Here is a 119534-nt window from a genome sequence, read left to right on the forward strand (position 1 = left end):
AATCTTTGTCTTTCTTTTTGTTTTTGCTTTAAATCTAGAACCATCCATAAAGACTTTGCACTAAATGTCTGAAATTAGACCCACTGAAGGCAGTCTCTCAAAAATAACGCCGCCCATAGAGGTTTGGGGTTTCACTCACAGCTGCATTGATGACAGTCCCTGCTGAATACCAACATGAAAGCGGAGCAGGAAGTTCCTTGTGATTTGGATGCAGCTTTTGAAAGAGTGATGATTCATTCCAGGGGAGTAATTAAACATCCTCGTCAAACCTTTATTGCTCGGCTTGACTCAAAACAAGTCAGTAGGTGTACCTTCAATGCAACTGCGTACATCAATGACATCAAATCTAACATTTTAGAAGTCTGCAATTTTCCTTTTGCAAACTTTTAAAAATTTAGGAAGCTGTTTTAAAGAGGTACTTGGGTACTGAAGGAACACCTGGTGGCTGGCTCCTTTGAAGCAAAATATAAAGAAATTAGACGGGACTTTTCCACAGTACAGCAGACTTTAATTTGTGTGGATATTTCAGAATGAATCAAAGCCCGGATAAACAAAGGAGTTATCTCCCACAGAGCAGTCTGCCTCTGTACTGCCTGCAGTGTCTCATTTGTAGTCCAGGCTTTTCCTCCTGGACTTGGCAGCATCGCCATGAAACACATTGTTCTGTTTGGGACTTTTTAGTTGCACACTCTCATATGAGCGTTTGTCTCACACTATGCCATTTTTGTCAAATCAGAGCAGACCAGACCATTCTGGCAGGAGGAACCAGGACTTAAAATACAGGCTTTTGATTTTTTTTCTAATTGTATGAAAAGTGCTAGATTTGACTTTGCATCTTGAAAAACAAAATGAAAAGACATCATCAGCCCTCGTATCTAAATTAGTCACCAGCAGGTGGCTCATGGTTTCAAAAATAAGTCAGTTTCCTAAAAATTAAAATACTATTTGCTTTTGTGTGATTGTTTGCTTCTTTTTGTCCTTATTTTTTATATTTCGTATAAACCTGTGTTACAAACTGATAGTTCCTAATGACACCACTTCTATAAATTGTGGGTTATGTTACTATCATCAGGAAAACAAAGCAAGGTATGCATTAAACTGATTCTGTGTTGTGATTGACAATTTCACAATCAATTGAAAGAATTAAATTTGAAGTGGACATTCTCAGATACCTTGAGTAATAAAGGAGGAGCTGCATTTTGAAGGCGGGGCTATGGCCACCCAGGCGGTTTTCACAGCTGAATGGTTGCCATGGGAGATTAAAGGATTTTTCAACAATTAATGAAAGAGGTATGTTTTTGATGAGGGAATAAAATTATAACATGATGTAAAGCTCCAAAAAGTCAATTGTACCTAATACTGCTCCTTTAGAATAACATGCTAGGGTGAGACTGCATAATGTTTTTACTGATATACTTATATACATTTCAAAAGCATGTACATATTATTATAATTCCTTGTTATAATTCTGGGCTCCCTGTTGTCTATAATAATATGTTGCAGTAATCAACTTTATCAGGTTAATACCAGATTAAAACGATGCAAACTTGTCTTTCTGAGTAAGCAGGAGCTCTTTAGGGAAGGGTCTCCCTCCCCCTTTTCCTCCCTGCTACGATCTGTTCAATGGCAGCTTGATGAATGGGAGGAAACAGGGAGGATGGAGAGTGCAGCAGTGCCAAGTGATAATGCGGTGTCATCAGTTACCTTGACAACTGCAGCCTCTGCGTCGAACATGTTAATTATGAATTTTTGGTTGAGGAAATTAGCAAAAGTCTTGTTCCCTGTTCTCTGCCCGGCCTTTCTAGCTCAGGACTTTATTTATTTATTTGCTCTCTGCTGACTTCAACAACAAGAGAGGAGATACAATATGCAAATCTCTACAGCACTCTGCCTCAAGCACCGGCTTATAGTCCTCGGCAAAGAGAAGTAATCCGGATGCAAACGCTGAAAACAGCATGAAAAAAGAAAATCTTTTCCAAAGACAAAAGCAAATAAATCTTTTTTTCATTTGCATATTTCTAGTTAATTGGTTTGAGCCGATTTTGTATGAATGAAAGAAGCCGCAGCTCTTTTTAAATCTTTGCAGCAGCAGGTAGGTCAGTTTTGCAACCAGCTCACAGGCGTGATGATGGAAAATTACTGATTGAATAAGTGACCCGCAGGTCAGCAGGCAGTGAACAAAGCAGCAGAGTGTTTTATGTTGGTGGCTGTTAACGTGTCAACCTTTTCAGCGTTCAGATGTCAGTGTTAAGTGGGTTTCTGCGCTTTCAAGGCTTGGAGTGAATGAGTTGCCCTTTGCAAACAAATTTCCCTCATTATATCATATAAACACATACATCAGGCCTGTGTCCTGCTTTACATGCAAATAGAAGAATCTATTTTGTAAGATCGAGTCGTGGCATTTATTAGAATGACATTTCCTTTAGATATAACACACATCATCACACATAACAATGATTTCATCTAATCTAATTGCATTTTGATGGTCTTACCGGCTGGCTGTGCTGTTCGTTTTAAATCTTTAAGCTGCATTAAATTAGAACCACGGAGGATTTTTTAAAAATATGTTATTATTTATTCATGTTTATGCAAATGAATAATTATTTAAAGGCAAACCATAACGTGTCCCTCAGAGCTTCTCCTCAGGTTGTGTGAGTGCAGCCAAGGAAGAAGTCGGAACGTAATGAATATTTTAGTAAGGAACACTTGAGTACATTTGCTTTGTTAAAGTTTTAGACAGCTGTATTTCTGTCCATAATTTGATATTTATACGAGTCACCCATTTAAAGAAACTTCCTCCTTTTATACTTTTGAGTTTATAAGGCTGGCTACTTAAAATTAACATATTCTAACTCAAGTTATACATTACAATTTAAATATGTAATTTTTACCATTCATATCTCGTAAATATTTAGAAATAAACTATTTAAGATGGATTTTATTATAAAACTGTTTTCAAAAATCAAATACCTATCTTGTTACAGGTGGCTATGTATTCATTGAAACTGTACAAAAGACAAAAACGTATCCTGCTAATTAAATTAAATTCAAATGGACTTTGTTTACAAGTTGGCTCACTTCTGGAGGCAGCCGATTTTATTCAAGAGTAACAGTAAAATGGGCTCAATACAAATGCATGCCACACTTTTCAGATTTTGTTGCCTTCCCCTTACCAGTTACTGTTTTTTGTGTAAATGGATAGCGACCTTACATGATCAGCTAATTGTGTGCAAGTAATTAATAAAAAAAATTATGTACCCACAAAATATGTATAATTTTGTACAAACGTTAACATTTTTAAGCTGTTACATAACATGCAACATTTTATGAAACATGGTTTCAGGAATGTTTTCCTCTGGGACTTTAAATCTCTGCTCGTTAGCACAAAAAGAAGCGGTCAAGATTGATGTTTGTTCATCATTTTGCTTTGGGACCGGATTGTACATCCCTCAAAATACATGCAGTCAAGATGATTTTCATAACGTATCATCACCCTGGATGCTTCTCATAACCTGATGTATCTCTGGAGAGGTTTTTCTTCAACAACTTGTGATTTTTTTGGCATTTAAATTTTAATGTTAACATAATATATAATATATTACCACTACTAATGTGGCTCTTCAATATTTATAACATACCATTAACTTCAGAAAACCATGAGCTGAGAAGCGAGCGACCTCATTTACACTGTTTAAATCTCAGCATCCTCACTAGATGAAATCATGTTCCTCCAATCTGCTGTTTTGTCCTCAGATAGACTCCTGCCAGCTGCTTTCAAGTGCATCTTCCGTTTTCATGCAGATGAATATTTTATCTGTGCGGCTGTAGGTTTGAGAGGAAAGCGCGCCGCTGAACTGGGGTCAGCAGAGAGGAGGCAGCGGAGGAACCGCAGATGGACGGGCTGCATGATGGTCTCTGCAGGAAACAGCCAGAGGAGTTGGCGCGTATCGACCCGACGCTTTGCCAGCTGTTCCCTCACCAAAGGCAGCTCTGATGATCTTCTAATTTAGACCTTCGCAGCACATATCACAGCTCGCAAATGAAAACTACACACGGGCAGATGAAGATATTATTGAAGTGGCAGCTCCATGGTGATCAGAAGTGGCAGTCGCTCATGTTTACCATGCATGCTGTGAATTTTAAAGCCATCCTATAGCATCAATGAATGAAGAGTCGTATTAAACTCAGGGTTTTCTCGGTAAGGAATCATTTCTGTTCAACAAACTGAATTAAAGATGACATCTGAGAGTTCATCTGCATCCGCCAGAACCCAGCACTCATAAGGAGGTTTTGACTCAACACTCATTTGCTGTCATGTGTCATCATTAATCATTTACAGCATTCATAAATAATAAATGTAAAATATTTCCTAATCACATTAGAAAATCCACTGCTTGTTGTAGAAACACATTTACACTCAACCATGATGTGAAACCTAAAACCGGTTAATTTTAAACACTGTCTGACCGACTGTTTACTTCCTAATGACATTTTCTATACATCCCCAAATAATCATTAATAACCTTGTTTACTTTAACAAATTATCATTTCTCATCACAGGTTTAGAGTTTTTAAATGTCCGAACCTCTTGTGAAAAGACTTGAAGATGAATGAACTTCTGTGTTATGACTGCAGAATCTGGACTGTGTTTATTTCACCCTCTGGTAATGTGGAGGTAATTACTGTATAACTCTGAAAGGATTGGTGTTGTTCTTAAATGTATCCATCGCAAATTATACACAAACTTCGCAACTTTATAACCCAGCTGGTCTGATCCATTCGAGGATTTAAATTTACACAAGATACATTTATGAATGAGCTACTTGGATACATAGCAAGGAAAACAGTCTTAATTTTAAATTTACATTTACAGAGATATTATTAAATGCCGATTTCCTTGTCCATCAATACAATAATAACAGATATGGGTCTTTAGGGTAGATGGTGATTTATTTTACTTAGTTTCTTATTCCAAAAAGACTTGGAACAAAATGAATATAAAATGTATTGAAACTAACAAGAATATAGTTTTATGTCAAATTTAGCAGATAAATGGAAATTTTGTCAAACAACCTTGGGTTTTTTATCTGATCAAAGGAAAGTCAAATTCACATCAGAAACTTCTCTCTCATCGCTGACAAACAGCTCAGATTGTTTCCAAGATTGAAGCAGAATAGATTAGTGTCTGTAACTTGTCACACTTGCGATATTTCAGAGCTTCGGTTGAAACTGCAACAAGAGAAAGCTGGAAAGAGAAAGCAAAAAAGGTCAAGAGAGAGATTCTTTTTTTTTTTTTCTCCAAGAGCAAAATTAGAGCGTGTGGAGGAGGACAACGTTGCAGAGCAGATATGATTCAGAGGGGGCAGCGTGATGGGAGGCACATCGAGGAGAAATGAACCTTTAATGATCCCCCCGGGGATCCAGTCCGGCTGACAGAGGGAGACGAGGAACCATTCTGTTGTTCTGCTTCAACAAGAAACTTCAAACTCGCAGGATTCATCCAGCCAACAATGTAGTATCAGGAAACGGCTCGACTGTTTTCCTCTGGCTTTCCTGAACCGCCCCTCCCCCCCAAACCCTCCTTCAGCCCCTAAATGTCTCCTCTGGACAGGAAATCAGTAACATTCCCCAGAGGCCCTCTGCAGTCAATACGGCTACATGGCTGGCAGTGTGGGTGAAGAATCATCTACAAGACTTAAGACCCAAGGATTTGATCTGGTTTATAAGTCGCTGCCTTTCAGAGAACAGAGCAAACTATCGATTCATATGCTTTAATTAAACAGTTCATGAGTCTACAGCCATTCACAGGGAAATCAGATCGATTCATTTGTCAGGATTTGTGACATTAAAAGGTTTACTGATGAAAACATATTAGAGAAAATATAACAATGGAAAAGCGATTGGGATTGGCTTGCAGGCGAACATCAAAACAAATTTTATGATTCTTTATGGAATCCCTTTGATGAAAACATTAAACAGAAACTTTTGGCCGCATTTGGACAAAAGGAATAAAAAGGCAGAAAAATATCTTGTATTCCTGACGCAAAATGACTGAAACATGTTTTCTTCTCAACAAACAGTTGCTAAATCGATGCATTATAGTTGAAAACTGTAAAACTGTCGCCAAAGAGTGAAGAGTTTTTGTGCATCTGGTCCAGCTGGGAGCATGCATGGACGCTCCCAGTGTTTCTGTGCATGCAGAGCCATGAGCTTCAGCTTTACGCTTGGATTGGACTAGACTGGATCAAAAACAATTGGGCAGAAATAGAACAATATTTGGAGCTGTTTTATGCAACAAGGGGAGTCAGTTCCAGCCGTCTGTGAATAGGATGCCTTCAGGCCTCCTGTTGGGGTTGGACTGGTTATACTTATTTGTTTAAGGTTTTTACATTTTTTCTAGTTTTTTTATATGTTTGCACCAGATGCCAAAACAAATCCCTACATGTGAAAACAGAAGTGGCAATAGATCTTTCTGATTTATGTGTTTAAAAACACAACAACCAAAAAATGTTGGATTTTACATTATCAGTTGCCATGGCTACCAGCATAAAGATATACACATATGTAAAATTTATAAGACCCCTTTCAGATTTCCTTCATTTTTGTTTTTCTTTTTTTCCGTATTTCAGATGATCAAACAAATATTTATGTAAAGCAAAGATGACAGGAGTTAATTTATAATGCAGTTTGTGGACTTTATTATGTCTGAAACAATCTAGTCCTGTCTGAAACATTTCTGAAGGTTTGGGACTCCGGCAAGCACACAGCACTGCTTTATGCAACAAAGGCAGTCAGTTCCAGTGACTCCTTTGTTGAGTGACTGGAGCCAAGAAAATGGGTTCTTAAACTGGACCAGTTTATAATTCTCTATATTTTAAAACCTTTTGATGTAGCTGAATAAGAACAATTCTATGATTCTGATGAATTTAATCTTTGACATTTGAAAAATGTTTGATAATCTGAAATATTGAAATGTGGCAAAAAAAATAAAAAAAATAAAAAATCTGCAATGGGGTTACCCATTTTTGCCTAACAAATGAAAAACAATTATCAGCTTCATGCTCCACCAAAAATGCTTCAATACATCTAGTCACTGCAGAGAAGCCTAACAAATGTTTTCTGCTCAACATTGACTAATTCTGATGTGAACGTAAAGGGATCAGGAATATTGTTTACCATCCGACTTTAATTTCTTTGGGATTGACTCTTTCAGCTCCATATCTATATTTGCATGTATTTTTTCAGCTCTGTGACGATGAAGGTCACAGCTTTAGATGCTTTTCCTGACTTGCTGCAGGCATCAGTTCAGTGTCCTTCAGGAATGCTGAAACTTTTGAATGCTGGAATAAATCAAGACTTTCTCATACAAAATGTCAAAACACTGAAACAGACTTTTCAGCCACATTGAGAAAATGACACAGATGTTTTCTTTCCTTTTCCATCTCATCAGCTCACAGCAGGTGTCTGCATATTAAACATTTTTTATTTTCAGATATGATCCAGTCATTATGAACAATGTGCATTGTCCTGAGTTACCGATTTCCCTTTGATTCTGCTGGAATCTTGTTTGACTTGATGAAGGGACAGCTTGTTGTTCTTTGATTAAGTCATAGTTTAGCTGACCCTGCAGGCTGTTTGCATGTCACTGTGTGGTCAGAGGCCGGACACCGGGATAATGTGGAGCAGACTGACTGTCGACCATCTACCGACCCGACTCCGCAGGCTGGGAATCTCTGTGAAGTGTTTCTGTGATGATGCTGAGGAGTTTCTGAAGCTGCTGTGGCGAGCAGCTGCTCCACAGCCTGCGGCGCTGCAGACTTTGATAGTGCTGCTGAGAAACTTTCTCAGGGCCCGCTTTTTCTTTTTTTTTTTTTCTCCCTCAGTGTCTGCATCACTACCTCCATCGTGCATCTTTGTAGTAGCACATTTGAAAGGATAAGACAGTAGAATGTAGGTCAAAGCAAAAATGGCGTCTTCTCGAGTTCTGGTTTGCTGCAAGGTATTCACGAGGGGAACGCTTGGCTTTTTAAACATGTACATGTGATAAATATTTACATTATTCAGATGTGGGAAAAGCTCAGAAATGCATCATACTCAGTAGTATGGAAGTAAACTAGTCCATATTTACAAAATTCACACAGAATGAGTGAAAATCTCTGGTTTTGCTCTCATTTTCATCATGTGTTGCCTTTACATCATTATCTCCGGGGCAGGAGGGGGGCGAGGGAGGGGCGCGGGTTTGACGCTGCAGTCGTCGCAGCGCCGCTCTCAGTGGTTGCCCTGCCAGACTTCAGTACAGTCAACACACAGGGATGACTCAAAACGTCCTCTGGCTAGCAGCGAGTGCGTCACTCATACCACATACATGAACGAAGGACACACACAAACACACACCAACATGCATATGTCATGCTAAGTATGGATGCTTGCTCAAATGGAAACTTGTAAGGGTTTGAAATGAGGAGCTTCTCCATGTGACCTGAGCTGTAAAATCCCTCAAGGTTTGAAATAAACATTTTCTTTGGACTTTTTCTCTCTTTTTTTTTTGCATTTTTACTCATTTTCAGTCATCGTTCTTCAGATTTTCATGTAACTGTAATCTGAAAATCATTCAGGAATGAAAAGGCTCCTAAACTCAATTCAATTCAGTTTATTTACAACAAATCTTGTGTCAAGGTACTTTACAAAAAATCTTTTCAATTCAATCACATACATTCCATCTGATCATAGTGATCAAACAGTACAGTATGATCAATTGATTATTCACAGTTGACTAAAACGTTTCAGAGGAAGCCCGGCAGATTGGTAGGTATGAAGCAGTGATGCATTGAGAGACAACAGAAATTTTAGCAGATCCTGGTCTTAACTTGAATCTTTGAGTTTTTTTGGTTATCAGCATCTGGTTGATTGTACTAAGCAAAAATTTGTTCAATTTTTAGTGAATACCTTCATTGAAAAATTAAAATAATACAAAGTTTGACTGTTTTAAGTTTGATTTAATCTGCGATATCCAGAGAGCTACTAGTTGGGTTAGTAATTTCTAGGGAATTTGCAAAAAAACCAAAAACGAAACAAGAACAAATTGCCTAGCTTTGGATGAAGGATGGGTGGACACAGACAGTGCATATAAAATGTATTCACTCTGTTGGACATCTTACCCCTGTTCTGTTTACAAATCCACCATGGTTAACAAAACGTGTCTTTTTTTTTGACAGAAACAGTTACCAAAAAACCCCGTTAAAGTCGAACTGAAAACAGATTTTTTCTGATGCCAAATATCGTAATTGGACTGTCTGACTTTGGATGTTGAGATCCAGAAATTGTGTCCATATAATCTTTGCAGTTTTGTTGTCTGAGGATCAGGATCCTTTCCTTACAACTGAAAACTGAATAGGTTTTATTTACATTCAACATCTCGATGTGTTTTATGCTGGGAAGGTTAGACGTCCTTTTTTCCTGAACCTGGCACAGTTACCTAAACACCACACTAATTTCCCAGGGTTCCACACAATGCAGCTCGCACATTCAAACTCTGTATTCATGAAAGCTTCAGAGAACAATTTCCGTGGACAAGAGAGAATTTAAACTGAATAAACGTCACATCTGCAGGCAGCAGCCCTGGATGAGGAGCTGTGATGGTCGGAGCATGCAGACAGTCATCCAAAAAGCAGCATGACAGAGCGGTTTGCTGCAGCCTGACTCTGGAGAACTGCAAAACACGGCCATATGGCCGCACGTCTCCATATGTCTGACTGTGGCAAACAACTGAGTGAAAACCGCGAGAAGAGTAAACAAACATCACTGCAGAACACGCACATGAAAGCAGGCCGAGTGTAAATAAGTGGGGCGGCGGTAGCCCAGAGGTGAAGGACAGGATGTGGGGGGAGTGGGGTGGGTGTATACACACACACACACTGCAGAGGTACGTTATAGCGGCGGAGTGAAGCTGATTTGCCTGTGAGGGAGCCGCTCAGTGGGCAGCAGAGGCAGCTGCTGGTGTTAATGTATGTAACCATGTGAAAAACACCCAGGTGTGTTTGGTGAACACGGAACGAGAGAAATATTTAACTCCCCGGCATCTTTTAGGCTTTTTATCGACTCATCTATAAAAATCTGGCAGATGAAGAGAGAACATCTGCTGTTGGGGTTATCCAAGCTGTCCTGTTAAAGTCCCATACGTATGAAAATCCACCAATACAGAATAAAAAAAACATTTCGAGGCATAAAAAAAAAGTTAACATTTAAGTTTCAATTACAAAACACTGTTTATCCAAAAGGAAATTGAATGTTGTAACTCACATGATCAAAGTATTGCAGTGACCAGTCGGGATATCCAGTAGCAGTCAGTCTCGCAACAAATCTGAAGAGGCCTCTGACTACAGACTGTTCCTGTTTGACAGTTTACCGACTGCTATGACATGCTAACAGCAGCAGAGATGATACTCCACAGTAATATGTTCTGGATTACACCACCAGTTGTTGACAAACATTGCTAATCCAGCTCCTTTGTTTTTGTTTTTAAATTTGTCTGACTGTAAGGTCAGAGAGATGTTGGAGGAGGGGAAACATCTTTTTTACCAAAAATCAAAATTGCCAAAATAAAAGCACACATGGAATGTTTTTCCTTTTTTTTCCCCACATAAAATGGAAAAAATGTATTGTGAATTTTTTTCCTTTTATGGTTTATTCCCAGCAACAAAAATTATAACCTTTTTCTGAAAAACTTTTTAATTCAGTCATGTAAAGTTTTTTTTAATTTTCAGTATGCCTACACATCTATATTAAAAATCTATTTAAAAAATGCCTGTAACTTTCTTCCTGCCAACCACTTTTTCCTGGTCACCATGGGAACCTGCAGCTGTATTTTTTCCACTTTCAACTCAAGCATAAACCATGTGGGGAAAAAAGAACAAGCACAGATTTCTGAAAAGTAATTCTTTATTAATATTTTACAATCCTTTTATCATGGTTATGTCATTATTTACTTTTTCAGCGCCACTTTGCAAGTGTCATTATTCCATGCTGTCTGACGACAACAACAAACGGAAAAAAATGAACGAAACATAAAGGAGAGGTTTAAAGAATGAGAGTCTATTCAACACTTTTGACAAGGTGCAGAAAGAGATTCACATTTGGGTTCGACCTCTCGTCCCGCCCGCTTGTCAAAAATCAGTAAACAAAAAAGGTTAAAAGCAGGACTGTCAGTCAAGTGAATACGTGTTGGGTTTTGTGTCTCGTCTTTGTGTTTGGCTTTAAAAAAAACAACAACAAAAAAAACAACAACTCAAACTCCTGTCCAGAAGTAACTGATCTTTAAAAAGGACGCAGAGCTCCGTCCTTGTGTTTTCTTTAAAATGATTTTCCTCACTTCTGAAAAAGAAAAAAAGTAATATACAATCTACCACAACAAATACAAAATATAAAGATGGTTTCTCTTTCAGCAGCTGCTCCAAACATTGGAGAATATTTGTTTATTTTATTAAAAAAGAAAAAAATGCTTTTTGTTTGTTTTTTTTTTGTGAAATGAAAAGGGCCACTGTAGAGTACAAATACAGGCTAACACTTCCCAAATGAGGCCAAAATTAAAAGTACGAATTGCTGCTGAAAGGTTGCTCGCTTGTTGTTGTGCTGGCTGATACATTTCCTCATAAAATGGTCAATTGAATACTTCCTGAGAAAAAAAGGAAATATCTACCTGGCATGAAGAAGAAGACAAAGAGGAAGGCAGGAGTCTGGCCGAGAGAGAAACAAAGGAAGAGGGACAAAACGAGGAAGTGGTCCGGGTGTCCAGGATGGTACATGGGCTGTTATGTATGTGTGAGTTCATTGTGAATTTAATTGGATCCATGAGAGTGTAAACATGAAGCAGAGACCTGCAGGACAGAGGAGAAGTGGGCAGCAGTGCTGGTGTTTGTGCTCTTTGGCACATAGAGGAGGAGGAGGAAGGATAGGAGGAAGCTGGGCCTGAATGAGCAAAACAAACCTGGCTGCTGGAAGCATCCAACACCTGCAACTCTCATCACACCTGCAGCTTTTTATGTTCAAGGATCCTCTCTTGCAATCTGGCTAAATCTAGTCGCGCTGGCAGTTTTTGTTTTCGCTGTTTGAAATCATCAGAAAGCAGGAAACAAGCTTGTGAGTGTTTCCGCGGCGATGATAGGCGTCGGTGGGCTCTTCACTCACAAATTTTCCAATTAGGATTAATTACAAATCGCTCAAATTTCTCCCAATTCATCAGAAAATCCAAATATGATGCTGTCTTTTACTCAAATTGCTGCTGTAGGAGAATATGCCCTGGTTTCTCTGCAGTAACTTAAATATCGCGTTGTAAGTGCTAATCCAATCTTCATAAAACATCAAGAGCTTCATGTTCATGGCCAAAACAGGAAGAGGAGTGCTCTGCAAATACAACAGAATTGAATAAGATCTGCGTTATATAATCTCACAACAAATGCAAGTTCATAAAAAATGTGTAAAAAAACAATATTACATCTTAGCTTTTGTTTCAAAAGATAAAAACTTGACTTTGCAGTTCTGGTCTATTAGTTTATGTTCTTAGACGACTGATTTGATTTAACTGTGAGATTTTCAAGAAGTAAAACTATTCAGTTGTGTTTTATTTGAAGCACTGTTGTAGATTTGATGAACTATCTTTTCTTTATTTACTTGAATTTTATGTTTTTGCCCATGCTTTTAGTTGCTCTCTACCTCTGTTCCTCGAAATGCTATTTGTTTTTAGGAATTCATTTCCTTTAAAGGTCGCAGTCAATGAAAAAAGTGTATCCAGGACATTTTTGTCTCGCTGTTTTGGTTCACCTTCTCCTTGTTGGTGTGAAAAACAATCCATGTAAACAGATACCGCTGGAGGAAAGAGACCTGAAGTTGGATTCTATTTCTGTGCATCTGTTTGCAGAGCGTGACATAACGCTGCCCACCAGGTAAGAGTCGGTTACTACCAGCACCTCTCCGGCTGTTTGTCACCCTCCTCCACCACAGGCCTGACAGAAGTAAAAACAGTGCAGGATAATTTTGGACCTCGCAAAAATGCTCTTTGGGCTTTTATAAAGGAACACAACAGAGTTGAGCGAGGTCCGTGGTGCCACCTACGACAAACAGCCACTGGCGCCGGTGTTAACGGAAAGGTGAAGTCAGGTTGTTGAGGCGAGAACAAACACTCGAGGGAGCAGCAGGGTGGAATGACAGGATCTAACATTTTGGGTCCAAATTGAACAATTATGAACCTCTTCAATCATCTGAAGAAGTTTTCAGGGCTTAAAATCATGTTTGTTTAAATTGTTTGTGGAAAAAGAGCCAGAAATTGTTTCTTGCTGCAGCATTTGAAGGCGACTTCCCCAATTTCTTGAATAATTGTGTGTATAAAATCTCTTTGGTCCTGATGGGACTGAGAGAACGTAAAGCCAGCGTAAGAGCATGAAAATACCATAATTCTCTGACAACCTAGACTGATTTTATGTCTGGCTGCTAAAAAAGGACGCAAATAAAAATAATATGATGGAGGGATGGAGGAGAAGAGAAGGAGGAAGGAGATGACAGGGTGGGAGGAATTGTCTCTGTCAGTGTGAGGATAGTAAGGCGGGTTTGGAGGGTCAGGCGGGAGGAAGGGGGCTTCAAATGTGCATTTGCAAACCTGGCCACCCCCCCTTCCCCACCCCTACGCTGACCCTCCAGTCTCCTTTCCCCCCAGAGAGCTGAGGTCAAATCCAGGAATGTCAGCAGGCGGATCACCCGTCTTCATTCGTTTGTCTGTCTGTGCATCCGTCTGTCCTCCTCTTACTTTCTCAGATGTCCGTTCGCCGGTGTCTGTGCGTGTCACTGGAGGTCTCGGTCCTCTAGGTACCGGTACTCAAAGGTGAACCCCTCTTTTTTCCGCTGGCCCCACTTCTCATAGTCGAAATAAATGTATGTTCCCTAAAAAAAAGGAAAGATTGGGAAAATATTATTATCTGGCGTTCCCCAGGGTGTGGTCCTCAGCCCACTTCCAAGTTGCCCCCAGTATCTGTGGGGTTAGGCGTCACAATCACACACAGTTAATTAAAATACTTCAGACTCTCTCTAAAAATGCTTTTAAGTGCCTATTTTAATAGTTTCAACATGAAATATACATTAATATGCATTAATGCACAGAGTGGAGAACATTTTAGGACAACCAGAAGATCATTTCTACAGTCAGCCTTCCTTTCTTCTGCTCTTCAGGTTTCAGACAATCAGCGCCAAGGACAATAACTGCAGCAACTGGATTTGATTAGCAGGTGAGCATAAATCCAAACTGACCTGCTCATACTCATCAGTGATGGTCTTGGGCTCTTCGTGCCTCTGAAACCACATCATGTACTTTGTGTGGAACCTCCATGACTGCTTCTTCAGGGCCTTGGCTGCCAGATACTGGGCCTTAGTGCCCTGGACACAGCGGGGAGCAGAGGGGACATGAAGTAAATCAGGAACGGCTGCAGTCTTCATAGCATTTATCATCAGATAACCCAGTTAAATTAGAATTAAAAACTCCTCATTAGAGCCGTGTTACATGAACACAGAATTACCTCCAGGTAGTAAAAGATGAAGAACAACGTTTCCGTGGAAAGCCTCTGGTAAAACTCTACAGTGTCAGAATGAGGTGGTGGCATCTGGTGGTGGAAAGGTGGGGTGGGGCAGGGGTTCCTCATCAGGTACTGCCTGCAGCGGCGACACAGAGACTTAGCAACAATCAGCTCCTCTATAACAGTGTTGACCAGTCCAACTAAGTTTGATGACATACAACACCTGTTCATGAAATAATTACTGAAACACTGAAATAAGGGAATTTATTCATTCAATACAAAAATACTTTCTCACACCACAAAAAAACTTTTACATGTATTTTAATAGCATACTATTGATTTTTATTATTATTTAAAATGATCACATATACAATATTTAAAAACAAACCTATTAAATTTTCTAAGTGTAGCACTGCTGGCCCACATAAAGCATTCATGCATTTTTAAAGGCGTTCTAACAGGCAGTGAACTGCAGCACGGCTTTGAACACAGATTTTAACCGTTGAACTGTTTCAGAACATCTTTTCTTCTTATTTAATGATTTCACACCGTTGAAATTTTTTCTGTGTTTTTCTTAATCTTCTTTATTTTCAGACTAATGCTGTAGTTTGGCTTTGTTTCTTGCTGGTTAATTAACTCTAATTAAAAGAAAATAATGGACCAATTCCAACAGAAATTAATTTGAAGGGATATAATTAATAAGAATATAACTAATCCAATTTTTTTTTTGTTATAGAACAATAGTGGCATAATGTGGGTGTTTTTTAGGATAATATATATATATATATATATATATATATATATATATATATATATATATATATATATATATATACATTTTTAAGATAAACACAACTGAGTTCAGATCAAATCTGAACACGGATTCTACAACCCCAAAGTTTGCCCTTGCTGATTCATTTTAAGCTGCTAAGCAAACAGTGCATTTTCAGCCAACTTCTGTATTTTTAGATCCCGTGTGGCGTGAAAAATAACAATCACCACATCATAATCTTTATGGAGTGGTAGCTCGGAATATCTGACTAATGTGAGCTCTTCAACTCAAGCAGCAGAAATTATGGCTGTGAGCAGAAAAATAACGGCATGAGAGATTAGAAGTGAACCAGACTCAAGAAACAGAAACAGACAGAAGCGTTTTTCTGCTGCGACTGTAAAACACAAACAGGTAGTGTTGGAAGGGAGCTGTCGAGTGTTTGGATTTAAATGTCAATTGTAGATGTGTGGGCTGCAGATGCAGCAGCAGCAAACCGGGTTCTGACTGTGAATCTGTGTGCAGGTGTACAGAGAACATCTGAGCTTCAGAAAATATTAAACGCAAAAAAGAGTCTCTAAGCTGCTTCCGTTGCTTAGAAATCGGCTGAATCTTTTTGGCATCACAAATGTAAAGAGAAATACTTAAAAAAAAAAGATTTTTCATTTTCTTAAGGGAGATTAAAGACCAATATGTGCACATGTAGAATGCCAGTTAACAATGAATTTGAACAATTCTTAAAATTTTCTGTCAGAAAATGCAAAAAACCCAAGAAAACAAATGCATAACATAGACATATAAAAATATCAATAAATGTTTATTGTCGCTGTATTTAAAAGGTTACGAGTGCGTTGATTTGTATTTTTCATTCAAGCCTAATAAATTATTGAGTGATGTTTGTTTACCTTTAGGTTTGGTTTATTGTTAAGAAAGCAAGTGAAGCAAAATTTATTTGTTTACTTGGTCTTGACTTGTGCTTTCACTGTATAAATAATTTAAAAAGTATCTGTATCTTTAAAATATTTAAGATCCATGACAACTTTTCTAACAGATTTTCAGAAACTTTCACACGCCTTTAAAATAAACATAAAAGAAATCTTGTTGTTAATCCAGAACTGGGTTTGATCTCATCTCAAGTGTACCAAAGATATTTGCACTAAACCAAAAATACTTGGTAAGAGCCCATTTCCATTTATTATTATTATCTTGATTCTCATTCAGACCAGTTATATCTTACATAATATGATATATTAATAATTTATTTTAAACATCTAGATGTAATTAACATCAATTGTTTTCATAAAAAACAAAATCAATTTAAAAAAAACACTTAAAGGATGCTTTTAGAAGCTCAAAAAGCCGTGGGTTGAACAATAAAATGCCAAAGAGTGACTGTAGATAACATTTATTAGAGTCACATTTTACAGTATGAACAGATCAGAGGAAATTACTTTAAACCATCAGCTCTCAGAGTGGGTCCAAAATGGAGGTGCACTGAGTGCTGAGGGCAACGAGTCCCACAGTTAGAGTCTCCATCCTGTATCCAAACATTTGATCCCTTTTACCTGTAATTATTTCAATGAAAGGAACTGTGACAAGTTTACTGCACCTGATTCTCTCCGAGTCGGACGGGTGGGGCATGTGCGTCCACGCCGCCTCCTGCATGGCCTGTTGGTAGAGCTGGTCTTTGGAAAAGGGAACTGGCCCCAGTGGACAGACGCCCAGTGACGGGAGGATGCTGACCTCTGACAGGGAGGACTGAGGTGCTGACGGGGCCCCCGAGGGGGCCGTAGTGCTGCTTGGGAAGATGTCTGAGAGGACACAGGAAAAAATGAGGGAACGGAAGTGGAGGAGGGGGAGGGAAAAGATGATGCAGCGGGAGGAGAGACAACAAGAAATAAAGTTGAGTCAGGGATGATTATATCAGCTGCAGCCTTTGTTCAGAAGCGGCTGAGAGTGGGAAGGGAGATGACATTTAGTTCCATTAAATCTGCTGCGTTTCTATTTCTGCTCGGTGGTAACCCCTCGGTCCTCCCGTTGGAGCACATGTTGGTGTGAATCCTACCTGAAGTAAGGTGCAGGGAGGACACATCTCCCTCAATCCCTGAGCTGGGTGCTGCTCGCTCGGCCATGGACCTGCTCAGAGGCTCCTGGGGCTGATGAGGACAGACAAGGACACTCATGGGAAAACAGATTCTCCTGGATGTGTGTGTAGAGTTGTTGTATCGTTCTGGGCGGAGGAACGCCAGTTCCGCTTCACTGATCAGGTTGCCAAGGAAATATGTTAGATTTTACTTCTTGGACCTTTTTGTGTTTTTGTTTTTTGACTCTCCTTCTTTCACTCCCCTGGGTTCAGGATATTATTTTAACACTACAAAATAAGTGTGACATGGATTTTGAAGACGTTTTTATTTGTCCTTCAAAAATCTGTAATATTCCAAAGCATTGCTTTTTTGTTTTAATCCAAATTAGAAATTAAAAATTGCACCCACAGTAGCAACAGGCTATGACCATAAAACAAGCACTTATCATCAGCTCCCCTCTTCAATGCTTCACAGTTTGTTCCAAAATTCCCAAAAGTTCATTTGCATAAAACGTGAAGATGTTCTGTCATTATTTCTATATAACAAAGCTCTCTCCTCGCAACATTTGTATCTTTCCGTCTTTATCAATTTTATTGACTTTACATGCTGAGGCGTGTGGAATCTGAAATTGAAATTTGGGGTCTTTCACAATTTCTCAGAGTATTGTGCGTTCTGATCTTTCATTGAATATTTTTTTAGATTTTAACTCCTGAGAAGATTGGCAACTGGTTGTTTTTCTCTGTGCAGAAAATTCAACAAAGGACAAATTCAACAAACCACCCTTTGCTTATTGATGGGTCATTGCTGATATTCTTAGTTCACATTGTGCTAAACCAGTAAACTGAAAACTTGTGCAGTTAGAGGTGGAAACAATGATGGTGATCAATTAACAATCTGCGTTACCCGTCTGCTCCTTTCTCTCTTGAACATGTTCCCCGTTGATGTAAGGGCGTACTTCCTTTTTCAAACATGATATTGCTATTTTGGCTTGAAGTTACTTAAAAAACAATAACAGTGAAAATTGTAGATGTTTTTTGTGCAACTGGTGTTAAATTTACATCCATTTAAAAGCTGGTAAATTTGACATTTCCCAGAATTTTACTAGATTTTGCAGATGAACACACAACTGTGAAAATGTATGTGAATCAGTGCTACACAAAGACATAATGCATTTAAGGAACCCTTTTTGTTTTGCATTTGGCTACAAAAAGACTATTCCAGCTTTTCAAATTATATCCACAAATACAACTATAGATAACAGCTTGATGGGAACAAAACTCTACGTTTGCATCCAAGAAGTGCTCCCCAAAGAGAGATAAATCTGGATTAGAATGGTGTCTGGTGGGTTTATAAGAACAGTTTGTCGCAACCTGCTTGCAAAAAGTGCCCAAAAATCCCATTTCAAGTCAGTTATTAAGGCATGTTTGTTGTCTGTTATAGTTGAGTCAAAACACTGGTCATTTCTTAAATTAAGAAACCTTGGAAATGATTGGAAAGGCAGCCAAAAGGCAGAAAAAAACCTTAAGACTTTTAGAAAACCAGGAGACAACTCTGCTAAATTACTCATATCCGTCGCCTTTTTCACATTTTATCACATTACAGCCTCAAACCTTCCAGAGACCATCATAAAGTGATGCATAATTGTTAAATGGAAGGAAAATTATACTCCGTTTTAATTTCTTGTTTTTACAATAAATATGGGAAGTTTAGTTTTTCACACCCTCTTTACTCTTTTATCCCTGAATAAAAGCTTGTGCAAACAAAAACCACCAAATGTCAGCTAATTAGTGATACATTTAGAGAACATCAGTGAACAAAAGGTACGATGAAGATCAGGAGACAACGCTGTATTCTCCTCACCTTGATGCTTTCAGGTGGCTGTGAGTAGGACAGCGGCCCGTTCTGAAGGCTTCCACCGCTCGTTGTTTTAGCCTCACTGTACGACGCTGGCGATGGGGAGGTGGACAACAAACCCATGGAGCCAAGTAAACTGGGACCAGTGTCCTTACTGGGAAGGAGGAACAGTGGTGCAAGCGATCAAATTTATATATTTCACATGACATGTTGCTCAGCCAATCAGCAATATAACAATAAAAATGAAAAGCAAATGTAAAAAATTCTAAATAAATAAACAAATATTGAAGATTGGTTAGGCTGAAGAAATTAAATTTACTTCAGAAGTTCTTCTTGTACTTTAAACTTACAGCTGATTGGCTGTGGAGGTCAGAGATGAGGATTGGCTGCTTTGTGATTGGGTGGCACTGTTGAGGGCGGAGTCTGTTGTGCTATCTGCTACCACAGCACTGTGACCTGTAGAGAGAGAGCAAACCATCAAAATGAACTCTGTAGCTCAATAAATAAAATGTGTGACTCTTCACAAATTATCGTTTAGAGACAACAAAATAATCCTAAATGTTTCAGAATACCAGAGTTCAAGAGCCTGTGTTAAAAATGAAAAAGGCCACGATTTTTAAGATGAAAAATATTTTGGGAGTTTGGGTTTATTAGTGAGCTTTTTTACAGTTGAATGCACTCTGAGGTTAGATAAATTGTCTGCTATGTTTAACTCTTATTCAAACGTTTGGCTGATTAGCACTAGTGAGTGTTCGTGTGGAGATTTTGAGAAGCTAAGCTGTTGTAGATGATAGCAGGCCTAAAACATTTTTGCTACTTAGGGGGAATTCAGAGTCCTGAATCTTTACCCCAGTATTTTAATGGATGCTTTGAAAATGGCAAATAAATAAAAATAAGAGTTTTGTTGTTCCATCCTGCAGCAGATTAAACCCGATAACCATACACTATGCAAATCAGGAAAGCATCAAAAACCGTGTTTCAAAAACATGACTGGGTTGAATCTTTAACAAGATGTCCTTCACTTTCTAACATCTAGACGACTTTCATTTACACTCATGTAAATTATTATTATTTTATTTTTTTCCAAATTTCCCAATATACATGGTAAGATAGTAAATTGTGGTGATAGTTTAAGGAAAGCATTTACCAACCAATCAATACAAACAACAACAATGTCAGGTCAAAAGTCTTGTTTTGTTGTTTTATATTTCATAAAAATGCCCTTAATATATTGGTTTAGATTCTATTTTCTAATTTACATATACCCAAATGCCAGAAGAACAGGCGTGATTTATATTTAGATGAACGGACTCGGGTGGAGGTCAGATACTCACTGGTGCTACCGTTCTGCTTCTGTCTGCTCGGTGGTCGACCGGACAGGGATGAGCTTCCTCCTCCGACTCCGCTCCCTGCGGATCCTGAGCTGCCGCCGTTGCTTCCGATAACTCCTATTCCGCTTCCAGGAGCTAAGCTCCCGATGGGGCTCTGCGGCCCCAGGGAAGACCCCTGCACCCCAGATTGACCTGAACCCAAGCCCAGAATCCCCGAGCCGACGCTCCCCACTATAGAAGCCGTGCCGAGCATGCCTCCCTGCGAGGACGTCGGCCCGCCGACCGCGATGCTGCCGCTACCGATGGCGCCCACCCCGCTGTTGGTCGTTGTGCTGCTGACGCCGCCGAGAGAGCCCGGTAACCCTGAGCTGGCCGTGCCCGAGGCGGCCGCCTGAGCGTAGGGGGTTGGGGTGGAGCTTGAGAGAAGACCCACCATATTGCTTAGGGACGCCGGCATCCCTGACAGGCCGGGGCTGGTGGAGATGGAGCTTTTCCCCAGAGAGGGCCCCAGACTGAGGCCAAGGCTGTTGGAGGTCGCCGTGGGACCCGAAGGCGCCTGGGGCAGGGAGTTCGAAGTCAGGAGCCCCTGTGTGCTGGGTGGCGAGGACGCCGACGAGGCGCTGTGGCTGTTGATGGAGGTGCTGGAGTTGATGGGAGCCGAAGAGCTCGGCGAGTTTTTGGCCTGCTGCTGCTGCACCGACGGGTGAGGCGGCTGCTGCGTGGCGTTGCTGTAGCTACCGGCTAAAGTGTTGGAGAAAGGACCCCCCACTGCGCTAAGATGACTGCTTCCAGAGCCACCGATGCCTCCGCCAGCAACAGAAACCAGAGAGGATGAGGTGAGCCCCGAGGCAGAAGAAGACGAAGATGAGGAAGAGGAGGACGAAGATAATGACGAGGAGGGATTTCCATTCTTCACTGGTGACTGGAAAAGAAACGCAAAGGATTTTGTTTGTTAAATTCGGCTGCACAGATTTCAAGATAAGACTGGCAATTAATAAATGCTTTAATAAAAACTGTGCATTGTATCCACAGCTCATCATAAGTCATCATAAAAACATGTTAAAATTGTATGAATGAGTTGAAATCTGAGATGTCAATTTATTCTAATTATTTACATTTAAAACCTCAAAAACAACATTTCATCATTAAGTCTACATTAGCGTTTAGACCAACCTGACTGACTTCACTGTCCGTCGAACGTCCCCTCTTCTTGTCATCTTCTGAGTTCTCCTGGAAATTGAATCACAATCAGGTTTCAGAAAAGGACTGACATCAGAAACAATGTCAGATTACATGAAACAAGTAAACACCAGTCATTTTCAAAATGACATTTCTCAGAACAGTCAACATCTTTCTAAGTTGAATTGCATGTTTTAAAGAGTGCATATGGTTGCAAATCAAAATTATTTCTGATAAAACTAAAAAAAACTCATTCATTTTTATGAACATACAGTCTCAGTTCTAATAAATATTGAACAATTTTCCTAAAATTTGAAAAATGATTTGCCAAATTGTGATAATCTTTTAAAATAGGGAATATTTTCAAAGATGCAATAATTTGACAAGAGACCAAATTTACTTAGAAGGCAAACATTTACACTTGCAGATTCAGAGGAGAATTAATACTTTTTTCTTACCTTCATTGAAGAAAAACTATAAGAATATATTTTTTTATTTATCTACAAAGCACTAAGTATGAATAAATAAATGAAGATGCTATATTGTGAGAATCGACTGTGAAGCACTGATACTGGAGTCTACATAGCTGAACCTGTGGAATAAGTACATAAAACAAAAAGAAGTGGTCCGAGCTTTAAGCCTTGGGGCCTCTCTGGGAGAGACAGGGGATTTTTTTGTTGCAGGATTTTTACACACTTCCCAGTTTTGAGGCCAGTACTATACCTATCGAAACCAGTTCAGTTTTTTTTTCTAAACATTTTTTTTACATTTACTAAATGCTATGCAAACACTAAAGTGCAATGCTTTAATGTTTACATGACCAAAACAAGTAAAAACCACTTCTGATTAGTGTAATTTAGAATGAAGCAAGCACTCTGCTTCCCTTATAAGTCAATGTTAGTATGTGAAAGAGAAACTTTTGAGATTAAGTTTACATTTTCAATGAGTAATGGTAGCATCCTGCACACATCTTTCACATTTCCTTTAATCCCAGAAAAAAAACCTCTCTTGATCAGCACTGCAAAATACCATAACTCCCACTTGCATATCAGACTTATAATAACTACTTTTACCCACTGAATGAGAGTGTAGAAGCAGAAGAGATGATATGAAGCCAATAGAAGAGAATATAAAGAGCAGATGGCAAGGCTCTACAATGGTGCAATTATCTTCCGCGCATATTTTAGATACTGATGTGCCTTGATTTGAGCTAGAGGTAATAACTGACTTAATTGTTCATGATTACCATTGTTAGATTAAAACATCTTTCAGGTCAATGATGAAACAATCTAAGTCATTCTTTCTTTATACAAATGAATGGATTACAGTTTTTTTAACCTCATATTGCTAGAGGATCAAAAACCAGGAAGAACAGAAGTAAAAACAAACAGAAAGGGCAAACAATTGATGATGTGCGTGAAATGAAAAGGATCGTTTTTCTCACCGTAGTGCAAGTGGCAGGCGAAGGAGGGATTGGTGAGGATGAGGTGGTGGAGGTCGGTGTGCTGCTGGAGTTCTGGAAGATCTCGTCCTCCAAGTGTGAGGGTCCTGGAGGGGAGGTGGCGAGTAATTGTTGAGCTGGAAACAGAAAAGACACAAAAGGTTTCAGCCTCTATTGTGAATTTTTAGTCTTTTGTTTATTATTGTAGGTCAAGGTTTGATCTAGACCAATTCAACTTGTTGAGCTCACGGTTAAATATTTATTATTTATTGTAGAGTTCAAGTAATTAAAAGATTTATACACATTCTTATGCTTAAATGACCAAAAAAATATTTATGGGATTCTTTAAAGTGATTTTTTTGCAAGACGTCCATTGGAATACAATACAACCAGGTTCTTCTGTACTTGTTTTGATGTGTAATCAAGATGTTTCCCCCAAGGGAAGTCACAATGCTTGTACCAAAAAACTATTTTCTATACGTACGGTATTCATCCAGGTCGAGATCGTCATATATATAATCGTTCTCCTCAAAGTCTGGATCCTGCGATGACTCTCTGTAGTACTCAACATCATCCTTTGGAGAGAAAGCACAAATACTTCAATCTTAGTTAAATATCACATATTAAAGCTGTGTGTCTCTGCAGTTTTTTGACAAACCTTGATCTTCCTGATGGCTTCGACCTGCAGTGAGTCATTGTCCAGCATTCTCAGTATCGTCTCCAGCATTTGGATGTGATACCGATGCTTCTCAATGAACTTTTTCAGCTCCTCGATTCGGTCCTGCTTCTGTAGGACAACAGGTCAACTTAATCAGCTGTTTTTCATACAGGCACAAAGGTTTTTTAACATTATCTTATGAAGGTTTTACATTCCTGTGCAATAAGTTTTGCATTCCCATGAAATACCTTTGTGTTTCCTTACAATAATGTATTTTTTACTAGTCTGTTCATGCGGCATCTTGAATATTGAAAGTCTTTTTGCTACAATATAAGGTTTTTTGTTGTTTTTTTTCATATTTATTGCAAGGTAAAAGAAAAATTTCCCCCATTAAGAGGCTCCATATGTTTAAACTCTTGGCTGCAAGGTGATTTATTTTAAAATATATATATTCTTCCACACAATGCAAAGCTTTATTAATAATTTAACTCCAACAGGGGGAACAAGAAAGCATTTGAGAATATTAACAACTTCTAAAACAAAAAATAAAAGTGTGTTTAAAGTTTAACGAGCGAAATGTGCAGAAAGGAGATCACGAGTGATTTAAAGCTGTGAGAGCATTAGTGGCCGCCATGTGCACTTTCCAGCCTAATGCATCACAAAGCATGCAGGCAGAGTGCCACTTTCTGATTTCAATATTTCATTCTCCGAGTGCTTCACTGTTAATTCACACATCCTCTGAAGGTTGGAGAACACTCAAATGTTTAATTGTCCTAATTTGCCCCCAGTGTCTATTTGGACAGAACGCAACACGTGGGCTCTGTGTGCAAATAACAAACCGGCTAAATGGATATTATTAAAACACAAAAGCTCTTAAAAAACACTAAGGGGTGTTTGTTATTAGGCTGCATGGAGGAGGTAAGCAAAACCAAACTTCCTAACACATTTCATCTAAGCATGAAAATGGCACAGAAATCGTTTATTTTTTAAACCAATATTTGAGAATGAATTCAAAAATCCATTACTAATTTGATTTATTATTCTAAATCTAGGTCAAAATCTATATAACAAACTAAAACAAATGGACAGATGCAAAATTTAGACAAGTGGACACTGCATCAAGTCTTGAAATAAATATATTTTTCCATATTCTTTTTTTTTTCCCCTTACCAATTCCACCCTGGATAACTTCCAGACTCTGAAAATGAACAGGAACCGTGGAAGTCAAAGGGAAATCAAATTTAGACTCAAACTACATATGTTTCAGCAAGGTGTACGTGTAGTCTTAAAGGTCACTTCTAACAAACAAAATAACCTTTCTGAAATACTTGAAGACAGCCGAAGGCTAATAATTTACACACAGTGAGGGAGATGGACCTTCTAACCTCTAAAAATAGGCTCATAATCCTACAAAAAAAATGAGACACAACGTTAAAAAGTCCTCAAAATCGAAAGGATATTTTTTGGCTGAAGAGTGCTTTAATGCATGTTTAAGTAACTTTTTTTTTTACACTTTTCTAACATTATTCTCTGTTTTATTCTGTAAATCTTTTAACAAAAGCAGAGGAAATGTAAGTTTGAAGTGAAACATTTGATCAGCGTCGATGTTTATTTCCAACGTGTGTCTTCAACCAAAATCATCAGGAGTCAAACATTTGCTATAAATATTGTTCTTGTTTTTGTTCTTGATATTTTTGTCACTTAAGGACAAACTTGCATCAGCATTCAAGAACTCACTGATTTGATCCTTTCACCTATTTGATCCTTGCGTTTTGCCCAGCTTTGCTAACTGCACAAGAAACACACAAAATAAATCTTCCTGCTTCTCAATCTGAAACTTTCTGCACAGAAAAACAGGAGGGACTTTCAGGGAAAGTAACGTCTGCTGCACACTTTCATTTCACTGTCATTACAAATAAGCTCCTGTGACATATGAATATGAAGTATTCATTCTTAATTCAGAACTTGTAGGTTCTCTGAAAAGACTGCACTGCCACATCAGTAAGTTTCCGATAAATGAAGTCCCTGGGGAGGACTTTAAAGGGAAAGTTGGAGTCAGAGAGACTCGGTCAGTGAGGTTATCGTCGTTGGCCAGAGACAGAAGATGAAAGCAGGGTTCAATATCTGACCTCTCCGCCAAAAAAGAGACGGCGAGATAAAAGGAGGAGAGCTGTGGGGATGACAAGCCAACCGATCTGGAAGCAGCAGTGGGAGAGCAATGAAAGGGGAAAAAATGAATGATTCAGAAAGGGGAGCAGACTGACCTCCTTGTCTCCTTTCTTTTTTCTCGTCTGGACTGAAAGAGACTCCACTTCGCTCTCGAACTGGTCCACCTGCATGTTCAACGTGTCTATCGTGTTCTGAGATGAAAGAAGAGGAAAAGGTCAAACAACAGCATCAAATATTTTAAAAAATAGCAGATTTATTTCTTAATTCTGGGATTCTCTTGACATGATTTCATTGTTCAATGGAAATGATCGCTTTTCTTTGATCGCACAACACAGTTTTAAAATTTTCTATACAATTATTTAAAACAAATCTAACTACACTGTTAGGTGTTGATGACAATGAGGGAAAGATCTGGGAAAATTATAAACTATAATTATAAACTCATGAAAAAACTGAATAAATACATAATGAGCATTTACTTCTATTATAGATTCAATTTATTCATTAAGGGAATTCACAAAAAATACTATCTAAAGGCATTTTATGGGGCTGAGAAGCATAACGCCTGAGAATCAGCTTATTTACTGAAAATCCAATTAGAGCTTTTCATTAATAACAATCAAAATGTAAAGAGTAAATTATCAGGTAATCCAGTCAATGTCTATTTCATAAATAAGCTGCTCTGTAATTATTAGTTCTGCCCAGCAAACTAGAAACTCTTCATTTTTATTTCATGTAGTTTTGGTTCCTCTATTTATCATTTTCACTTCCATGTTTTAATCACTTTTAAGAATCTTTAGGGGAAAAACGTTCCATTGTGAGCAAAATGTGACTCCACCTATCCAATTACATTTATGCGGCTTTATGTCTTGTTCCTCACTTATCACATACTGGGGGAAATGAGGACAAATTAGGACTCGGCAGTTTGAACGAGTGAAACAGTTTTTCTCTGAAGGGTAAAGCCCAGCGGTCCGGTTGACCAGACGCTCACCGTCAGCCAGGTGCCGACCTCTTCCTTCTCCTTCTGCGCCGGGTCCACCTTCTGGATAAGGCCGAGTCCTTCTTTTGAGTACGCTTTTGTCTTGGTTTCTCTTTCAACTATTTTAAAACGCTCCATTTGCTGCAAGAAGATAAAACACAGAAAATGGATGAAGAGATAATTCCTGAAGAAAACCCCCCCCCCCCCCCCACAATATTAGACCTCTGGAAATTTAATAAAGCTTGTTTTCAATGATGTTGCATTCTTGAATTTCTTGAGCTAATACTGATTTTATATCAACACTAAATGGTTTTAATGCGTTTTTTCAACATTTCTAGGGTCTAATTGTTCAACTCATATATGGGGAATGTCTTTCTTAAACCACAGGAGAAGCAACATGTCACTGCACAACTTATCAAAAAAACTATTCACATTTGGATTTGTTGACACCTTATTAAGAGACTGTCACAAAAACCCTATGTTGCTGCCCCTTTGCAGTTGCATTTAAGCAAAACTTGACAGGCGCACTAACAATATTTTTGTACAAATCTAAAGAGTTATTAGCTATAAACTTGTTGATTTAGCCTGTAAGCCCTCTCAGCTATAACTTTATCAGTGCCTCATGTTTTCGTGTGATCCTGCAGTAGACCAAAGACGACGATAATATATTCTGTCCACTACACTGTATTTTTATATCAGCCGAGAAAACCATATGAAAAATAAATTATCAGTGTGGGGTTAGAATAAAAACCAAAACTCGAGTGTGACAGATGGAGCTCTGGCGAGTTGTCTCGCATGTAATCCATCTGAATAGTTATCATTGAAAGGTAAATGAGGCTCTGAGGCCCGACAGGCAAAGCAGCAACACTGAAGGCACAGTGTTAGCTATCTAACAAACTATCTTGTGCAATAATGAACATATTTTGGGAACAGATCTTTTAATCCATGTGCAAATGCTTCATTTGTCTTCTCATGCAAATCTAACATCTCAAACCAGAAGTAATTAATTTTTATGCCACTTGAGGGCAGCGGAAAAAGTCCATGAGACCACAAATGATAGTTTACAAAGTTGGAGATTTACAGATTTTAAAATAAAGCCAAGCTGATAATTTAAGTCAATATTAGCTCTACTTTTACTGCCACCTGATTAAAAAGAAACACATTGGTCTCTTCTTCTAAGCAAAGTTAGTTTACCATTAGTTCATAAAGCTTCCATTTGAATGAGATGGACGAGACATTTCAGGTCAAACTAACTGAAGTATTACAATATCACAATATTCCAGTCCAGGTTTTGGGTGTAATACACAGCAGTCACATGTGTCCTGGAGATGAGCTTTACAAGACTTTGGTTTGAGCTGAAGCAGAAAACAGAAGCTGAGGATGTGGCCGTCAGAAATAAACACAGCTACTTGTACAACATGAGAAAATGGAGAATTTTTTAATCATAGAGGGATTTAAGCATGTAGGATGTGAAGCTTCCAGCTGTAAAAAAAAAAAAAACTTATACAAACTCTGCACTCTTCACATAAAGATAAAATGTGGTAATTATATGTTTTCCCTCCAAAGACCTTGCCTTTTGAAAGGCTGCCACTGTAAATAAGAAATCTGTTCTTAATCAGTTTTTTTCCTGGTTAAATAAATTATGGTATTAAACACAGTTTGTTTCTTTTTGTTTTAAAGAAACAAACATTTGATACATTTGATAATGTTTTCCTCATTACTAAAAATGTATTTAATTTCTTTCTCTTAGTATTTTACTTAAAAATCAAGAATTTGTATATAAGCATAATATTACATTAAGCTAACACATTAAAATAAAGACTTATCAATTTTTACATGAAAAATACTAATTTAATTTGCTGATAAGCTCATCATTTCCATCTCCTATGTTCACATAGTAAAAAACTGTCAGTCAATTACAATTTTATTTTTCACTGCAACAACAGAGAGTTTTCATGCTCCCTCTTGGGGTTCCTACTCACCGTTTCTATGAGTTTGCGGTTCTCTATTAGCTGCCTTTTGTCTTTGATCTCGTTGGATGCCACCCACGTCTTAATCTGGTCTCGAAGGCGCTGCGGGATCATAGAGGAAGAAGACGATACAGAGGAACAGTGGAGGGAGGAAGAGTAGGATACAAAAACATTAGAGAACTTATTAATGCATGCAGAGACTTGTCTTAAACAGTCAGATGGCGAAGCTGATGCAGGCTTCGCTTGGAGTTTGGTCCTCATGACAACAGCAACAAAGCAGGGGACACACATATAAATCTGTATTTTAAGCTGAAGGAGATGAAATTCAACACACTGTGAGCGTCAGTAAACTCAGTCTGGTGTTCACAGAGTCACGTTAATCAGTTTTTCTCTCTACTTGCTGCTTGAAGTCAAATTAAGACACATTTATACAAGTTCACTCAGAAAAGATTAAAAAAGGCTGATAAAAGAGGATTTTAATCAAAAAAGGTAAACATTTTATTTTATAGTAAATAATTTGTAGCTTCAAACCAATTGAATATCTTTGTATTCTATTGACATTTTGACTGAGGAACAAAAAGATACACAATTTTTAAAACAGATTTCACTAAAATCTAAAAGTTTGCAGTGAGTTTTTTGAACAATCTGGTTTGTAAAATATCTCCAGTTCAGTGAAATTCAACAGAGTGCATCTGGTAAAAGGTGCTCTGAAGTTTCTCCACAAGTTATCAGATTAAAGTGCAGACTTTGATTAGGCCTTTGTATTACTTAAGTATACTTTAACTCATCCGACCACAACTACTCCTTTCACAACCCTTCATTATTTTCTACCTTTTAATATGTTACATTCTTTTTTCAAAGTTAACTCAAAGTTCTACGCAGAAATACCCCATTATGATCATTTTGTTTAAGATTTCTGCACATTTCTTAGAAAGAGGAAACCAAGAAATCACATTTACTCAAGTATTTACAACACACTGTTGATCCACCTTTGGCAGAAATTGCAGCCTGTAGCCTTTTTGAATGTGATGCTACAAGCTTAGCTCACATCACCAGGCAGTTTGGTCCGTTCTTTGCAGCACCCGGTTTTCTATTTTTAAGAAATTTTTCAAAAACTCAATGTTTTTCCCACACTGTTATAATGGAGCATTAATGTGCGGGTTTGGAAGAAAGGGTTTCATTTAATACAAGTTGGAATAAGGTCGTAACATAAACTGTGAAAAAGGTGCAGCACTGTGAATAGTTTCCGGATGCGCTGTGTGTCATGTAACAACACCTATCAGAAGCTGCTGACTATTGCCAGACATGCTGTTTGTATTCCTTGCTGATAGTGGAAAAATGAACACAAAATAACAGAGAAAGAGAAACAGCGGCTCATGTATTGACACAGGTGTCCAGAACAGTTTCCGTCTCTCATTGTTAACATGACAGCCTCACATTAGCACTCTCTCCTCTCACTGTTTCACAGACATGATGAGGAAAAATACAAAAAGAAATAAGGCTGTGAGACTAATAAAAAAAGTAATATATATATATATATATTTTTTTTTTTAAAGAGCCTTAATTATTTAATCCAGGAGCTTGTGAGGTGATCTTATCGCTGACTAACATTGTTTGTTTGTACATATGACCGCCCTGGACCTTTTGGATCAGTGATGACCAAGCTTATGACAACATGTGGGCGTCTGTGAAAGTAGAGAGGTGCTGCAGTTTCCATACGCCGGCCTGTGCAGCTCACACAACATTTGGAAACAAAAACGTTGGAGCACAAGTTTACCGAAATTGGCTGTTCTTCGACACCATGTTTTATGTTTCTGCTTTCCTGGTATCCTTAAATTACCAAACTAGTTTATTAGAAGAAAGTTGGGAAGATTAATGGCCCAGAAACATGTTCTTAAAGTTTCCACTCATGTGAACTTTACTCGTTCAAGGGGATTAAAGGTCTTGGCTGGAGAGAAAATGGCTCAATGTTTTAATCAAAAAGATCTTACACCAGGACGAAAAGTAATTTCTGCAACCATAACTTCTTAAAAGTGTTTTTTGGTTGACTCACTCAATTATTTAATTACCTTTAACAGCAACTTAGTTTAAGTGTTTCTAATGATTGCTTTATCATACCTGCAGCTTTTTAATCTCTTTCTTGAGGTCCGCTTCATATTTCTCCTTCTGGTTTGTATTGGCTGCGTTGTGAAGCTGCAAAGAAACAAAAGATGAAAGTTCAAGCAAGTACTGGCTAGCACAAATCAGAAATGCAATAAATAATGGCAATACACTTTTATCAGCAAGTCAGTAAAACGCTGCAGAGAACTAAATAACCTCTTTAGTTACTGATTACTCCAAAGTTACGGGATTTTGATTTGGAATCCTGCTTTTGGAGGAAATCTTATTTTTAGCTTTAAAATCTTATTTTCAGCACGGTTCTGTTAGAAAGACAAAAATAATTAATTACTTAAATGTTATTAAAAGGGAAAAATAGTTTTTCAGTAGCAAAACCGCCAACGACCAACTACAGCAAAAATAATTCCAAGACGTAATTAAGTCAAAAAAATAAACTGGGATCTCTTTTGCCAAACAAACCCAATTAATGACTTTCTGCCATCTTATTACATTTGCTATTTAAGTCTCTGCACATTTTTATTACTCCTGTAGGCAGCATGTGAATCTTTTTCAGGGGATGATAGCCTTTGTTAAACTACAAAGGCAGCAGCTCCTGATGAAAGTTTAAAAGTTTTTTTTTTTTTTTCTCATCATATTTACTGTCAAGTCAAAGCTCAAACTACAAAGGTTAAAAAACTGTAGGTAAATCTATCACTTTGTTGGCAGAGAATAAAAGGAAAGTATTTTAATTATTTTCTTTGAACAATTCTCACATGAAGATGTTTGCCAGTTTTATTCATAGATGAATCATAAAAATGTTTATTATCAGAATAAGTAGGAATATGTTTTAGATTTTTCTGACTATTTAAAAGCTTTATTAAACTAAAAACAGTCAGATTTGTGCATTTCCGGACATTTTCTATATTTCTAAACCAAATAATTGATTCATTTGTTGCTGTGCTAAAAATGTCTTACCTTTTGCCAAATGTCTTCAAACTGCTCCACTCCTTCCGCTACTTTTTTCAGACATCGATCTATTTCCCCTGAAAGAGAAAATAAAAAACAAACCATAAAAACACAACATGGTTGAGTTTAAAGAATATGAATTCCTTCTTATCTGCATAAAAACTGATGCTAATGTGTGTGCAAAGTGAAACTGTTTTTATCTGGTAAATTATTTGGTTCTTCAGAACCGATACTGTTTATTTACCCTACAGTCAAATTGCATAAAAAGTGAATAAAACAATTTTTCTGCAGTGAATAAATGAGACGCTCCCTGTCGGGCAGGTTTTCCCCAGCAGAGTTTCTCCTTTTTAAATGAGGTCATTGCAAAAAAAAAAAAAACAACTGCAACACATAAAAGCAATACGCTTACAAATTATAGCTGACATCTCATGAAATATGCATGTCATAAAAGGGTCCACAGTGCTTGAGTATTAAAGGTGACACTCATCCCCCAATCATACACAAGTATATATTGCTATGTTAAATATGAGTGTTTATGACAGACAGAAAAACGGATTAAAAACTGTCATTTTGAGACAAATAAGTTTACATTAGGCTTCTTTTGTCCCAAATGACTTATGTCAACTTTTGTCATGTGGATCTGATAATTCACTCACAATAAAACAAACAGGAAGGAGCTCAGATTAACTTAACTCTGCATCATTTGTGACAGCAGAACCCTTTTACATGCAAAGGATTTTTTATTTTATTTTATACAAGCAGTGGAAATTCCACTCTGTTCTCCATCAACTTATTTAATTAAATTTTTACTGAAATGACTATCAATATGAAAAAACTACAAACCAGTAAAAAAAAAACACGAGAAAAAAGAGCTAAATCAGCCATAAGATGCAAACTTATTTGTCACTTTCCACATGGAACAACTGTACTGCTATAGTTGTGGCATAATAACCTGTAATATTCACATGTTTAGAAGAATGTTGTGTCACAAATCTTTCTGTATTTTTGGGGGATCAGAAGTAAAATTTTTGGGTACCATTGATGTGATTAACAGTAAAGGTAAACAAATCAAATTTAAATCAATAACAACAAACTCATAAGTTCACTCAGTCAGTGAATGTTAGTTATTTCTCTGTTATTCATTATTTAAAAAATCAGTAAATGGCATGATGGTTATTTTCCTCTGGAGTTTTCCTCATGACTGAACCTATTCATGTTTATTTCTAGATTAATCTCATTATATTTGACATTCTGATTCCTCAGGCTTTTTCATTTGTAAATACAAATAATAAAGGATAATTTTATTGGTTTTTGTAAACTAGTAATTTGTACATTTAGTTCATACTTAAAGTGCAAATCTTTTGTTTAATTATGTTTAATGTTTTATTCATTTGCTGATTTTAGTTGTTTGATTAAAATCATGATAAGAATGACATTTATTCTTCCCACTGCACCAGCAGATTTCTCACATCTGTCACGTTGCTTTTGTCAGCAACCGTTTGTGAAAAGGTGAAAAGTTCAAAACATTAAAGCCTCATTATTGAAACACAAAAAGAGTCATTTGAGTAAAGAGACAAAAACAATGTAACAATTTATAATATGCATAATGAATATAAAATATAAATTCCATTTGTAAATTCCACTAATATAAATAGAGAATAGTCTGTAACTTACAAACTCAGATCTAAACACACAAATCTCCAATATTATATCAAAAACAAATGATAACATAAAAAACATTAAAGAGAGATGGAAATGACAAGTTCTAGGAATCTGCAGCACAAAGAAAATTCACTCCACCTTTTTAAACAGTGTCTCTAACATGAATTTATAGCTTTTATATAATTTCATGATATGTATTTGGTATTTCTTACAACTAAAAACAGGCAAATGAAGTAAAGACAGCTTGAAACAATTTGTCTGAATAAACTCCAGCTAAGGTCGGGGTTTAAACTGTCTTGATGTTCAGATACTTCAGAGGGGGGGTTATTTTTAGATGAAAGGCAGCCTCCTCTGTAATAATACATTACAATCTGAGAAGGCCAGAGCAGCACTGCTGCTAGATCATCTCTCCTTCAGGAGGACATTTTAGCAAATGTCCACATTTCTGTTTTGTTTTTAATATGACAGCTGCTCTTTGGGGAAAGCCACTGTGACAAACATGAAACAGAGAAGGACGTTGATCCCTGTCAAAAATGAACTTTTAGCCTGCAGTGACAACTATTGATTACATCAAAGAATGTTTCTGTAGGCCGTAGTGAAGCCTCTAGTTCTACTGTCTTCCTTAGAAAAGGTTTGAGTAGGTTTACAACACCTGTAGCTTCAGATGCATAGCCATCTATGCGCTGCAAACCTCCTCAGCTGACATCAACTTCATCTGTACTGTTTCAGTGTTTCATTCTTTTTTTTAAATGTAAGTGCTGAGAATAAGGGGAGAAGCAGTGAGAAGACCATTACGAATGGCATTTAAGGCCTATATCTCCACAGAAATGTACGAGCTTCATCCAGTCATCTGGTGAGAAATTAACACTTGACCGTGACAGACGCAAAAAAGCTATCTTGCTAGCTAGCTAGTATGCTAGCAGAGAGTTATGTCCTGTATCAAGTCACAGAACACAATGAAGATGTCTGAGAGCGACTCAGAGTTTTGCTTGATGGAAAAGTCCCGAGGGGGAAAAAAACAAAACACTGAACAACCTTTGTGTTTCACACAGTGAAGTTCATATCCACATTAAAAGCAGCATGCATTTCCCTTTGAAGGCAACAGCTGTTCACACAAAACTTTAGCCGCTTCAAATTGTCTGTTACATCATAGTAACTTAGTACAGCAAAGAACTGAGGAAAACATTATCCAACATTCAGTCTTCACAGATTTTGAAAAGACTAGGAGTTCACACTGACAGACCGGTTTCATCAGATTTTTGTTTCGCGACCGAAAGACTGAGGATAACACACCTAACAGCTGCGCCTGCCGAGGATCACAAGCTAACACTTCAAACTCACGAGGGCGGCAGTTTGAAGGCTAAACAAACATGCCAGTAGATGGCAATAATAGTAATATCCCAGAATTTCGATAGGATATCTACATAAAATGAATGAGAAGCTACATAACATACTTTAACATAAAAGTTAAAGTATTTTACTTTTTTTTTATTACTTTTTTTGTGATGCTCATTTATTTTTTTTAATATGAGGTTGTTAGTGGATTTTAGAATGGCTTTATTCTAAAAACATGATAATTTCTATCTAACAGACATTAATATGGATGTTGTGTCCAAAAATGTAGAATTTATGATAAATACTTTATACTAATTGACTGATATTTTACTCAGAAGTGGCTAAGGTTGCACAGAATTGTAAATCTGGGTCAATATCCAATATTTACTGATATTAGTTAATATTGTAATTTAGGGGTACAACAATAAATCAGCCCTAATTTCCTTCATTTTGGGAGATCTGCAAAAGGCCGATATTTACATGAGAAACCAATCTTATCCACAGATCTGCTATGTCTGAAAATTATCCACTGTCTCCTTTCATTCTGCCATGAGAGACCCCAACGTTGCCAACTTAATGGCTTTGTCAGTATATTTAGTTACTTTGACAAAAAAAAAACTGTATAAACAATTGCTAACCTAGAGTTTTCACTGTAAAATGGAAACTTAAGGCACATAAACCAAAAAAGCCAAAGGCATTAATTACTGCAATCTGTTTAAAATACTGAAATAGTTAATAAGACTTTTGTTGAGTTCCTTCCAATTATGCATTTTTTAAGTAGAAATGTTTTTTGTTTAGTTTTTTTTTCCATGTGAAAAAAATTTGTGCTGTATTGATATTAGAGGCAAATAGAATTAAAAATTTCTACTGATCTGTTCGTATCAACAATCCACAAGTCAAATATTGGATCATTCTCTAAATAGATCGACCACCAGCCTGTAGCTTGATGCATCTTTGCTTAAGTTTAATGAAAATTTAAAGCTTAGAGACATGTTTTTATGCACAAACACAGATATGTTTCAAGTTTGTCATTTTATGTTGAATTTCTAACTTTTCTGTGCTATAGAAATGTGAAATTATCGGGTCGGAAGAAGAAAAAAAATCAAAATCGGTACTGGCTTGGAAAATTCTGATCAGTGAATCTCTGCTTTGTTTTGTCAGGAAAAAAAGTCCATGTGCCACACCGAGCTCCGCTCCATCCAAGAACCTCCAACCTGGCAGTAAAGCAATCTTACACAACCCAGCAAACAACTTACTTGTGAGTGCATGTGATTTTTGTTTGCAAGGCCTGCGACTCTTTTAAAAATAAACAGTTACAGAAAACAGCCGGACCGAGCAGCGGTAGGTGTGATCACACAGGAAAAACATCCACACGCGATGTTGAACATTGGCTTCAACATTCTCACAGCAGTACACCTAAAGGTGCCATCAAATCATAATAAATTACAACCACGCCGCCTGGAAAGTGCTGCAGGGAGACCATAATAATTACGGTGGTATAATTTGTGGTATACCTCACCCAGCGGACACTTGATGGCACCACAACAAATCCTAACGCTTATCCGAGTCAACTCGGGTGTTTGGAAGGGCGCACAAACACACAGCAGAGCTCAGTCTGAAGGCCTCACCTTGAAGTTTCCTTTTATCGGCCATGACTGATGACTAAGATGATGTCTTCATGCCTTCTTTCACTGCAGGAAAAAAGAAACACAAGTTACTAGGAGAAACATTTTTGAGAAAGAAGTTGTTGTTTTTAATCACCAATAACTAGATTGTGATGAAAGTAAAAATGAAAAACATAATATATAAGCTGAGCAGAAACTAAAAGGGATGACTAGAACAAGTCAGCACACGACACGAATGGATTCTGATGGTTCACTTTGACACGTTTCAGTTGCCCTTTGGGCTCAGATCAGACGCATTCAAACTGTGGTACCAGAGGACTTTCAGGCACCAGAAAGGCCTCTGGAAACCAGTTGGATCTGATGGCTGGCGGTTCGTTTCTGGTCAAATCATCAGCGCTCCTGGTTTATCTTCTGGATGGGTGTTCGAAATTTTCTGTTTCTAGCACCCATGTAGCTTTTAAAACTATAGAACTGAAGGTGCATATTAATATTTCAATATTTTGAAATCTAGTCTTTCACATATTTTATTATGTGCATCATTATTGCACATTTGACACCAGATTTGGTTGAGATTTGCACAGAACATTTATGAAAACCTTCAAAGACTTTCTCAACCTGGTCTACATTGATGCTGACAAGATTTATAGTAAAAGATATTAAGCAGCTTCTTAAGTCTTAGTCTAATTTCTGTCTCAATAGATTTACTTTGTTGACCAGTAAATTAGTCGTTTCAACAAGGTTGTTTTTTTTATTTATCTGCCCCGTCTGAAATAGACGGGGCAGATAAATAAAGCAATAATAAATTAACATCCTAATGATTTCCTAAAGAAAGTAATCAGATGACAAGGCAAGACACTTAAGACAGACACACAGCGTGGATGCTGAAGGATCAGCTTTTCTTTCAGGCCTAACCAGCACTTAATGGAGCCTAGGAAGCCTTTCAAGAGTCAAAGAGTGCATTCCCCATGTTTCTACCAAAGTAACCTCACACCAGTTCTGATCCGTTTTCGTCACTGGGAGCAGCAGAAAATCTAAATGTCTGATCCACCCAATTTAAAGCAAATGAAAAGTAAAAACATTCTGTTCCAACAATAATAAAATGTCAGATTAGCATCAGAATAACACAATCTGACACTCTTGTTTTCCCACAGCTTATTTTGGTCACCCATCATGAAGTACAAATAGCATAAACACCTTAATTATAAAAGGTTCTAAAAATAATGCAGTTTTCAATTTATTTTGCAATTCAACATCTGAAAAGTCTTGCAAGCGTGTTTTCAGCACCATTTAGATACTTCTAAATACAATCCAGTATAAATTATAATCTAAAAAAATAGGAAAGACAAAGAAGAAGAAGCCATTTTAAGGGAAAGCCATAAGCAGTCCTGTTTGCAGCTTAGTGGAACCAGTTGATGTGTGAAAAACGGTGCTCTGTTCACATGAGATAATGATTAAATGTTTTGCCTTAGATGCAAAACAATATGTTTGGAGGAAAACTGACACGGCACATAACCCTGAACACGTAATCCCTGTGGAAGCATCATGCTGTGGGGAAAATTGGTCAGAGGTAATGGAAAGATGGAAGTCAGTCCTAGAAGAAAATCTGCTTGACAGCAGCAAAACACACATGACTAATCTAAACATACAGCCAGAGCTGCAACCATCAGCTTTGAAGTGGACATGAGTTTGGAGGAATGTTACAGATACTTTTACAATTACACCTGAGCGTTTCTTCATATTCTGTAAAAATGTATCATCAGTCTCAGCTAAATATTACAAAAGCATTCCTTAATGTCTAATTGGCATCTGGGGAGAGAAGCGACGGCTTGCTGGAGGAGCTGCAGCGGACGACGAAGGGAGCCGCTTACAAAAACTTCTCAGAATGTGAAGTGTTTGTCCTTTTCTACTCTGTTCTCACATCTGATAGGAGACAGTGAGATATGGGGAGTCAAGGAGACAAACAGAGGACGTATGAATAGCGATTTAGAGAGCTTTTTATTTGATTAGTGTAATAAAATATTTGGAAGTTAGTTTAATGCATTAATCGGTTTCCCTACATAACAAAAAAGTGTAAATAAATCTAAAGAATAAACACATGCTTTGGTAATTATCAAATAATCTCCAAATGAAGTATGCCAAAGCTTCCAAACAAAGAAAACTTTTGCTAAACCACACCTATGGTTGAATTTCTTTTATAAATTAAATTTTTTGGGAGTATTTCAAATTTTTATTCTAAGATATCATACTGAACTATGCATGAATGTTGTTCAGCAGAAACACAGCTGCTGGATTTATGAGTCTGAGAAAAAGCAACCAACACACCACTTTTTGTAAATGTCATCAGAAGAAATTTTCCAGTCTGCAAAAATTACTTCTTTATAAATTATGTTTTGCATAAAGAGGGGTTAAAGTGGGATTTACAAATACATTTCTGAACTAGAGTTTTTTTTAAAGTAGCATGGTTTCCAATACAGAAGCTTAACAGTTTCAGTGTGAACTAAAGTTTCTATGGAATATGCATTTGTATTTCTACACAATCGACATAGAGATTGTTGTCTACATTGAAGTTGTTTTCATAAACAACCCGATTCGCAGCTCGCTTTAGTTTTTGAACATCAACATCAGCCTGAAACACATCGTGCTGACTTTGAGTTAACTTTTTTCAAGCAGGTGCAAACCGCTGTCCTGGAAACACACATTCACTCACCTGCTGAGTCTAAACACGACCTGACTCCATATTTAATAACTATTCAGGTATTAAAAAGCTGCACGTCTCTGCGGACTTGCACAACCAAAAAGTGCATCGCCTGATTTCACAAGCGGGGGTGAAGAGCGTTTGCTAGCCCGGGATGTTTATAAACAATGCGGGCATCACCAGCGCAAACAGCAGCCTCGGAGCGACATCATCCAGGCGAACACACTTCCAAAACAAACTCAAGTTCTTATTTCACCCGCGCATTTTCGGAATAAGTTTAAGTTTTCTGCTTTAAAAGCAACAACACTGAGTCTAAGTTGTTAGTCAGTGAGACCAGCAGCTTCCCACCGGCTGCGCTGTTTGATGTGGGAGACTCAGTTTGGAAACGGGAAAGAGGAGCAGAGAAGGCACCTAAATCCATATTCCTCAACTTCTGCTTTTAATTTACCTGCGTTTTTCCGTGTTGAGATTGAGTTCCTCTGTCGGTAAGCTCCAACAAATCCTCAGAACTTCAATATTAAGGCTTAGTTTTTAAAATAAATTTGTCAATTCTTCTCGCTAAACAATCACCCCGCACATCCAAGATGGCTACCAGGAACACCTCCTCCTCCTCGGATGCCCTGGCGGCCACGAGTCCCGCCCCTTTCAACTGTGATTGGGCAACATCCACTGACTCTCTGCTTCTATTGGTTCAACATAGCCGTCTGTCGGGGCAGTGTGCTTTAACTACTTCCAGGCTGACTTGGGCTATGATTGGATCGTTTGGAGAGGTTAAAGGGTAACCAAGCCGTAGGTTTACATGGGAAATGGAGTTTTGTTATGGTGTTATTTTCAGCTTTTCAGTAATCTTGGAAAATACCACATTTATGTTGGACCACATTCAATTTTATTATGAAAATTTGTCAGTGAACTCCGGTGACTTGGTAATCATTATTGTAATCTTCATACAACTAAGAAATGAGCAACCTACATTTTTTTACAAGTTAGATAGCTACTGTTAACTATGATAATTGCTGACAAATCATATAAAGTTGGGATAAATGTGTGGCTACATGAAGTTCTAATAAAAGCTTTATGTATGTTTCATGCTTTGTTTATTGTTTACTTTTTATTTTTGAAGGCCTTGCCTTGTTTGGTTCTTTTTTATTAAGTAACAATTTCTATATAAAAAAAAGTTTAAGTTGCTTTAGCGAGCCATCTATTAACTCTATATGTTCTTTTATTTTAAAAGCACCAATGAAGTTTGTAAATATTGTGTTATATTTTTGTAGAATTGTAATTTTTAAATTATAATTTTTTTCAGCTTTTCCCATTTAATCTATGAATATCAATCATATTTCCACTGTACAAAATGGGTTGGGGTAAGTTGTGTTATTCAGTGTAAAGTCACCTTTAACTTTGAATACTGAGGAAAAAGTAAGTTCATCAATGTCAGTTGCAACTTCCTCTTGATAACATATTCTGATAACTTGCAAAATAAGGTTTTAGATTTAGTTTTAAAAATGTGGACATAAATTCTCTTACCCTTAAAATCAGCTCCTGATTCCTAATAATTCAAACGTCAAAGTTGGCATGCTTTCTCCCTCTGATGGCTGGATTTTATTGTGATCAATGAAAAAAAGCCATTTATTGATTAGACTTTAAAAGCTTCAATAGGCTGCAGGCTACTGTGCTGCTGATGTCCTTTGTTTGTGGAAGCTGACGCTCTCCATGCTGCACCATGTTATACTGCACTTCCACAATGTGAAAATGTGATTTGACATTTTACATATTTACAATGTGAAATTTAAAATGGTTAGTTTGCAAGTTCACACAACACAAGGAGGACAGCTATGAGAAAAAACAATCAATTTTCAGATTCCTTGACAATTTTTATGCTTCAGGTATGAAATTATGAAGTTGGTGTCTTCCATAGCTGTGCCAATGAAAACTTTGGGATATGCTTTAAACGTCTGCAAAAATTGAAACTGCCAGCTTATCAAATCATAAATATTTGATAAGCTGGCAGAATTATCCATGGAAATGCAAGGTTTGTCCCAATTTTGTTTTATTAAAAACACAATTGGATAAAACAAGAGAGAGAATAATTTTAAACTCATTAGTGACACTGACACCAACTTTGGTTATTGCAGCATTTGCTGAGTTAATTTCCGTGAGTCAAAACCATCTGAACACATCTTCATTGAGAATATAATCTTGGAAACAAAACAAAACAAAGGAAAAAGATGTTTGACTTGTGATCATTATTTTAATAAAACAAAATGTAAAAAAAAAGGCAAAAAATGTTCAAATAAAGTACAGAACACAGTAGAAAAAAGAAAGAGAAAAAAATGATAAAATTTCTCACTGTTCTTTTTTGAAATGCCATCAAAGAAACGTTCTGGCATCACTTCCCTGAACAGACTGAGGATTCATCAATATCATTCTATTACCACTGTTCATAGCTGCTTTTTTTCCAGTCTGCTGGAACATCCCCCCCCCCTCTTTCTTTGTTCATTTTGATTTTACTTTTCTGATTGTAAATCCAATTTCCTGCTACAAAACTACATGTCCTATTCATTACAGAATTCCTTCTTTCATGGAAGTTCTGCAAAATTAGAATGTAAAATTCAGCATAAATAGTTTAGAGTGTGCTTCATAGGGTTGATAGAGATTTAAACTGTGTTAAAATGCAATAAATTACAAATTGCGTTCAAATTTGTTATTTTATAAACAATATGTCTGCTGTGATTAATTTCAAGAAAGTCATTTTTGGCTCTCTTATTAAGCAGTACTCCTGTAATACACTAGAGGGCGTTGATGTTTCTCAGTTGCTTTAATTCTAAAAGCCAACCATTGTTTTTCTGTTTACTGACAGCTAGTAAAACAGATTCAAATTATAATGTTCACCTTTATTCAGGGGGGCATTCAGACAAATGTCTGCTGTATGTAAAAAATGCCTGATATTTACCAATTTTTTAGCCTGACAAAAAAGTGAAAAAATGTCAAACATAAAAACCGTCAACTTGTTTTAAATTAAGACAAGAAAACAAACAAATTATGCAATTGGACATTTATTTTTCAGTGTGCAAAAGGCTAAACCACAAAGTGAAAAAAAAAAGTTTGTCTAATAGAAATCAAAATTCCTGAGCTTGGTATGTAGACGTTGTGCAGTAACCATTGAGTAAAAAAATATTTTTCCCCTTACAAAACAAAATATATTCAGCGGCATTCTGTTACATTCTATTAAGTTAATATAAGTTTTCAGTTAATGTACAAACAAAAACAATAATACAAGAACAAAACAGCTCAGACAGGGAAGATCACTGTGTCTTATGTTTAAGTTACTGCGGGCAAAAAAGAAAAAAAAGGATCCACTCAAAGTAAAATCTGCCCAACATGTGAAAAAGAAACAAAACTCATCACATGGATCTCTTATATTTAGACAAAATATTGTATATTGGCTGGCAGCCCTTGACCTTTGCATAACTTTATTTTTAAGGCAAAGAAGATTTAGATTTCTAACAGGACTTCACTTCCTCAGTTCCTGAACCTGTAGGAGATTGGGAGCAGCTTGTTGGTCTTCTTCATGCTCTGGACCTTGGCGTGTGTCTCCTCATCCATGGTCTTGTAGCATCGCCTGGCGTAATCCAGAAGCTTCTCCTTGGAGGCCTCAAACTCTCCTACATCAATCACCTGCAGGAGAAAAACTTAATTCTTCACAAAAGTGGAATCTAAGGCAGTTGTAGAAATTCAGCAGGAAAATTACCAAACAAGGACAATCGGTGTCCTAAATCAATGACCTGTTGAAAGCACAGAGTCCATGTGGCTTCAATGTTTTTATCTTGCACAAACATAATAACTCCTTACAGTTTCTGAAAAGCTGAAGTACAACCCATAAAAACATTTTATTTCATGTGAATTGGTGGCGCTGTTATTCCTGAATTTGTCAATGTTATAGGTTATTTTCTTCATCAAATTTAAACAATATTAAAAGCTTTAAAACCGAAAAAAAGTCCACTCAAATACTGAAAATGTAAAGCAGCCAAAATCCAAGAAAAAGCCTTCAGAGAGCCCAGAGAATTTTTGATTAATATAAAATATTTAGATCTGCCTGCTGCTCTAGTCATAAAGTGACGTTAACACCTTTTCTGGGGCCACAAGCAGGAGCTCTGCGATCGGGGAGGTGGAGGCCATCGTGTTTCGGTCGACTCCGTGGATCTGGAAGGCTCTGGACATGCTCCTCACCCGCTGGTATGTGGACAGGATCTTCTTATAACGAATCAGAACCCCATCTGGGTCCTTAACTGGACAGCAGAGAGGTAAGGAGCAGGTGGAATGTGAGATAAATATTTAACAGTGGTTAGAATGTATTACATGTGCATTTTTATAATGGGTCAAATAATTGAGTTAAAAAGGCAGGTATTGATTTTAGGAGTGAAACGCAAATGAGGGCTAAGTTTGGAGAGCATTGAAAAGTATAAACTACACCAACTTTTTTAAAGAATGGAGAGATTACTCATTAACTCGACATCAGTTTTATGTTTCTTTCTACTATCAGTTCTGTTTGATCTGTTTTTACCTCTTTGCCTCTCCCTCCCATGCGTGATCCTGAAGATCCTCCTCATCTTCATCTTCGGCTCTCCGCTGCCACGCCCTCGGCTCTTCTTCTTTGACCCGCTCTCCACAGGCGAGTCTGCATCATCCTCCATCTCTTCCTCCTCCTCTTCCTCAACAAACTCTTCCTCTGTGTAATATTTGTCTTCTTCAAGATGAAACTCCTGCTTGACTGCGAACACAAAAGTTGCAATACATAATAAAAATAGGAAATAAAGCGCCTTTCCTTGGACTTTACAACTGCTTTTTGTGATGCTCTTCACCGGGGACAGTGATGTTGCGGCGGATGCGAGTTCCGGGGCCCTGGAGGCGTTTGAGGGTCATCCCCGACCTGGTGGTCATCGGGGAAGGAGGAGATGGAGAGCTGGCAGGCTGGACTTTCACAGTACGCTGGGCGTCTCCACACCAGTCTGCCACTGAATTCAAAAACAACTGTAACACAGAAAAATCAACTGAAACATATAACTTTTTTTGTGTGTGTAAATCAGCCACCCTCACCGTCTGGACTCCTCATGCTGACGATGAAGCGGTCCAGCTGACAGCGCAGGAAGTTTCGCTCCTCTTCCAGCTCCTCGATGCGTTTCTGCAGCCAGGCATTCTTCTCCAGGGAGACGTAGAGGTGAGCCCGCAGGTTGGAAATCAGGATGAAAGGGCTGTACTGGGCGTGAAGAGATTCCTGCACCACTGGCTCTGATTTCAAAGCAGAGGAAATAAATATATAAACACAACGAGCAGGGGAAATACAGGGGACTGAAAAATGTATACTTGGTTTGGTGTCGTTATTTAACAGTACCAATTTATCATTTTAATCATAAGAGACAAGAAGTCAGAGTTCCTGCGCTTCAACAGAACTGGTCAGGTTTTATTGCTTTCTACAGACCACTGATGTAGGGGAATCACAATTTTGTTTTACTTCACACTTGTACACTAATTTGTGTATCACATAAAATCAATTGAAGTTTGTGGCTGTAACCTGGTAAATTGATAAATATTCTATACTTTTGTAAAGTTTGTACATTTTGTTTTCAGAGTTGAAAGTTGTTTTTTTTTTCTCGATACATAATAAATGTAGTTTTCATAATGTGACTTACCTTCAATCATCTGCTGGCCGTGGTTCAGGTGGTAGGCAGCTGGGCGCTCCACACTCTCTTCGAAGGGAAACGAAACCTCATAGGCATTTAGATACACACCTCCCGTTTGTCCACTTCCTCCCGCTCCTGATGAAGAAGACGAAGCCTGGGAGGCGTACCGCTCTGATGTATGGGAAAGTCACATTTGGCAAAATGGGTGAAATAATTTTTGGTTGGAGAAGTGGAAAAAAATGAAATAAGTGCTTCAGGTGTTTGCTAAAACAAATCAGTGAAAATGTCACAAAATTTCCCTCATTTTTGTAGAATTTTGTTGAAACCAGCCAGACTTTCCTTTAAAATCATCTTATTAAATAGTCCTTCAGCTGTATAAATCCAGTTATCACTGTTTTATTAGCATGGTGGCCATCCTGGATTCTGGGGTTAGGGTCAGTGAGAAACTTTTATTTTCCTATTTGAATCTTTCTGTCAGTTTGTCTTTCTATGAGACACTGGAAAAGTCCAGGTCAGACTTCAACACTGTCTTAAACTCTTTGCTGGTTCTTCCCCTAAAATTGTACAAGTATTAAAACTGTAGCTCTTTTACTTTTCAAAGGACATAAATAAATCAAAATCTGAGATTCAATAAACTAGGCAGAGTCTCCAGGACCAGTAGTTCACATAGTTGGATAAAATCAGAGTTGGTCATTCTATTTGACTATAAATATCCAGTTTACTACAGAAGTGTCGCAGCTTTAAAACTGTTAGCTGCTGTTTCTCTGCAGAATTGGAGAACTTATCACTAAGAGCGAGTTTAGGAGGACAACACAAACGAAATCACGCGAGAGTAGCTGAAAAATAGTCAATTAAAACAGTTATTACATAGAAAACATGATTTATCACAATAAAGGAACCGTATTAGACAACGATATGGATATTAACTGGCAAAGAGAGGTCAAAACCGTTCATAACAAAGGAGTCGGGAGATTTAAACGTTCGGGTGGATGCGTCCAAGAGTTGCTGTTACCTGGCGTGTTTGTATCGTGTCTGCTGGTTGCGGGATTCATGACAGCTGAGCTTGACAGATAATGATGAAGTGACTCAGTAATAAGGCAGATGTCCGCAGTAACTTGTTGTAATTTATTTCCAGGCGTCTTGTTCGCGGTTATACTTCTGTAATACAGCCTGAAACGGTGTCACATCAGCCGTTTCGCCGCAGAGCGGAAACCCGACCTGCAGCTGCAATTACCTGATTATACTCAGCCTCCACAGGTGGACCGCGCTCAGTTTGGATCAGCTCACACATGCGCAGAGCACCTTCCAGTTACATTACACACATAAAAAACCCTGCATGTTAAATAGATGAAGTTCCTTTTGCAACATTTTTCCAAAAATAAACTTCCGTCGAAATGTTGCAATTTTTAACCAAAAAATACCCATTTTATTAATTGCTTTATTACTGAAAGAATGATAATTACGGAACGAACTAAAAAAGAACATGTAGTGGATGTGCATGGCAGATAAAAAAAAATCTGTGTACATCATAATACATAATCATCTGTGTACAAATATAGCAATATTATACAAAAGTTAGAAGAAAACATTTGTTTTGATGGTTTTCTGATTTGTTTGGATTAAGAAAACAGTGTGCTTCTCTCTTTATTAAATAAATAAATTATTTTAAAAATGTCCCAAAATGGAGTTTGCAAGTTTAAAATTGAGTTCGAAAAAAATGCAAGTCGTCTTTTTTAATTCAATTAACTATGCAAAATGAGTTTTTGGCGACAATCCTTTGTATTTTAGCTTATGGTAAAGTTCGTGTAGCCTTTTCCAAATTTGAAAGGCCAAAATTCCGAGTTTATCAGTGAACGCGGCAAACCCACCCGAGGAAACGTCTCACCTGAAGGGAGGGGCCCAGGTAGCAGAGACAATTGAAGCCAGTAAACACGGAAGTACAGAAGCTGAAGAGAAAAGTTCAAACTGAACTCTGAGCGAGCCGTTTTCATCGGCACGAGTCGAAAGAACAAGTAAGGCAGTTTAAATATTTGTATTGAATTCATCCAGAGCGAGTTCACTTACTTGAACTTAAAAATCTCTGCTTTCTGTGATTTTTAAGATGTCAACGTGAGAAAAGTTGAATTCTTCTCTCAAGTAACAGTCTTGTCTGAAAGACTGAAAGTCTGAACTGTTATCTCAAATATGTTGCTAAGGTACATTATCTACTCATGCTACAGTTAGCCATTTAATCAGCTATCCGGTGGGTATTATCTTATATTAATGCATTTAACAAAGTTTTTATATTACACATATGCACATGTATTTACCAGTCGGGATGCATCAGCTTGTTCTCAGCGAGTCTTGGATAAATATTTGCATGACCGCAAATTATGAAATTAAAGAGGTTATAAAAGTGAGTAGGATAAAAATAATTTAAAAACTGTTTAAGATCCTGTTACATTCAGATTATGTATGTGACAGTTAAAGAGGATGTGAATACTGCTGATTTATTTATGGGAGAAAATAATAATTACATCAGAATCTAGAAGGTAAAATAGTCTTAACAGAAGAAAGTAATTTCATCATACATCTCACCATTATACACATGATTACAACTATAGTGGGATATTTCCACTCAAAAAGAAATGCAAGTGTGATGGATTTAATGTGTTTTTGAAGCTCTAATTAGTTGTGAAAATGTTAATATTTCTCTCTAATAAAATGTTACATCCTTTCCCTCTTTTGCAGCCTCACCATGGGTCTGTGTGATGACCTGTCTCACTGTAAGATGGCGTTGGTGTTTGCTGTGCTGATGGATCTCCTGGGAGGAGTCTCTCTGATGGTGGGAGTCTTTGCCTCTTTGAAGTTAAATGGAGACGAATATGGAGACATCCTGATTTATAGCGGTATTTATCTAAATTTGTTTTTATTTTAATGCTGACATGTTTTTGCTGAAGCTGATGTTGTCATACTATTTTATGGCAATTTAATGTAATCAAATTACCAAAAAACTATCAAGAAATTATTGGAAAAAGAGAACCTTAATAAATACAGAAAGCAGTTTCATTGTCATTGCATGTAAACAATTCATAAACAAAATAGGTAAACCAGTCTTAGATGATGAGGAAAACTGTGTCAGACTGAACCTTAGCTTAAAGTGCAGTCTGACCATAAGCTAAATTTACATTTGGGAAGATGAGGATCTGTTTAAAATGTTTGACAGTTGTAAATAATTTTCTCACTCTGCAGAATGAAAGACTTGAAATAGTTTGGAAATAACCTTATAACCCTACCCAGTTTGATGGGCTGAACAATGGCTTTTCTAAGGCCAGTTTTGATTTTTTTTTTAACACAAGTGTGTTAAGATCCAGAGTAGCAGCCTGACGAAACTCTTGCTTTTTTATCGGTGGTCAGATCAGTTAATCAGATGCAATTGTTAAGCATCATTTGGCTGCTGCTGCCCCCTATAGTCATAAGAATGTTGAACCTAAATTTTCCACATACTTGCTGTGTTTATGCTTTTTAACAGTATTTATTTAGGCTTTAAGTTTGATTATTTCTGGATTTGCAAAGCCCAACAATTGACATTGTAATTTATTTTTACTGCGACTGCATGAGAACTGTGCTTTAAAATATATATAGTCTGAATCTTTAGGATGTAATGTCTTTGGTACAAAACTCGGAAGTATTTTCCTCTGAACCCATTTTTTTTTCTTGTTCCTTTTTTAGTTGTGCTAAAATCTGATCAAAAACTCATTTTGCCAATTGACTTGTTGTGCTGTTAAGAGTTTTAAAGACATAACATGGTTCTGTATAACATTTGTTCAGGAATCCTTTTCATAGTTGCGTCTCTGGCTGGATGGGTGCTGTGGTACAGCGGGAACATCGAGGGCCTGCCCACCAAGAAGGAGGTCGGACATCTCAACTCCACTGTCGACTGGCTCGCCCGCCGAGTCAGCCAGAAGTTCTTCTCCCATCGGAGAGGCAAATATTATTCAAAGTCCAGTCGTGTCTGACAGTATGTTCAGAAAAAGTTACTGAATCAAAACAAGTGTTACAGATATGTATTCATCATTCAAGCAAATGTACACCTTTACTTGCAAAGTATTTACTCAAATGTTTACTATTAACCAGTGTTTGTATTTTTTAGCTATCATTTTATAAAGTGGTATTTTAGTGTTAATTGCTTTTTTTTTTTTTAACTAATTGCTGCCTCTAGAGGGGTAGTTTCATTACATCTTCCTGGTTTGTCCTGTAGAGGGAAACATACACTACAAAAAGCAGCATTTGATCAGGATTAAAACCAGAGGCTCTTTGATGCGAGGTGAGTCAGTATGTGATCCCTGATCAATAACTCACTTCTGTTGTGAAAACTTAGGGAACTATGAAGACATGGCTCTGGAACGTCAACTCTGTGTTGTTCTTCTGGTTCTTAAGAAATTATGGTCACCAAAACAAAAACATATTTCCAATAGCAGTCAAATTTATATCTTTAATGAGTGTCTTCATATGTAAGTTTGATACATTTTTTTTCAAAAATTATTCCAGAATTTGCAAATAAAAGGTTGGTGGAAACGTTTTTATCCTTTTCTGTGATTTTTTTTTTTCAATCAAAAATATTCAATGAATTACAAACTGTCCTTAAAACATGTTGGAAAACACAAAATGACAAATGCATGAAGAGTACAACACATTTGTTTGTGTGGTGTAGTTGGGCAAAAAATCAAAGATAAATTTTCACGTGAATGGACAATAAAGTCTAATTTCATTTCCAGAACACTGAAAATGTTTCATCGTTAGGTTCTTCAACAGGACAGTGATCCAAACAAAAGGCGACATCAACACAAGAAGGATTCTGTAGACACAACATCCTCTGATCTAGTCCAGATGTAAAGTCTTATTTCTTCGGTGTAATATTGATAGGCTGTGAGAAGAATGAAAGAGAGATTGTGCAAAGAAGACCCCTGAATCTTTATCTTCTAATCTTGTGAAAGGTTATTCTATTTCTTGACATTTTGTTCTCATTGAATAAACTTGCTTAGTAATGGGGTTTTATCTGTTACATTTATGATTTATACTTCTTGTCTTCTTGCTTGGATCCTAACTCCTCCTTAATCCTTCATCTCTGCTTCCACCTCAGACTGACACACCTTTGACCTGTTTTACATAAAATGTGGTGCAGGTTAAACACTTAAGCTTCTTGCACACTCCAAGTGCAAGCTGATTACCGTAGAAGATGGGAGTTTTTGAGAAAAAAAGTAGACTCTTACTAAAACTTAGTAAGCAAATGATACACCCCAAACATCTTTGAGACAACTGTGACAGCCTCTCTAGCTTAAGTTGTACATTGTTCATAAAAATGTTGGCCATATCTAGACCAGCAATTTGATTTATTTGTCAGCAATTGTGACAGGAGCTTTGAATTTAGGATGGCTTCCTATAGGAACCAGACTTTGCTATAAATAAAAACAGACCTGCAGCCATCCCTTATTTGCTCCACTGTGTCCTGGACCTGACCTCTCCTCTGGTCATGTGACTCTAAGTGTTTCTAGATTAAACTTTCTTTTTCTGGAAATAGACACCTTGAGGTCTGGCCAAAGAGCTTTTAGAAAACTTTCAGCTCAACTTTATTCCAGTCACCAGGTTTCTACGGCTCTCTGTCTGCTTGGTGCCAAATCCTCCTTACAGTGCACTGCGTCACCACCTTTGCTGTTTGAGTCTCTCTGCTTCAACTTTAATCTGTGGCTTCTCTGAGTTAAAGGATTCCCTTTCTTGGAACTTAATCCAAACCAAGTTAAGGGTCAAAGGTCAGACTGTGGATTGTGTGAGGTAGAGGCTGGTCCACAAAGCCACACAACAAAAAAACCTGCTTATCTTATAAATACAGATTCTTTACAGCGTGAGGCCTGTAGGGGGATCCTGACGGGAAGAGGAAGGATGATGGACACCGAGTGAGAAGCAACAACAAGGGAGCGAGTCAGAGGTACACCAGAGAAAATGGAGTATTAATAAGAAAAAGCAACACAATACCAAGAAGCATTGGTCACATTTAGGCTAATAACACAGCTTTATTCTTTATTACTACGTTATTTTCACACTACTGCAACTTTATCTCCTATTATTTTGACTTTATTCTAGTACAACTCATTCTTGTAATGAAATGACTTTATAGTGATACGACAACTTCATTCTTGAAATATTGTGAGTTTATTCTGATATTACTATGACTTTATTCTCATAATTTATGCTTTAATTCATATTTTTTCTTAGTCTTGCCCTAATACTCCATCATATCTTTGAACCAGAGAATATCCAGAAAACATACATAGAAATAGTTGCTTGGGTCTTCACCTTAACCTGAACTGGAGTCACTTCGCTGTTTCTCATCACAAGAAAAGTCAGATTCCACCAGAGGAGATCTGTTGAAGTGCATGAGGCGCTACTGAAGCCATATTATTTTTTTGACTCTGCAGTGACGTCAGACATCTTTTATAGTGTTTTGTTTTGGAGCAGCAGCTTATCTACTGCTGAAAGGCAGCATTTAGATAAGCTCATTAGGAAGGCCAGCTCCGTCTAGGTCGGATGCCCCCCTCCACTGGGTGGAGGTGGTGGGAGGCAGGATAACTCTGGATAAGATAATATCCAGACAGTGTTCTCCTTTCCATGCATCAAGCTGTTGCTGAACTAGCGAGCTCATTCAGTGACAGGTCCACAAAGGAGAGTCGTCACAGATCCTTCCTCCAAGCAGCTCTTAGACTTTATAACCATCACTGCTCTCAACAAACTCAAACTCATTGTTTGTAGTTTTTCTCATTTCTAAAAAACATTATTCCTAATATTTGAGCATATTTCCTCTTCTACCACCATTTTACATCAACAATATTAAATTATTTTGATGGCATTAAGGCTGGTTTACCTGAGAAATATATTTAATATTTTCCTTTCCTAAAAGTCATAACATAATTTGATGCTAACTTATATATAAATTGTCTGTTGGTAACTAAAAGATAATGATGGTGTTCTTCACGACCTTATACTGATCGCAGATCATTTATTTTCCTTTGGAAATACAAAAAGGGTAAAAAAGAAAGGTAAAAAAAAATGCAAAAATTAATTATTCTTTTGATGTATAATATCTGCTGATGAAAAATTAAAGGCGTTACTTGAAACAACTACCTCAGAAATGTGCAAAATAAAAAGTAACTATATGTCAATGTCAACAAATTGGTATGAAATGCATAACAATAAAAAAATCTTATTATTTTGGTAAATATAAAGTTGTTATTTAAGTTTAACTGCATGTAGATGGACTGAGCACTGATAGGATGAAAGAAAGTAACAAAATAAGATGGAAAACCTCCTATAAAACATTTACAAAGTCAGTCTGTAAGATCCATTTGTTTTTAAATGACCACAAAGTTACTTTAGCGATTAATTTGTGCAGTGGCTCTACCATAATTGAATTATTTGACATAGGCCTGGGGAGATAGTTATGCAACTGCAGTCATATCAAAAACATTAAGTATTTATCTCCTCCACCTTTTGCCGGAACAAATAATGTACAGAGCAATGAGCAAACTATTCCCTGGCTGGATGCAAACATGTTTTTCTTGTTTATAAATATGTTCCACACCAATATCTTTTGGTGTGGAAGTAAATTATGAAATGTAAAACATTTTGTCAAAGCAACATTACAACACGTTTGCATTTCTGTATGTGCAGAGAAATTGTGGAATGGATTAAGCATAGAGCTTAAGCAGAGTTCAAACATGACCAAGATCAGAAAAAGTGGTACAGAAATATGGCTAACAAATGAAGTGGGAAAGACAGAGAGAGAAAAAAAAGATTTGACCAGGTCAAAATATCCGAGTATAAAGATTTGTATTTATATAGATATTTCCTCGAATTAATATTTGAATATTTTCTCTTTATTTTGGCATTTTGCATAATGTCAGACAGTGAGAAAGAATTGTGTTTTATCCAGTGTATTTGAAAACCTGGTATCAACTTATGATAAAGGAAATTGGTTGAAGCATTCCCTAACTCCACCCTCCCTCCAAAGGATTTGGACTGTTTTATGGGCTTTCTAATTATCTTTAATTGATTTTCCTTTGACAAGAGCCAATTTTATTTTACACATTTTTAGACCAGCACTGGTCTAGTTAAGCTTAGATGAAATATCTTTTCTACTTTTAACCATATCTGTGAAAAGGCATCATTGATAACAGAATGTCTGTCCAGTGGACAGACATACTTTGAGACTTTTTGGGAGGGAAGATTTGTGCAGACAAGCAGGTAGTAAATATCCTGCAGCGCTTTGACTTGCATTGAACTTCAGCTTAAAATAAGCCAGTTGACTGAACCACAATTACTCTGTAGGACTTAACAGCGGCAAAAATAAAGCAGAGTTGTTTCCAAAACTACTGTGAACCTTTGATCAGGTCAGGACTTAATGGCTTAAATCCGGTGGGTGGAGGGTGGCTCTGCTGCAGTCGGTACAGGATTTAAATGCGCTTAATTAACTAAGTGTTGACTGCTGAATCCTCCATCTGCTTTGCTGTAACTGCAGATCTGTACATAAGGAAACCCACACCTTGCTCTGAGCAGGTGTGAAGGCGGCTCCGAGATCACAAATTATCTCCGATCCGTTTAGGAACATTTTTTGTGTAGTTTCAATTTGATTGTCAAAAACACACATTTGCTTTATTAAATAAGGTTTTGTAGGTGCATATTGTTATGAAACCTAACTGATACATTATGAAAAGTATTTCTCTATGAAGATAAACTAAATTCTGTCACGTTTATTCAGAAATTTTAGGCAAGTCATGCAACATCCAACTGATCAGACCTGATGATGTCCTATTTGTGTAGTTTGAGCTCTATGGTTATCTTTATTGGTTTTTAAACAAATCAATAATAATCTCTTTTCTATAGTAAACAACAACATAACTCATCGATTTTGGAATTCTGGCTCCACATTAGCACCATTAGCTCGCGAGGTCTCTTGGAAATCTGCCAGATAGACTGGAGATTTAGAACCAATGTTACCTAAAGTAATATAGTCGAGTAAAGTGACACTATTTCACACACAAATACACACATCAGTGATTTTCTGAAACACTGCTGCTACAAACCCCAATAAGGTTATTTGGCTCAGGATTCTGCACATTATTTTATTTATTCAACATGGCTGACATTGTCAGAAGCTGACATAAAAAAATATCGAGGTTGTGCATATGAGTTGCCTCCTTACTATAGTTCTTAAAGTTTAAGTTTAGGTCATAGTAATTGTTTCCATACTTAGTGATTGGTGTTAGACTTTAGTCGTTGTTCAAAGTTTGAGCCCTTTGTGGCAGGGATGTCCAAAGTGCGGCCCAGGGGCTGTTGGTGTGCCACGGGATGACTTCATACAGCTCCCTTCTTTCAATAAAATATTCCTTGTTTTGTTTGTAGTTGAGCATGTAGAAGTATTCACAGAATGTTGTTTTAATTAAAAAATCAAGTTTTTGTGGCTGATTATTGCTTTCTGCCCTACAATTTCCACCAGCGTGGCAAAGATCCTGGACACCACTGACTCAAGAAAGTCTGTTAACTTCATCAGTTGTGGTTTTGCCACCAACAAAACCCTGAGTGAGGCATTTTTCCTGAGCCCACCAAAAGTTAAATAAAAATAAATCAAGTAAATTTCTTATTGTACTTGATTCTCCTCTATGTCTTTAGTTTTGACTATGCAGCATTTCAACTTCATGTGTTTTATCTCAGGTTTATAAAAAATGTTCCTCACTATTGTTATATGATTTGGGGAAAAAGCGTAAATTTAAAAAGAAAAAAGACATTAACCAATTGGTGGTCTAGAAATCCAAAGCAGCTACTTGTGAGGTAGTCATTGTCAAATTTTACAACAAAGAAAGGAAAAATCAGTTTCCTGAAGCTGTCAGAGTTCTGATGGATGTTAGTGTGGCTCCGCCTCTGAGGGGGAAGCCGGTCCAATTGACTTATCTCAGCAGGTGGAACCTGGTTTCCTCTGCTGATCACAGTCAGAGCATCACTGTTAGCACCAAACTGCTCCACTGATCACACAGGTAGGACACAAACCGAACTGGAAGCTGTTTGTTCACATTGCTGTCGCTTTATGCTGCCGTTGAATAAGTGTGATTTCTGCTTTATTCATTTTGTTCTGGACCTTCTGTGTGTTTATCTGAGGTACCTGAAACTGAGCTGGTGTGGAAGCAGATCGTTTAGCATGTGCTTACTGTGAGATTCTGGGATGATAACTGGGTTTGAAATGTCCTGATTGAGAAGATTAATTTGCAGAAATATTGACATTTACTTATTGAAAAAAAAATGATGGAGAGAAAATCTTGGAATAGTATTGTTTCCTTTGATGACACAGAATAATGAGACAATAATCACTTCTGTTTGAGGAATTTCTAAAATGCCACAATTCAGAAACAGCCAGTTTCAGATTTTGCTTAAAATATATAAAATACTTGTCAATGTGAATTAATTTTGTTCAACTAATTCAAGTCAATACATAACTGAAAACCCCCAACAAAAACCATTGTTAAGAAGGCATATTATATTTGTAATCAGTCAGTCCAAAATACCACTCTAAGAGGTGTTAGTGTAAGGACTTTTATCAAACCACTAACAGTTTGAACCATTTGATAACTTGAGAGATCCTCACAGTGTTCAGAATCAAATTAGTAAAATTTTCCTAAACCCGGTGGAAATTCGGAGCTCTCCATTGACCAGTAGAAAAATGGCACGACCTTCCAGATCACAAAATCAAAAATTTAAACATCTGGAAGGAAGTCTGGAGGGTCATTATTCTGTTACCTGTCAAACGTCTCCATCCTTGCTTTTCTCCAGCAGTGGGTGAGAGGCAGGTTCACCCTGGACACATCGCCAGACAGATGTTTCCCTCCCACTTAGTTTACTGTGACTGAGCATCCTATGCAAATATAACTATTACATATTACATTCTTGAATACTGCAAAACATTATGATGCAACTCTTTGAAGAACTAAAAAAAAAAAAAAAAAAAAAACAATCAAGTTTTGGATTTGCTCTCAAACCAGCATATGCTAAGCTAGGTCACCCCTAACACCGACGTACCATAGAAATCAGTTTTCTCCCATTTATCATCTCTGCCCTGGTGTTTTTGCCTGTACAGCTTATAGCTTCAGCCTCCCTTACCTCTGCTGTGTCTCTCACAGCTTTACAGGTTATATCTGAGGTCACTTCAAGTTGTTTGTCACTCTGGATTACAGCAGCAATAGAGGATTACCAGTATCTAGAGATTTCAAGTCTCTTTCTGGTTGTTTTCTTTTTTTATTTGTTTCATTAAATTTCTTCCTCAGCCCATTTAATGACCATTTAGAAGAGTGATTTCTAAAACCTCCACACACTTTAGAATAATAGTAGTTTACAAATGTAGTTCAACACAACTTTATAATTGCAGAAATATGTCAGCAGGAAAGTGATTATATTTTACAATCATCCGGGCTAATTAGCAGTAAGTGATGAAATGTGTGTACAAAAGATGAAAATTACTAAATAATTATTTCAGCTGTTCATTTTTCTTGTATATTTATGTTGTGTAGATATTAAAATCTATCAGATGCATTTTATAGTGGTGCACATGGGACGCTATTGGGATAACATGAAACATGTTCAGCATTCACACCCACTTCTGTCTCATCTCACAGCATTTTAATACTTTTTAACTTGATTTGATTCTAAACCCTGTCAGAGAACCCTCTTCATACTGAATGAAAAACAAGCATTTGAGATTTGACCTAAGATAAAACATGTCCTTGACACCTCTTACCGGATCTACTCGTAGGCCTAATGAGCTTACCAAGTGCCTTCTGCTCTTTTCACAGCATTTGCGTCTACGAGTTGTACACCAGGCAAACACCAGCATCAAGAACATTTTAGCTGTGTCTCATAAATAGTCTAACTTGTACTAATTCACAAAATAGAGTAGGAAACTTCAGAGGCTGAAGTTGTGCTACAAGTGCCATTGAAAAACCAAGAGCCGGCAAGTTAAACCTATAAACAGATTTCCAACACCAGCAGTGATGGGTAACAGCAAGAGCGGAGCTGTGTCCAAGGAGATCCTTGAGGACCTTAAACTCAACACCAAGTTCTCAGAGACTGAGATTGTCCAGTGGTATGAGAACTTCAAAAAGCAGTGTCCATCGGGCCGCATCTCGAAAGATGAATTTCAGAATATCTACCGCAAGTTCTTCCCGGACAGTGATGCAAACACTTACGCCCAGCACGTCTTCCGCTCCTTCGACACCAATGACGACGGCACTCTGGACTTCAAGGAGTACATCATCGCCCTCCACATGACCGCAACGGGGAAGACCACGAGCAAACTTGAATGGGCTTTTTCGCTGTTTGATGTGGACAAGAACGGATACATCACCAAGGCAGAGGTCACAGAAATCTGCACAGTGAGTTTTGGATACGTAGCTGGAGAAAACTGTGTCATCTGCATAGAGTTTGACAATAGAATCGCCTATACATATTTTCAGGCTGTGAAACTGTAAATATTTTTACTATCCTCCTGACTACCAGGAAAAAAAATATTGTCCAATCACCATTTTTTTAAAATCCCACAGTCTTCATAAGGTAATTAGAATATTTATGCACTTACTTTGTCTCTTTCCGTAAAATGTGTTATTACTGTTCAATGCCATTTTTATGAATTAGAAAAAGGTACGTACAAAAACCCCTTCACATGTGGAATCATTGAAAAGCCCTAAATGTCCTCTCTACATACCAAAAGGAATTAATTCAGTAGAATGCAGGGGGTGGGAGATATTCAAGTTTAGAAATGTCCTCTAGAGAGGACCAAAATGAACTACTGGTAGTCAGGAGGCTATTACTATATTATTTTCCAATATTTTCAGAGCATAGCATAGCATAGCATAAACAACTGGAGTAGATCAATTGATAACTGGATAATGACCATCAGAAACATCTGCCTTACATTTTATATGTCAGTTTTTGACATGATTGGAAAGTTGCAGATCTTTATTGGTATTCCATGGCAGAGTCCATTCCTGACTGTGAACTGTGAAGGAAGTAGCACATCTGTATTGAAGGAGTTAGTTCACAAAGCCTGCAATTCTCCCCAGGTTTCTCACCATGACATTTCTTTTCTTAGAAGAGATGCAGAGCCACTGCGTTGATGTAGATTTATACACACAAACAAGTACAGGTTTCCAATGACTTTGACTTTCTGAGTTCAGCAATTTGATTCTTAATGGCAGATTTTAATAATTGGATGGACCGACATTTTTGGACATTAATCTGCAATGTAACTTGTCAAAATTGTATATTTTGTTAAATTTCCCAACCTGCTTTTGTTAAAGTAATGATTGTTTTGTGACCACATTGTGAACTTGTTTCTTGTCCATGTCTGGTCTGAAGTCAGTTCCCTAATTTATTTTTAGCCAAAAGGTCAGGCCCTTCCAGTGGTTAGGTAACATATTTTCAGGATTAGACTTTCATTCACGGTGATAAACAGTTTAAGCTTATGCTGGAGTCAGAAGACAGCTTAGTGACACTGACTGCATGGATGCACTTTTCAGGATAAATTTACAACAGCAATAAAGCAGCTAATATAAAAAATGCCAAAATATTGAAAGTAATTGCTGAGAAGGCACAATTTTTCTTTTATTTTAAATTTTGATAAAGTGATATTGCAATTAGATAATGTAAAAAAGATGGAGGGAAGAGTTTGTCCTGTAGTGGGTTTCTGATTCAAACCCATGCTCTGTCTGTCTTAGTCGTTGTGTCTTTGGACAAAGTACTTCACTCACCTTGTTTGCTATTTGTGGTGCAGGAGCCTAGCGGTGGTCAGGGGGCCCGGTGGTACCGGTACATGGTAGTCTCACTTCTGTCAGACTGACCCATGTACCTTACCATTATCAATGTGCGACAGTGCGAATGAATGGATGCTATAAAGCAGCTCTTGAGACTTTGTGACTTCAATCATTCTGAACATTCAAATATTAGAAAAAAACTCTATGTATGGAAGTTATGTCCTATTTAATTGATCCAAAATGGTGACAAAAACAAAATATGCAAGAATTGAAATAAAAGTTCATGTAATATGTCCTTTTGAGGATAAAACAATTTCATTAAAACAAATACTACTATATTTTCTTGAAATCTATGAATGCAGTTTCATATGAATATACTCTCAGCCAACTACATAAGATTGTCCACTTTTCATGTAAGCATGTTTCGTTGCCAAATATAAACGTGAAAGATAAGAGAAAATATAATTAGATAAAACCAGAGGTGCTCTGCAAATAAATGGCTTTATGGAAGGATGTTACTGTTGTTGTAAATAAATGTAGATGCTTACTTCATTCTTTGTTGCATTGGGTACATTCAATTACAGAGAAATGAGTTGAAACTGGAGACAACGCTGTATGAAACTCCACAGAAGAACTCGTTATTTTGACTTGAACAGTTTATTTACTCTCCTTCCTTTCTTACAGTCAATTTTCAAGCTGATACCGTCAGATGAAGTGGGCGATCTACCTGAGGATGAAAACACACCTGAAAAGAGGGCAGACAAACTCTGGAAAGTCTTCGATAAGGGTGACAATGGTAAGAGGAAGTAGTATTGATAGCAGTAAATAGAAAATGTAGTAAAATGTCTCAAGAGCAAAAGTAGTGGATAAGTTTTTGTTTAAAATCTTTTTTTTTTGTTCTTCTTCAATTGTCTGTAAGTGGAGCCAGGAATTTCTTTGCTTTTAATTAATGTCACGAATGCAAAAGGATTTTAAAAACTGCTGACATTTCAAATTGTTTTCAATATCTGTGAAATCTCTGTTCCAGTTTGACCAGAACAATTTTACTCACTGTCATTTTAAATCTTTTATTTCTTAGGAAATACATTTAGACTCTGTATTATTAAATGTATAAGTATGCATTAATCATGGTGTAACTTTATGTTTTGCTATTTATTTTGTTTTCTCCAGACCGAGTTGCAGAGGGAGAGTTCATCAAAGGATTGTTGGAAAATGAAGACGCCCTCCGTTTGATTCAGTATGAGCCTTTAAAATAACTTTTTTATCTGACTGATCCATTTCCCTCTGGTCCTAGTCTTTCTGTAAATGCAGTGACACCTGACGGTATCCTCACACAATGTGAACACATGACTGTACATAATGCCCCTTGAAAAATGCTGAAGTGTAACCTCCTGCTTGGTTTTGTTGCCTGTCTCTGTGTGCTGTCCACGTTGTTTGTAGTTTGAAATATGAAGGATACAATAAAAACTGGGAAAAAGTGAAGTAGTGCAAACAGATTACTGTAAAAATCAGTATGTAATATGCTTTACAAGTATCTGTAAAATGCTGTCTGTCCGTTCTGCTGCTTAGTGGACAGAAACCTTTCTGGACCCATCTGACACTTAAACACATACATTTATATATGATGAATTTCTGATGCAGCCAGTGTTTAGTGCAAATAAAAAGGGATATAATGAAGGTTTGTTTTGCTATGAACATGTATTAAATTCAGTAGTTAATTATAATAATTATTATCGTTTATGAACCCTGACCGACATACAATATTGCTTCATTACTTTAGCTTAATTAGTCTTTTACCATTTTTATCTTAACCCCGGGGCACAATTTTACATGTTTGCTGTTTATGTGGTGAATATGAAAATTAGCGTTGGTCCTGCATGTTCCTTTGTAATATATTCAATAAATGGAAACAATAAAATTCTGATAAAATGAGGTTTTAGAATTTGTTTTCTTTAATGTCAAATAAAATGCAAAGACATATTTGAAAAAAGGTTCACAAGTATTCTGTTTGTTGTCATTGTTAGAAGACAACAAATCAATTCCTCTGACTGAATTCCTCAGTCAGAGGAATTGATTTGTGTTTCAGTTTATGAAAAATCATAAATATTTATTAGAAAAGCAAAATGCTGTGGTCAACATTATTCTGCTGCTAATTATTGTTACAGGAGCTGGTTACTGCCCATATGGTTGAGGTTGCATAACTGCTGCATTATCTAACCTCTTAAATTACATTTTTAATTACTGTCCTCATACAGTGCCATTCGATAACTTTAGAGTTGACTTTATCTCCGCCTCACTGCCTGAATTAAGTCAATCCCTCTCTCTCTTTCTGTCTTATTTCCATCACTGGTAGAGATTACTGACATAATCTTCTGTCCAACATCTAAAAACATCTGTCTCAAAATCCAGACCTCTCTGCCACAGACTATTCCTAGATAGACTTTTTCACGTTCTCAGAAGCAGAAACCAAACCATACAGCAGCAATCACACTCTATAATTTTCCCAGAAAGTTCTTGACACTGCTTAGCAGTTTGTGTCTTTTGTTGTGGGAGCAGAAAAATCTGTATTGATTGAGAATATTTGACCAAAACATGCATCCTGTGTCGTCAGCTTATTTGAGATTGGATCGCCAGGGTCTCCGGTCTAGGAGAAAAAACAATGAAACTCTTTGTCTTATTCTGTGGGACACAAAGCTTTTCCCAAGCTTTTATAGAGTCCATCTATCTGACTCTGGGTCTGCCCTAAAATGCCCTGAGAGGGGGGCACCCAGGGGTCAGCCTGACCAGATGTCCAAAGCGCCTCAACTGAGTCACTGTACTCCCAGGCTCCAACACCCAACCCAACCCCCACCCCTCTAAATAGAAGAAATAATACCATTTTACCCACATTTTTTGCAGAACTCTAATAAGAATTCAATCAGAAAAATTTAGTTTTTTTTATTTTTCAGACCTGCACTTGTTGCAACAGGAGGCAGCAGGGCATCCATGCCACGCTAAATTCAAAACGTCTCTTGTCACTTTGTCATAACTACATGTGTATATTTGCAACTGCTGTCATCTCCATAAGTGTTTCTGTTCAGCTGTGGCTAAAAAGTACATGACTAAAATCAATTGCCCTGAGAAGATGTAATTTTGAATTCTGATTGTCTAAATCACTGATAAAACACATTCATTCACATAAAAAGTCAGTGTAAGGCTAGTTTTACACAAGTAACCTGGTTCAGTTGATAACGATGAGTAAACTTAAAGAAGCTGCTGTGAAATGTCCACTATGACCAGCTTGTCGCATGTATTCACAAAATCTCTTGGATTTACCAGTCTTAGATTAATTACCAGCAAATGTCCTTATATGAGTATGAGTAAGATTAGGCTAGATCTAAAGCATTACAGACAGTTCTCTTAAAATATATGAAATCTTTGGTGTTTGGTTTTGTATACTTGAGGCTATAATTAAATAAATTACGGTATAAAGCCAGATCATTTATTGACTGAAACCAGAAAGAGGGCACTTCCATTTCACCATGACTCTAAGTAATAGATGAGTTTCACTTCAGAGCTGTACTTGTGTTGATGTCACCGATAGTTCGCCCCACGTGACTTTTTGTTTTTGTCTTTTTTTCTGTACCACTTTGAAGATATCTTGTTGTCTTTGCTGTAAGTTTACTGTGACAATACTCACCAGCTCTTCAAGACTTGAGAGATATTTATTATGTGACTGCAATATGAATAAATCCAAACTTCAAACTTCAGAGGCATGACAAAACATGATTAAAAAAAACGTTTAGTCAAGCCATTTATGTTTGGAAATCTTAGTCTAGTGATAATGAAACTGACACAGCTAACATCTAAAAACTCGAAGACAGTTTATGTACAAAAAACCTAATAGAGGTGATTCTTCAAGTCTTGTGTTGTTTTCCAGTCTTTAGCCCTGTAAGTCCTAGCAGATGGAGTCCTCTCTTTCCTCCTGCAGAGTGTAATCTATCTCATCCATCTCTCGCTCACACTCCTCACATCCTTCTGCGGTGCATCCCTCCACAACTACGACCCCGTGAGCGTCCACCATTCTTCCTGTTCCCATTCCACCTCCTCCCATCGCCCCCATTGTCCCACCAGTGCTTCCCATTCCCATCCCAACTCCACTTCCTCCAACACCTGCTCCTCCTATAGCTGTGCTTCCTCCAGCTACAACTCCTCCTGTTCCCATGCCGATGCCCCCGACTCCACCTCCAACCAGCAGGGCCCCACCAGCACCGCATGCCAAAGGTCCAACCGCCGGTCCCACTCCTCTTGGCCACAGTGGATCCATGAGGGCCCCCTGCTGGCCGAGATGAAGCAGCTGGCTGACTGAGTAAAGCCCTCCGCCTCCGGCTCGAACAACCTCCTCATAGGACGGGGCAATGGTAGCAGCTCGGGCTTCCTCCAGCCTCAACCTGGCTCTGTGCTTCATCTCAATGATGGTCTTGGTGTACGAGTTGAGTGTTGCCACAGCGGCTGCCATGCAACAGCTGAAGGAAAGCCATGCTAACCTGAGACATGAAAAGAGTCAAGAAAACAACACTTAGCATTGCTTTTATTTAATTTCCCAATACAACGTGATATGGTGTTACACAAACAGCAATGCCTAGAGATAGACCTGGACTTTAAGGGTCTCCTCGGGAAATTATTCAAAGTTGGTTTCTTATGAGATAGGACACGGATTGGTTACTGCCTTCATTTTACAGAAAGAGACACAGGATGTTTTTTTAATAGCTCTCAAAAACCAGTGAGAGTCAGAGTAGTTCTTCTAAAAACCTTGGACAATATTCAAAGCAACTAACTCACGCAAAAGACCATCCATAATCCCAAGACTGTGGCCTCCAGTCTTTTGGTCCGATGCTCACTGTCATCTGAAACACTGTGGTGTACATCATATGGGCTACCATCCCCATCATACCTGACAAACATGGGAATCATTTTAAAAAAGAGATGAGGAAAGAAAAAAATGACCTAACATAGTGTATAAAAACAGAGATAAACTTTTGAACTTATTTAAATCTTTTGGTTTGGACTCCAGTGCGTATACTGAACCACAACTGACCAGAAAAACACAATCAAAAAATGTTTACAATCTTTTTCACCGCTGACCTGAAAGGACGGTGCACATTGCAGCGAAGGCGTTGATCTTCAAGGAGCTCATCTCCTTCTTGGCACAGAGGCACATCGCTTCGACACACATCAGGAGGAAACCCATCGCCAGAAGACTGATGTACATGAACTCACTGATCACAGACAGCCACAGCACACCTGCAAGTGTCAACAAGAAATAATATGTTTATTATTGTTTATTTTCTATAATATTTGATATAGCCAACAACTGTTTTTGTAAAAACCTTGTGTCTCTCCTGGGGTGAGTTCAATGAAGCTGCGGCACTTTTCTTCCTGATCATCTCCTAAAAACAAGATGTTAATTACAACCTTAAGTCATCTGATTCCAAAAACTAATTTAATTTGTAAATGAACAGATTTAGATACTGTAAACAGTTTTAAAATAGACAGAGAACATGCAGTGCAATCACTTCACCTTCTGTCAGTTTTACACATTCATTCTGGAAACCTGTAATATTTTATTCTGATCTAAATTGAGTGATTTCTACTTGGGTTCTGCAGGTCTGTACATGCTATCAGTTGCACTAACCACACAGTTGTTTCTGAACATCAGACACCTTCGTCTTCATTTTGACTACATAGCTGCATACATTTCAGTTTATATAAATGAAACTTAAAGACGAAGAAAAGTATAAGGGTTCCAAGTTTGTCATCAACTTTATTTTCATGTTTATGATAAACGTTACTTTTTAAAAAATCATTATAATATCCATCCTTCAAAAACACATTTCTTCTGATCAGTTATGTGCTTTGCACTCCCATAAATAACATACAAAGCTGCATTGAAAATAAATTATTCAGTTGGTTCTTAGAAACTGTTTTTAGAACCCAGATTCTTAGAACAAATTCCCACAAGATTTCAGGTTATTACTGCTTGTCTTTTTCTTTTTAAATACAGATAAGTTTACACATTAAGTAATCATCTAAACCTGTTTTCAGCCTCTTGGCTGTCTGCCTCACCAACCTTCATTGTGTTTTTCACAGGAAAGCCAGAAACCCGTGTGAAAATATCTCAGCATGTACTTGTCCTCGCCCGTTTCCCACAGATACTGCACGGCATTGGCCAACTGCTTTTTCCTTATCAGGGCCAGTTCCTCCTTCTGCTGGGGAGACAGCGTCACGTTGGACTCCGGGTTCTTGGGGTCCGGGGTGGGAGCCTCTGTTTGAGAAGGAACAAATCCAGATTATATGATCTAAAACGCTCTAGAAATGTGGCTTTTGGTTGTTTTAAGTATTCCTGTACAGTAACTACAGGAGTTTGAGAAAATTGTATGAAGTGCTGATTCATCTGAATGACATCATGTAAAGCTCTCAAACACTGTTCTTAAAGTCAGCTGTGGTGTTTTTTATTACTTTGCAACGTACTGAGATTAGAGCATACATGGGATTATGTGAATTATGTATGAAAATGTCTACATTCAAAGCTTTGCCACTGAGCTCTCAGGTTACCAATTTAACCTGTTTATTAAATGACTGGCTTGGGGATTATTTTCCTCAGAGAACACCCTGCAGTTTCACATTATGCTGCTGCATATAATGTGTTGTGCACAGCTAAGAGATACCACAGACCCTGTGTGATATTTGTCACAGAATGCTACATGTTTACATAAGTTGACATGTTAAAGACGGGTCTTAATTATGCACAGAATATCCTAATATTTTGAACCAAATGGCTGAGAAAGGTGCAAATTTGTGCACCAGTTAAAATAGGTTCTTGTAAGAAATTGATTAAACCATGAAAAATAAATTCAAAACATTGCCCACATTGAATGTAATATTTTTCTTTTTACAAATCAACAACCAACAAATTAATCTGAGTTAAAAATATATGCAAACCGGCTGCATATGTGCACAACCACAGGATAATACTTTTTAGAAATATCTTTTGATTCATTTTCACAATTTGATTAACCTGGGTTTTAATCGGCCATCAATTAAAATGAATATGATTATTCAGAAATAAAATTCAAGTAGGGATATTCTGCCATTTGCTCATTTTTGTAAGTGAACAAATCTAAACAAAAACGGTTTCTGACAAATAAAACATCCAATCAAGGCTAAGATATCCTAAAGCCTGGACGTTGAAAGCAATCTGAGCATCAACAAAGAAATATCATACCTAAGATAAAGCATGGTGGTGGCCCTATCATGGTCTGGTGTTACATTTCATTAGGTTTAATTTAAGTTTTTGTCAAGATGTGTGAGTTTATGAATAATTACAAAAGTATTAATCATGATTTCTAGATTACATCACAAGAACCTGTCAATTTAACGAGGAAGGAAAAATGTTTGACTTGGTATTTGAGAACATGATACATTAATTAAATATCATTAATAATAAAACTTTTATAAAATGTATTCAGTGTTTAGAGGTTTTGGAGTGCTTTAATGATACTTAACCCTTTCCTGTTTTAATGAAATGCTGTCCATGTGTTTATTTCCCAGATATGAAAGTTGAATGTTTCTGTAATTTTCTGTTTTTCCAATGATTGTTTTTTCTATTTTGGTTTCTTGTAAGAAAGTTTCCATGAACTATGATTCTCAAAATGCTAACAGTCAACAGGGCCACGACAACACTGGTGTGATCATCATAGTTAAAAGGTGGGTTTTGTGTTGAGACAGCGCTGGGTTGCTGGTTAGGTGTTTGAAATTTAGGAGGGTTTTTTATGATGGAAATATTCAAATGTCAGAGTTAGAAAGCTGCCTCTGAAAATTGACCCCCAACTCAAAATGAGCAATAAAACATCTTTAAATGTCAAAGAAAATCTTTGAAAGATTACTTGCAGCTGGTCTTTTGATCATCCTCAGCCCTCGCAGCCTCACCTGTTGTGTACGGCTGGCTGTTGTTCTTTCCACAGTTCTTCATCTTGACCGGTGACAGGCAGACCGGCTTCACCACTTTGTGTGTCCCTACACACCAGTAGGAACTGCAGAAGGCTGACACGGACATCGTCAGGGCCAGAGAGGTGAGACCCAGGGACAGCAGGGTCCGGTTACGTCTGGACATTTTCTCCAGCATTGTTACTGCTCAACCGGAGTGAAGCCAGAGGAGAAACGTGGCAGGCGGCGGGTCGGTTTTACCTCGACGTCCCTAAAATGGCAACCGGTTTTGGTGACCTATTGGGATGAAGGTCAGCAAGCTGAAGCATCCTCAAGATCAAGATTAGGACTATTTGTGAAAAGTAAGAAGCGTGGAAGGTTGATTAGAAGTTTGAGAGTGACTCATGGAGGGCAGAAGAGCAGAAAATAAGGAGATTAAGGATGTTTCAGAAGAGAAACAAAAGTGAGGAAGATGAGCAGTGGTGAAGAGTTGGAAGGAGGGCGGGATCTGAGGAAAGATATCTGATGAGAGGTCAGAGGACAGAGAGGGAAAGAAAGTGTTGAGTTTTAATCAAGTTGCGGCAGATGTGCCGACGACTGGAGGTTGCATGAGGAGCTCCAGCTGTTGCGTCCTTATCGAAGCTGGAGGATCCCAGCTGTAGTGTCTGTTACAGAAACTTGGGATTTAGCAGGCGAACAAAGCAGGTTATCAGATTTCAATTTAAGATCTTTGTTTCTTGAGAGTATTACAGCACCAGCTGCCTGTCTAGCTGTGTTTCATGTTGCCTCGAGGCTCCTCACATATCCGTCTTCCTGATGAGTTCTTCTTCCCGCTCCAAGGCAGATTTAAATCTTAGAATCCGGATTTTACATCTAATCAGGTCCAGCCTCATGGTACATCCCTCTTCTCAACCTGTTCCCTCACCTCTCCGAGAGGGATTGGGTTAAAGAAGGAGTGATTAGTCCAGGATCTCAGGCCTGCCTCTGGGTCCGGCAAATCTGTTTTAATCTTGGGTAAGGTGGAGGAGATTAATGCCCGGTGACTCTCATGCTGTACCTATCATGAGAACAAGAGAAGAAGAAGGTTGACATCTGGCCAAAATCATCAAGAAAACTTGAAGCATATCCTGAAAGATTATAAGTCTGTAACGTCAATGTAGGCATGGCAGATTAACCCGAAGTCTACTGGGATTAATCTTTGGTTCTTGAAGATATTTCACCTCTTATCTGCAAAGCTCTAAGGGAAGCGAAGTTCATGTTGGCTCATCGGTACCTTAGGAGCTGTTGTGCTGTTGACCTATTTATCCATCTGTCTATGGTGGAATGACTAGATTGAAAATGTAGTTTTGTGAAAACAGATTTTGGTGCGATAAAACGAAGCTTTGCTCCTTAATGCAAAGCTTCATCAGCCTTGATGACTCATAGAGAAACAAGTCATTGTTGCAATGAGTTGTTTTTTTTTTTTTACTGAAAAGTTAATTCAGTGAAAAAAACTTTTGCTAACACTGTATTTGATGGGTGTGTATAAGACTGACATGACACTGACATAAACATGAAATAACACCTGAAGAAGTCTTTATGAATGTTGTCATGAAGTGTCATTCAGTAAATAATGACACTTTAATGAAAAGTTGGCACTTTTAATGGACTTTCAAGGCAACTTTTAAAGCAACTTTGTATTAAAAGTGTCATTATTTACCGAATGACACTTCATGACAACATTCATAAAGACTCCTTCATGTTCATGACAAGTGTTATTTCATGTTTATGACAGTGTCATGTCAGTCCATTCAAATAAAGTGTTACCAAACTTTTCACTGAATTATCAGTGAAAACTGATCATTCATCTTTTTCTTCTCTAAAGTATCCTTGATCAATAGCTGTCCAATATTTCCAAAGGCCTTTAAAAGTTTTTCTCTGGACTTCGACCGCTTCATAAGTCTAGTTTCAGCTGACCACCTAGAAGAGAAGACTAGTTTTAGATCATTTAGTTTGAACAATCTTATGAATTGTGAGTTACAGTAAAAGCTCCTCAACTCAAAAGATGAAGCAGTGTTATCTCAACAAATCAGCTTATCAAAAATTGTTATAATTTCTCTTGCTCAATCTATAAAAATGTCTAAATTTTAGAGATGCACAGGTTGGATTTTCTTAATTTCAGATTTTATTCGAACTTTGAATCCAACTGAAAATCCCACAATTTTACCCCTTTATGCATCAAATCCTAACCTTTATCTGGTTCTCTTGACGATAAAATATTTCAAAAAAGATTTATGTTGTTACCATGAAGTTAACTTTTTTTTTTAAAGAATAGAAACAGTAAAAAGAAAGCAAAAAGTGATCTGATGGTCAATGGTTAAAGATAATCAATAAAAATATTGACAGCTCTGATCACTGGATGATGCATCTCTCAGGTCCTGTACCTGACACTGTGGGGTTTTTTTTTGTAGGTGTTAAGGTTCTGTTAGGTTTCACACTTTGGTTTTTATTCCCCAATTCCTAACTCTGCTCATCTGAAGTGGACCACATCTCACGTTGCTAAAGTAAGGCATTCATATGGACAGGAATTGATTGAAAGATCAGCCAAAGTTTAAAACAAAGTTAATATGGACATCAGAAACCATGACTTATTAGTCAAGACTTCTTCAAGACAACCTTGCTCCTTTAAACAAACTAAAAATACATTTATGTACAGCTCTGTTAATAATTTTAAATGAGCCTAAATCAGTCAACAAAAATAACATTAAACTTTGTAGAGGACATGCAAACAGCTATCAAGAGGAGTGATTTTAAACCAAAGTGTCTAAATCCACAATAAAAAGATAACAAATTTTGGATGCTAACATCCTTTATGTTTCCTGTTTTTACAATGAATTAGAATCGCAAACCAATAAGATTCATTCCTCAACCTAACTACGGTAATTATTGTGTAGCTTCTATCAACCGTAAGATTGTTTAATAACTTTTCAGAAGTTGGTGCAGAGGCATTCATTTCTGTTGCACAGAAACTGTAATCTGAACAAATATGTTTTGAGACATATTGAGCAAAACAATAGACTTTGTAGAGAACATGCAAACAATTATCAATTAAACAATTATGTTGTTTCATTTAGGCAATAAGTGAACTCCACTCTCTAACCACTCTCTTGTTCAAACAAATCTAATTTATACTTTTACTTAAGGAGGTTCTGCTAAATTTTTTAATTAACAATCTTGGCTACTAAAAATCTACATGTGCAACAAGACACCTGGTAATTTCATTTGTTTTAAATTAAATGATCAATTGTTCCAAGTTGATATGAGCAAAACATTTTTTTTCCAGAAGCCCAACAGTTTGCTGGCTCATCATTCAGGTTTTCTTTTGGGCTTTTTCACACATTTGATGTGACTTTGCGATGCATTTTTGAATAAATAACACCAATGTTCACATGAAATAACATGCAGTAATGTGTTGGTTGATCTCTTCTGTAAGCATCTCATCAGAATGAGCTGAAATCTTTTCCCTTAGGGGTGGGATTAGAAAATCCAGCTGCAGCTGGAAGAGCTCAACTTTTTTGATCAACAAAAAATTTCACACAGCCAGAAATCATCGCAACAAATTAGGAATGAAGTGTCACTTACCAATGCCTGTAGGCTAGACAACGTTCACTTTGTGTTTGCCTCAACCTTCTTGAATAATAGATTCAGGTTTCCTGAATTGTTCTCTTGATTCCTGCATCGCTCCTGGTTTCCAGTAGAAACCCACCCAGATTCGCTCTAATCCGCCCAAGTCCATCTGTTACTTTCCCACCCCTTCGCTCTTCGTACTGCATCCATCCCTCCATCATCACAGCTTTTTCCTTTCTCTTGTTGACTTCATTTCTTGTCTCTCTCATCCAACCTGACCCAATATGACTCATTTAACGGCGTGGTCTGGAACAGCTGGGAGCTGGATGAGGCGTTAGTGATAAACTCTGATGGTCCGTGCTGCTTCTTAAGCTTTGACCCTTCAACACAATTCAGTGCAGCTGCACAGCTGTGGCCAGATGTTTACACACACTAGTCAGGGATCTGATTGTCACTGTATTATTGGACTTTTTTTTCCACGTAGTTAGGTTATACTACACTGCGCATTTGTTTCAGTGAGGAAAGATGCGGGTCTTTGGGCAATTCATTAGCAGAATAAGGGAAGATTATGAATTCAAACAATAAAAAAAGTTCAAACCACAAGACAAAGTTTCCCCTGCCAACAAAATGAAGCTTTAAGTCAAATTTTGAGAAGGTATCAAAAAGACAATGTCCCATTTTGCAGGCTAGTGGGGGAAATTAAAACACATTCTATATAGTCTTATGTTAAAAAGCTTTTGTGTGATATTTACAGTATTCAGACAGTAAAAGGGTAGAGGATCCATGAACAGCTACCTCAAGGACCAATAGCCTCCAGAAATGGGGGAGCCATGCTACTGCTAAACCACAAACTGTCCAAGCATTATCATGTTTCAGGTGTGAAACATTACACACATCCAACTTTATGTCATTTATCCAACTCAGAAGTTGCTGATATTTCTTAATTTACAGATGAAAGCGTTTTCAAAATGCACCTTAAATCGAAGCTGTTTCTGAGTTCTTATGATAGAAACAAGGAATTCAAAATTTCATTCACATAAACCTAAAGGTTTATGTGAATGAAACCTTTCACATAAAGGTTGTGGTTTTGCTATAGCAGAAATGCATGAAAATTGAAATAATTCTGACCCCCAATCAGAGTTCAGAGCCACTACAGAAAACCAGTCACACCAAAACATTAACCATGAAGAGGAAAGAAACATTTTGACGTAGCACAGCTTAAACTCCACAGGCTGGTAAAGTTACACTCATTTTATCTCCACTATTACTTGCCAAAGAGTCCATCTAAGCCAATAGGATTTCAGATTCAAGTTGTAATAGGCCATCCAAAGATGATACATTTTAAATGACAAAATTGACAACAATGAAGGTTTATCACACAGATTTGATTTCGAAACAAGACTGTTAACACCTTATAACACATTTTCAGTTTAATCTTACTGATGCTTAATTAATTAAATGGTTTGTCATCAGGATGGAAAATACTCATTATGTTTCCATAATTATAATTATTATGGATCCGGGATGCTAAAAAAAGGAGCTTTTCCTGTGGATTATGTTATTTAAGTTGCTTGAGTAAAAATAGGTAACACATCGACTTGACCGACCCATTTTATCCTGATGTGACACATCTCTGTGCTTTTAGACTCTAAGCTTCTTTCTCCATGAATGTAACAACTGAGATCCGGCTCAGCTGGATATCCTGAATTACTCAAAAAACAATTATGTAATGGCCTCTTTATTATCTTACACCTCTGGAATATTCAGGACATGCACGTGAATGGAAAGGTTTCTACAAATAATAATTTTTATTAAAATATTGCATTTAGATACAGTAATAAATTAGTATTTCTTATTGATTGACCTTAAAGATCAAAACATAAATGCTTGTTTTGAAATGCCAGTTTTGAAAGGGACCTTAAATCACAATTAATTTAAAAAATATTCACTTACTGAATAATACAATTTTATATATTATAAACAAAATTGGTCTTACTTCAAAATGTGAATATACAGACTAATTATGTGCTGAAAACGTGAAAACGTGGTGGTGTCGTAATGGCTCATTATCGCCCTCTTGCGGTGACTTCTGATACTGACAATATCAGATGTTGATGTAAATATAAAAATTGAGCTCAAAATTATAGATTTAGATCTATAATTCATTGAATTGAGATGTTTTCTTTTTATGATAGGATATGAAAATGTACCTCCTAAAATAAAATAATGTACTATAAAACAAGGGGTAAAAAATAAGCCTTTATTGGGTCCACATGAATCAAATGGATCCTGTGAATGCTGTACTTTTTTTTTTTAATGTTTCTACTTTTTATTTGATTTTGTCTTTTAGAATAAGCTCCATATCTCTGGTAGAAGGTCACAAGAAGCATCTTCATGAAGCTATTTAAGCCAAAGGGTTACTAATAGTAAACCTTTTCCTTAACTAGATATTTTGCCTCTCTTTTGTTTAAATAGTAAAACAAGACAAAAATGTTATTTTCTCAATTTGATTACCAGAGATAAAAAAATGACTTTACACTGTTTTGAAACACAAATTTTGACAGAGCACACTATATAGAGGCAACATAATCCATTTTATTTCTCAAACATACTGTACACTGTCACAGTCTACAACACACTTTTAAAGGTAAATACACAGCAAAATAAATGTATCTCATACAAAATAAAATCTGAAAATCACTCAGTCTACCTGCCTAAATCCTCATAGTCTGAACAGACAGAGGCTGACCTTCTTTCTATCTTTACACAGACGTTTCATCTGCTGTGTGAGGCTTTAAAGAACAACCTTCTGTTTAATAATTTAGGATGAGCAAAACCTGAAACACTTAGGTTCCAAGTGAGCATAAAATCAGATTTCATTCAATCAAAATGTTTAATTTCATCCACATCAAGCAGAACATGAACAGGTAGCCCCCCGAGTTGATTAAAAGAATGCAAACCGTTTAAATGAAGCAACCTGTGAGAAGTTGCATGGCTCAGTATAGGTTGAAACGTTCATAACTTTCAGTCCCTTCAGCTGCTGCTGTTCAGCTCCACGTTGCTGGAACCAGAACGACATCAACTCAATCCCTTTATTTACTCTTATAGCAGGTGTTTTCTAAAATACAGAATTTTGTTTCACTCACACACCAAAACTGTAAAGGTCAAACTCACTCTTACACACACACACACACACACACTCACATATATACGATAACAGGATGTGCTCAGAGTGCATGCATGTAACAGAAAGTCATTTGTTGGGACATACAACGCAGACATGTTCCACTGCACGATGAATCCTATCAGAGAGGATAAAATGAACACACCTACAGTTACCGAGCTGAATTTTAAACCAGTAAACTGTCATATAAGTTCACCTGATCTTCTTTTGTTGGAGGCCGCGGCTGCATCAATAATTTACGAAGCAATAAATAAATCAATAAATATATCCATAAATAGTTAATCTTGATTGTAACACTTTGATATACAGTATAATTCAAGGTTTAGCAGTAATTACTTCCACTATTTACATCAGCACAATATATATAGAACTATATACTGCACACCTGCACAGTGTGCACACACACAAATGTCCTTTGAACACATGCACACTTGAAGAAAACAAACATGTAACAAAAAAAACCACACAGATACACAGTTACTCTAGTGTTTCCCCAAAGACACTTGAGTGTTTCCTTTCCCAGATAGATTTAATGGTTTATCCTGGCGACTTATTTTAATATAATAATTTTTTCACATCATCAGCTGACATGTTTTTCATTTGGACAGTTAAAGGAATGGATGAAATACAAAAGGGAAGGTTTTAAGAATAACGTACCATTTCATAAGCAGATTCTGTTCATTGTGTCAACAGACATAGAAATGGAAACATGCCTTAAATAACAACGTCATGGTCATAAAACTGAAAAGCTCCATAATGGTTATTGTTATTTATTGATATTTAATAACAATTTGGTTTGACTCAATTAAAGAATCTGTTAAAGCAAGAATGAATTGGTATCGATTATGACCATGTCATTTGATTCACTGCCTGTGATGTTCTCACTTCCTGTCTGTGGAGAAACACTTAGAAATGGATTTACACCTGCTGAGTTTGCTCCAAAAAAGCTAAGTGCAGCGTCTCCTGTTCCTAAAATATTGCCCACATTATATTCTGACTCCAACATTCGCAACCCCATTTGTGTCGCAGGTGGTGGCATTCCATATTTTGGAGCGTCCTGAGCTGCTTGAAGAACATGCACAGAAGAGTGAGGCGTTCCCAGAGCGTGTAACGGTTCCTTAAACTGGAGCGTTTCACCAGAGGGACCAGCAGCTCCAAAAGAAGAATGAGTTACACCAGGAGTGGGTGCCAGGCTGGGACCAAAGGGGTTATAGTTTGGGGCTAAAGTTTCAGTGAATGCCCCTGATCTGGCCAAAGGACCAAATGTCATGCCTTTGGATGTGCCTGGGAAATGAGTGTGAGCGGTAGGAGGAGGCAGGGCAAGGAGGGAGGGTGGGGTATGCAGTTTGAAGCATTCCAGAAAAGAGACACCAAAGTAGAGCAGAGAGAGGAATGAGAACATGTCGGCAGGTTACTACACTACTATCTACAGAGAGCAACTTTACACACATCTATATGTGACAGCAAGACCACAGAGGAGGAACGGGTTGGTGCAAAAAGGATCACAATAAGCGTTTCCATAGAAACCCATTAACAACTGTTGGTCAATCTTAGCTTCTTTCTATTAACACTTCCTTCTGAAAATCACCATGGAAACAGCAATGTTTTTGGTTCCCAGGAAAATGAATCATGCCTCCTTAATAATCAAGTGATCTGCATGTAATACTCCACACAGGTTGTGTCCTTAAGGGTATTTGTGACCCAGAGTGATGCTTTTTTTCTGACCTTACCGATGGCTTGTGTTCGGGCAGCGAGTGTGTTGATGAGGGGCTGTTGTTTGGTTTTGGGGTTCGGGGCAAACAGATCGTCCACGTCAACCAGTGACGCCCCTGTAGAGCCCAAAAATGAAGCAGTCTTTCTACAGATCTCCTCTTCTTTTGATGTTCGCTTTCCTGAAATCAAATAAAGGTCCAATGCTACTCTAAAAGGTGTTTTCTTTAGGGGCCAGGTCAGAGAGGAAGAGAGAGCAAAGCGGAAGAGAAGGTTAATTGGTTAAGATTGTTAGCTGAATGACGGCCAAAGTACAGATGATGTGAGGAAAAAGGATTGAAGGGAAAAAGGCTTCACATGCAGAAGCTTTACTTTTGAGATGAAAATCACACAATGACAGAAAAAATGGTTTTACGCACAAACAGAGCCACAGACTTTAGATTACAAAATCACAATTTGCCACGTTGCACTAGGCAGCAGAAAAAAAAAATTAATTATTTCATTAGATTACTCAGAGGTAATTAGAACAAAGCACATCAGACACAGTCACAGTATGCTTCATTAAATGATGGATGGATGACAGAAACATGCATAAAAAAAAGCCATATTTTACCTGCACCATCACCACTAGCATTACTTGGTGCACCCCAGGGATCGTTGCTTTTGGTTGCTCCGTCTCCAAATGGGTCGCCGGAGGGGGACACGTCTGAGGGCGGAGCTGGGGTTCCCCATGCATCATCTGAGGAGACTGGAGCTGAAGCTGAATGGAAAAACAGAACAGAAGTACATGTTTAAAAACCTTGAAGTACAAAATATTCATTAGGATATATTAACCCAAAATAAGTGATAGCGGTACACTAGTTTCCCAAGATATTGGATGTAAAGATAAAATTACTCCTTTCTATCAAGATTGTTCAGTATTTTGTAGGATTTCATTGAGTCAAGGTTCTATACTGAAAAACATATTCTCTTACAAAGTAACCTTTCATTGTGTTTTGTCAAATTTGTTACAGTATTTGTGATATTTTACTGTAAATATGTAATCGAAAGAAAATAAGTCTGAGAACCAAAAGCCAATTGTAGGAATTCTGCAGTGACACTCTTGTATACAAGAGTTTGACTTGAAAGTAACAGAAAAAAAAAACATTTATATTAAGACTACATAACCTCCAAATGACACAATGGAGAATAAATAAAGTTTGTAAGACAAGCATTTGCTGTTTCATGCTAAGGTTGTTCAACAAAAGGTAAAGAAAAAACCTCAACAACAAGTGAACATGAGAGTCTCAAGGCAATGAATGAAACAAAGATCCAACACAGACAGGCTGCTGTCTGAACCTTCTGACAGTAAAAAGCCTAAAATCCCTCAATGGCATAACATAAACTGGCAGTATCTTGTAACTGTGTGTGTATTAGAAGCAGTTAAGGATAACCAGTGGGTTTTCATAAATGAGGCAGCTGTAGTGAAAGATTTCACCCATGCTCCCAGGAGCATGGGTGAAAGGCTTCATCTGAGAGCTAGGGAAACTTCATAATACACAGCACAAATGTGGGTTGCACCCCAAGTGGTCAATTACCCCAGATTGTAGTTTTATAAATACTATCCATTGATTGTGAAAGCATAAACTGCCCTCAGTGCTTGTGAATTGAGCTAAAACACACACGGCTTTAGAAACACACATCTTCTTGTTCATAAAATACTGCGACTACGAGTAAAACCTTGAAAAAAGAAGAAGGAATATCTGACAACTGACTAATTCAAAAATGAGAGTTGGCTGTTGAATGCTTCAATTTCCTCTCTAATTCAAATAGTTGCATGTTTAGTTCAGTCTGATGAGTCTGCATCCATCACTTCCTGTAATATCTGTGAAGGACACACCACCTGTTCTCTTGTTGGAAACACAGGGACACAAAGCAGACAGGGGCATAAATGTGTTTAGAAGGAGGAAGGAGACAGAAGCACCCAGAGAAAACCAAATACATCAACAGAAAGATTGTGAAGTCCACTGTGGTTCCCAAAGACTGAAAGTGGGAAAGCACTGCCTGCTTGACACCTGATGACAGATTCATAATTCAATTCTCCCAATCTGCACTACTATCTGCTCAACAGCAAAACCTGTTGGGAATCATCCCACTAGGACAGGGGCTCCTAATTCCAGCCTCGAGATCTACTATCCTGCAACTTTTTGATGCATCCACTCTTAAACACACTTCAATCAAATACTCTCATCAATAGTCTCATCAGCAATAGTGGTTCTGGCCAGTGCTGGAAAACAAGCTGTTCATTTCATTCAGGAGTGTGGAAGAAGAGAAGCGTCTAAAATTTGCAGGGTAGCAGCTGTCAGGGGCTGGACTTGGGTCAACCCCACCTAGAGTCTGTGAGTATTTCAAATATTTGCACTGACAGCATCATAAAAACTGAAGTTAAATTCTTTGTAGACACTGTTCACACCACAGCATTATTCTTCCATAAACCTCCAGTGAAGACTGCATATCACTAAGAGAAATGCTCACGTCCAACAAAGCTAAAAATACTACAATTAAATGCTGGAATGTTCAAGAAGTCTATGTCAAGGCCCTTACTAAGATATATCCAGCTGCTGATCAAACTGGAAATTTAAACCTCCAAATCAGGTTCCAAGAATAGATTTAAATGTTTCTTACCAGGGGCTCCCCATGGGTCATCGTCTGGCTTGGTTGCATCTCCAAATGGGTCAGAGTCATCAAGTTGTGAAGAGACACTTGGGCCGTCCCCCCAGGGATCGGCACTCTTGGTTTCCTTTGGAACACTTGGTGCCCCCCAAGCATCAGAGCCTTTGGCAGGTGGAGAACTGGTTTGAGCTACCCATGTATCTGCAGTTTCTTGGGGTGAACCTGCTGCAGGGGCACTGAAGGGATCTGAAGCTGCCTCTGTTGGTGGACTGCATGGCACTGTAAATAGGTCGTCTTTTGATGGTGATGATGAAGCAGCAAAGGGGTCATCTTTTGATGTTGTAGAAAACGGATCCTCCTTACCCGGCGTTGTTGGTCCACCAAAAGGATCACTTTGAACAGGTTTGGTTGGTGATGAAAATGATGCTTTAGGTGGCGTTGTGGGACCAGTGAATGAGTCAGCCTTAGATATTGTTGCTTCTACTAACGGCTCCTCTTTAGGGGGTGTTGATACTGGAGCAGTGAAAGGATCATTTGCTGGGACACCAAAAGGATCGTCTTTTGAAGCTTCAAATGGATCATCTTTAGGGGCATTAAACGGATCATCTTTCGGGGTTTCTTTTAAAGCACTAAACTGATCATCTTTTGGAGCATTAAATGGATCATTTTCTGGAGTACTAAATGGGTCACCATTGGGGGCTTTAAACTGATTGTCTTTTGGTGCACTAAAAGGATCATCCTTGGGTGCATTAAATGGATCATCTTTTGGAGTATTGAATGGATCGTCCTTTGGAGCATTAAACGGATCGTCCTTTGGAGCGTTAAACGGATCGTCCTGAGGAGCATTGAATGGATCGTCCTTTGGAGCACTGAACGGATCTTCCTTTGGAGCATTAAATGGATCGTCCTTTGGAGCATTGAACGGATCTTCCTTTGGAGCACTGAACGGATCTTCCTTTGGAGCACTGAACGGATCTTCCTTTGGAGCACTGAACGGATCTTCCTTTGGAGCATTGAATGGATCTTCCTTTGGAGCATTGAATGGATCTTCCTTTGGAGCACTGAACGGATCCCCATTGGAAGAACTGAAGGGATCTGGTTTATCTTTTGGGGCAGTGAATGGATCAGGTTTGTCTTTAGGTGCAGTGAATGGATCTTCTTTGTCTTTAGGTGCAGTGAATGGATCCTCATCAGTTTTGTCTGCCACAAATGGATCTTCAGTTTTGGCTGGAGCACCCCAAGGATCTGTACTGGGTTCTTTGGGAGCTCCCCATGGATCGGATTTCACTTCCTCCTTCTTCTCCTCCTCTTTCTCTCCGCCCCATACCTCACTTGCTGCATTTTCGGCTTTTCCTGCATCCTCCCATTTAAGCTCATCTTCGCTCATCTTGGCCTAGAATAGAAAGACAAAGTACCCATCAAAACAAAGTTAGACTGTTGATCAGAAAGTTATCTCCCCTTCTGTTTTGTTGAGGAATCAACTTGCTTAATTTCTTAAGCTCAAGTAATCGTAGTTAAAATGTACAAACTTTCCCTGGCTACATCTGAGTGCATAATCTTGTTTTGTCTCACTCACTCGTCTCTCAGTCTCCTTCTTCTCTGCTTCTTGTCGAAGTCGCTCCTCTTTGCGGGCAGCAAAAGAAGCAGTCAAGTCGGCCACAGATGGAATGTTGTCTAAGCATGGAAGTCCTGAAGCTCCAGGAACATAGACTGGTTTGTAGTTAGGATCCTTGACATTGTCTGTGGATGATGCTAGTAGGAAGAGATAGAAAAAAATGACCAAAATATGTATAAGATGCTGACACAAGTAAAAGAAACAAGGGAACCAGAAAGTGTTCAGCGGTCATACTTCAAGTCCGAATGTCTTACCAGCAGAACTTTTGGATGTTTTTTCTCTGGTCTTCATAGCAAACTCTCTTTCTTCTTTCAGTTTTTCATCATCCTCCATAAGAACAAGAACAACCTTGGCCTTCTCTCTTACATTCACTCCCTGTGACAAATTTAATGATATTATTCCTTAGTTGATTTGACAAGTTACAGACTAGGCATGAGCCAGTTGGAGGTATCAAGGTTTAGCGATGTTTTAAACAGGTAAGCAGTCAAAACTGCAAGTATTTAATTTCCTGCTTCTCCTGTGGTTCATACAGGTGAAAGTTCCAGGGTGATGAAGTAACACAGCACTGAACCTTGGCCAGAAAACAGATGATTATTATTGTTGAAACTAGAGGGGTACCACCTATCAATTTAAGGTGACACGGTTTATAGTTGGCAAGCAGAAATCAGGATGTACATATTATAATATCATTATAAATGTAATAATAATGATAAGTTATCATAGCACCAATTACAATAACTTTGAACTTTGATTATCTTGTTGTCCATACCATGACACCATGAATAATTTCACCAGAAGTTAACATATCATCATACTCTCATATCGACCCAGGTTTAGTACTGCAAATATGGAAGAAAATGTAAAGAAAAACATATAAACTTTTTCCAAAATAATGTTTATCTTTAATAATTTATATTTAAAATCTGCCAAAGCAATCAAGACCATGAGTGTTTCTTCTAAAGGCTTTTACTGAGTCAATCCAATATTGCTTAACACCAGGCCTAAAGGTTATGAAGGTAAAAGGCAATGAATATTTTAGCACCAATAATGGATACTCTTAATGCAGTTCAATAAACTCCGTACTGGCTGAGCAGAATGCTAAATGCCTCAGATAAAAACAAGCTTCACCTGATCTTTCCCATCCTTTTCCACAAAACGATATTCTGTGAGAGCTTTGACAATGTAGATGTTTTCTTTCATTTTCAGCATCACACGATCATCACCAGTCTTCAGGAGGTACTCCAACAGAGTCAGAGACTGGGAAGAAAAATACAACTCAATTAGCTCATTACTTTAGCAGGTACAGCTGCAGATCAGCTGGAACAGTGATGACATTTTAGCCAAACAGATGTCACAATTATGAGTATATCCACAGCTTAAATAAATATCTATGGTGTTGATTAGGACTTCAAAGCACATAACAGTCCTTTAATGCACTACTAAGGTTTATGAAATTATTTAGATGAATAAAATAAAAAGTGCAAATAGTAGAATGTTGGTGTTTTGAACAAAATAATTAAAAACCTGTTGTCACAGCAACTCTTTCCAATGAAAGCATCATTGGAAAGATACTTTCATTGGATTAAGTGATCCAACTGAGGAGTAGTGTTTGCAAAAATTTTAAATGTTACGTCATCATTTATTGGTATTAATTTACAAAATGCTTCTGGAGAAAGAGCTGCTTTACCGATGTTGAAAAGGAAAAATCAATCGATAATGTGTTGGATTCCACATTTCAGGCATTAAAAGATTAAAGCTGTCCTGTAAAAAACAGATCTCAATGCTAAACAATTACTTCTCCAAGAACAAAAAATGCTCAAGACTGTCAATAAAATAAATTAAATTTGTTTTAATTTGCCGTTTCTCATCATCGTCTTCACCTTGTGAATATGTCTCCAGTTCTTGTCGTCTTTCAGGCGTTTCCAGAGCATTGTCATGATCTCGCTGCAAGCCACCGCATTATAGGTGAGATCAGAGATGTCAGCCATCTGAGAGCTGGAAGGACCCCATGGATCATTGGATGTCGCTTCTCTAACCTGCAGAAAAAGCAAAAGGAAAAGTGCAAAGGTGCTGCAAAGCAAAGGGAGGAATACTGTTGCAGCAGCAGCTGAAAAGAAGTAAAGAAACAATGACTTCAGCACTGTGAGAGATTTGTCTGCAGTGTATCATTTTACATTGCAACCTTACAACCCCTCAAGGTGTAGCATTATAGCAAGGTGTAGCAAGAAGATAAAGGTGTATAATGCTACACCTTCATCTCAAGGTGTAGAATTATAGCATTTACTGTAGAAATTCTGAACTGAATGTGTTTTTTATATTTCCTTCATCTTCAAGATTTCCACTCTAATTGGTATTTGGCGCTCTGCTTTTATATTTCAATTAGTTTTTGAATAGCAAGTTAGTTAGTTCACCATTTAAACAATCAAAAGTCTATGAAATGCTTGAATATGAATCTTGATTCTACCTCAATCCAAGTAACAGATTATAATAAAGAACCTGAAGTGAATACAAATTTGTAAGACTGTGAATAGGTACATTTCTGCATGCAGATGTATTATTAAGTCCTTCTGTTAACACAGAATATTATACGTTAAACTGATGGACACATCAAGACAAGTGAAAAAGCAGAGGTTTCTTTTCGAAGAAAGAAAAGACACATGCAGTACACACCTTCATGTCAGGACCAACATAATCACTAAACATTTAAAAACTGTTTGATGCTACCTGCTGACTCACATAAAAACAACCCAAAAACGTGTTTCTTTTACCTTGACCTCAGCCTCAGAGTAATTCTGGACCAGGTTCTTCAGCTGCCTTCGAAGCATTGAAGACGTCATGTTGACAAGCGGAGGTGGGGGATGCGACCACCACAGTCTGTTCAAGAGAAAACACATCAAACAATGCGGGACAGATCCAAATCCAGGCATATTTAATCACACATATAAATAGATAACGACAGATACCTTGAGTAAATGCTGCCTCTTTTGTTGAACTGTTAGCTTAAATTGCTTGCGTGCAGGTTGTAGATCAGTGACCTTTCATCTTGTTGTTCTCTCTGCCGCCTGACTGTACTGGTTTTTGTATCAGAGAGTCAGAAACCAGATACCAGCAGCTGCAGAGATGCAACCAGTCATCATTAAAAGATGCTGCGCCAACGTTTGGATAGACCAGATAATTATGACAGTGCTTGTTCCCTTCTGCGACAAACACAGATCCTCACCTACTCTAGGTTTGCCAACTGTTTTGCTAAGCTATGAGCTAGTTAGCATGCGTGTAAGAAAGAACAAGCAAAACCCTGGCATATTATAATAAAGCAGGATGTTAACTCTAAGCTAAGGCAGCTACACGCAGATGCACTGACAAGAATAAAATTGAAGAATCATATTTCAGCACCTCGGAGAGCGACTCAAGACGGGGCGCTACCGTCAACATGGCTAACGGTCTACCCTTGGTGTCAAGTTTGCAGGAATTAGTTACATATAAAATAAAATGCGAATCAAATGACTTCTTTTATGTCAAAAAACAGGCACTGTTAATAGTTTAAAGTAGCGCCAAATGGTATGGATATTTTGTAAATAAAACGAGACGTATTCTAGAAAACACTGACCAGAGATATTCAGATATCTTCGAGCAGACGACACGAAGCTACGGTTTCCGCTTCCGCAGATATCGGCACCTGTCTGTCCACGCCCCCAACCTAGCCGCCCACTACCATCCAATACTGCTACCTACTATTTATTTATTTATTATTTTATTAATTTATTCTTTAGATAACCGTTTTTTTTTCACTCTATGACTAGAATGTAAGCATTAAGAACTGAGCTTGTTTAACGCCGAGGTGAAGTAAAGAGGTCTTCTTTATGGCAAGCCATTGTAACATATAATTAAACCAGGGGGGTGGCGGGGGGGAGAGAGAAATATTTGCCCAATGTCCACTGGCTTTCACTTGCTACTCCTCTTATTTGAACGTTGTTTTTTGTTTGCTTGTTTTTCGTCTTATTGTTTACTTTTATTTTCAAGGTTCCCTGTTATGGATATGTCATTGTCTTTCCAATACACCGTGTTATTTGAATGTTAGCTTGAACATGTTAAATGCAGTCAACACAAACCAAATCTAGTTCTTCTACATGGTTTATGTGTTTAGGAATGCCAATAAAGCTGAGATGATTTGAATTTATTTGAAAAGACAAAGCATGCAACTGACAGATTTAGTCTTTTTAATTATTTTAGATATGACCTAAACACAAATGAATTGCTGATCTGCTCACCTGGCCAATGAAGAACAAAATTATGGCAAAGATCCGTTCTCATAATTATATGATAACATGTCTCGCCATACTCATGAACCCGTTAGAAATGGGCTGAATAAGTGACTCACGACCACGATCCTCCCACATCAGTACTCGGGATAAGATGGCGGCCGAGGGAGAGTACGAGTCGATCCTGTGCGTTAAACCAGATGTCAACGTTTACCGCATCCCGCCTCGTGCTTCGAACCGCGCGTACAGGTAAGACAACACCTGCGGGGTTAAAGCAGAACTACTTGAAGGGGTTTACTAGTGGTCGGTGAAGATCCGATCCTATACATTCACATGGACGCCAAGCCACAGAGTTCCACTAATGCAAGTGAAACTGTAGTAATTCAGTTTTTCTGTTTGAAACACGTCCCAGCTGTTGGAGAGCTCCGTGTTTGGCTTCTTGCGTGACGCGGTGTGCGGTAAAGGGTTCTGGTTATTTGTCATCATGCCGCCTGGATCAATACGGGCAGTTTGCCAGAACAGTCCCCGACACTGTCCATAGGTTGGAACTGATTGCTGGAACTGCTGACCCGGGAAACACATATTGAAAACTAAATCGAAAGTCTATTTTCCTTTCATCATCACATACGGATTGCTGCGTGTCCATCACGCTAGTCACTGCATGGGCGGAATCCTGAGGGCAGAAATGGAAAGTTGGGCCCCATGCTGTTCTGAGGAGTAATGAACATTTTTAATCTGAAAAGGATGGATTTTGATTTTTGTGTTATCAGAACCTGTGCTAATTTCAACATTTTATTTTTTATTGTGCATAACAAGATTGTCAAGCAAGAAGATTTTTCTTAATTATATTTTTTAGATAAACAATCTTAATATTATAGAAGTGCAGAATATTGATAAAATACTTATAAGATTGAAACATAAGTAATCAAAAATCATTAATTCTCACTAGCAAAAGGACCTGAGATGAAAAAGATGAATCTAGCAGCAGGATTAATACAGTAAGCAAACTCCTGAACTTATTTCAGGTGTTTCTCTCCTGAAATAAATAAATAAATTGGACTGTAATTTAAACTAATCTACGGAACCTGGTGCTGCAAGGTTGAAGACCTTGTCCTGTTAATAATAATACAATATTTTTCTTTTCTTTTTTTCAAAATCTCTTTCTCTTTCTTACTGTTTATTCAATGTCACATGCTATTTTTATTTTTTCTTTTATTATGTAAAGCACCTTGAAATGTCTTGCTGCTAAAATGTGCTATACAAATAAAATGTGATTGATTGATTAATCACCTTATGGAAGCCCTGCCTAGTCACATCCTAAACCCCCAGAATTTAAGTAGGGTGCGTTTGTTTTTTTGCAGTTTATCTTTCAGGAAAGTAAAATGCTCATGGAGCTCAGTTCTACTTGGAGCTTATTGTGTGCAGCTGATCACAACACGATGCCTTGAGTTAAGTCATTTCAGCACTGCACTTGCAAGGAAAGCTGAATACTGTTAGGATGTGTAATCCCAGCAGACCTGCAGCTCTGTGACTGTTCACCACAACCGTTTGTCTGCAGGGCTGCTGACTGGAAGCTAGACGCTCCGGACTGGTCCGGTCGAATGAGAATAACGGCCAGAGGAACAGTAGCATACATCAAACTAGAAGACAAAGTCTCAGGTTGGATATGAAGCTTGTTGGCTTGATGTTTTCTGTCGCTCTGAGTCAGACTCCTTGGGTAGTGGAACTCCTGCTGACGCTGACATTTCCACTGAGAATGAAAACACACCGGTGTTAAGGTCACACAAACTGCATGCACATTACATTGCTGTCATGGAAAGCGTGTACTTTTGACACTTATACAGTTTGAAACAAAGAAGCTGTGCAGATGAAGGAGCCATTATTTCTCTACAGTTTTTAACACATGTGCCCTGTGGTGCTGCAGGGGAACTGTTTGCCCAGGCACCTGTGAAGGAATACCCCGGCGTCGCTGTGGAAACCGTCAGTGATTCCAGCCGATATTTTGTTCTGAGGATACAGGATGACAGCGGTGAGGACACTGTCTGTAAAAGTATTTACACCCCTTAAAGGTTTTCCCAGTTTGTCATGTTACAACCACAAACTTCTGGGTATTTTAATTCTTTTTTTTTTGTATGATCAGTTCAAAGTAGAGAAACTTTGTCACATGGTAGGACAAGGATAGATGGTTTTCGAAAGGTAAAAGATTTGAAATGAACTTGTATTGATTTCTGAGGAAATACTTTTAGAACCGCCTTCTAGCTGCTTGTCTCTGACAGCGCCAGTTATGGCTCAAAGTAGTTCAACCTCATTCAGATTTATCAGAGATTCTCTGTGACCATAAATGTTTAATATTTTTACACCGTGCTACTGAATCTAGGTTTAGACTTTGACTGAACTAAGTCATTCTATCATCTCTCTGGCTGCATGTTTAGGGTTGTTTTTCCAATTTGAAGTATTTTTTTTGTTCTTCAAAAGGTTTTTATTCCAGGATTTCTGCCAATAACAGATAACATTTCTATTTGAAACCTGTAAACAAATTCACGTTTTCTCCCATCATCTGTTGCGTGCAGGCCGCAGCGCTTTCATAGGAGTTGGCTTTGGGGACCGAGGAGACGCTTTTGATTTCAACGTCGCTCTGCAGGATCATTTCAAGTAAGCAAGAAGGCTCAGTGTGCAAATGTATATTCAGCTTAAAAAAAAAAGGTTAAAGAATGTAATTTTTGTCTTAACTTCTTTTGGTTCTGATAATGTAAGTTTTCACAGCTTGTTTTATTGGAAAATTCTAAGTGAAAATTGTTTGTGTTTCTGGATCTTTGTAGGTGGGTGAAACAGGAGAGTGAAATCAGTAAAAGCAACCAGCTGGGGGATTCAGGACCAAAACTGGATTTGGGTTTTAAGGAGGGACAGACAATCACACTGAATATAGGGGTAAGGAAATATCTGGATTTTCCTTAATTCCCAGATTTTTATAAAAAGTTAAGTTAATGGTAAAGCCTTATTTCTAGAAAACCTATACAACTCCTTAATGAAACATAAAGACGAACTAAAAATACAAACTAATACAGTTCAGTTTATAAATTAGATATAAGACTAACAGAAATGTATCTAAAATACACAATACATATGATCCTTGTCAAAACTTTGAATTGTTAAAATGTTTTGAAAACAAACACCAGTGAAACCAGCTATGATGAAATCAGTTTAGACAACCTTTTTTTTTTTTGCAAAGTAGCACATATTCAACTTCTGTCTGTAAACATGCTCATTTTTTCCTCTTCTGCCTTTAACTTGACTTCATCTTTGTTCCATAAACAGCAGGGTAAAAAGAGGGATAAGCCCCGTCCACAAGGCTCAGCGGGGGTTGGACTCCTGCCACCACCGCCTGGAGGGAAGATAGCTCCGCCTCCTTCGTCTGGCTCATCTAACCACAACACAGTTCCCCAGACAGCTGGCACAGCAACAGGTTAGTAGCACCATGCTGCTGCTGCACCACGACTATATTGCATACATGAGCTCATATGAAAACTAATTGGAGGAAAAATGACTAATCTCTGTGCATCAGAATCATGGAAAAATCCCACCTTGTGCAGCTCTAACCTACATGAGTAACCCATTTTCTCAGTCAGTGTGTTAATTAGAGAATATCTGTCTTCCGGCTGCATAAAATGAATTTTAAAAAGTGTGTCATCTGTGAGCTGCATGAAATGATTTTCATATTTCTTTGTCTCTTTCAGGCTGCCTCTTGGAGTTGGACAGCAGTAACTCCAACACGGTGGTTCAGTCCAATCAGAGCTCAGATCTACTCTGGGGAGACTTTTCAGCTCCAGCGAGGTAGAGCATGACTTCACTGGTGTTGGAGATTCATTCTCATCATCTATTTATTTATGTATTAACTTATTGGCCATATATATAAATGTGGCCATATATCTAGCCACATTTTGTCGCAACAAATGTGGCTAAGAGGTTTTTTTTTTATTTTTTTTATTTTTCAGTGGTGTTTTTTGTCTGGGTGTGAATACATTAATAATAACAATACAATTAATAAAAATAATTTGATTATGTTATTTCATTTTTATATTTCATTTTATATTCTATTCTTGTCATAATTTTAGAAATTATGATTATGTCTTTTTAATCTTCAAAAAGGAAACTGTTTTCTTAGGGTAAACAGTTTCCCTAAGTGTTTTTTCCATCTTTTATTGATGTGTAAAAAAAAAAAACTAATCAGTTTGTGTGTTTTGGACTTCCAGTTCTGTTCCTCCTCCATCAACGACTCAAAGCTCCACAAACTGGATCCAGTTTTGAGCCGTCGCTGCTCACGTCAGATGTGATGTTTCATCTCGCTGCATCCGTGTCCATGGCTTCCTGTGAACCTCACTGAGAGTATCTCCCACACCATCACCCTCCTCAGAGCAAAGATTACAAACCCCATTGTTCTGTTAAAGCCTGCTGACAGCAAATGAAGCATTAATGACTTAAAGCCATGAAATTATATGAGCCATCTGCAACAATATATAAGGGCTATGTGGCAGGTGTCGCTCCTTCATGTGTTTACATCAGTTCGCCTGTAGGGGTCCCTCTGAGCAGAGCTTTCTGTATTTAGGACCGAGATGGATTTACATTTTGTCTGTGTGACAGCGCCCTCTGCTGGCACCAAATAGTACTAAATGTCAACAAATACAGTTTATTAGCGCCCTTGCTGAAAATATGCAAAAAGCAAAATGGAGCTACAGAAAAATACTAATTTAAGATAAATTATATGAATATGTCTATTAAATTAGGATTAGCTCTTATTTATTTTTTGAAAAAGAAAATGTAAGATTTTTTTTTTTTTTTTGAACAGCAAAAAGCAATTGAGAAAAGAAAAGCTTCACATAACTTTGTGTAGCTTTGCCCTTCCGGCTGAAGTTATTTCACTGGTTCTAAACCATTAAATATAAATATAAATGTAAATGCAATCACACGAGCATTAAAAAATGTGTATTTGAAAACCAGTGTGAAAATCAAAATATATATTTTTAAGTCACTGGCTTTAAAAAAGTTGCTGCTCTTGTAGTTTCACAGAGGAATTAAATTGATGGTTTAGGATGCTGAATTTATTTAAAGGTGATGGTGATATTATTGGGGAGGTATCCTCATAGATATATACAGATACATCAGTATTTATGTGGGATTATTAGCTCCACAATTTTATGGCAATATAGTGAAAATTATATGTCATTCTCTTACAGCGTGTTCCGTCTCCACCAAAAACAATAGTGGTTGGAAATCCTTCTTTCCATGTGTTTTTTTCCATCTTTACTCTGTATTTTAAAGAAGCACATAAGTTAAAATATGGAATAACCTTATGTGAATCTGCTGCTCAAACAGAATACATAATCTCATGTAATCTGGCCAAGAGATTGGCTCAGAGAAAAAAAACGATTTCTCCTTCAGGATATCATAGGGAGGCTCTTCTGTGGCGGTTATTGTCAAGTCATTGCTCTGCTTTTGGCATTTAATGCTTTCGGTGTCATCAGTCACTCAATCGTGAAATTTAATTTAAAGGAAGCAGTGCTGCTACATCTTTGAAACATCCCTTCTGCTTTGATTAATGTAAGTTTAAAGAAAAAGTGGACTGGAAGTAAAATGTTTGGTTCAGATACAAATAGCTTTTTGCCTTGGTGGACTGATGTTGTGCTGCATAATAAAACAAATAATTGCTCCACAATTGGACTTGTAAACAGTTTTGATGCCTTCTGATATGTGGAAAGTTATTATAAAAACAATTTTAACAGTGAAATACCTTGAAGGCTGGACTGCAAATGTGTGAAGTTGTTGCAGAAGGCGTTTTTATTTTAGGTGAAACTGTTTCCTGTGAGCTTGGACGTGCATAAAAACTGGAATGAGCTGGTGTGGTGTGGAAAATTAAACATTTTCCAGTCAGGATTCTAAAAACTCACCAGATGAGTCAACATGTCCTAGAATGAACTGAGCTGTTTGCTGCTGGAGATGTGAGAGGACCAGCCTGAGCACTGCAGGAAAAACAAAATGATTGTGTTGATTCTGAATGTGTTAATGGCAGCAGATGAAATGTTGATCTTTTTGCTCTAAAAGTCTTATGAATTTAGACAAAGTTTACATTAATTTATTTGAATATTATTATTGACTGTGATTTAAAATGATCTGCATAGATATGGAAGACGTGCTGTGATCAGATCACATAAACTGTAATTGACTGGCATTGAGATATAGGACTGACTCGTTTATGTTGTCATGTGTTACGTTTACATTACTCATGTTGCCAGATCAAATATCATGTCCTTCATTTATTGCTTCTTCCATTCTGGATGTAAATTCACTGGACTAACTCTTGATTTGTGACCAGAGAGGCAATAAAACCTTTCAAAGGATGAAGTTTGTACTTTAACATTTTTGTACCCTGTCTCTTTTACATTGATATGTGATAGGGACACACAGACCTGCCACTTTATTAGGAACACCTTGCTGCTTGCTATTGGGTTGAACCTGCTTTTGCCTTCATAACTTCCTGTCTGCAGCAATAATTCTACTGGGCAAGAGTGACATCACAGGACTTCATCGTTCAGATCTCCATCTATGCTGTGTTAGATGGAGATCCGGTGACTACGGAAACCGCTGCAATACAGCAAAATTGTGATGTTCAAAAATGGTTTGAAATTTGTGCATCCAAACGAGGAGTTTGACTCTGGTTCTGCTTTGCTGTCAATCAAGACATTTCAAATATAAAATGTAAAAAGAGCAAAACGAGGCTTAACTACTCCCAGTAAGTATTGAATTAACTTTGACTGGTAAGTGAAGCAATGTGGGGGAAAAAACTGTCTCTGTGGCAACTTAAAGGTACAAATCTTAACAGTTTGTGTCCAGGATGTGTGGGGTCTGCAGAGTTGCACGCTTCGCTTTTCCTGATCCTGATCCTAGATCTAGATCAGCTCCGATGATCCTCTCTTGGTACATATTTTCTTTCTAAATGATTGAAACTAAGTCACTGATGGATTATCTCTTTACATGTTTTCTCATTAACTTTTCAATCAGGTATAACAAGTGAATTAGTAACAGGTAAAGTATTAATTATTAGTTATATTTATACATCAGGCCTGTACTTTTGTTAAACCATTTCTGTTTTTTTTTTCAGATTGCAGATTTCAGATTGATTCTGTTTTCTGCCTTAAGCGTGAAATATACTTGCCAACATTTTAATTTTCTCAAACTTCTAAATACATTGAATGTTTTACTGTACGGATGCCCATGACCATGAACCTAAAGCAGGCCTAATATATGTCTGAAATGTTTTATGAATGAAAAGACCCAGTGTTTCATACACCTATATTTAAACCTTTCAGATTCTCCATCCCTGTCCGCCCTGGCTGCTTCAAGCTGGCAATAAACACTATGTACTCTAAGAAGCTTGTTAATGAGGAAACGGAGACAGTCATAGTAGAAGTGAGAAATGTTGTGAGACATTCTGACATGACTTCACTGAGCTGCAGCTTTTAGCTCTGCTGACAGATGGAAACAGAGAGCATCAGACAGCTGGACAGACGGCGAGCGGATCCGTAAAGATTCATCAGGAATTCAATTCCTCTGGTTCAGAGTGTGTGATCAGCTCAGATCACACACTCAAATATCAGGTTGCATCTACCCTGGGATTCGTTTACAAAATATGCCATGTCATTGTCTCAATGTGCATCAGCCTGGTATTCACATGAGGAGAAAGCCCAACGTGAAAAAGATTTACTGAAAATGTCTTCATCTTAAGAGTGCATCCTGTTTTATTGGTGGAAGTACTGTGATAGTGGTGTCATATTGCTGGAGAGTTGCTTCTTATCAACATGGACATTTGAGGAATTTGCTTCAGACCTGAGTGTGTGAAAGGAAAATCAATCAACTTGACTGATTCTTAAAGGAAATATGTTCAGAAATCTGGTCACAAGAAACTTGTTGACAGATATAAAACAGTTTGTTTGAGGTCTAAGTTGCTAAAGAACATTTAACCAAATATCACTGGCAATGTATGTTTATACAGTCATATTTGTCTTCCAGTCAAGGTTTTTTTTTTTCAGATCAAAAGTACCTTATGAAAATAACTTTAAAGTAGATATTAAACAAATTCCACAATTCTGTATTAAAATATTCTTTATTGGTCTGATGTAATGCTCCAATAATAAATGTTTCATTAGCTGTAAGCAGGAAAACCCCGAAGGCCGGTTCCCTCCTGTGGACCCAAATGCCTTACACGGGGAAATCAAACGACTGCGCTCCCTTCTGGAGATGGAGAGAGCCAGAAATTTTGAAGACAACCAAAAACTGGCCCGCCTGGAGGCAGAACTGGAAGAGACAAAACTCCAGTTGAAAAGGCAGAAAGCTGTCAAAGAAATATACATCAACAAGGGCAAAGAGGCAAAGAGGGAACTTGAGTTGAAGATTTATGTCAGGAGGTTTCTTCAAAGGAGGAACTCCCAGGAGAAACCTTAGCAGGTTGTTCCTCAGACCTGAAATCTGCGGAAGAAACCAAGATTGATGCAGAAACCATCCTGGAGGATTTTGATAATCCAGGTACTGAAACCATCCAGGAGCCTGTCTGCTGATTAAATCCTTTAATCAGCAGACAGTGTGATTTTCTGATATTTTGTTTTCTCATTTTGTCTCTCATAGTTGAGGTAACAGTGGTAAAACATGGACATCTAATACAGTCAATTGAATTATAAAGAAAAGCCACTAGTTCCAAGGAAAGCATATGTGATGTTAGATGGATATTAATATCAAATTACAGATTTTGAACCAGATGAAGCTACAACTGTTACTTGAGGAGATCTGGGTAGAAAATATCTACATGAAAAGATGTTTTCTTTTATCTTAAATGCAAAAGGTTTATATTTTTTGTACATTTTTGACTCAATTGCTGCTCTGAGTTTGTTGTTCTTTCAGCAGTTACCCTTGTTTGAGTTTGTATACTCCAGTTAACGATTAATTAATTACTAAATGAGTTGATGATTATCCCAATAACTGATTAATTTGATTAATTGTTGTAGCCCTATTACAGAGCAATTTAAAAGCAACTCCTCATCGTGTGTGGCTCAGACCTCCTGGATGTTTTCCGTCGGCAGCTTCTCCGACCTCAGGAACTCCAGAACGGCTCCGAAGTGGGAACCGTCGCGGTCGATGAAGAGGCGTCCCTGAGCGTCGGTACTGACTTTGGGCTGAGAGCCAAACAGCTCCGCCACCTTGGAGTCCAGGTGTCTTCTGAGCGTGCTCAGTGTGGTGCTGCACAGGTGACCCCTGACATTTAGCTGAACCACAGAGGAGTGCTGATGTAGGGTAAATCCACAAATAATAACTTACTATAGTTATGTGATCAATTTAATAAAACTAGAAACATATGTCTCATATAAATAATGAAACATTCTAAAGTTCTCCACTTATTACTCAATGAAATAATTAAACTGGTGAATGTAGTTAAAATTTGAATCAAATATTTTTGTTGTTATTAATAGTATTGCTTCCTGTATTGCAAAGCAGTTTCTCGTGAAAATATGTGGGGAACTTCATAAGGAGAAATTCTTAAGGTGGAGTTTGGGTCAGGCTACTTCAAAGGCCTCCAGCTTGTGACTCTGTAAGGTCAGGAAATCGTTGGTGGGTCAAACCAGGAGCTGCTGAACTTCATGACTCTGGTTGTTTAAAAGATTTAGGAGCTGCTGGGTGAAGCTGTAACAGACATGGGGTCAGAGCTAAAAGGTCAAATCCTAAAGTCTGGAATTATGACATTTTATCCTGAACACACTCTACACGTTGATTTGGATGTCTGTCAGGTCAGATTCTGGGACTGTTTGTTAGTAAATGCATTAATTCCTCGTCTGTGTCTTTTTATATTTATTGCCTTGGTGAGACAGCAATGAAAATACCAAACATGTCAAACTTTACAGTGCAACCTTATCCAGTCTACTTGCAATGGTGTTTTCTCTCTGTGGAAGTGATGAAGGAAGGGAACTTGGAGCAATGAAGAGATAACAGTTACAGGATTTCATCCTTTGTTGGTTCTCATTCAGACATGAACTGATGACATAAAGTCATATTCTTTACATTAGAACATGCTTTCAGATTAAAGGACCTTCTGAAAATAACATTCAAGCAGATGTTAAAGCAGAGATTTCATTTCTAAGCTTATTCATTTCTTATGTAGTTTTTTGCAGAAGAAAACTTTTATATGTTTTTGTCCTCACCTCTCTACTTTTTAATGGAAGTTGGCAGCAGTTTAATATTCAGCTGCTGCAGATGATCTTTTCTGACCTTACTCCCACTTCTAGTCTTTCTCTTTTCAACACATGTGCTAAAGATCAGACATTTTCCGGCAAACACGTTATATTTTAGCCTTTTTCCCCACATTCTCATTGTGAGAAACACAGTCAGGAGATTAGATTGATATTTATTGGAAGAGAAACAAGGACAAGGCTAAAACTGCGTCCATCTACTTTATTTCCTGGTTGTGTCATTCTCTCAGTATAGCTGTGACCTTTACAAAATATATTTGAAAAAAAAAGTGATTCCTTTAATGATGCTTGTCAAGTCTCAATGTTTCATGCCAGTTCTGAGATCTAAAAATGATCCAGTGGATTGCGCTTGCATGATCACTGAGAATGTGACTTGGCCGGACGATGAGGCTAAAGATTCTGGCACGGCTCTGGTGCTGAAAGGTTTTAATGTCAAACTGATTACTGAGTGTCTATTTATGAAAACACCTGGGGAAGCTTTCTTGATGGGCTTCACAGAGTGTGGTATTCACATCGGTGTATAATCTTGCAAAAGCTTTACAGTGAAATAATAAAAATGATTATTCATCATCTTAATGTCTTTGATTCACTGAAAACTTGATAAAATTCGTTCAGGCATATTTTTCTTTGTAAAAGATGCAGAGATCTGACTGGGACTGTAATGAAACTGAACTCTAGACGTGTTCATAGTTTGCAGACTACATACCATTCATGACCCGGTATGGCGTGTTACGCTCTCCAAAGTCTAGATCCAAATATATCACAGAGCTCCACAGACAGTGTCTTACAAGGACATGGTAGTATTACATCTCCACTAAACCGTCATGATCCGCAGGTGTTTGTACACTTTACCTCTTTTTGTTTTGTAGATCTGTGTTTTAGTTTAGGTCCTGTTTCCACTGCCTCTCTGATTCACACTCTTCCACAGCTGTTTTTCATTCCTCTGGTTAAGCTCACCTGGGTGTGCTTAGTCTTTTGTGACAAATTTCTTAAGGTACTGGTCACAACAAAATTACACACTGACAGAGTCTAAGTTTATAGAGTTTATTGTGAAAAATTAAGGTAACATGACTGCTTAACTTGGTTTCTATGGCATCTCCTACAGTGACTAACTTTTTCACACATCCCCCCAAAAATAAACAAAATATTTGCTTAAATTACAAAAATTACAAAAATATAGCTTGCAATATTCATATTCAAGAATATAAACAGGATTTTAGATTGCTACATTTTAAAACAGTGCAATGCATGACTGCATTTTCAGTCTTTAGTCTTCTTTAACCATCTTTGCTCACCGCTCTCCTCTCCCCTCCATCTCCTTCACCGATTTAATTGCAGTCTTCCCACTGTTCTTCTTCCTCTCCTTCTCCTGTCTCATCCTCTCTTTCTCCATCATCCAGTGGTCTCCAAGGTAACTCAGAGCATCCTCAGGTCGTCCTCGAAGTTGCGGCCTGGGGTCGAGAAGCGACTGGAAGAAGGAGCAGGCTAACTGTGTGAAACAGGTGAACTGAGGGGCGACAGGTGAACCGTCCTCCTGTCTGTTTCCATTCAGATCAGTGGCTCCCTGTGTGCTCTCCGTCTCAGGTTCTACCCACACATCCAGTTCATCATCAGGACCTTTTGCACTCTCAAACCAATCTCGATACTTTACATATGAGCAGCAGTCGCTGGCTGTCTCAGCCCAGGGGTGGCTGCCGGTGAGCATGGCGTATGTGAGGATGCCCAGAGCCCAGCTGTCTGTGCTGGGCTCCACAGACGCCCAAACTCTCTGCTTCTTTGTTTTCCTCATATCCCCATCCTCCTGAAAGTTACCGTTTTCGTCGTTTGTGCTGCTCCAGCTGTCCTCGTTTCCTCGAGCAATCTCAGCCTCTGGGGTGCAGTAAGGGGAACTAAACCAGACCTCTGGGATTCTGGTTCCCTTGGCCTTCACCTGGGGGAAACAAAAAAAATATCTTTAAATGCCATATTTAAACAATTGGTTCAGGTGTTTTTATTGGCAAGAATCTTTGTATAATGGCATATTGTGCTTTAATCTGATAGTCCTGGACTGACCATGCCAAAGTCTCCAAGTTTGACCCATCGACACGCAGAGTCACACAGAAAGACATTCTCAGGTTTGACATCTCTGTGGACAAACCCAAGGGAGTGGAGGTGGGACAGAGCCCCACACAGCTGGGACACCACCCGCTGACAGCAGTCCTCCTCCATCCCTACCTGTGGACCAAGGTTTATCAGTCTTTCTGTCCATATTCTCTTATTTTTACTGTGAGCTGACAGTCCTTCATTAAAACTGCTTTTTCCTTTGAAACATTGTCCTTATCAGTCTCTTTCTTTGTTTACATGACAAATTAAAGCCCTAGCTGCATACCTCTGGTGTGATTACGTCAAAGAGATCACCAAAGAGACTGGCTTGCTGAGCGAAGATGTAGTGTGACGGGGTGGAGTAAGCGATTCCCAGAGCTCTGGTCAGAGACGGATGGGTGCAGAACGACAAAGAGAGGTTGTACTCCCTCAGGAAGGAGAAAAGCGAGGTGGATTCCCGTGGGAAGAGCTTCAACGCCATCGGAGTTCCTGAGGGAAATGGAAGGAACGACATTTTTTTTACTTTCAAGTTTGGTTTCTTGGAACTGTTTGGTTTTGGTTAACTAACTTTCTCACCTCTTTTTCTGTGCACAGCCAGCATTACTTTTCCATACGAGCCTTCGCCCAGCAGCTTCAGGACCTGGAAGTGCTCTGACGTGTCCATCGCTGTCAGAGACTGAGCCGTCAGATGGCACATCTCATCCAGAAGCTTTGTGGCAGCCTTGAGAAACAGATAACGAGTTAAAATGAGACTCATCAAACTGGAAAGTCAACATATAAATGGTTAAAAACTTTAAATTTGAACAAGTAGATATCATTCTTGCTAATTAGTTTTCTCTTATGAACTGAATTCCTGACACCGTTTGGGAATGCAACGCGACCGCTTCAGCACTGATTGTCGCCATGGTGACGTTGATAACATTTATCTGCAGACATAAACATGTCTGTTAATAGCCACATGAAACCCTGTCGCACACACTGCTCCTGGTTTTGTCTGTTGATGTTTCCACTGCAGCTGGCACCTCTCAGGCCAAGGTTAGGTGTCAACATACAGATCCAAACAGAGGGCAGCTCATTACTTCCCATTAGAGTCCAAATCAGAGCCGCAAATGTTCTGCATGCTGACACTGAATTCCTCAGCTTTGGTCAGACAAACAGCTTCTGAAAGTAGGAGGAACTTCAGTTTGGACAATGTTTTGTGCTCTTCAAACCTCATTCATTGTTGGGTTTATGTTAGGAGAGCAGAAAAAAACAAAACCTTTTGCAATAATAGAAACAATCACAGTAGAACAGTGAGGCACAAAATTAAACATACATCTGGCAGATGTAGGTTCAGTTTTTACCAATATGTTTATTCTGCTTCGGAGTAATATTATGTTTCTGTGAGTCCAAACTGGAGGGAGCTAAACATTAGGGTGATGGGAAGGAGGCCTTCCAACTTCAAAGACTTGGATATCATTACAAAACATAAATCGTAAGAATAACATGTAAGAACCTTGCAGGTGGTTAGCAATTATAAAACTTTAATTACTGCAAAGTCAACACAGATTTCCTTTCCTTATTGAGAAGGGTGTAGATTATTGCTAATCTAGTTTTTTTTTTAAGTAAAAGCTTAAATCTGGATTACCTATGAAGATATATTAAGATATACCTATATTTTTGTCTATGTTCCTATGAGAAACACATGTAAAATGATGTACAATTTATTTCAATCTAAAATCTGCCAGAGGTATGAACAATTTTGAATTATATTTTGATACAATTTTGATATAAGATGATCCTGGTTGCAAGCATGTATTTAATATAAAGACACTGTTTATATATAATAATATTTACCATGCTTTACTCCATAATCTTCCAAAATTTGGATATGATGCATTAAAAAAACAGTCAAAAATATTAAACAATCCTTGCACTCTCATGTATTTTTTTTATCTGCAACTGCTTCTTATTGCAGCAATAAAACTGTCATATTTGCAAACTTTAAGAATTTTAAAGCTTTATATTAATCTGCAGTGAACCATTTTGATTTTAATTTCCAGTATTTGTTTTCTGCTTAGTAATCTTTACTCTTATCCTTTTGAAAAGCCAAATTGGAAGTTTTCAACCCTCATGGTGAAGACAAATTATTTCTATGGTCATGTTGTGAAAAGTTTTTGCAGTGGATGTTTTCTGCCTTTAAATTGAGAAAATAAAATTATCTGCACTGCTCTCAACTTACGGTCATCTTGGAGTCCTGGTTTGATGTTGTCCCTTAAATCTGACCAAAAGAAATTACTGCTGAGGACGTCATGCAGCAGGTGCAGCAGTCAGAATATTTCTCTCCCTGGTTTTCTGTGCTATAATTCTAAAGACAAAAAAAAGAAAAAAAAACATTGAGCTCTAAATATCCAGTTCTGGTCTTGATGGATTCACTTATTCACCAGATTTTGGACTCAATTAAATACACGTTTTCATGTCTTCAGCAGCTGCTGTTCTGTCCTCATGTCCTCTCCTCCTCCTGCCTTTAATCTGCTGTTCCTGCTGCTGCTGCTGCATTGCTGGACAGACCCTGAAGGGTGTCATGAATGTTTCTGCATGGGGCTGTGCAAAAGAGGGTGTGTGTGTGTGTGTGTGGGGGGGGTGTGTGTGTGTGTGTGTGTGTGTGTGTGTGTGTGTGTGTGTGTGTGTGTGTGTGTGTGTGTGTGTGTGTGTGTGTGTGTGTGTGTGACTTTTAATACGTGATTCTTTGTTTCATGTCATCTGGATTGTTCGTCTTTCAGATTAACATTTTCCCTGCAATTTCTAAGAATGGTAGTAATGGTAGCAAAACTACGGTATAACACATGGCTCAATTTTAGGTTTTATTCTCAATATGCTGCTGTTGGGTGGAATCATCAGGAGACAGCATTGATTTTGGAGACATGTGGCTCATGAGTCTCCTAATGAACCCAGACTGACTGAATCACTCTTTATCTGGACATTAAAAGTTACATTTCACAGAAAAACTCTGAACCCAAATTTAAACAGTGGAAATAAATATTTTGGATCAGGTCAAAACCTCAGTATCAGATCACCAAATCTACGTTTCAAAGGATGCTGTCATCATAAGAACATTGGCAGTGTGACCATTTCTCTCCTGGTCCAAAGTAGAGACTTTAGTTCATGTTCTTATAATCTGCTCTCTGTATTTTCTAAAAGAAATGTAGCTCTATTACAGCTAACACTGCTGCCATAACATCAATGAGGACCAGAAAGCACAATGATTTAAAAGTTTATGCATTGTCCATTTTAGAACTTATTTTATACTGACATAAATAAAAAATAGTATTGGAAAGTCCAGATGGGTTCGATTTATTTGATCAAAAGAAAGATCTGTGTTTTCAGATGCTATGCAGTGAAATAAATTTTAAAGGCATGGTGAGGATGCAAAAAGCTAAACTCATTGTTTCACATTTTGTTTAAAAAAAAAAAGCATTGAATAAAAAATGACTTTCATGGTCTCCTGGCCTCTTATAGCATAATAAATACTCTGCAATCTTTTAAAATATTATACACTAACTCATATTCAGAATGATTAAGAGAAGTTTAACTTCATTTGTGCTTCACTGAAATATCAGTTCATGACAGTCGATTAGCAGCTCTTTAAAATTCCATCAACATTATCTGCATCACCAAATCTCTTAGTGAAACACACTCTATCTGTGCTGGTTGCAAACCAAAGTGAAGTGAGGCATACGATAGGATTACAGCTTGCACAGAACATCTAAAAGCAGCCAAACATGTATTCAAGTATCAGATATCAGTTAAAAGCAGATATTTAAACCTCAAGGATTACTGTGTTTAGTGCATTGGGGTTTTAGTGTTCCCTTCAAATTGCAAATACGGTAATATGGCTCCTCTAGAGTCGTCTGTATTTGGCTTCTGTCAGCCAGTAAATTCTTGCACATCCTTCTCACTCTCTGCACACAGAAGCATGTTCTCTCTCACTCTGTGTTCAGGGGAAGGATTTTCCTCTAACACCCAGACTCCATGTGATTTGTAAATCCCAGTGTCAGCTGTCGCTTGTGGCCTCGGCCTACATGTACTCTACACAGCTTACTCTGTTACAATGAAAGTCTGTCTGTGTGTGAGATCATCTGTCTGAGGTCCTTCATCGACACGCTGGTGTTATGTAACTCTGTTCCCCTGTTCACTCATGCAGTCCTACAGTCATCTTTTAAATAGTCTGTCTTTTAAAGCTCAAAGTACATTGTGCATTTTTTTAATTAACCAGCTCAGTTGCGTATTCCTCTGGAATATTTTTTTATAACTATGCAACATTTATGCTGAAATGCTGCCTTTATTGCACAGGATTTTTATTCTTTATTCTGGTTTATATATTTTTATATTCTGTCTTTGTGTAAGTTGATTAGCTGTTATTGCCTGTCACTTTGCTACTGTTGCACAGACATTTTCCCATTGTGTTACAATACCAGAGATTGGAGATATAATTGGTTGAAACTTCAGGTTTTCACCACTAGGAGTCACATTTCCATACAGTTGACCTGTAACTCCAATGCTTTTTGTTCAGTCAGTTCTACTAGAAGATTAAGGTTATAAACTCCATTGTCTTTTGATAAATAAAAAAATCCTAAACTTCCTAATTTTGACTACTTTTACATTTTTAATGTACTTTTGACTTTTGACAAAGTTTATTAACAGCTTAGTCTACAATCAGAGCTACTTCCTGACATAAAGTGTTAAGTGATTCTTTCCACCATTCTACCAAAAACTAATTTTCAATTAAATCTTCAAATTATGCATTTAAATTGTACCATACAAGCTAATTTGGTTGATTTTGTTACAAATGTATCATATTTTCAAAATAATAAATGTGTCTTAACCTCCACACAATATTTGTTGACATAATAAATATGATTTTAAGTAGTATTGTAAAATTATGTATGAGGCTCCCTGATAAATGCATTTTTACACAGTGATTTAAAATAAATGTCTATATTTGATAATTTTGGAGTTAAAATTATAATATATTTGACTTCAAGTCACTTATAGCTTTTGGTTTTGTTTGTTTGTTGTATCAGTCCATTATTTATTCAGCACACTGAAACAATCTTTATGTTTAATTTATTTTATTAATTACATTAAACATATAAAACCAATACATTATAATCATATAAATAGCATAAGTTACAATAACAATAATACATTAATATTAATATTATATATGACATAAAACAATATTTATAAAAAAAATGAGACGCCCGCATCTCAAAGCTGAAATACAAAATATAAAAACAGATAAATAGCATTCTAAATAGGTTAAAAAAATATAACAAAAGAGTTGTTACAGAATCCATATTTCTTATCCATCAGTTCATCATTCTGATCAACACCTGGCAGAAGTGTAAACAGTCTCAGTGGGGGTGAAGGTCGCAGGTGACACTACCTCGCACAGTGCATGAGTACAGTTCAAATGGCTACATGTAAAAGAAAAATATACATTTCCTCAAGCCTACGAGATTAGCCTACATTCTGCTTTCTCTTAAAAGAAATTCATATGACAACCTGTTCAAAGAAATACTTTGTAAACAATGCACCACTGATCTCAGTCACATCATATGGAGATGGTCCTGATGCCAGTAGCACTAAGAGGCTTTAGATCAACATTATTCATCGTACATAATCTAAACAGACATTTCTTTCCATTTGGCAAACATTCAATCAAACGGTGAAACAGTCAATGCCACGCTCATGGTTAGTGATGTTGGTATCAGCAAAAGTTCTACATTCAAGCATAGAACAGTCTGAGCAAGGCTGGAAGTTCTGGTAAAACAACTGAAACTAACATTTTTAACCTCTTGTTATTGATTAGTAATCAAAGAGCACACAGCTGATGCATAATGACAGCAGAAGTGCAGGAAAAATAATAAAAAATTGAGCATATTTGTTTGTTTCCAGTGGGAGTTGTTTAGATATATGCAAAATGGTCTAAGAAAAATAGACTCTAATTTCTGTATCTTCTCAGTTTATCTATTTCTAAAACTTTTTGTCTAAAAATACTTTTCACATAAATTCAGAAAAAAAAAGCACAGGAAATAATTTCATCCATCCTCTATGATGATTGATGCCTAATATCACAATGCAGTGAGAGAGTAGCTTTTCATTAAGCACGGTAAAATTATTCTTAAATTATTTAGAAAATATCTTTTAAATACTTTCATTAAATGCAAACTAAAATCATGTCTAGAGTGAATGAAGCTGCCAGACAGTTTCCTTATTCTCACTAATTCACTTCTGTTCATAAAACTAAGCAAATTGACATTTTTGCAGCGTATTAAGAGAAAAAGAAAAAAATGCCTAAAACGTTACGTTGTTTTGTGAATTTGTCTTGATGAGTTTTTATACAGTCTTGTCAATATGGGAAATCTTTTGGAAAATCACATTTCTAAACTGCAGACCGGCTTAGAAAAAAGTGGATAATAAAGTTAATAAAATGTATTTTTATCCTTATTTAGGCACCGATGTGTTGCTGCTGAGATGTTTGGGTCAGCACCGCCACAGCAGATTACCTAACGCTGCCATCTTGAGGTAGTCCACTAACATGACATAATATTGCTTTTAAACATTCTGGAGTTAACAGTGGTTTTTATTGTGGAAGATGTTTCAATGCCCCGTTAGGCTTTATGTTGTCTAGAATAGCAGGACTGCCTCCGAAAGGCCTGCAAGACCTTTTTTCTTTTTTGTTTTTAAGAATGCTTATGGAAGTACCGTAAGACTCTTTTTGACCACCCACAGAAAACTTTTAACCTGTCAGAAATTTCTACAGAGTACACAAGGGCATCAAAGGCGTTGGAGACAACAGGAAGGTTGGGTGCCACTGATGGAAGAGCCTCTTTGTTTTGCTAAAAACAAAAGGAAGAAAGGAAATCAGATTGATTCAAATACATATGCATATTCATGAAACTATGGTAACAGAGAAAAAAAATGAAGGTATGGCATAAGTAAATAAGAATATGAATATAAAATAATATAATCATAATCGTAACTTAATAAAAATATAAAATATAAATATAAAAACTTCTAATATGCCTTGTAGCCACTTACAAAAAAGTGTTAAAATAACAGTTATTTTGACATTTTTGCAAATTTTTAGTTTTTACACTGATTTGCTATATTTATATTTAATGCACGTGTTGCATTTCTTTTAACTTTACCCAAATATGTTTTTTGCACATATATTACATTTCTATTTTTTCACCTTCCTTTGGGATTATTTAATTAAGAATACATTGACAGTTTCTGTGCTACAATATCTATAATTTCTGTACTTTGGTTTCACAGAAAAATTTCACATAACGTAATTGAATAAATGCAGGAGGACCTACCGGATGAAGACATTTTCCAATGAGGTTGGACAATTGCAGAAGGTGAGAGCTGGCGCCCTCTTCTGTCTGGAAGGGCAAACTGACATTTTCTTTAGCGACCTTCAACCAGTCGATATGCAGTTTGAAGGACTGAGTGTATCCGTACATCTGAGTGAGGGATTCATTAACCTGCAGGCACATAAAACACATATTTTATTTAGGAATGAAGAGAAGAGATAAGTTGTTTTAATCTTTTATCTTTATAGTTTTATACCTTCAATGACCTAAGATGGCCAGCAGTGTGATACAAGTCAGGAAGGCTATCCAGAGTGATTTTGGCATCTTCAAAGTGTTCGAGTTCTTCTGTTCTCTATTCAAAACACAATAAGAAGTAAAAGTTAAAAAAAAAAAAAAAAACATAATTCTTTTGGTCTATATGCCAGTAAAGGTGACAAATCCCAGAACTTTCCCTGATTCCTGGTAGGAAATTATATTTCCTTTCTTGCCAAACTGTTGCTATGTCAGTGAAATTCTAGTAAGTTAATACATATATAAGCTATTATTCAAAGGTTAAAAAAATAATAATTGAATAACTGTCAAGCTAGAGATCAAGGAAGTTCGAAATAAGCCTTACCAGCTGATGGATTTTTCTCGATAAGTTCATCAAACTTTCCACCTGGTGGATCATTGATCCAAAAAATCCACAGTGGGAGGAGCTGCGGATGGGAAGAGATGAAGATCGGACTAACAGCTCAGTCAGAAGCAGCAGGTGGAACAGGAACGAGGAAGTCTCAGGAAGAACTGCAAAGACAGGAGAGAGGCGCACACAATGAGCCATGGAGAACAGTTTTGGTTTCATTGAAGCCTCGTTTGTGACAACAAAGGAATGGTTCTCCTTCAAAAGAATCCACCAAGTCCAGTCCAACTGACTGACTGTCATCCAGCTGTGGTTGTACACACAGCTGCACAGACAGGTGTGTGCAACGCTGCATCGGCCAGCGGCACATCTTAGATTTCCTCTCTTCTCCTTTACCCAGAAGTGCTGTGGTTGTGATTCAAAGTAAAAAAACCACAAGACTGGATCGACGCTTGTTTTCATTTCTACACCTCATGACGCACAAGATTAGCTCTGAGGCAGCTGCAGTCAGCTTGTAGTTTGTCACGACAGTAAGAAGGCCGTTTGGCTGACAATTAAAGCTAGTTGCTGCCAAAGCAGCAGTAACACTGTACAGCACTTGAACTGGGTCAAGCACTTTAAAGACTCCAGCTACCATTCACATTTATTTTGCTGCTACATTGCACTTGTTTATAGCATTAACAGTTTTATCAGATAACTTTAAAGTACTCTGTCATCTAGACATTTACAGTCATTCAAAAAATCAGATAAGAGCTGTGAGACGTTTGATCTCTGTGACAGGATGAAAGGCTCTGTGACATGGACGGATGTTTAGAGAGCAGAATCGTCAAACACAAACAGATTCTGCCCAATCATGGCTCGTGTTTCTGGGAAGCCTAAACACGACATAAAGAGCTCAACTCACGTATAATGAAATGTGGTTGAACTACAGGTTCACCAGGCCCCTGGGGGCCGATTTTTTTATGGAGTTTAGACATTCTCTGTAGTCTGGCTTCCTCCCGCAGTGTAAAAAAATGCATTTAATAGGTTAATTGGGCTTCTCTAAATCTGCTATTAGGTCTCACTACACATGTATAACTATGTGACCCTGTGAATAAACTGGGAACCTCTCCCTGGCTCACTGACTGCCGAATGACTCTGCAAGCATGAAGCAGGTGTAATTAGGGCTGAATTTGGAAGAACAAGATCCCCTGGCCTGGAGCCAGTTATGGTGCCTTAGTCTCCCCCAAAAGTCAATATTTTATTCATGCAAATTATAGAGTATTGATAGGTAGAGGTCTACACACTGGCCCCAGGTTGGTCCCAAAAACATGTAAAACCACAAGACTGTATCTAAAACTGATGTAAAATATGCAGCTTCTTACTACTTTGGCATCTGTGGAACATTGACCAACATATCTGATGTTGACTTACTTGATGATTTTGATTTGACAAAATGCAATATTTATTACTTTCACTATAATTGGTGACTCTATGATGTTTTTAGGATGTAAAGCATCGGAAACTTGACTTGACTTCATTTCCCTGCAGGCTTGGTCATGTTTCCACTCAAACAACAACTGTTGGGCATTGAGGTGGGGTCAGAGCATTTGCTGTGCAGACAGTCTGCAGTGTCATCTGCAAATACTTTATGCATCACGCTGGAATGGGTGGATTACAGCAGATGGACCATCAAGACAAGCATAAACAATGCTTTGGCTTTTCAAAAATGTTTTCAGGTTTATTTAAATGGTACATCATCAAGAAATGTTTAATGGGGTTAATAAAGTGAATTTGTCACTATTTCTTGTGAGTTTATAAATTGTTAGTGACATTATTGTGCTTACATTTGAATATTCCAAAAACACTTTAAAAAACAACTTTTGTTGCTTCAGTAAGATCTGAAAGTACAGGCTAAAGTTTTAACAAAGACTTCTCAGGTCAAACATCTCATTCTGTGTTTGATGAATCCAAATAGAGAAAAAAAAATAATCTGAGAATTAATGGTTTGAATCCTGTACTTTAAATATTCTTAATCATTAATCACTTGTCTTCGAAGAAATACCTTTCACATCAAGATTAGCTCCTCGTCTGTAAACCTATTCACTGATTTATGCTTAAAAACCCCAAACCTCAAATCAACAAAGAAAAGGCTTGTCCGTTAGATGTGTTAGGTCATGCTGATGGAATGTGAGCTATGCAGGGTTTTTTTTAGAGCGTGCCTTCAGCCTTCTCTTGCTGCAAGAGAGACGAGCAAGCCCACCGTTCTGACTCAGATTAGTCTGTATGTGATGACATCAGCAGACTGACGCCTTGGGCTGTGCTCTTTGGAAAGAAAACATCTCCTTTGTCAAGGGTGTTGGGCCAGTTCAGACACTTTTACTGCTTCCCAGACACTAAAATGAGTCTAATTTATGAGTTTACTTAAAGGCAGGAGGTTGCCACAGTGGTTACCCTTTTATTTTCAACATAACTCTTTCAATTTCTAAATGTTCATTTGTTCTCCAGCTGCTAAATATCTTAGGAGTTAGTGGGAGGTTCAAGAACTGTGCCAGCGACTTTACATGAAAATCAATGCAGTAAATGAAAAACAAAACGTTCATGTAAACTATGAAGCTTATTATTGACTCCTTGATCCATTTTTCATATTAATAGTGAATTAGATGTGAATAATATCACAAAGATGTATTTGTAGATAATGTTTTCTCAAACTTCATGCTCAATGGTCCAAATCTAATTTCTAGAAAAGGTCAAAGGTCTGAAACAACAAAAGCAACTTTTTATTATTATTAAAGTCCGAGACTTTTTGACAAAATGTTTTACAGGAGTCTTCAAATTTTGGAAAAAATTTAAACTTCACTTGGTGAAATATGTTGTAGCACTAAATTAAGTTTCAGACTATGCTTTGCTACTCATTTGTCATGAACATTAGTGTAAAGACTACACTGAAATTAAGATAATTTAAAAAAATCTGGATTTGTAGCTTGAATCCACAAATTTTGAAAATCTACAATATTCAACTTTCTAGAGCTGATTTCGAATGAGAAGCTCTTGAATTTTAATCTATTGAATGCATCTGATTTATTCACGTGTAACTGGTGCACAGGATGCTACAGTTTAAATCTAAAAAGCTTTTGTTTGCTAGGAAGGTTGACCTCTTTATTTTGTAATCTAATGCTAAAATAGATTAGCTACAAATATGATTCAGTGCTGTGCATGCTTTGCCTTTGGCCTGATTGTCCACTAGAATGACGTCACAAACTTTGAGATTTTTCTCAAAGTTTTTTTCCTTCTCTGTTTGCTCCAGCTACCCACATTATGTGGGAGAGGGATTGCAAAATGTACAGCACAAGATAAAGTCCCTTACCAGGGGAATCATAAAATGTTTCAGCAAATATTTGTCAACATGAGTCACATTAACCTCCAGTTTTAAAAAATCTATTCAGTCTGACAGAAATTTCAGAGGCATGCACTTGTGGTGAGAAGACATCTGGAAATTAAAATTCTTGCTATTTACACTGAATAAATTTGCGGTTTGATTGCACCACAAATGTTCAACACTGCATCCAAACTAAATAGAGTACTAAATCACAAACAGAAACTCTTTCAGATTAACATCTAGCCAGGCATTTAAAATTATTCAAAATGAAGCTATCTGTTATCAGCTGCTTTCTTGGTTTCAAGCAGTAATGAAGGAGTATTCAGTCAGCAAAGGGACACACACTGGAAAACTGGAATACCTTCAGTCAACAGTTGGAAAATTACTGAGAAAGAAATCAGCAAAAACCTAAAGAGACAGAGAGAAAAAAAAAAAACCTGAAGAAAAACATCCAGAGGCAGAGCAGTGTACAGTCATGTATCTGGCTGAGTAAACAGCTGTGACAGCATTACGGCTCACAGTAAAGTTGCTTCAGAGGCAGAGTGAATGGGCCGTCTTTGATGTGCAGAGCAGGCCGTTTCGTCAGAACACATTCACTCAAACATGAAACACAAACAAGTGCGTGCAGTGTCTCACATAATCGCCCGCTTCCGCAGTTTCCGTTTGAGTTCGTGCCCCTTTTTTTTTTTTTTTTTTTTTTTTGCTGGGTCAGACAAACAAACACTGGAGTTTCCTGTGTGTGCTCAGTGGACGCCTTATTTCCTCTGCTCTCTTTGCTTTTGCTCTCAAGGACAGCGAATCGACTCATGAACAGGTGCTCTGTTCGCTTCAAAGAAGTCTTGGCTTTGACTTTCATAAATTAATGCTTTTCTAATGTTTACAGTTTTTAATTCCACGCTCCTGCTGTGAGCTGGCTCTGGTTGTTAAATGTAAAATATGCAACATTAATGTGGCATGAAACAGTATTAGTAGTAAATTAGTAACTAGGGACTGCTTTTTCCTCAATTTTCAGCAGTTTAACTTCCTTGACTTGCAGCTTCTGTGTGACAGTTTGTAACTTCGGGTTCTGGGTTTAATCAGCAACAGGCAGCTGCTTCCAGCCATAAACTCGATGAAAATCCCCGCTCTGGTCTGCACCAAACAGAAAACAGACACAAACTGGCTGGTGGATTTTAAAACACACACTTCCTTTAGCATCACTGCGTTATCATCAAATTATTCAGGTGGACAAAACCACAACTTTTTCTATGAAACAAGCAATCTTTCTGCTTACAACCACAGCTTATATCATGCAAACTGGTGATTTGCTCAAATATACAGATGCAAAATCAAGCTTAGAAACAAAAAGCTTGGATTTAAATTACCCCAAGGCACCACCCTTTGCTGTAATTATCTAACAGATTTTTATTACCTCCCTTACGTTCTCACTATGAGTGAGCTCATGAGTGGTGGCAAGAGCCAAGTTAGTCACATCATGAGAAGTTTTTAATGTTATAATTGCTGCTCTGACTCTATATATGGGCAAGTTTATGGAAGCAGATACTTCAACACACATTTACCTCAGTTGAATGATATACTCTCTTGTCTTTCCCATTTTGAAAAGAAGTTTAGAGAAATGGAACTCAGTGTTACGTTATGCAAATAGACAATTGTTGTTAAATCAGTCAGTTTTTTTTGCTTGCTATATTTACATCCTGGTAGATGATGGTCCTAAATTTACAATTTTGAAGAAAAAAAGGTTTAAATACATTTAATCTGATTATAAAAACACCACTTCTGTTATTCCATAATCAGCTTTTCCATGTTTTCAGTATGACTCTGGTTTCACATTACAATTACAGAGAAATGCATCATGCTGTGTCATGCAGTCCCTCATTTGTTCACTATCCTGTGATGTCTTTTTGCTTAGTTACAGAGGCTTATGTCATGATTAAGTAAGTGAAAGTTTATTCAGCTGTGTCTGACATTATTGACTTATTGTTGAAGTGAGTAAATCTAATAACCTTCATCTCTCTGCAGTTTGTTGATTTGTATGCAAGTCAAGAAAGCTGAGATCTCTGATTCTATAAAAAAAGGTGAAAATAATCCAAAACCACCTGCCTTGGCCTGTAAAAAGTGGATATTGATCATATTAAGTCATGTCTGAGTAACTGGATAGATGTGAGCAGCCACAGTTTCAAGTAGCAGCGTTTTGTTTCCTGCTCTATAACCACGGTTGACACATGCAGTGTAACGTTACTACAGGGTATAACTCTATCCCGGACACAAGTCCAAATGCAACCTTCTAATCGTTGCTCTGTCTTCATTTCTCTGACCCCCATCTGGATGATACCACATATAAAAGAAGCTGAGCCACCGGCTTTCGCATGAGTCATGGCGTATTCACAGCGTCAGCAGTTATGGAGACAAAGAGGTGAAAAAAAAAAACAAGCTTCTTGACTGCTGTGTATTTTCAATTGTAGTACCACATTTGATCACTAGGGGCAATCTGCTAAGTGCTGACTCATCACAGGAGTCAGGATCGATGTGGCTACAGGACAGATTACTTTAAGTGTCCTGGTGATGTGCAATGATGACATCGCTGTCTGCAGGAGTGACTCACTTTTCTTGATTAGTCTTTTTCTTCTGATTTATTCAACCGTCACCATGACTTGTGTGACATTAACATTATAACAGGTATTATAGCCAGATGGATAAGAAAGAAAATGACCATATGTCCTTAAAATCCATCAAAAACTTAAAGGAAATACATCAAAACACCACTTGTATAAGGATTCATTCAACCAAAGTCTCTGAAAACTGAAGAAGAATCCTGCTTTTATGCCATTACACAATGCAAAACTTCACCACCACATACAAGTTTGGACCTGTAAATTCCCCCAAAACCACATTTTGTTTTCTTCACTTTGCTAGAAAACAAAACAGAGGAGTCATCACAACATCACCAGCCTCACTTTCTTACCAAAGCTGTGCAGCACAAACACAAAGCCAGTCACTGCTGCTGCTTTCAGTGACCAACATGATGTGTGAGGAGTCCATCCCCCAATTAACACCAACACTGTGTCCGCTTAATGACGCAAGACCAAACACAGAGCGCGCTCCATCTGGCAGGATGAAACCCACAAGTTCCCTGATTTACATGACACTCATTGAATCACTACAAACTGATAACAATCATGTCACTTATTCAGTTTCACTAAGTTTTGAACTTTTTAACACATCAGTGAAAGTTGATTGGTAAAAAGCCTACCTTTTCATGTAGTTTTGATTTGTTGTTAGGAGAGGCTAAATTAGTTCAGTTTACATAAAGTTGTTTAAATGAGTACCCTAACAAACAGCTAGAAGATTAAAATGGATTTTACAGACACAATAAGAGTGATTTCAGTGAAAATTCATTGCTAAGTAAGGAGAATATTTCACCACAGATGTTTTGAGGAAAGAAAAATACACCAATTTAGTTCTTGTTGGAAGTATTTGGGGAAATCCCTACCACACACACACACACATACACACACACACCATCTTGCACACAAAGGATTATCCAATCACAGCCAAGCTGAAGCCAAACAGTGGGTCATTCAGATTCCACATTAAATAAAAAAACACTTCTCATGCTTCAGTCATGAACTAAAACATCTCATTCATTCATTCTTTCATTGACTCTCACTCTCAAACACTCACAGCGAAAAGTAAAAGTTAAGACCACGTGTAGTGAATACCACTCCACCCCACACCCCCATCACTACCACCACCTCCTCTACACAAACACACTCCCTCTTGCACACACACGCACGCACACAAACAAACACACACATGATGTTTTCCTCTAAAAGTATGATGAACAAACTTACATTTCATCTTTAGGCTCCTGCTGTAGTAAACAAAAGTCCCTCTGAGTCCAGTGTGAGTACTGTACGTGTGTGTGGTTGTGTTTGTGTGGACAAAATGTAAAAGTTCCCTTTTATAGCTTGGAGTATGACACATCACCTGAGTCATCAGCCGTAGCTGCCGCTTCGACGCCCACGCCGTCCAGCCTCCCCTCCTCACCCCACTTTATCTGAACAAGCTCCACATTTCTTTGTTTGCTGAGGTAACTCTGAATGAAATCGATCTTATATTGAACAAGATGAAGTCCTAGAAAACATAAAATTCCTCTCCATCTCAACACACAGCAAACGTTTCGAAAGACATTGGAAAAGAAATAGTGTCAAAAACAGCAGAAGGAAGAAAATTTTGTTTATTAATAAAATAATGGAAGTTTGTCTCCTGAAATCCCCTTATTTTTCTCCAGTCATCTTCAAATGTACCTTTGTGTTTATGGACACAAGAAAAAGTGACAACATTACAGATTAATGATCAACAATCTTAAAAATGTGATCAAACTGAACAAACAGAAGCAGAGTGGCTTTCTGCCATAGTTGGAAGCAACAAAATTGAATTAAATAATGTTAGCTGAAACCACCAAGAAATTTTACTTCTGCTATTTATCTTTTCAAAATGATCTTTTGAGGAAAATGTGGAACAACACTGTTTATTTCTGAAATATTTAACACTAACTTCCTGGTAGAAGGAAGACAAAAATAGCTCTACAAGTTATTCAGCTTTGCCAAGAAGTGAAAGGTTAAGATTGTGATATTCAACTGTTTACTTTTCAAAAGACAAACTCGCGTCAGTTTGCAGCTTTGAAATTCAACACGTTGGATGGAAAAAGGATGATCTAGTCATGTACATTTTTTTAGATTAGTCATATAGTTAAATCTGTGGCAACATGCAAAAGAAAGAAAGAGAAAAATAAGGTCAACATGTTAACAAACCCTAAATCTTTTCATAAAGTTTTTTTCTTTTTCACATTTTAACACCTTTATTTGCAACTTAGGTCAATTTGACATTACCAGAGTGAATGTAAACAATAGGAGACCTCACTTCAAATCTTGAAACTTAGTCATCAAAATTGAGGTGAGTTTTGGTCAAATGCTCTTGTTCAATTAACATAAAGACATTAATCAAAAACAAACACAACAAACAAAAGAAAATCCACAAACAAAAACAAACAAAAAAAAAAAACAATAATAATAACATTTTTTGTATTGTTCTGAATTTGCCTTTTGGAACCAGAATAAGCAGGTTCAGACAGATGCTGTAAACTGGCTAAGATTTGCAATTTCACCATTATGTGTCACCAAATCTTTCACATTTTCAAACAGAAAGAAAACAATCAACAATATTTTTTTCTTAAAAATATACAAATTCTCTGATTCTCCTCCCAAAAAACTCAATGGATAGTTTGGACTAAACATTACATGACTGCAGTAGCTTCACAGCTATAATACCAGTATACCTCAATACACATTGAAATACAGTGGAAACAGTGCTAGCGCTAACACAGAAGCTAACATCTTTCTGTTAGGTTCCGTGTTTCTGTGTGTTTATTTTTGAGTTTTTCTGTGTTCAGCCCTGTTTCCTGTGAGTCTCTGTCCTGTCCTCCCCGTTGATTGCTCCCCAGGTGTGTCTCATTCCCTTAATTACCCCGTGTGTATTTAAACCCACCTGTTGTCTGTGTTCTTCGTCGGGTCCTTGTCGTTTGTATGTCGTAGTCAGTGTCGTCGTCGTAGTATCACTCGCCAGTAGAACTGTTAAGTCCTGGTTTGTGTTTTTTTCGTCTAGTCCGTTTGTCAGTTGCTACCGGTGCTTAGCTGCGTGCTAGTTGTTCCTGCCGTGCTGCCTGCCTTGGACTGTTTGTGTCATCATTAAATATATTCATCATCTTCACTATAACCTGGGTCTCAGCGTCTCTCCTCACCACCAACAACCCCACTTCACGACACTTTCTAATTTCCACTTTGGGATTTACAGCCAATCATCTCCAAGATAATGAATGGAGCTCCTGTATTATATGCTTTGCAAACACCAGCTAATAGATTGTCAAGCATTGCAGCTACTTCCTTTCTTACTTACTTGATATTACATTCTGACCATTTTAGTTTACTCAGCATAATAAATAATCCTTATATTTTAAAATGTCATGCTCACCAGCTCTTTGTGGTCAGTCTAATGTCCAGTTTTTTGTTTATTTTTCATAATAACTGGTCACCACCAGTTAAAGATAGTATTTTCCCTGCTCCTTTTTTGTGGTTCAAAGTTAGTGAGAACCGTTTTGCAGGACTTGAAAAGAAATAACCACTTTCAGTGCTATGTACATATTGTGAAAATGAGTTACTTTCCTGTCAGGGAACCTCTTAGTTTTTTCCACAGCATGTTGTAAATAAACTAAAATAGTTTTCAGTGAGATTAAGGAGAGGGCTGCTTTTTCTTCAGTTGTAAACTGCAGATCAGCTTCCAAAAAAGACTCAGAAATTAGTCAAACTAGCCAAAAAAGCTCCTAAAATTCTAAAAAAGGATTTTGTTTTTCTTTGTTTTTTTTCCCATGCTCACCAAAAATAACTATATAGGGGGTTATTGCCTTGAGGCAAGTGTTCATTTGTGCTTTTATTACACTTAACAAGCTAAAAGTCTACATTTAGAGTTTGGTGGAGGCCTAACGCATTTAACCGTCATAGTGGATGGTTGAATTTGACTCATGCTTTTAATCGTGATTCATGTTTATAATAACCTTTTAGGCCAAGCCAATGATTCCGAAGATTTTTATGTCAAACATCACAATGTTTGACTTTTCAATCAATCAATCAATCAATCAATCAATCAATCAATCAATCAAATTTTATTTGTATAGCACATTTCAGCAGCAAGGCATTTCAAAGTGCTTTACATAATTAAAATAAAAACAGCATGTGAGAAAGAGATTTAAAAAACATCATTAAAACGTAAACAGTGAGAAAGAGAAATAAAAAGCTGTATAACTTTAGTTGAGACGCCGTCAACTGGGACTCCAACTTTTAGTTTGTTGAGGTGTCTCATGAACCAGTTGATCAGTGTATTAACAGATTGACGTTGGCAGGATGTAAACAGCATCACTGATGGAAAAAGATTAAAAACACTGTGGTTTATAAAGTGTGAGTCAGAACTCTTATTGACTTTTGCCATCTTATCTGTAATGGTTATGAATGTCAGAGTAGCAGACATTTTCCAAGCCTACAATGGATCTCCGTAGATCTAAAACGTTGGGGTTAAAGAAATCTTTGGAAAAAAAGAAAAGAAAAAACAACTACCAATAAATGTTATACATGCAAAGGCTGAGAAATGAAAGTGCAAACAAGAACAGCAATATGTTTTACGAGTTAACTTTGACTGCTTTCCTTTTTTTACTCTTTAAGTTCTGACTCCAAATTCAACAACAACTATGGTGACTCAGGTTGTAGAAGAATCACACATTTCATGTTCTCCAGATGTTCACTTGGCAATTGTTGCAATGTTATGGGCACCAATTAGATGTGACTGCTTTACGTTTGGTTCATAAAAACAGTCAAACTCTGCACATTCCTACTAGGAATGTCAGCAGAAGACACTATTAAAGCTGCTGAAGTTTCTGTTCAAGTCACAACTTACTCACTTGGGTTAAGTCACTCCACACCAAAGCGTCAGCTAACAAACTGTAAATTCCATCTAATTGGAGCATCATTATCCCACTTTATTCAGTAGATGGTTTGGCTTCATTTTCAACTGCATTGTCAGGGTGGATCAAAGTGCCTCTGCAGGGTGACGCTGCAGAGTTTCCAAGAAGCCACCAGCTTTTTCCTCCTCCTTCTGAAAGATACTGATAGTTCGGTTCCCACCCACCAGGATGCAGTAAAATGAGCTAATAATATATTAATCCTTCTGGGCTTTAGATTGTGTTTTTCTATCAATTCTGGGAAGATTAGCTTTAACCCAGAGAAAGTATGCCTGGAAACAAGTAATAACGCAGCAGACCTTCTGTGTATTGTCATCAGATGATGCCATATTGGGTAATGGAGAAGGTGTGTGTGTGTGTGTCCGGGGCTCTGACGGGGGCTGGTCCTGAATAAAGGGTTTTCACTGTCAGACTCACTTGTTTCATCATTTCCCCAACCACCCACGTTCCGGATATCTCTCTCACTTTGGAGCTCCTGCTCTTTTTGTCTTGTCTGACCTCTGCTGAATGGAGGAATGTGAGGAATTTGGCTGTGAATGGGAGAACGGGGGAGACATCATTTAAGTCACTGACAGATCCAGATTTTTTCTTTTTTTTTTTTTTTTTTTAATTTGATACCACCCAAAGTTTATACATCTTTCTGAAGGAGTGTTACTAAATCACTCTTGACAAGGAGAAGGCTTCCGTTGGAAACGGAAAAACAGTTTTGAAAGTTTTTGACCTCTTACAAAAAAGAGACGGCTTTTATCAGACACTTCAAACAGCACAGTGGCACAATGCGTGCATACACTTTGACCCTGAGGGCTATTTTTAGGGATTACAACACCCTGTGGCCTCTGCAGAAACCCAAAAATTTAACTGGCACTTCAATTAGAGGGAATTTACCATGACAGTCAGCGCTTGATATCCCTATAGACACCAACTGAAGCATGTCATCAAAGCAAAGGCTGAAGGAACTAGTCTCGACAGTCCTTCCTTTAATCTGCTACGCTTTGGGAATCTAGTGTTCTGTCTGAAACTCTAACATTATGGTGATCTCATCCTGAAATTTCTTCCCTAAAAGTTTGTGTCATCACACATAAATATTGCATATGCCACTATTTTCCAGCAAAGACAGACATATGTTTCACTTTCCCAGTCTGTAGGTTTCATAGAACAAGAATGTAGAAAATTCTCCATCCGCTGCTTTTTTTTCTTTTATACTATTACTGAAAGAATTTGAGGTCTTGGAAACATATAGACAGATAAATGTAAACCACATGTTTGGGTTAAGTGGTCCCCAATCATTTCTGAAGAATGACAAATATTCCAAACCGTCAGCCAAAGTAATGAATAACTATTTTTAGATGCAAAAGGACAAGGGACCAAGCTTCCAAAGAATATTTTAGAGGCCCCACTGGGCCTTTTTTAAAGTCATGTAGTCAAAAACAGATGACGTTGAGGCATTCATCATCCATGCAGGAGATGAAGGGATTTTTCCAAGGTGCATAATTAACATGCAAGGAATTTCAGCTGAAGTCACACAACCATCACGGTTAAAATATTAACATCTTCATTCTCTGGACAACCTTCTGCATGTGATCTTTGTCACATGTACACAGTTAGTTAGTAAGAATTTGAATAAAAACATGAGAAGAAAATATGTTTAAAGTTTGGAATGTTTTCTTTAACTGCTCCATTATGCATACGCTTTGTCTGTAACGATGAAGATTCACTCACCTTGAACTGAGTGACCCTATAAAAATATTACTAAAACTTCAGCTCAGAAAAGTCATTTTATCACTCAGTATAAAAAGGAGATTGTTGCATCATGGCAGCTTGCTCTAGTTTGATCTAAACAATTTTCACAAAATTAGTTTTCTTCAAGTTTTGTCAACAGTGTAAGAAGTGTTCAGGGAAATCCTGGGGTTTTGGATCATGACAACAAAACTGAATATATTCTGTTAAAAGTTAACATTTCATTAGCGTACAGTTAGGGACGTTTTCAAATCATGTAAAGTACGCCTCCTTACTTATTTGGCGCAAATCAAATATTCCGAATCCATGAACAGTTACAATGAATCCGTGCTTTCAGCAAGCTTTACGTTTGTTCCCTGACGACACTCTGGAAGTTGCCTGAAAGTTAAAAATGACCCATAAACAATCACACACAGAGGTAATTTCTCAAAACAGATCAAAGGAACTGCAGGCTTCAACTTTCCTGCTTGTAAATCAGAGGAAATTAATGAGGCCAAAGTGACACAAGGATTTTTTTTCTGTCACAGCAGCTCCTTTGAAGCCATTTGTCTGGTTAAAATCTTGTATGGAAGCCAGAGGGGAAGGAAAGTGGCTGACTTGCTAATTTCTTCATCCACATCAGTCAGCCCATTTTTCTGATGACTTCACCATTATTCTTTTCCGGTGAGTAAAATATTCACTTTCTGATACTACAGAGTTCAACCTGTAGAGACGATTTTTTCTTGAGATGACCCATTAATCCATTTAACTCACCGCTAAAGTAAAAAAAAACAATAATAAAGATATGGCTTTTGCTCCGAAATGTTTCTATGCTCATTTCTGTTAGTTTTGGCTTTTAAAAATACTTAAACACCAGTTAGAGCAACATTTGAACCATGGAAACTCATCCTCCAAAAATCTCATTAAGTCAATGTTAGACTTTCACTCTGTTGTAATCTGAATTTCTTTGGAGGAGCATAAAGGAAGACTGATTATGCCTGCAAAGAGATCACTGAAACAAATATCCACCTGTTGTTCTTGTTTGCATGCATACTGTAGTTAGGGATGCAGCACAGCTAACAGCTACCGAAAGTTAGAAAACCACTGATTTACAAGTCTAACCAGCCCATAGAGGTGATGTTTTACATTCTGGGTTAGTATGTGACTCTTGCATATTTTATCATGTTGAAGAATTCCAATGAAGTCTGATACGATCATTGTCAAACTCAAAAGACAGAAATGTTAAGAGTTATGAAACATCCTCTGATTTCTTCTCCATCCAAATAGGTCACAACGTTTGACCTGCTTCTGCTTATTACTCAACATCAGTGCAGCTTTGGGGTTAAAGAAAGTTTGTTATGTGCTTTGCAAATTATTTGCCACTATGCTGAAAATCCTCCATGACTCATTCTCTGTCTGTGTTTGAAGAGATAACCAAAGTGACAGAACGAGAGACATTTGCACGATTCATTCATGTTATTTAGGGGAAGTCATCTTAACATGCTCATACACTCTAATGATAAAATTGTTAATACATTTAAATTGAAGTTGACAGTAGGAAATGCAGCTTCATGCAGGGCAATGACTAATGCAGGAAGTTGAGAGACAATTAGTTCATCTGGAGCTAATTTGACTTTCCATTGATGTGGAAAATTCCTAATTTTATGAGGTCTTTTTGTTTTATTGAGTAAAAAGGTGAGCAGTAATGCTCTCTACCGTTGGAGGTTTATAACAGAATAGTTTTATGAGTCTATTCAATTTAATTCAGTGTTTTCATATTGCACCAATTCATAGCACATGGCAGTGTTACTGAAGCTGAGGCCCAAATCCAGCTAACCACCTACTGCTCCATCACACAATCAGTCCTGAAAAACACAAGAAACCTGAATTCCTCCACTTGAGGCAGAGATTTCCCGTTGGCCCAGAGAGCAGTCTGCTTTCTTTCCACGGAATACTGAAGATTAAGGTTTGATAACAACAGAAAAATAACTGAAAGAGGAAATTAAGCCAATTACTTTCTGAATTCCTGCTTCCCAGCATGAAAACATCAGGAGAAATGAGAAACATATCCTATTACAGCTAAACTGGGTAGAATTAGACATGTTCAAACATGTTAGGACATGAACAGGCTTCCGGCTTCTTCTATGTAAACTGTGAACATTTTTCAGAAACACATCCCCCGTGGGCTGGAGCTCTTGAAGACACTTAAGCCATCTGGTTGCTAGTATCCCTGGAACAGTGACAGTCAGGATGTAAATTAACAGTAAATGCTCTGAAACATTTCGTTCATCTGCTTCAAAGTGCACACGCTGGTGAAAGAAAATGCTGCGTCATTTCCCTTTCTGTTGACCTCTGTTGTGTTTTTGCTCCAGTAGCTTTTGGAATGTGTTCAGAGACATGTGCTAAAGACATTAACAGAGAAAGAGTCAACAGGGAGTCATTTTCCATTCTTGGCATGTTGTCAACATATGGGGAACACATGGAGTGTTTGGATCAAATTATTTCTGCTTCTTGTCCATAAAGTCTTCAGTGTCTGACTGAAAATGACCTTTATTTAGATGATTCCACCATAGATTTCAAGCTCCATGCAAAGCAAAACTATTTTAACATTTTTAAGTCATATGCACTTAGTGATGTTCTGATGGTGACATTCTGAAAAAGAAACTTAAAAAGCAAGG

At 37.7% G+C, this 119534-nt stretch overlaps 9 protein-coding genes across 11 annotated transcripts; 3 read left to right on the forward strand and 6 right to left on the reverse strand.

Annotated features, from left to right (window-relative positions):
- Positions 1-10920: 10920 nt before the first annotated feature.
- Positions 10921-40383, reverse strand: LOC106919625 (CCR4-NOT transcription complex subunit 3-like). The gene is made up of 19 exons (XM_014990115.2): positions 39818-40383; positions 36678-36740; positions 32062-32129; positions 31108-31182; positions 29002-29091; positions 27032-27160; positions 26136-26231; positions 23872-24000; positions 23698-23788; positions 23217-23350; positions 21767-21823; positions 20597-21515; positions 19613-19718; positions 19269-19416; positions 17390-17480; positions 16934-17135; positions 14559-14691; positions 14293-14418; positions 10921-13929 (listed from the first exon to the last, which is right to left on the reverse strand). Exons 2-19 carry the CDS (start codon positions 36700-36702, stop codon positions 13831-13833), a joined length of 2718 nt encoding a protein of 905 aa, XP_014845601.2. The 5' UTR covers positions 36703-36740; positions 39818-40383; the 3' UTR covers positions 10921-13830.
- Positions 40384-42406: 2023 nt separating this feature from the next.
- Positions 42407-46325, reverse strand: LOC106919614 (coiled-coil domain-containing protein 106-like). Its single transcript, XM_014990108.2, has 7 exons — positions 46060-46325; positions 45057-45218; positions 44464-44655; positions 44229-44381; positions 43931-44137; positions 43495-43655; positions 42407-43044 (listed from the first exon to the last, which is right to left on the reverse strand). The coding sequence occupies exons 1-7, from the start codon at positions 46097-46099 to the stop codon at positions 42889-42891; spliced, it is 1071 nt and encodes a 356-aa protein (XP_014845594.2). The 5' UTR covers positions 46100-46325; the 3' UTR covers positions 42407-42888.
- A 612-nt stretch (positions 46326-46937) lies between these two features.
- LOC106919607 (transmembrane protein 238-like) lies at positions 46938-49608 on the forward strand. The gene is made up of 3 exons (XM_014990095.2): positions 46938-47059; positions 47778-47935; positions 48858-49608. The coding sequence occupies exons 2-3, from the start codon at positions 47785-47787 to the stop codon at positions 49043-49045; spliced, it is 339 nt and encodes a 112-aa protein (XP_014845581.1). The 5' UTR covers positions 46938-47059; positions 47778-47784; the 3' UTR covers positions 49046-49608.
- A 7310-nt stretch (positions 49609-56918) lies between these two features.
- Positions 56919-60805, forward strand: LOC106919598 (recoverin-like). The gene is made up of 3 exons (XM_014990083.2): positions 56919-57496; positions 59558-59669; positions 60044-60805. The coding sequence occupies exons 1-3, from the start codon at positions 57116-57118 to the stop codon at positions 60127-60129; spliced, it is 579 nt and encodes a 192-aa protein (XP_014845569.1). The 5' UTR covers positions 56919-57115; the 3' UTR covers positions 60130-60805.
- Positions 60806-62311: 1506 nt separating this feature from the next.
- Positions 62312-67889, reverse strand: LOC106919587 (germ cell-specific gene 1-like protein). Its single transcript, XM_014990073.2, has 6 exons — positions 66842-67889; positions 64983-65177; positions 64243-64302; positions 63998-64156; positions 63695-63806; positions 62312-63399 (listed from the first exon to the last, which is right to left on the reverse strand). Exons 1-6 carry the CDS (start codon positions 67035-67037, stop codon positions 62811-62813), a joined length of 1311 nt encoding a protein of 436 aa, XP_014845559.2. The 5' UTR covers positions 67038-67889; the 3' UTR covers positions 62312-62810.
- Positions 67890-73019: 5130 nt separating this feature from the next.
- On the reverse strand, positions 73020-82866 carry LOC106919546 (uncharacterized). Of its 2 annotated transcripts, XM_088010447.1 has the most exons (10): positions 82569-82865; positions 82374-82479; positions 81486-81641; positions 80734-80862; positions 79860-79980; positions 79567-79742; positions 78003-79383; positions 75952-76098; positions 75359-75520; positions 73020-74912 (listed from the first exon to the last, which is right to left on the reverse strand). In XM_088010447.1, exons 2-10 carry the CDS (start codon positions 82440-82442, stop codon positions 74446-74448), a joined length of 2808 nt encoding a protein of 935 aa, XP_087866573.1. In that variant the 5' UTR covers positions 82443-82479; positions 82569-82865; the 3' UTR covers positions 73020-74445. The 2 variants fall into 2 exon arrangements, with proteins under 2 accessions (XP_087866573.1, XP_014845526.2); XM_014990040.2 differs by lacking the exon at positions 73020-74912 and having other exon boundaries at positions 75501-75563; positions 82569-82866.
- Positions 82867-83978: 1112 nt separating this feature from the next.
- Positions 83979-90256, forward strand: necap1 (NECAP endocytosis associated 1). Its single transcript, XM_014990050.2, has 8 exons — positions 83979-84113; positions 85423-85523; positions 85789-85893; positions 86435-86516; positions 86684-86792; positions 87180-87327; positions 87599-87695; positions 88115-90256. The coding sequence occupies exons 1-8, from the start codon at positions 84019-84021 to the stop codon at positions 88167-88169; spliced, it is 792 nt and encodes a 263-aa protein (XP_014845536.2). The 5' UTR covers positions 83979-84018; the 3' UTR covers positions 88170-90256.
- Positions 90257-95180: 4924 nt separating this feature from the next.
- On the reverse strand, positions 95181-98803 carry LOC106919545 (serine/threonine-protein kinase SBK1). The gene is made up of 5 exons (XM_014989977.2): positions 98454-98803; positions 96809-96953; positions 96519-96721; positions 96203-96364; positions 95181-96080 (listed from the first exon to the last, which is right to left on the reverse strand). The coding sequence occupies exons 1-5, from the start codon at positions 98457-98459 to the stop codon at positions 95442-95444; spliced, it is 1155 nt and encodes a 384-aa protein (XP_014845463.2). The 5' UTR covers positions 98460-98803; the 3' UTR covers positions 95181-95441.
- A 2523-nt stretch (positions 98804-101326) lies between these two features.
- LOC106919532 (uncharacterized) lies at positions 101327-111490 on the reverse strand. Of its 2 annotated transcripts, XM_014989962.2 has the most exons (5): positions 111425-111490; positions 104213-104379; positions 103853-103948; positions 103600-103767; positions 101327-103116 (listed from the first exon to the last, which is right to left on the reverse strand). In XM_014989962.2, the coding sequence occupies exons 1-5, from the start codon at positions 111429-111431 to the stop codon at positions 102961-102963; spliced, it is 594 nt and encodes a 197-aa protein (XP_014845448.1). In that variant the 5' UTR covers positions 111432-111490; the 3' UTR covers positions 101327-102960. The 2 variants fall into 2 exon arrangements, with proteins under 2 accessions (XP_014845448.1, XP_014845443.2); XM_014989957.2 differs by lacking the exon at positions 111425-111490 and having other exon boundaries at positions 104213-104591.
- Positions 111491-119534: the final 8044 nt, after the last annotated feature.

The sequence above is a fragment of the Poecilia mexicana genome, unplaced genomic scaffold (genome assembly GCF_051168715.1).
Source record: "Poecilia mexicana isolate PSO_F unplaced genomic scaffold, ASM5116871v1 scaffold_11, whole genome shotgun sequence".
Taxonomy (NCBI): Eukaryota; Metazoa; Chordata; class Actinopteri; order Cyprinodontiformes; family Poeciliidae; genus Poecilia; species Poecilia mexicana.

What these genes read in the sequence shown, in the direction of transcription:
- LOC106919625 (XM_014990115.2), bottom strand. Translation starts at nt 36,702, where the DNA reads ATGGCCGATAAAAGGAAACTTCAAG. An exon ending in TTGAAGACATTTGGCAAAAG is followed by an intron (nt 31,183 to 32,061) that starts GTAAGACATTTT and finishes GTTTCTTTGCAG; the next exon opens with CTTCACAACGCAGCCAATAC. An exon ending in AGGTCGGCACCTGGCTGACG is followed by an intron (nt 26,232 to 27,031) that starts GTGAGCGTCTGG and finishes CTTTCATCTCAG; the next exon opens with AACACGATAGACACGTTGAA.
- LOC106919614 (XM_014990108.2), bottom strand. Translation starts at nt 46,099, where the DNA reads ATGAATCCCGCAACCAGCAGACACGATACAAACACGCCAG. An exon ending in CAGCATGAGGAGTCCAGACG is followed by an intron (nt 44,382 to 44,463) that starts GTGAGGGTGGCT and finishes TTTTGAATTCAG; the next exon opens with TGGCAGACTGGTGTGGAGAC. An exon ending in CCGCAACATCACTGTCCCCG is followed by an intron (nt 44,138 to 44,228) that starts GTGAAGAGCATC and finishes TTGTGTTCGCAG; the next exon opens with TCAAGCAGGAGTTTCATCTT.
- LOC106919607 (XM_014990095.2), top strand. Translation starts at nt 47,785, where the DNA reads ATGGGTCTGTGTGATGACCTGTCTCACTGTAAGATGGCGTTGGTGTTT. An exon ending in AGACATCCTGATTTATAGCG is followed by an intron (nt 47,936 to 48,857) that starts GTATTTATCTAA and finishes ACATTTGTTCAG; the next exon opens with GAATCCTTTTCATAGTTGCG.
- LOC106919598 (XM_014990083.2), top strand. Translation starts at nt 57,116, where the DNA reads ATGGGTAACAGCAAGAGCGGAGCTGTGTCCAAGGAGATCCTTGAGGAC. An exon ending in AGGTCACAGAAATCTGCACA is followed by an intron (nt 57,497 to 59,557) that starts GTGAGTTTTGGA and finishes CCTTTCTTACAG; the next exon opens with TCAATTTTCAAGCTGATACC. An exon ending in CTTCGATAAGGGTGACAATG is followed by an intron (nt 59,670 to 60,043) that starts GTAAGAGGAAGT and finishes TGTTTTCTCCAG; the next exon opens with ACCGAGTTGCAGAGGGAGAG.
- LOC106919587 (XM_014990073.2), bottom strand. Translation starts at nt 67,037, where the DNA reads ATGCTGGAGAAAATGTCCAGACGTAACCGGACCCTGCTGTCCCTGGGT. An exon ending in CACCCCAGGAGAGACACAAG is followed by an intron (nt 64,157 to 64,242) that starts GTTTTTACAAAA and finishes TGACACTTGCAG; the next exon opens with GTGTGCTGTGGCTGTCTGTG. An exon ending in AATGTGCACCGTCCTTTCAG is followed by an intron (nt 63,807 to 63,997) that starts GTCAGCGGTGAA and finishes CATGTTTGTCAG; the next exon opens with GTATGATGGGGATGGTAGCC.
- LOC106919546 (XM_088010447.1), bottom strand. Translation starts at nt 82,442, where the DNA reads ATGACGTCTTCAATGCTTCGAAGGCAGCTGAAGAACCTGGTCCAGAAT. An exon ending in ACTCTGAGGCTGAGGTCAAG is followed by an intron (nt 81,642 to 82,373) that starts GTAAAAGAAACA and finishes CTTTTTCTGCAG; the next exon opens with GTTAGAGAAGCGACATCCAA. An exon ending in TGCTAGTGGTGATGGTGCAG is followed by an intron (nt 75,521 to 75,951) that starts GTAAAATATGGC and finishes ATTTGATTTCAG; the next exon opens with GAAAGCGAACATCAAAAGAA.
- necap1 (XM_014990050.2), top strand. Translation starts at nt 84,019, where the DNA reads ATGGCGGCCGAGGGAGAGTACGAGTCGATCCTGTGCGTTAAACCAGAT. An exon ending in GAGGATACAGGATGACAGCG is followed by an intron (nt 85,894 to 86,434) that starts GTGAGGACACTG and finishes TGTTGCGTGCAG; the next exon opens with GCCGCAGCGCTTTCATAGGA. An exon ending in CAATCACACTGAATATAGGG is followed by an intron (nt 86,793 to 87,179) that starts GTAAGGAAATAT and finishes TTCCATAAACAG; the next exon opens with CAGGGTAAAAAGAGGGATAA.
- LOC106919545 (XM_014989977.2), bottom strand. An exon ending in TTGACGTAATCACACCAGAG is followed by an intron (nt 96,365 to 96,518) that starts GTATGCAGCTAG and finishes CTTGGTCCACAG; the next exon opens with GTAGGGATGGAGGAGGACTG. An exon ending in AACTTGGAGACTTTGGCATG is followed by an intron (nt 96,081 to 96,202) that starts GTCAGTCCAGGA and finishes TGTTTCCCCCAG; the next exon opens with GTGAAGGCCAAGGGAACCAG.
- LOC106919532 (XM_014989957.2), bottom strand. Translation starts at nt 104,518, where the DNA reads ATGACAGTCAGTCAGTTGGACTGGACTTGGTGGATTCTTTTGAAGGAG. An exon ending in CGAGAAAAATCCATCAGCTG is followed by an intron (nt 103,949 to 104,212) that starts GTAAGGCTTATT and finishes TGTTTTGAATAG; the next exon opens with AGAACAGAAGAACTCGAACA. An exon ending in TTGGAAAATGTCTTCATCCG is followed by an intron (nt 103,117 to 103,599) that starts GTAGGTCCTCCT and finishes TTTTGTTTTTAG; the next exon opens with CAAAACAAAGAGGCTCTTCC.